Here is a 116,577-nt window from a genome sequence, read left to right as displayed (position 1 = left end):
ATGTACCAAATGTGACAGTTCTATTTGATATGAAAAACGATATATTATTATTCTTTTCGTACGTTTTTTTTTCATTTGTTTCGTCAAAATCCTAAAAGTGTTACTGTTCTAATTAAGCCACGTAATAATTGAGGGTGGTTAATACAGATTATCAATGTCAGTCAAGATGAAACTCATTTCAGATAACTGCAAATTACTTGTAATTTTTTAAGTTTATTTAATGTTACGATGTTTGACCACAATGATATTCAAACATTTTTGTGAAATTACTCCACTAGTTTGTAATAATTATTAATACAAAGATGGGACACTAAGAAAAAATCCCTTCGATCCGGCTGGATTCAAACCAACGTCTTCCAGCAAACCGTGGCAGACGCTCTGCCAACTAAGCGACGGAACGAACTAACGGACCTTACGAATTTTTCAATGTGCTTGTTGCAGCTCTTTGTTTCTTGTTTTGACCGACTTTTTTGCCGCAGCGCCATCTGTGAGAAATCTATGTCTTCAAATTAACTGGTTAACAACCAATGCTTGTTAGCAGGTCGCCGAGGATGCTCGGCCATTAAACTTCTGCTGACACGGAGTGAGGAGCCGAAGTCATGACAAAGAAGTTCGAGTTCAACTGGCAGATTTCCGTCCCAGAACCGCTGCTCAAGGTACGTCTGTTACTGGACACAGATTCTTATTAGGCCCAGTTTTCACGACACCTAAGACAAAGTAAATAGCTGGAACGTCGTGAATGGGCTTTTCAGAGCCCTATTGAGAGAGCTATATTGAGAGAGAGGTAGCTTCTCCATCGAAATAATAATAATAATTTGCCAGACAACTACACCAGTACTCCAGTTGCCAGGTCCCAAGGGGTTTTACTCTGGAGCACTATAGACCAGAACCAATTTTGCAAAGTTTTTTCCCAAGTTGTTCATACACGGGACCTCCGCATGCAGCGCCCACAGTGCAAACCAGGGTTGTTGCGAATATCAGCATCCACATCCGCGGATATTCAGCATACAATATTCGCATCCGCATTTATCGATGCTGATATTCTTTGCGGTTTGTTAATTTCAGTTAATTTTTGAAATGAAGCAACTACATGAAATTCTAAGCGTAAATTCCAGTGGAGGATATAAGCTTCTTGCTTGTAACGCAATGTTTGTGCGCATTTGAATCGAGTCACTTCACAATTAAATTCACAGCGCGTTTGTGGCGCGTAGTCACGCAGATGACGCGCGTCTTAAGCGCTCGTAGTTGAGCGCGTATAAAATACGCTGTGTGCATAGGCTCTTAGACCTCCTGAATATAAGCTACTGGCTTAATGAATCGATTCACTTCAGCGCATTTGCACATATTTACGGCGCATATAAAACAAGCCGTATGCAAAGGCTCTCAAAGACACGCTGGAATAATTTACAAACCTTCCAGAAACAGACTGTAAGCAAAAAAATCAGCTCAACTGTTTTTTTAAATATAACTTTGATAAAATACCAGAACGATTAAGCTAGGCTTATATTACAATACCAAAGAAAATAGAAAGCTTTCATGTAGACAGATTTAGTAAGGATGCACATTTTTCGCTGATGTGTAGAAAACCTGCATCAACAACAACCCAGACGCAAACTGTTAGAACGTTGCGTACTACGTCCGATTAATATCAGTTCCGAATACGAAAAATTGCGGTCCGAAATGTCACAGGGAGCATTTTATGTCTGGATGTACAAGCGATATTTGTATTTTCTCAAATTCAAATTGGAGTTAGTGCACAAGCGACATCCGAAGTGGATCAGAGTTTTCTAGATCTGTATAATCTCGGATTTGGAACAAATACGAATCGGATGTATTGCGCAAACGCACTTAGGTCACCGAGTCGTTATTTCGTAGACGGTTCGGTTTAGATTTCTAAGTTATGTTACATTTTTGAATGTTTTGATTAGTAATTACCTCTCGCTAAGAGTGAAGAAAAGCATCGTGATGAAACGACGTCCGTAGCCCCTCGTATTATGCCAGGGTAGCAGACTATGGCCTGAACCTTCGCATTATGGTAGACCCGCGATGTTCCAGATTCATAAATTTACCCGCAGCTAAATTCTTATGTATCTATAGTTATAAGTAGTGTTGCCAGGCGTCCGGATATAGCCGGATATTGTTAGGCTTCTGGATGCGTGTCGGACCAAATTAAGCGGGCCGACTTGTCCGACTTTTGTTAATAATAATAATAGTATCGTTTATTGCAAAACATATTGTTACATTTAGGTCTTATAGTAATTGGTAAAGTATCAAACCATGTACCATGTAAGGGCGCAGCAATGTCAATTTTTAACATATACATTATTAATCACAATATTATTACAATGAAAATAAATAAATCTAAGCAAATATATTCAGAAAGTCAAATGATTGTCAAATTTAAATTTAAAGTATTTTAAAAATAAATCAATTTATTTATTAATAATTAATCATTTAATAATAATTATTAGTTAAATTAGGCTTCTTATATTTAACCAAGTTTTGTTTAATTTTGTTTTCGATGGATAATCATTATATATATAGATTAGATAGGCAATAAATAATATTAATAATAAAGTGGACTCAATTCTGTTGTAGTATAAGTAGACTATATTTTATAGTATAATTGCGACATGTGATGCGTATTGCTTGGTTAGCGAGTGTTTATGTTTTAATTTAATTTATTTTCTCGATTATATTCTGGAAGCTGAACAATGAACATGTCTTTTGTGATTTTTTAGTGATAAATGATCAAAAAAATATGTAGTGTTGTTTAAAAAAAAAATTAATTAAAACTACGTCACAAAATCCTTAAAAACGTAGAGTGTCTGGCCTTTTTACCTAAATACCCGGCTAACCTGCTGGTCTGTCCGGTAAATCAGTTTTAAGACCTGGCATCCCTACTTATAAGTATATATTATGGTGTACCTAGAGGTATGTGATCGTTCCATTTTGTCCAGGGCGCGGTTTTCGACAGATGGACGGAAGAAAAGGACAACACCGAGCTGGAGCAGAACTGTCTGTTCAAGGTCGACGAATATGGCTTCTTTATCTACTGGAAAAGCGAAGGCAAGGTATGCATACGCACATAAATCTTGGAAACACTAAACTGTCAAGCTTTACGTCATCTTGACCTTGTATGATAGGTCTATTCTATTATATTAAGCAACATATTATTATATTAGACAAAAATCATAACTTTTAGTAACAGTAGATTGTCAAAGAATTCGTCCAGTGAAGTACAGCCACCTTACCTGTTTCTGCTGCCAAGCGGTAATGTATTACTGCGTTACGGTTTTGAAAGGTAAGGGTGCTAGTGAAATTATAGGCACATGGGACTTGTCAACTTATGCCTCAGGGTGATGGGCGCAATTGCAGTGGCTATCACATGTATGCGATTTAAAGCTCTGAGTGACACTACAACTGCTATGGATGCGCATGACTTGTTAGTGTCCCGTCACTCGGTATCATAAGAAAAGTCGTAGAGTGTTATTTATATCTAAAGTTTCAAGCTTGACGTGGTCTTGACCTCTGTACCCATTGACCCCTGTACCCCTGCCCCTTTGTAACTTACATTAATTTAATAATGATAACTTTTCATATATAAAAAAACCTTAAAAAGTTCGTGTAATTACATCTATTTCCAAGTTTTGTTGAAATCAGTTAAATGGGATCAATAATGAGGTACCCCCTTTCCAACAAAAAAAAAATCGTCAAAACTCGGTCGAAAATATTTTAAAAAATCAGTTTCGTCTTATTAGATGAATGTTCATATATTCAAATGGAGTCATTTTACGATTTTATACATATATTCAACTGATACTTAATACATAAGAATGCTCAGCACCCCAAAATAGACAAAAACCTAATTTCAAATTCAAAATGTTGATGAAGGCACCGACTGGAATTTAATTCTCATGCACACGTGTTCAGGTTCGAGTCGGGATAAACCGTGGTTTATTTCCCAAGAGGTGAGAGTTATACATGCATAACTATGTATATGTATACACCTATACATTACAGAGTGTATTTTTAAATGGGATAATATGGGGAAATCCGAAACCATAGAAGATACAAAGCAGCTGTTTTAGGAGTCTTTAACACTTTTTCATAGACAATTTTTTGGTCAAGCGTGAGTTGTCCATAAAAATGAATAAAACTGATCAAATTTTTTTCTTGTGCTGAACGTCTCAGTTTCATGAAGGGATTGTTTCATTGAATGGGACCAAAAATCAGGATAGCAGATGTTGGTCAAATTTCATAAAATAGTTTTTCGCACAAAATGAATAAAATCGATGAATTTTTTAATGCTAATAAACTCAGGTTCTTATAAAAATGACTGCATAATATTGGAAGAAAAAAATTGCGATGACAAAAATTCGTCAATATGAATGAAAACATACAAAATTAATAACATTTTATTAAATTTCACCAACTTCAGTTATCTCGATTCTTTTTTTCCCATACAATAAAATCATTCTTATAAGAAACGGAGTCTTCAGCATTAAAAAAAATGTTGATAAATTTTATTCATTTTTATGGACAACTCACGCTTGACCAAAAAATTGGCTACGCAAAAATTCTTTTCACAAAGAAATACTTAATGGTTCCTAAGACAGTTTCCTTGTATATTCTATGGTTTCGGATTTCCCCGTACTGGCTCATTTGAAAAAAAAAAACACTCTGTAGTGGTACACCCGAGTATATGCAAGATATGGAACTGTATCCTCGGTGTCATTGTCATGCGATGCTGACATTCAGGGTCGTTCTAAGTGCAATGAAAATACATTAATAAGTCCGTATTTTTATTACGCCGCCTCCTCCTAAAGACTCAATAATAGCAATTTTTTTTTCATGATACTAAGAGACGATACGAGCAAGTTGTGCGCCAGTGGTAAGTGACACGCCTGTTTGTAACAGTTGCAGCTGGCACATGGGGCACTACCACTGCGCCCGTCATCTTGAGACAGGTTGAGGTTGAAAAGTCCCATGTGCCTGTAATTTCCCTAGCACCCTTACCCTTTAAAATCGAAAAGCAATATTGCTCACACTACTTGGCGGTGGAAATAGGTAAGGCGGCAGTACTTCCCTGAAGTCATTCACAAGGAAGTCTGTTCCACGCGTACACACTAGTACCTCGTTACTGTATCTGCCACGTTACTGTTACAGCTTGCTAATGAATACTGTGGCCTTCACAACCGAAACGCATTTATGTTCACATTAATGATTGGCAGAAATAGGCAAGGTGGCTGTACTTCCCTGGACAAACTCACAAGGACCTCTACTGTTTCTAAGTAAATCCTATACAATTAGATAAACATTTATGAAGTAATATATTCAATAAACTTAAAAATTACAATGATTAAAGCGACATCTCTAGTCAGCAATGGTAGCTGTAAAGGTACCTCTCTGAGTCAAGAAATAAATTTCTCACAGATGGCGCTACGGCAAAAAGTTGTTAAAAACCAAAAACATAGATCTGCAAGAAGCACATTGAATGTAAGATCTGCTGATTCGTTCCATGGATTAATTAATAAAGAAGAAGACGTCGGTTTGAATCCGGCCGGATCGAAGGAATTTTTCCTAAGTGTTCGATCTTTTTGTATTAATAATTATAACAAACTAGTGGAGTCATTTCACAAAAAAATAATTGAATATCAATTCAATAAAAATTTAAATACAGTGAGTAGCGACATCTCTAGCCAGGGCTGGTAGTTGTAAAGGTATATCTAACTGAGTGACGAAATATTTTCATAGATTTCTCATAGATGGCGCTATGTCTCTTTGAAAAACCAAATACAAAGATACGACAACAAGCACAAAATTCGTGAGGTCCGCTGGTTCGTTCCGTGGCTTAGTTGGTATAGCGTCTGGCACGGATTGCCTGTGAGTGCTGGTTCGAATCCAGCCGGGTCGAATGAATTTTTTTTAATATTTCGATCTTTGTTATAATAATTATAACTAGTGAGTAATATCACAAAAAAATATTAACTATCATGGTAGTAAATTGACGTAAGATTCCACAAACTTTAAAAATTACATTATATCTACCTACTTGATACACAGTTGAAGTTTTCAAAAAGACACTGTAAACCGATGAAAAGCAACCAGATAATAAAAGCATGTGCTTTTTATAGGTATATACCTACATGAAAGGAGTGATGTCATGATACAAAGTATGGTACAGCATTGTGATTTCTGCGTTACCTATAATGTTATTATCGCTCTGTCCCCCTTCCAGTCCATCAAGCGTCCCATTCATGCAAACAATGTTCACTCCTCTTTGTATTGGACAATAGGAGAAATGAGTGGTGGAAATAGGTCATTATAAGGCGATTAGGGTCAACCGGAGAGTGTCAGCTTACCCTTTGATTTTCGGTCATTGAATCGCCAACGCGATAATGGTGTCAGACATTTTTTTTTAGATTGAAATTTTGTGGCTTAACATTTTCAATGCCATTTTACAAATGTCTGGTTTTTAGTAATTAGTAAATACATAGTAGTAGAAAAATTGTTCGTCCTTAAGGACAGGCTAAGGCGTCTAATTGGCCATACTGCCAAATCTTAGATCGTTATTTTCCTTCAATAGCTCTTTTAAAAGTTTTTCTAAATTTTTTCGCGGGTTATACGTTATTGCTTTAGGGTGGCCATATTTTTTCACCCATTTTTTTGGGTAGGCAAACCTTACAGCCTTTTCATATATTAGTATCTTTTCCTTGTTTTAAACGGAAACGGCAATAAACACATGTTCATAAAAAAATTATTTCATGTGATATCATGTGATGCATTAAGGGTTGATGCTGAATGGTATAGGACAAAGTAAGCGTCTATGTTTTTCAATAGGCATGTTTTGACAGCTAAGAGAGAGAATAGAATATGACTGTAGTCTCATAAACACTGGACTATTGCGTATTAGGAAAATACACATTTTATTAGCCCGTTATATAATAGGTACTACAGAATTTGAAAATACAATTTAGTTTTTTAATTACTATGTAACTTCTCAAAAACAGTTAGATCGGTGAATATCACCGACTCAATACGATACCACGTAATTTTTTTTTATATTAATGTAACAACGCAAAAGATCTCAATACCTAGAGCCGTAATGCCATATTCATTCCCTTTTGCTTTTTGGACATTTTGAGTTGTCTATACTAATTTCGACCTAACGACGCTCGGTCTAGGTACCGCGCAGTCTTTAGCCGTATTGGAAAATGACTTGATCACATAGACCTTAATACCTATAATTTTATTGTTCTATCTATAACGTAATACCGAAAAATATTTTAACCTGATCATCGCAAAAATTTCCAAAATTGATTTCTCGTGAGAATCGCGCAATCTGATTAACGATTTGTTTACTTCAAATTCCTAGTTACGTTGATGGCAGGTGTCAAAATGGGCCTATTCCATTGTTTAGTACAGTAAACGTTATTTACGTGCATATCTAATTGAAAAAATCCAAATAAATATTCAGTTTTCTGCTAATTTCTACCTGTGCCAATTAACTAAAAACGCAATGAACCACATTGTGCACCGTTAACGTGCTTTTGAAGCGTTTGTCGCTAAGATGAATTTCGTGAACTTCCAATCGGCGAAGTACTCGTAAAATATGTGAAATAAATTGGTTTGAAATGAAAATTGGGCAATTTTTATTTTATTCGCGTAATGGAATTTTTTACCGCGTTTGATTAAATCTGTATATATATTTTTAAACTTCCTTTTATTGTCCTTTGAATTTCCTTTTCCTTAATTTGGTTAACTTGTTTTCTTCGTTTCCACAGCCTTTATAAATTCAAATTTCTGTGAATCGGAAAATGTGACTGGAACGCACTGGAACATGAAATACAGTAATACGATAACCTGCTATAAAAGAGGTTGTTAGGTACTGCATATTTGCAGTATTCGCGTTCGACGTAAAGGCAAAAGCTTTGAGAGGCAGCTCGTTAAAACCAAGGTCGTGTCAAATGCTGCGACAATCATATTGGTTTTTCTAGGACATGCAGAAACTGGAGATAAGAACATTTCAACTGCGACATAATAGATACGATCTATGAAAGTAGATATACACTAATTGTCATTATCTTAGCAGTTATGTCATTATTCCGATTTAAGTAGCAGTAGAGCTCCTTGTGAAAGAGTTCGTCAGGGAAGTACTGCCACCGTACCTAATTGTGTCGCCAACGCCAGCAATCATGTCAGCATTACTGTGTTCCTGTTTAAAAGGGTAAGCGTGCTGTAGTAAAATTACAGGCACGTGGAACTTTTCAACTTACGTATGTCTCAGGGTGACGGGCGCAGTGGCAGTCACATCTTTGCGATTGGCATGGCAACTGCTATGGAGACACGTGTCGCTTATCATCAGGAGCACGACATGTTCGTCTCGTCGAAATCAAGTCCCGATCGAAAGAAAAATTCCTTTTATCAGACAGGCTCGAATTTGCGTGTGTATGCTAGGTCTACCATAATCCCTTTCATGGTTAATTTATATGGTATAAATAATAAACTTATAATAGCATAAACATACTTAATATAATAAACATATTGTAATGATATATATGCACCCACAGCAACATTAAGAGTCTTGATATTAGAGATTCTATTAGTTGACCTATTTCTCCTGGCCATCCTATCTTCTCCACGAGAATAAGGCAGGGCTGAAGTGCGGACGGTTAACTCAAAGTGGTGGCCAAGAGTAAACACTTCTGCTCTGAACAGTGAACGTAGTATCGTAGGCGGTATTGTTAGGCACCGACAGCACCCGACTCCACTAATTGGTGTCGTCTGCAAAGAGTTCTCGAAAACCCGAGGCGTCCTTAACAGACTTCTACGAAAAAGAACTTTTCAAGTTTTATTTGTAAACTACTGATTTGAAATCTGCCCAGAACAATGTTTCACCACTTTTTCTGTTACCAAATTTATATTTTGCCTAAAATCCATTGATATCTGAGCAATTTTCTATTTGCCAAATATATTTAAAAATAAAAGGAAAAACTTTGTTTCACATTTTTTAATCAAAAAGTTTATCTCATTTTGAGTCAAACAGATATCTTTTCTTTGTTTCTTACAATATTGTAACGATGGTTTTGTTCACATGTAGAGAGTAAAATTTTACGTCTAGAAATGGTATAAACTTGAATTTCACATATTTTGAGTTACAAAACTATTGTAATAGTAGTAGTAGTGCGATGTCCTTTTTTATGTATATTATAGGTTCCATCTTTGAAAGTAAACATAATTCAACAACTTACGTCTGAGGTATCCACATATACTTTCGTATAAGAACTCGATAAATCGACACCTCGAATGAACACTACGCCATCTTTATTTTTTGGTCGTCTTCTGTTATTTTGTAAACAGCCATATTTATTTGCCTTAGTAAATAAATATGGCGGTTTAATATAAATATAATCTTAGTTGTGCTCCCCGAATTCTGTGAAAAAAAAAACAAGAACAAAAAATCGAATTTTGTAAAAAAAAAAGAAACAAAAAACAAAATAAAAACAGAACAGGTCCAAAAATTAAGTTGGCTTAGTGTTCATTGGAGATATCGAAATATATGTTGGCTTAGCATTGACTTACAAATAAATTAGTTGTATTTTTCGTATTTTAATGTAAACTATTTGTGTTCCTACCTTTTCGCTGAGAAGTATTAAATAAGAAGAGTGTAAAAAGTTGTCAGATTTGTTTGCCGTACAAATTAAAGAAAATAATAAGAAAACTCAGTTTATTTATTGTCTACAATCCCACATATATATACATATAACTTTTTTGTTAAAAAAATCCACCTCAAAAGTTCGTGGAATCATATCTGTTTGCCAAGTTTTATTGAAATTCGTTACCGGAAAGTGCGCGACATCGGATACATACCCTAGTTTGCCATCTTTAGAGATGGAATACTTTCTTCAAATTTAAATGGGACCAATACTGAGGCACCCTATTTCCAACAAAAAAGAATCATCATCACATGCATAAAAAAATACGGTCGAATTTAGAACCTCCCTCTTTTTTTGAAGTCGGTTAAAAATGTTATAAATTAGTTCAAAAACGTTAAAGCTTTTTATTTAGTGTTTTAATAGTTACTAAACTAAGTTAATGAAGGTTCTTGTTTTAACAAGCTTAAAACTTTTTTGTAATCCTCCTTAGAAAACTGAAAGTTGTAGCCATTGACTTACAAATAAATGGACGACGGGTCTAATACAAAAACCACGAAAAAAATGTCCCAAGTCAACCTATTCGAAATTTAAATTGTTATGTCATCGCAGTATCGCGCTGTCCGTAGAACAAATGAAGACTAAAGCGGAGTGTCGCGCTCTGTATACGATTTTAGCGCCTTACAAGTGCGGACACTTTTTAGCGCGGACCCGACGTCCATATAATTGTAAGTCAATGGTTGTAGCCACAAAACAACTTTACACCGCGTCGTCTGTGGTAGGTATGTTAACATTAAAATTGGATTAATTGGATTAAAACTTGTGCAAAGTAAATACTTTGAACTAAATCGTTCAATGTTTGAGTTAATTTAAACTTTAATTCTAAAGCAAAAGACGCACACTTGTGCGATCCCATTTAGTTCATTCGCACAAATGAACTAATTCAATTTTTCAGTTCCTTTAGTTTTGTTAGTTGCTTAGTTCAATTGGATTTAGGAATTTGGAAGGAATAGGAACCGTTTCGGTCTTTAAAGTACACGGAATGTTAGGAACGATTTCTTGATTTAAATAGGAATGTTTTATTGTTTTCCCTCTTTGCAATACTTTTTGTGTTTTTTGAATAAACATTTTTCATATTTATAACTATTTATTGTCTTTGTAATTTTTTCCTCATAATTACATAAACTGTATTCGTGTTAGTTATTTTATATGTATATGTTTATTAATTAGTATATGTAGGTATAACTTACCTAAAATGGTGTGTAAATGTGTTAAATTGATAAAGAAAGCAAAAGTAGACTGAAACAATTTATTTAATACTTATAATTTATCTTAAACGAGCTGACAAGGTTCTCACCTGAAGTTTATATTGTATTTTGAGTCTTAAACGTGCTAGCAAGGTTCTCACTTTCACTCAAACTTGTATTAAGAGCAATGATAGTCCAGTATTTGTCTCGTTCGCACCGTCTCGCCTCGCGTCTGTGAACATCGTGCACAAGGAACTAATTCGTTTCGGTCAATGTCAGGAATTCTTTCTTAGCAATTCCTAGTTCATGAACTACTCAGTCCCAAAAAAGAAGTTATCTAAGATGATATTTATTTATATATTTTTTGTAAAAGTACACCACTAGTTTGTTGAAATTGATACAAAGATCGAAGAAACTCAACGGAAAATTCCTTCGATTCGGGTGAACTTGAACCAGCGACATTTGAGCGAGCTATGAAACGAAACAGCAGACCTTCCGAATTTCTCTAAGTGCTTGTTGCAGATCTTTGTACTTGGTTTTAATGGGTTTTTTGCCGTATCGCCACCCATGAGAAACCTGTGAAATATACAGGGTTATTTTTAAAATACATAGCGCACACTATAAGTTTCCGGAACTGGCCACTTACATAAACTATTTAAAAAGTAATTAGAACATTTGAAAATGGAACTCTTTGGCTTTAGAGTACAGTTTGTTTCATCTGACTGTCACTTGTTTTTACGTTGTGGCGTCATTTTAGAAATTGGTTGTCTACATCACAATGGATTTAACACGTGAAAATTTTCGTAGTATGATTTTCTACGACTTTAAGTGTAATTTAACAGCTCAGCGGAGCTTCGCTCGACTTCAAACTGTTTTTGGCGATGAAGCACCATGCATAGTGTAAAAGCAGTTTGACGACTATTTATAGCTGGTTTGCAGAATTCAAACGCGGTAAATCGAAAAGTGACGGATTTCGTGATGGTCGCCCGTCCACTTCTGTGAACAACAAAAACATCGATGATATGCGCCGTATGATCAAAACGGAGATTCGGGCATCTTTAGGCATAGGTACACGGTAAAAGCAGATTACTTACAAAAAGACAAAATTCTTTTTATGAAGACAATTATATTAAATCTAACAAAACGATCCTCTCCCTATAGACGCTAGAGAATAATTACTTGATAATAGTAAAAAAACGTTTCAAAAGTATATTTTATTTATAAAACCGAAATAGTTAATCCAAGAGCAAATTAATTTACTTAAGTCAAAAAGCTACTCTAGATTCAACAAAATATTTATTTTTAGTTATTAGAAATTTTTGATTTTGACGTGAAAAAAAAAAGTATTTTCTATATTTAAGTGTGTAGAGGTGGGCGATAAATAACGTCACGATGAATAAATCACGATGATCCGCCACCAAACAGTATCACCGTGACTCGTTCCGAAGAAAACGACGTTCCAAAGTCACATAGGTGTTTCTCCGTTCCAATAGCTATCCCCGTCACTCACATCACGACATACGTATTTGATACAATGCGCGATCTCCGTTCCGTGGTGAGTGAGCGCGCCACTCGTTGTAGTTCTCTTCAAATCGGGCCATTTCGGCGATGGGAGAGAATGAAATAGGATGACTTTCTTTGCTCACTCACAAGGGTCGTAGGTGCTTATTACTACTAGAAAAGGCGGATGAAAAAATCTGCAGCAGTTATTATAAACCTATTTATGAACAAAGTAAAATATTTTTGTATATTTGTTTTATTATAGGAAGAGTTGGTATTTTATATTTATGTATAATCTACTTTGTGCATTCTACTAGAAATATAATTACATTACACTTTATTGTTATTTTTAATAATCCAAAGATTCGCATTAAATAAGTAACAAACAAAATTACATTAAATACAATATCAACTTTTTGAATGGAATTGAAACTTATTACAAAGGGAGTAAAAACTTAAATCATTCTATAAAAAACAGCTATAAGTGTTAGAAAGAAGCCGCTGACTAAAACCATATATCGTAATGTAAGTTATAGGCGTGACAAGGTCACGGAAGTAACAGTCGTGACAAAATCACGATGATTTATTACTGTGATTTTTTTGGAACCGGAACGACAGTCACGGCGATAGAAATGTAACGCTATTTCCCATGTCTAGTGTGTAGCGCTGGTCAACGAAGGGGTTGCGTAATACGACGAATTGAAACGCAGACTTTAGTGTAGAAAGGCGTACATATTATCAAAAAGGGTAAATTTACAGGGTTATGGATCCAACAGTATGATCTCCACTAGCGTGAAAGCACACAATTCAGTACCAAACACGTAGCAGAATAGGACAGAATAGTCTTAAATCCTTGAGTGCCGTTCAGTGCCATATAACTCCTACAGCAGTAGAAAGCATTAACAATTCAAATCATATGAGATGACCTATACTATTGAAGTTAAGAAAACGATAGCCCGTTTCAGAGTACAACTAATGCCACCTAGCAGTGGCGCGATGGAACTAATTGCATGTTAAAGTTTGCTTGTTACACAACAAGTGTAGTTTGATATCATGCTGAAACTAAATTTCTTAAATTATGAGTACAAAGAACACACTAACAAATTACAAAGAGATACTACAAAAAAAAAAGAAAAATGACAAGTAAAAGTAATCGTTATCGCGTGCGCCTTCGGCGACATGTTGCTTTAAAAAATATACTCAAGAATTTAGAATATTAATCTGAATAGCAATAATACTTCTTTATTTGTCTAAGGGTCGTATCCCAGAACTCTACTCAATGCTCAAGTCAGGATGTGAGTATGATTTCAAGCAGTGGAAATACGACCGTAATGGCAGGGACTTGAGTATGATTTCGAGTGCTTCAAACCATACATAAATCCCGACTTGAGCATTGAGTAGAGTTTTAGAATACGACCCTAAGAATATATTTTCTTAAAATACACCCAAAAAATTTTAAATTCATTTAAGACTATTTGAATTCGATGTAAGAGGTAAAAATTTCTTGGTCTAAGTAATGTCCAACTAACTGATTAGGAATGAAATAAAATCTTGAAGTGAACGTATATGTCTAAAAGTTAGAATAAAGTTAGGAGTAAAATTGTATTAGAAAAAGATAAGCAGTATTTTTGTAATGACAATATTTTATTACTTTTAATAAATATTCTTTCAGAATTAGCAAATATTTTGAGAAATTGCTCTTTCTTATTAATAGAATTCCTTTTTTTCTGTGCATGAGTCAAATACAATCAATACTACACAAACATTTGGGTGTGAAAAAGCTGTGCTCTCAGTGGATCCCACACAATTTGACTGAGACTCAAAAAACGGATCGCCTCACTTGGTGCAATGCCATGCTTACCAGATTCAACGAAGGGGCGTCAAATTTGGTGTGGGACATAGTAACAGGTGACGAAACATGGATTTATAGTTACGATCCCAAAACAAAGCAGTAATCGAGATGAGCCGAAACCAACCAAAGCGGCACGCGTGCAATGTGCCTCTAAGCGATGATTGCTTCTTTTTTTAATAAAACTGGACACGTGGCTACTGCTGCTGCAAAATCGTTGTACCGTGAATAGTGATTGGTACACGACCATTTGTTAGGCCGGAAGTTATTGACAAACTCCGTAAAAATAACCATAAAAGCCGTATCATCTTGCACCACGATAATGCCAGTTCTCACACGGCCAGACAGACAAATGAATTTTTGAAGGTGAACAACGTTGACCTTATGAGCCATCCCGCGTACAGTCCCGACCTGGCACATTGTGACTTTTATTTATTTCTAAAAATTAAGAACCAGTTGCTCGGTCAAGGATTTTCATCACCTGAAGAGGCTGTCGAAGAGTATGAAAAATATGTTTCAGAGATTGTCACGGTGGAGTGGCGTAAATGTTTTCAAAATTGGTTCATTCGTATGAATAATTGTATTAACGCTAACGGAGAATATTTTGAGAAACAATAAATTCATTTCTGACCATTTATAATATTTTCTTCTTATTAATTCCGAAATAGTAAGCCTCACGTACCAACAACCTCGCAGGACTATATCACTGACATCATAAACAACAACTTTTGTCCCATTACTTTTAATAATTCCTCAAATTTTACTTGTGACGGAAAGAACGAGTCGTAGTTAAGCTACACGCCTGTCCATAACAGTTGCAGTGCCACTCAGAGCTTTATCACACAAAGATCTTAGGTTCACTGCCACTGCGCTCGCCACCCTGAAACATAAGTTGACAAGTCTCATGTGACTGTAATTTCATTAGCTCCCTTACCCTTCAAAACCGGAACGCAGTAATGCTGACACTGCTGCTTGGCGGCAGAAATAGGTAAGATGGCAGTTCTTCGCAGGACGAACTTTTTCACAAGGATCTCTACTGCAACTGAATAATAATAACGCACACACTCATAACCACGCACTAGGGAAACCCTGTGTCGCGGGTGCCATGGACACACACAAAGGTAGACAACCTCAAATTACACCCAACTCACGAGAGAAATAAATGTAGGCCCTTAGAATAATAACGCATAGAATGATAGTTTCATATCAAACGAACTGTCACAAGTGAGGCAAAAATCAAATTCATGTAGGCTAGTTTTAGTAGTAGGTTAATTTTCGGTTTTAGTGAATATTTATATAAAAATACAAGTTGAAACGCGTTACTTCCTTGTGGAATGTGATGTTAGTATCTATTTTATGTTTGTCTGACGTATTTTTACACTCACTTACCGCACATTTCGTCACTTTTAGCTAAAATTCTTGATCTGTTCGCGGTGCAAGTTGACCATGAGCTTGAAGGCCCGCCCGCTCGTATAGGCCCTTTTGGCGCGCTTCAATTTGTTTGACTAGGTTTCTATACGTTATTATTCTAAGTGTAGGCCATACGAATATTTCTCCCAGCCCGGGAATCGAAGCCGGGACCTCTGCGTGGCAGTCCAGCATGGTAACCGTTCGGCCACGGAGGCAGATAATATTCAAATAGACCGCTCTATACAGTGATAGATCTGTGTGGTAACAAAAAGAAGCCCCAGCGTAAATATTGGATTGAATTTACTACCTCATTACCAAATGCGGTTTTAATAAGTGTCGGGTAGTGCAACAAAAACTTAAAAGTTTATTTTTGGTGAATTTATCGAGTTTTGTAAAAAGTAGTGGAACAAAAATTGTTGTTTATGGTTTCAGGAATATATTCATGCGAGGTTGTTAGCATTTTTCAAATGAACTTGTGTAAAATGAGGTTAGCTTCCCTCCAAACATTTGAAAAATAAGGTCACCAGTATTGCAACATCTTCAACGGAAAACTGCATCTGACAGTTTCATCGTTAACAGGAAACTAATCTCCTTCGCTTTACAATAGGCTAGATTGTCTGCACTGAGTCTAGGTCATGGGAAGGGGAAGGATAATGTGCAATTGTATTCCTCATTGCAGAGATAAGAAACTTGCACAGGATAATAAGTAGAACTAAATTGTCTACGTTGTAATGTCGTTTTCATGGTCGCATCTTTCATTCTTATATAATCTAACCTCACTCCGTGCTGAGTTGTCATAATTGCTCTCAAATAGATTTGTAATAAATACAAATGGTCGGAATAGAGTGTTCCATACGAGTACTAAATGCATTGACTTACAATTATATGGACCTCGGGTCCGCGCTAAAAAGTGTCCGAACTTATAGGGCGTTAAAATCGTATACAGAGCGTCATTCACGCTATAGTCTTCGTTTGTTCGACTGACAGCGAAGCAAGCAAAATTAGACAGTACTGCGATGACATTACAATTTAAATTCAACGTTTTAGCTTTTTCATATTCCTTTACATGTCACTACGTTTAAATAGGTTGACTTGGGACATTTTTTTCGTGGTTTTTGTATTAGACCCGTCGTCCATTTATTTGTAAGTCAATGACTAAATGTCTAAATATGTCAAATATCTACAAGAAGTAGCAGTGGTTAAAACTACGAAATATTAATAAGTATTTTCGAATAGCATCATCAGTTTCTTTATTCCATGAATATAATATCTGTCTAGTATTTATATGGTCTGTGGTATCTACAATAATACACGTATTAATTAAAAGGTTAGGTTAGGTTATTTACTGCATTTTTTCATTTAGAAAATCCATATTTTGACCATTGCTATTAAGGTAATAGCAATAGATAGATATCTGTCTACAGTATGATTTTTTCAACTGGGACAGTATGTGGTTATCCGGGACCTTTGGATGTACAGGAAAACTGTCTTAGGACGCGTTCAAATTAGCCGCTGTTCAAAGCGCTACTGTGCACAAGTGCGACCACATTTTTAGTGATGTTTTTATCTTTCGACTCAGTTACGATGGATTCTGATGAAGAAACATTACTTTTACTTATTTTGTTAAAACTAAAGAAGAAAAAATTAAAAAGAATACCACAACGTATTAGAATCCGTTCGTTACCTTTATTTTGTTATAATAATGAAAATACTACAATACTACAAGGTTCGGCAATATAACGACAAAAAATTCTAAAATTACATTAGAATGAATAGAATCGTGTTTATGGAATTACTTCAACTCTTAAAAAGCCATATTGATGATAGACTGCAACCGAGCGTGACTGCAGCGCGATTGTCGCGCGGCCTTAGTAACCACGAGGTCTATTTATGTGAAAACAAATTTGATTTCGTTAATTTTTTGGTCTAGCGTGATATGCCCATTAAAATTATCCCATCGCCTCTCCTATGGTTTCGGATTCCCTCATACAGTCCCAGTTAAAAAAAACACACTGTATATTCCACGTTGAAACCAATACCGTACCTACTAAAGCGTGAGACACAGTCTTAAATCTTATTTTAAGAAACTTCAACGACCATCTCCTGTAGGTTGACTTTTTCGTTAAGTGACTTAACTGATTTCATCTTGCGATATTTTAATACATTCATGCATTGACTTACAATTATATGGACGTCGGGTCCGCGCTAAAAAGTGTCCGCACTTGTAAGGCGCTAAAATCGTATACAGAGCGCGACACTCCGCTTTAGTCTTCATTTGTTCGACTGACAGCGCGATACTGCGATGACATTACAATTTAAATTTCGAATAGGTTGACTTGGGACATTTTTTTCGTGGTTTTTGTATTAGACCCGTCGTCCATTTATTTGTAAGTCAATGCATTCATGGCAAACCGTTTTATTGTTTCAGGACGGCGATGTTATTGAATTATGCCAAGTCAGTGACGTCAGGTCGGGAGGTGTGCCCAAGGTAATAAATTACATTTTCATATTCCTTAACATTTTCAACGCTGTTAATGATTTAATATAAACCAGGGTTGTTGCGAATATCAGCATCCGCTGATAATCTGCATGAATTAAAATATCTGCGCCTGCATCCGCATTCATCGATGCTGATATTCAATGCCGATGTTCGAGTCGTGATGCGACCTTAGGCTCAACTCACACTGTCGCAGAATGGAAGCGTCGCTTATTTGCATAACAAAAATTTGTACCTTAATAATGAGAAAATAGAGACAAATATGCTATAGGCGAAAAACATGACGCGTTGCGACGCTTCGACTCTGTGCCAGTGTGAGTTGAGCCTCAAACACATGCTAGAATAATTTACAAATCTTCGAGATACAGACTGTTAGCCGAAAAAGCAGCGTGAGCTCACCTATTGTTTTTAGAATATAACTCCACAAGGATTAAGCCAGGCAGATTAATTGTTGTCATGCAGATTTATTATTTTGTTAGTAGTATATTTTAAATGTATATATATATTAGATTTAATGAGAATGTACATTTTTGGTTTTTTTTTAAATACATAAAATCAGCATCCGCTTATGTTAAGGTCAAGAAATCATTATCCGATGATGATGTGTAAAAACCCTTCATCAGCAACAACCCTGATATAAATACCTGAGCACTCTCGTTGCACAGTTGGAAGTTATCGTTAAATTAAGTGAGTTTGGAATAAATTACAAATTTAATCTTTAATATTTATGCTATACAGTTGTTTATTACATCACATTTTAATTATAACTTTATAACAAGGTTAAGAAATTTAAATAGATATAGCACGAATTACTTTAGACTTACTTTACCAGTATATCTTGTTTCATAGATCGAAGAAGTGTGTTTACCTAAACTTTAATTAATACACATAGAGTGAACAATACCTCCCTCTGAAATCCGGCAATATTAAAAAAAAAAACAAAAAATATAAACAAAATAATAATAATAACGCACACACTCAACATAACCCCGCACTAGGGAAAACCCTGTGTCGCGGGTGCCATGGACACACACATAGAAAACCATAAATTACACCCAAACTCACGAGAGAAATAAATGTAGGCCATACAAATATTTATCCCGAACCGGGAATCGAACCTGGGACCTCTGCGTGGCAGTCCGGCGTGGTAACCGTTCGGCCACGGAGACAGTTTAAAATGGCATATTATTACTTCTTTCATTCGTTCATTTCAGCCCCGTCTCTTACCCACTACAGGGTATAGGCCTCCTTTCGCTCCTGCCAAACTTACTAATTATTGTTACTTAGAATAGTACATAAATTCCGAAAAATTGTATACATATATTATTTCCTTGAAGTGTAGGATATTATCACGGAAGAAGTTTATATATAGACTGCCTATTATGATATCTGCTTATTACTGACTTGGTTCCAGTTTTCTACGATTAATAATAAAAATTCTAAATATAACTTGTGTATCAAATTTATTTTATATTAAGCAAGGGATGCTATCTCGTATATTTATAACGTCAAAGCAATTTATTTGAACGTATCACTGAAGCGTGCTCACTTATCACAGCTAATTATAACACCAATTAAGCTCGCATATTTAATTAGCAATTAATCTGTATCTGAAATTAAAAATCGAAGAAATATGTAGTATTTAATGTCTTTGTCTGTATGCATATATAATGGTAGCTTGTAAACGAATCTTTTTTTATTAAATATTTTATTCTTGTCCGTCCCGGCACTTAATATTATAATAATAAAATTGAAATTTGTGCTACACTTAAGTGACTTTATTTATGAATTAAAAGAAATGTTTAGGAATCTACACAACCTCAACTAGCTTTGGTTGTATCCGTATAATACTGGAAGTGTTGAATCATTAACTTTGGAACAAATATGTAGTAAAATCGAGGATATTTATACGGTATGAAAACACGACTCGTAAAAATTTTCACGGTAAAAAAAAACACAAACATACCTCGAAATTTTACAAGAAAACCACTGTATTCTAAATAACTGAACTAAATACACGAACACATATAGTATACTATATACATTTATTAAATGGCATTCATTTCGTTTGTAACAAAAATAAATTGTGAAATAAAGCCAGCGTCCCTGCCACACAGTAGAACCGATTTGGTACGGGAAATTTTTTAATTCGAGCGGAGGTAGTCTCGACTCTTAATTTCCATTGCCGCGGTGAATGGAAGCGAATTGTCGTAACCATAGCATAATGAACTTTATGTCTATTGGGTAAAGTACAAATCAGATACGAGCCAAATCACAGGTCCTTCGTCTTACGGAGCCATTCTCGCATCTCCGTATCGTCGTAGTAGAATAAGACCAATTATGGTATAGTTGGCGATTTATTATTTGCACCGATACGTCTTATCGCTTCATCTTTAGAATACACTAGGACACAAGAGTTAGCCGCCTCGGTAAGCCACGTGTCGTCCGTATAGTGTAAACAACTAGTTTAAACACTTTTACGTCTTGGCACTTAATTATAAACTTGATAATCTGTATGCGGAACTAACTTCGTTCAATTAGTAAGTAGAGAAGAAAAAGTAAAATAAGAACAGGCGGAGAAAATTGCGACTGACGCGGCAACCGGCAGCGCGGCGTGTCGTTAAACCGATGGACAATTTTCAAATTTCGAGTTAATTGTGAATTTAATAACTATAGGGCTTTAGTTGAAAAAATTTAGCAGGTTCTCTGTGGTACATAATGAGAAACATTTCCATATCAAAATTATTTGCAAAGTTAGATATTTTATTTTATTTTACTTTGGCCTGTTTTCAGGATTTTATATGATTGAGTAAAGTACATCGTATCGAGCAACAAATGAGCACGATCTTTAGAAAATATTCTTAAGTGTATCGTATATTTTTAGTAAGACCGTTATTTAATAGGAAATACCGAACATATTTGATGTAAGTAGTTTTTCCCGTTTCTCCTCCAATGACTCGCCTTAACAATATGGTTGATTCACCAACTCTGTTATCAAAGGTTAATTAAGCACGTTTACCAGCACACTCCCAATGATTTATCTTGTTCTAGGACACAAAGCTGTACACAAATCTACTAAACAAACATGGCGACGCGTTGGAGGACAAATCGTTGACGATCTGCAGCGGCACAGACTACATCAACATCAACTATCAACACGTCGTATGCCCCGATGCCGACACTGCTAAGGTCTTGTACTTTTACCTACTTCTATTTTAGTGCTTTAATTATTACCAACTTTTTTGAAATTCTGTGGTCTATGTTGTTTTCAATCTGTCGGAATATTGTTTCTTGTCGTTCTATTACTTAAAGGTTCACGGACTTATACTTATACTAGGGTGGTTTGATAAATGGGAAATTAGGTAAAGAAAACTAATGTGAAAATTACTCAAACATAGAATAAATTTAAAAAAAAATTTCCTAATTTTATTTCTTAATTTAGAACTCCTTACTAAGCAACTGACGTTACTTTTAAATTAGCGCAAAAATAGAAAAAAAAATAGAAATAAAAGGTGAGGTGAACATTTTTTGAAACAAAAAAAATTTTTTTTGATTGGTTCAATAAGTTGGGGTATTGGTGGTCAAGATGTATAGAGTTAAAAGGAGATTACGTCGAAAAAGAAAACATAATTTAAAAAATATCCTTCTTTTTCTTCTCAAAGTTGCCAAACCGGGCGGTCATTAATAGAACACGATAAGTATATTGAAAGCAGAAAAAGTAATGGCTTCGATGGTTTGGTCATACAGAAACGATATTAGGAGATTGACGACACTTTATAGAGCGAATGTGGATGGATATGTAGTAGACTTCGACGTACATACATCGATCTGATTGGAGACATATTAAAAGTACCAAGAATAAATAGCCACGTATGAAGACTGATACGAGTGGAGAACGCTAAATAGATTTGTCAGGAACGTGAGTGGCGGTGGTGAGTGGAGTTTCATTGTCTTTGCCTACCCCAGTGATATATTTGATCAATGGATGTATAAACTATGAATATTAAAAAAAAACTCAAGTCAGTTTGTGATCAAACGGCATACTTTTAAAAAAGTTTTCATTTCTACAATTACAGTTTTTACACGAATTAATTTTTAGTTTTAAGTATAATAATTCAAACAATACAACATAAGTTTCGATTAAAGAAAAAAAAAATGGCAGTACGGCTTATTAGATGCCTTAACCTTGGGCCAAACAAATTTTACTATTACTAGAACTACTTATTGTTAATAGCAAAAGCTATGTTATTTATTATGATAAATATCATGACAGTCAATGAAGTAAGGACAAGATCTTGAACTGTAATTCGACTTCTTAGTTGCGCAAAGTACCTATGGTAGCGTGCAAAACGCAACATTCATAACTAACGAGGTTTTAACTTGACATTATTGTCAAGGTAAGTGATGATCATCACATCTACGTAGCCTGTTTACAATTCACGTTCGAACACGTCAATGCATGTAGGTATATAAAGGTGTACATGGTATGGTAGGGTGATTGCCTAAATTTAAAAAAAATTCAAATTTCTGATCAAACAAAAAACTTGTTACGATGAAAAAACACTTTACGAAATACTTTTGAAACTGTGTCTTTGACAAATAAGTTTAAAGAAAGTAATATTCTTACATTAGCGTCACAGTCAGAGATGCTGCCCAAAATCGTAAGCAGAAGAGACAAATACGGAATTTAGTATAATTCCTTTCTTATTACAAATTTCGATGTAAAAAATCTTTCTCTACCTTGCAATCCTGTGGATTCTCACTACTAAGGATGCACATGCACGATTGGATATTTGTGAAGAACGATTCAAATGCATACGATCTAAGGTTTTTTTGTATCGATTTATGTCAATGCGATTTTCAAGCAAATCGATACAATAGAAAGGCAAGTCGAATCGTCTAGATCAGAAAGCAATTTATCGATTTATAAGAAATATTTAGTTGTAAATAGTTTTTGCCTTCGATTTTGGGCATTAACGGGTTTGAACCAGGTTTAATCCAGCGTTAACAAATCGCCGGGTTAATACCCGGTCGCTTGCCCATCTCTGGTCAAAGTACATTTTATGAAAATGTAGTTTATGATACGAGGAATAAAAACAAACTAGCTATTCTTAATAGCCATCTTCACAAGTCACAAATTCATTTAGAGAAGCAATGTATACGCTTCTACGAGTATAATAAGATTCTGATTGATATTCAAAATTTGCCAATCACTTGGTTTAAAACTATGGTGAAACAAAAACGTTATACTAAAGGTTTATTATATATACAGCTTCTGCGTATATAGATGACAAAAATCCGTAATAGTGACAAGAAATAGTTATTTGTTATGCAAGGCTGCAAAGTTGTTGTAAACAAACGAAGGAAGCTAAAATTGAAGATTGAAGCGAGTGGTTCAAATATCCTGAGCGTAGTAGGGGTTTCAAGGCACGAGACGCAAAACAACTTTGCTGCCAAGCGAAAATCACAACCTTTCACCTCACTATAGCCAGGGAAATGGTAGATGAAAGAACAGCAGTTGAACTATAAAACCTTTTTTAATGAAAAGAAAAAGTTCTGAATGTACACCTCATCAATTTTTATTCGTACTTGTAGTTTTATTTTATGTAATTATGTGATTATTCGAATTATTATACTTTGACGAATTAAAACAATTTAATAAACACAATTACTTATCGTTGTCAATTTAATGTCAACAATAATAAGAATAAAATATGCCAACGGGTTTATGTTACATAAATAAGTAATGTACGACAGATCGCTTGATTGAAAATGCCATTATCTTTTTTTTATCGAAAGAAAAAGTTAGGTGCACCACAGTCCATCGTCAAAAACGTTTTTGCGCGCAGATTTCTAATGACAAAGAAAGCCTTTTTTTTAATTAATTTATTAAGGCTTTGGCAAAGCCATCAGCCTAAACATGAAGTTTAATTATGTTTCTGTAAATATGGCCGCCACAAAGAGGATAGGCAATTTGAGGCGGCGTGCTTGGATTGACTCGGGATTCCTTAGAACGGGCCGATACGGGTATTTTAGTTCGAGATTCGTATAATTTCGCGTTATAATCTTCGATTAAGGCACAACAGCACTATCCTATTCCACTTTAAACTAGATTTCACAAATTAATTGAAAGTCAAAATTAAAACGACACATTTCCCTCCAAAAGGTCCAGAGCGAATCAGAAAGAAGGCCTTTCCGAGCTAGTGAGGTGAAAAAAATATTGTAAAGTATAAATGTGTACAATTGTATATTTACAAAGAGCAACCCCTAGACCTTATTGCTCATCATTCTTCTCAGGGGAATCTTAGGGTTGAACTGTACAGTTTAATCGATATAGCGATTTCAAGTGTAATTTGCAAACCTATGAAATGATAGTTCATTGTGTATTAAGGATGGTTAAATAGGAAATTACATTTGTATTAAATACAACGTTTATTTCTTGTATGAATAAATATGGTTCACAACACAACGCAAATAGCGAGTTTTTTGGTGTTTTGTTATCAACTCATGGCCAACAAGCTATTCTTCCATAGATAATACAACTCTGTAAAAAAAAATGCTAATTTTTTCTACACAAAATAATTAAAATCAATTATAACAAATTCTTAATAATAAGTATTCAAGAAGTATGGGACTGAATTGCAATTTAATTTCTGTTTAGATAAGATTTTAAGCGAAATGTTTTAATTTTGAACCTAAGCAACCTCCTTGCTTGAACTTGAACCTGAGCTATGTATCTCGTGCTACAAATAAAAAAAACCATGGCTGTAATGGAAAGGAAAAGGCCCGAAAGTTTAATTGCGGTATTATACTCAAGTTAGCCACCATGCAATCATAGTATTTACGAGCAAGTGTGATGAAAAGATTATTTGAGTATAAACATTTAGATATTTTACTCATAATTACACGCAGGCGTTTGTCACATAGGTCCGCTGTGCCGCAGCTGTTATTGTACGCAGACGCGGCGCCACACACCTCTTAAAATCCCTGAACTATCTGTTAAGGTTACAAATTGTATAAGTTCATAAGACATATACAGACGCCGTGTATGCTTAATTTATAACATTGGCAATGACTTTATAAAAACAGATAAAATGTGTGCAAGTGTATAATTATTCATTCATATGTCGTCGTATTATAATTATGACGTGAAACCACAAAGCCAGCTGACGATTACAAATAATAAGGCCAATTGGGCCAAGACCTACCATTATGCCTTTGTATTGGAGTCTGTATTTTGTTCGCGTTGCAGTAAAGAGTATTTATAATGTATTTTAAGGAAAAAGAAAACGTAACAATTTAGAGAAACAGGCAAAATATGTTTAAATTAAATGTACGGTAACAAATTACTCGTCGGGTGATGGTACCAATGATCGACATTTTAAAAGAAGTGTGTCTCTAAATTTGAAATAACTTTTTTTTTAATTTATGGCACTAGAATGCTTTGTACAATAACTTTTTGTTTACATAATAGCTAATAGTTTACTTGACATATACAGTGTTTTTTTTTCAATGGGACAGTATGGGGAAATACGAAACCATAGAAGATATTAGGAAAACGGTCTAAGAACCATTAAGTCTTTTTTGTGAAAACAATTTTGGCATAGTCAATTTTTTGATAATGCGTGAGTTGTCCATAAAAATGAATAAAATTAATGAAATTTTTTTTAGTGCTAATCGACTCAGTTTTATGTAAGGATCATTTCATTGTACGGGACAAAAAAAATTGGGACATCAGAAGTTGATAAAATTTCATAAAATGACTTTCATAGAAAATTAATAAAAGTTACAAATTTTTAAGCTGATATTCTCAGCTTCTTAGAATAATAACGCATAGAAACCTAGTCCGCACACGCTAAGTGAGGCAAATTGAAGCGCTCCTAATGGGCCTACATGAGCTTGCGGGCCTTCAGTGCTCAAGGTCAACTTGCACCGCGAACAGCTCAAGAATTATAGCTAAAAATGACGAAATGTGCGGTAAATGAGTGTAAAAATACGCCAGACAAACATAAAATAGATACTACTTATACTACACTTTTGAGGGAAATGTTATTCCATGGCATCATTATTTGTATATTTGTGTGCGTGCCGACGAGCGTAGATACAAGTTGCTTACGCCTACATGAATTTGATTTTTGCCTCACTTGTGACAGTTCGTTTGATATGAAACCATCATTCTATGCGTTACTATTCTAAGCTCAGCTTCTTAAAAGGATGATTTCATTGTATGGGACGAAAAAATCGGGACAGCAGAAGTTGGTCAAATTTAATAAAATGATTTTTCATACATCCTCAAGAAACATCATGGTGTAGTATGTTTCATAATAAAGCTGTTATAGTTATTACTACTAAAAAAACATAAATCATTTTAATTTCTTTAAATTTCCAGTAATGAACATCAAAAATCCACTAATGGTCACCAATTTGGGGAATTTATCCTTCCCCTTTATCGAATAATAAAACGGCCTCGTGAACTTCATGAATTATAATATTTCATATCATTTTACACAACAATTTAAACAATTTGAAATAGCTGAAATGTGACATAATTAAAAACACTCTCCTTGGCGACACTCGTCCAAAGAGACTGCCGATGAACCGGTGATAATAGGCTTCGTCTAAAGCCGCCACACCGCAATAGTCGACACTCACCAGTAAGAACACCGTAATTGACATTTATTAATAAGAAACGTGTTATTATGATAGAAAATGTTGTCCTAAATCTTATTAGAAATTAATTTAAGACTACCACCTTACTATGATGTTTGTTTCGTTATGAACTTTTCTGTGACTAATTATTATTCTTATTTTATTTATAATAAAAAAGTGCTCCCTCTTCGCCAAACGCCTAGTTTTAGCTTTAAAACTAGGCGTTTGGCCTAGACGACAGAGGACTGAAATGTAAACTCCATAATGCCTCAATTTTGAACTTCAGAAGTCAATGTTCAGAAAGAATACTTACTTTAGTACTTTTTTTTATAAATTTTCGCCCATTTATTTGGGTAGGCAAAGGTTCACCATACAGCCTCTTCATAAAAATTCTATCTTTCCTTGTATTAATGGAAAAGGCGGCAAGCGCCTGTTCTTTACGTACTTTATTTCTTTGAGTCTATTTCGTCATGAAGAAAGATGTTATGTAATTGTATAGGGCAGGGTAATCAAAAATAATAGAATTTGACACATCAAATCACCTCTATATGTATATAGCTGATAGCGTGCGCAATTGATAAGTCTTACAACATTAATAATTTGGTGGTAAATAAGTCCTTCTGGCAGTTTAATAAAAACAAATTTATGTCCAATAGGAATGGTTAAAAGGCCTCAGACAAATCACTCACAATGTGAAAGCCAACAACGTGTGTCCGATGACGTGTTTGACCAAGCAGTAAGTAGCCAAGCACTGGCTCATTTGCCAACGGCAAGTTATCGCATGGCACATTTCGAAGCATGGCTTTTGTATAAATAACAAGATTACTAGAAAATCTGCAATGAAGTGAGGATAAATAAGTAGTTTTAATATTGAAATTACTCCACTACTTTTTTTATAATTTATTAATCAACGTTGAAACACAAAGGAAAATTCGGTCTGACAAGAGTCGAATCTGTCTGTATGCCAACCTAGGGCAACCGTTTTTTAATCGTTAAGTTTTTCTTCACTCAAATTTACAGACTTACAGCTTTTTGAATAGTAAGTTGGGCTAAATTGGCATAAGGACACAGCAGCCAGGTTCTAGTCCTGTTAGATCGAAGGAATTCTTCTTTGTGTTTGATCTTTGTATAAATCAAAAAACGCTGTGTTGTTATTGGTAACAAAGTTATTTATAGACATTATCCGGTTTCACGCACTTTCCGGTAACCGATTAACTATTTAGTTTCAGTTTGAATGCATGTTTTTTTAATATAAATTACGTAGGTACGAGCTCTTCTTATTTTACATCACTGTATTTTAAAAGTGTAATAAGATGGACAGTTGTAGTTGAGGGATTAAAAATAAATTTGTGAAAAGTTTGAAAAGTGTAAAGCCGGACTTGGCGGGGGCACTACCGAGCCCACAAACTCCCGTCACTATATAGTACTTATCCTCACTCATCACGGGTTTTCTTTATTTAAAAATACCTTTTATTTTTTATTAACGTGTGGTGATTTTTCTGTTCACGTCTCAATTTGTTGAAAAATACTAACTTTATCTGAATTGTACTTGTTATTTTGCTGCATGTCTGCATGTCGCTTTGTTTAAAGGCGTGGAAGGAGAGCCTACGCGCGATCACCCACAACAACAAAATCAGCAACACCTGTCCAAGGACCAATTTGATGAAGCAGTACGTACAATGCATATTTGTTTAAAGTCCAAGTTCATCTAGTTTGAGACCAGGTAGTTGGTATGGATGTTAAAAAAAAAAACAAAAAATCTAAACAAACCATCATGTCGCCGTCGTATTAAAAACGAACCAACTTATAAATGGATAATTTTTAAGTTAGTTTTGTCTAATTTCGGTGGCAATTTTTGTTAGTTAAATATTCAATAAAATATTAAAATTCCAGAAAATAATGAAGTAAGTATTACTTAGTATTCGAGAATAGTGTCCTCAAATTTTATTTAGAAATATTTCAAAATAATAAAAATTGCCACTGAAATTAGGCAGAGAAATCTAACCTGAAAATAATACTCTTTCATTATTCAACAGAAATACTTCAGAATTGGAAAATTCTGTAAATTAATTGCCCAATGATAAATATCGACTGAACTGGCAACTTGTACTATCTCAATTTACACAAATTTGACAAGTTTTTTTATTTTTTATATTATTTTTACAAAACCGATACTGACGAAATCTTAAAAAAGCATCGCTTAGAAACAAAAAGAAGAAGAACAATAACACCTATTAGTGCCATTAAGTGAAAATAAATATTAGTGACATTAGCCCAAAAAAATGTTTTCTCCCCGAATATCTTTTGCATCTATACGTGGGGCACACTAAAAGTTTCCGGACTTAATAAGAATGATAAGATGAAAATCGTTGACCGCGTAACTGGTTCTTAATTTTTGGAAATAAATAAAAGCCACAAGGTGCCAGGTCGGGATTGTACGCGGGATTTCTCATAAGGTCAACGTTGTTCACTTTCAAAAATTCATTTGTCTGTCTGGCCGTGTGAGAACTGGCATTATCGTGATACGGCGTTTGCGGTTATTTTTACGGAGTTTGTCAATAATTTTCGGCAAACAAATGGTCCTGTACCAATCACTATTCACGGTACAAAAATTCTCCAAAGCAACAGTAGCCACGTGTCCAGTTCTATTAAAAAAAGAAGCAATCATCCGCTTAGAGGCACTTTGCACGCGCGCCACTTTAGTTGTTTTCGGCACATCTCGAAAGACCCTTACGCTCGATTGCTGCTTTGGTTTGGGTAACTATAAATTCATGTTTCCGTCACCTGTTACTATGTCCCACACCAAATTTGACGCCCCTTCGTTGAATCTGGTAAGCATGGCATTGCACCAAGTGAATCCGTTTTTTGAGCCTCAGTCAAATTTTGTGGGATCCACCGAGAGCACAGCTTTTTCACACCCAAATGTTTGTGAAGTATTGATTGTATTTGACTCATGCCTATGCCTAAAGATGCCCGAATCTCATGCCTCGTCACATGTCTGCCTGTTTTGATCATACGGCGCACCGCATCGACGTTTTTGTTGTTCACAGCAGTGGACGGGCGACCATCACGAAATTCGTCACTGAGATTCACATGACCGCGTTTAAATTCTGCAAACCAGCTATAAATAGTCGTGTTGCATGGTGCTTCATCGCCAAAAGCAGTTTGAAGCTCCGCTGATTACAATTAAAGTCGTGGAAAATCATACTACGAAAATGTTCACGAGTTAAATCCATGGTGATGTAGACAAGCAATTTCTAAAATGGCGCCACAATGTAAAAACAAGTGACAGTCAGATGAAACAAACTGTATTCTACAGCCAAAGAGTTCCATTTTCAAATGTTGTAATTACTTTTTAAATATTTTTTTTGTTAGTGACCAGCTCCGGAAACTTATAGTGCGCCCTATGTATTTAACTGTACTGTATACGCTCCACATGTTTTGTACGGAAGCGGTCAAAGTGTTAGATAATCAATATAAATATTATGAATTCCATTCATAAACACCAGACGTACGAGAACGAACGTACAGACAAGAAAATTTCATTTGTGTACGATATGTGGGCCATTCTCAAAAACGGACTTAAAATAATAAAAAAAAAACAATGTTTTGCTGATACGATTCAAAGTAGTCTGAAATGAAAGGTACCGTATCCTACAATATGTTTCACTTAAGAACCTGGCTATTATCACTGTAGTTTTCATGAAAAAAAGGAAAATAGAAAAAACGCCTCCACGGAGTGACACAAATTCATGAAAATTGTGTCACCTCTATGGCATTAGCAGGCTATTTTTTGAAAAATCGTACCTTTTATGTCAGTGCGCCAAAATTATTATCCCGGAATTGGCAAACGGTCAAAAACTTTCAAGATGGCATTGTGTTTGTTGTCTGTAATTGTTCAGACACTGTGTCGACTGATTGATAAATGAGGCTGCGTTCAATAAGTTTGCATGGAGGCGAGAATTTTTTCATGCACAAATGTTATGAAATATTTTGAATCCATTATTTTATTTATGTTGCAATTATTTAATATTTTTTAGAAAGTTTATTTATTACAGATAAATATATTTAATTTTAATTTGTATCATTGTAAATGGACTTTGCACACGACATGGAAGCGACATTTTCATCACTTTCTTAATGATGTTTTAGAGAAATATTTATATTGTGTAAATATGAATAAAAGTCATATTAATATAAACTACCTCGATTAATTTTAAACAGGAATTTACTAAGTAATACAAGTATATCGTTTTTTGATACATATGCACAAAAAAAAATTGCAGAAACGAGAATGGTCCATGTACGAGGCAAAATGTATTCTCGAACGTATTGTACGAGAATTCTATACATCCAATGTTTTATACCAATACTACTTCAGTATTATGCGAAATATTAAAGCAATGCTTTGAAAACAATCTAATCACAATTAGGAGTATATTAATATTGAAACTAATAATAATGGCCATGGCGGTAATGATAGTTATGGTTATGATGATGATGGTGGTGGTATAAATAAACATATCTTTATTTCTCACTAGCGAAATCAAAAAGTACATAAGTACTAATAAATAATAATATTTGCAAACTTAAATAAAATGAAATGAGGTTAAGTTGAAGTTTTGAAAAAAGAAAGAAACTATTACTTTAAAAAAAATCTGTAGTTCGCGAGCATGTTATGGATAAACCTACATTATTCAATTAAGTTCGATAAACGCCAGGTCCTTATAAAAGAAGTCCGTTTCTACTCTCTGTACTCAGGATGCTGCGAGAAGTCACTGATTAAAAAAAAACATACTACTTTCAACAGGAAAGATGGTTTTGCCTTACCACCAGTTTGGGATGCAGTATTTTCTCTGATGAAAAATCCCAAGCAGACTATAAGACTGCAGCACTAATTTAATCGTTTTAATTTATTTTAATTGCCATTATTAATCAATGTAATTCAATAAAAATTCATATTATTAAAATAAAATAATTTGTAAAATATACGTAGTGTAAATTGGAATGTTCTTTGAAAAATTAGATATATGGTACTTAATTAATAACTTTTGTAACTATATATAGCGAAAAGTAAGGTGGTAAAGGGCCTGTAACGTCGATTTGTTTGAAAAAAATAACAAATATACGCGAATTTAGATCCGAAAAACTAGTTTCATTTCCTATGTCTGATAATCGCGAAAATAGGAATATAAGAACCTGATAATTACTTTCTTCTTTAACTTGACAATTGAAGTACTTACCATTTTGTGTTTTTGTGCCATTGCACAAAATTACTTATTAAATTAATCACAAATTAAATTAATAAGTGGTATTTTTGTGCCAATTTTAATATACGACCGAATATTGGTAACATTCGTTGCAACATTACGACCACGTTACAATATACAGACAAATCTGCTTAGGCTTCCTAGCATGCTAAAAGTGTATTTGTAATAAAAAAAAACAAAAACAGACTTCACACTTTTTTCAAGCGATGTTAAATTTAATTTCGTGCAGGTTTCATCATGTTTTCCTTTGGCAACGAGAGGTATTGCTGCTAAATGTACATAGTAATTAACATTACATGCCGCTACAGGATCTCCTAAAACTGATCCCCTGGAATCTGTTTTATTTTCTATTTCCATCGGATCCTTAATGCAGGGGATCAAGAATAAATATTAATATTTTATGCCCACCTTATGCCCTGTACTTACAAGTTTCTTTTTAGTAGGTACTGTGGTACAGTCAACAATAAAATGTATTTGAGGGATGTACTGTATTTTATTACATTAGCTATACTTTAATGGTCAATGTCTTTAACACTTTGTTATTTACTTAAATAATACTTAAGACTGATTTTTGCTATTTGTGATTTACAATATGTCAATATCAATGACCTGACACAAATAAAAAAATATTGTGATAATTATAAACATTAAACTTAGATTTCAAATATTACTTAAGACTATTTTTTTGTTACTTGTTATTTGCAATATGTCAATATCAATGACCTGTCACAAAAATATTTGGCTGTCTGATGATTATCACAATTGCTGAATAAATGAATATTTGATTACAAACTTCTTTTTCTCTTGACCGTACTTACCTTACAAATGCAATGAGAGAATCCGTTGGGAGTTGCAAAAGAAAGAGGGGATCAGTTGGGAATTTAAAATTGGCGGTGAATCGGTATAAGGGATCAGATGGGAATAATCGGTAATTTGAACCGTCGTCGACGTCACAAATGAATTATCGTTCTTGTACCTGGTCACCACCACTCTATACTATATAATTATACTAAATTACTAATAAGCAGGCTTTTTGCTTATCTCCTGTTACGCCTAAATATTTCTGTAGGTGAGAGGTAAAGAACCTTAAGTGCTAAATAATAATTTTTACTACAAAACCTTTTAATGAGAATGAAGTTCATTAGGCATTTAAAATTTTAAGATCACATAAGGTAAATTAAATTAAAAAGAAAACAGACGATACGACTCGTCTTTTACCATTTATAGCATCTTAGAGCATTGTTTGTAAAACCATCAACATTCCAAAGTATGGACTAAAGTTCCTATACCTCTCACCTACAAAATTAAAAAGCACAGCTGCGAAATTTACAAGTATTACTTTCGGAAATCAACCCTCCTTGCATGTTCAAGCATCTCGCACGCTGGTTAATTTACAAATAACGTAATAAATATTTAAATATATTTGTTTACCGCTATACATACTAATAAACCATTTAATTACTGCACACGCCACACATGCGTCATTATTTTTATTTTACGTACGGTAAGCCACAGCTATGAGCAATACAACTAGATAAAACGGTTGTTAAAAAAGTGCCTTAGATAATTTACTTAGCTTTCAAACTTGCAGTTTCAATAGTGTTAGTATGAATATCTTAGTATGTGGCTAAATGAATGCACTTATACTTAGTGATAGCTGTTTTCACATACTATACATATATGTACTATAAAGTCGCACTTTTGGTGTAATAAAATCACATCTCGTCGGTGTTCTGTAGAGACGGCGCAAGTGGCACTAGGGAAGCCCTATATCGCGGGTGTCACACGTAGGTAGACAACCACCCAAATTCCTATTACACCAAAACTCACGAGAGAAGTAAATGTAGGACCCGGGACCGCTGCATGGCAGTCCAGTCACCACATAGGCAGTCGAGTTGATTTTGGTCTAAATTTCCTTTAAGTTTTAAAATTGAATTTAAAACAGGACGTAAATATTTTAAAACAATCCAAAATACCTAAAATATGTTCCCCAGAAAAAAAATTCAAAATGGCGCTTACGCCCGTTGTACAAAACACCGACGATCTGCAAAATTACGACTTTTCAGGAGATGTTAAAAATTCTACGAACTACATTATTCGATTATAGTTTTTTATGCTTAATATATGGGTCAAGGGCGCCCATACATTTTGGTCTATCGAGCCGGATCCATAAGCCGCTGGTTCAAATCTGGCTCGATCAATGATACATGTATGGAGCAAGGTGGCCCATACGAGGAGTTTCACATATACATCATTTGTTCCATGTGGCTCGTATTATTTTTATTTGACGTATGATCGCCCTTTATTATACCAAGGGTAAAAATTTATTCTTTATTCAAATTGTTTTCCAGTTGGATGCGCCTCTGCTTCCTGACGGATCCTCGTGGGAAGGTGCCAGTTAAAGTGGTGGCCCGTACATTCGCGTCGGGAAAAACTGAAAAGTTGGTCTACCAGTGCCTGGCCGATCTTGGCCTACCATCGGGGAAAAATGACGTTATGGAGAAAGAGGCATTTACATTTGACAAGTTCTACGCTCTCTATCACAAGATCTGTCCTAGGAACGACATTGAGGAGCTATTTAGATCCATGTGAGTATTGCTGATAACGTATATAGGAGATAACGAAAACGATAAAAAAAAATGGCGAGCTAAGCAAGTTTTTCGTATTTACAAACAAATTTTTTTTTATTTCAAAACTGGGACTTAATAATCGTATATAAAACCTATTTTAATTACCTCGATGTTTCGGACGTGTTACAACGTCCATTGTCTCGAAGGGACCATGGAAAGTAGGAGTCACTTCGAGACAATGGATGTTGCAACACGTCCAAAATCAAATAATGTGTGAAAATCGTGAAAGTTTCAATCAATGTAAAACACCGTATTTTCGTGCTTAAACTTCGCCTAAGTTTAAGCAAGAAAATACGGTGCAACTACGGGCACATGGGACTTGTCAACTAGGGTGACGGGCGCAGTGGCAGTGCCCCTCAGATCTTTGCGATTTAAAGCTCTGAGTGGCACTGGAACTGTTATGGACAGGCGTGCCGCTTACCATCCAGGTGTACGACTTGCTCGTCCTGTGACTTTGTATCAGAAAAATATTAAAGTTTGCGTTTACTCCCTTATCTTCTGCTGGAAGTTTGGTAAATACAAAAAATTTGCTTAGTTTAGCTGTCCATTTTTGCTTAGTCGATGTCAAAGTTGGTTTTACAAATCGACTCCTCCTACGTAATCTATCGTAAATCACAAATGTAGGTACATTTTATTATAAATCACTATTTTTTGTGTAGGCCTCTCAGATGTAAAATTTGTAAAGAGTGAAAAATAACGCGTATGTGCATTAACTTACAATTATATGGACGTCGGGTCCGCGCTAAAAAGTGTCCGAACTTATTATTCTTTATTGCACCAAACAAATAAACAGAAACAAAAAAAAAATAACATAAGGTGAGCAAAGGTGGACTTATCTCTAAAAGAGATCTCTTCCAGCCAACCCAAGGCAGTGAGAGCAAAGGTTTTAAGCGGGGAACGGCGTGCAAAAGAGATAACAAAAGATGATAATCTACATGTATAAAATATGCATATATAAAATTACCGTTAAATAATTAAAATAGTATATAAATAAATAGACTACATAACGTATAATACATTGTATCAATAAACTTACACATATACAAATATGATGATTATTAAGAGAGTTCAGCAAGAAAGTGCGCTGTCAACCTTTTCTTGAAGGAAGCAATTGACGGACTAGACTGAATATGGGAAGGGAGTCTGTTCCACAGCTGCGCTGCACGAGAGGAAAAGGAGTTGTAAAAGAAATTTGTTTTACAACTAGGACGAACGAGCATCTTAGTGATGCACGGACGCCTTAAGCGGCTAGGAGGGGGAAGCAGTTGGAACCGGGAACGTCGTAGGTAGGAAGGGGAATTTGGGTCATGAAGTATATTAAAAAGGGTGGACAGGATATGCACATCACGGCGAAGGCGGGCTTATAGGGCGTTAAAATCGTATACAAAGCGTCATTCACGCTTTAGTCTTCGTTTGTTCGACTGACAGCGAAGCAAGCAAAATTAGGCAGTACTGCGATGACATTACAATTTAAATTCAACGTTTTAGCTTTTTCATATTCCTTTACATGTCACTACGTTTAAATAGGTTGACTTAGGACATTTTTTTCGTGGTTTTTGTATTAGACCCGTCGTCCATTTATTTGTAAGTCAATGCGTATGTGTTAAATTCATTGCCATACCTTGTGAATTTCAGGTGTTTTGCTCGTTTTAGTTCTTTCAATTAATATTTTTTTTAAAGTTGTGTATTTGGGTTTACGATTCTAATACGTAAGAGGGATCGAAATCTCAGCCATAGTGTGCACTTTTTAGTGATGTAATATACAGGGTTTGTAACGAAATCGTGTATGTTTTACACTCTTAAATCTGAGTGAAGAAATAGATTTCTCACAGATAGTGCTGTGGCAAAAACGTTAAAAAACCAAAAAAAAGAAATAGTTGACATTTCTAGCACGGATTGCTAGAAGACGCTGGTTCGAATCCGGCAGGATCGAAGGATTTTTTTGTGATAGTTCAATCTTTGGATTAATAATTATGACAAACTAGTGGAATAATTTAACATCATGGTGGAAACAAGTTTTGCAAAAAGTAATTTATATTCGCAAAGGTATATTAAATTGAATCTAAAAATTTTATATCCACGAATTTTCTACTTTCTGTTCACTACAATCACGTCTTAATTAAAATATAAATTACGTAATACTTTCGTGTCTACAAAATACTTTCAAGAGGTATGTTGAGAATATAAAATACAAAATACGGGATTGTGATCTCATTTATTTCAAATTATAATTACATAATACATTTTTAGATAGTAATTTCAATGGTTTATTCCCAGTAATTCCATCTCGGTTCCACATGGAACAATTGAAATCCAAAGTTCCATGCATTGAACTAGTGGAAATAAATTCAATATTTCAATTACTAACTAAAAATTTAAGTACGTACTTGTATTTCAAATACACCTTTCAATTACTTAATTATGTTACTACAGGACTACCGAATTACGTCGTTTTGTGAGTTGTTAGTCGCGATTCTTCATTCTCGTAATTTACGCTCTATTGAAATTCAGGTGGGGCACCAGTTGAACGTATTTTATTCAGTTGCTTTTAACCGCTTGTACGGGGTTGTTTGTGGCATATACTGTAATGGTATGTTGTCGGCAATATATGTAATCCGGTATTCTATTTCACTCCGTTGCGTGGTGCGATGGTGGTGGCGATTATCACACTGCCCCCGTGTGATAATCGCCTTAGGGTGACGGGCGCAGTGGCAGTACCCCTAAGATCTTTGAAATTAAAAGCTCTGAGTGGCACTGTAACTGTTATGGACAGACGTGTCGCTTATCACCAGGCGCACGACTTGTTCGTCCCATCGCTTGGTATAAAAAAACGCCACTCACAGGAATCTGTAATAATGAACTAATGTTATTTACAGTACCCAAGGCAAATCTGACCGTATAACCTTGGAGCAGTTCGTGAACTTCCTTAATGAGAAGCAGCGAGACCCTCGACTGAACGAGATCCTGTACCCGCTGTATGATGATAAGAGGGCTGCAGAGATTATCACTGATTATGAACAAAATGAGGAAGCTAGAAATACCAGTAAGTATCCGGTACCGATGCAATAGAATCGATGTACTGAAAGCGATGAATAATAATTGAAGATTTTGTCAGTGGGCTGCGAAAGCATAGATACAATAATACAGTAGTGCAACTCCCGCCTATGAGTGCCTACACTTCGCAAGGAGCGTAGGGTTGTCACATCTTTATTTTCGTTGTACCTACAGGACAATCTTGCTTAATGCTACAGCATTTATGTATTTTGCGGTTAAAACCCGAGGTCTAGTGGCGTAGCGAGGGTGCAGAGAGGGCCAAGCGGCACAGTAATGGGGGCGGCGGTGAGTGCGGCCAAACCCTAACTAAAATTATTTTTGTATACTTAAAATTAGAAAATGAATTCCACTGTTTGAGAAGACTATTTAACGACACAAAGTTTGCGAAACGGAGGACGGGAGTAAACCTGTTGTAATGAATAGCGCATGCGTCGACTCGCGCTAGTCGCGCTAAGCAACGCGAGTGCACCGCGAGATGGTGCGAATGTATGCGTTCGTACACGGCGCGAGACAGGCGTGTACACATACCAATCGCGCTGCTGCCTTTATATAGAGTTACACTACTTGTAATTGTACTATATGCTATGCCCAACGTGTTTTATTTAACTCATTGTAGAGTGAATTGGTATGATCGACATACCAATTCCCAACATTAACATTAATACGAGGAATAAAAATAAACTAGCTGTTCTTTATAGTCGTTTTGACAAAGTCACAAATTTATTTAAGGGGCAATGTATACGCTTCTTGAATTTGACATTTTAAGGGAAGTGTGTCGTTAAATTTGATATAACTTTTTTGTTTTTAAAGATAATATATCACAGTGACTAGTTTACTTGACAAATATAATCCTCAAGAAAGATCATGCTGTAGTATGTTTCATGAAAAAGCTATTATAATTATTACTAAAAAAACATAAAGTAGAATTTTTCTAAGGCTACTAACACATTGACTGCGTGGTTGCAGTTGATGCGTGATGACGTTATCAATTTCATGCACCCGAGGCCTCGACTACATGCAGTTGATAACGACTTCACGCATTAACATGCAGTCAATCTGTTAGCATTGTAAATATCCAGTTATGAATATCAAAAATCCACCAATAGGCAACGTTTTACTACGATAGAAAATTTTGTCCTATATCTTACTAGAAATTAATTTAAAAGAAGATGTCGAATAGCGGTGCTTATCGGTCAATCCCTCTGTAATGTTCGGATTTTCGAATGCACCCGAGTACAGCCGGTGCCGTCATTTAAGTATCCACTATTTGTATGGCACTTAGTACAAATAGTGGATACATAAATGATGGTAAGAGTAATTGTTAGATTTTAATTCAGAATGATATGCTTTATTGTAGTTTTGATTTCCATGTGAAAAAGAAAATATAATAATTTTCAGAATGCCTCACAAAAGACGGTCTAATCCGATACCTAATGTCAGACGAGAACGCACCAGTATTCCTCGACCGCCTCGACAATTACATGGAAATGGATCAACCTTTGGCGCATTACTACATAAACTCGTCTCATAACACTTATTTATCGGGAAGACAGTTCGGAGGGAAAAGTTCTGTCGAGATGTATCGACAGGTCTTGCTAGCTGGATGCAGGTAACTAGTATAATATTAGTAATAATAGTATAATATGGTTTTTCTTCTGTACGTTACACTAACAGCCGTATTGTGCCTTTGGTGGAACGGTAGTTTGGTGGTAAGGAGTGATTTTTTTTGTGATATCAACTGACGGGACGAACAAGAGCGTTTGGTGGTAAGCGGCACGCCTATCCATAACAATTGCAGCGCCTACTTTAAATAACAAAGTTCCAAGAGGCACTACCGCTGCGCCCGTCACCCTGAGACATAAGTTGACAAGTCCCATGTCCATACTTTTTCACCAACACCCTTACCCTTCACGTTTGACTAGTGCGTCGTAGTTTAATCATGTTTTTTAAAACAATTTGGTCAGCTTCCCAAAAAATTAAATGCCACGGTTGGCTAACGGCGGCATTAGCATCACAACCTGTCTGGTGGCTGTACACAATTTCCATCAAGTAAAATATATTCTGTTGATTGTTAGTTTGTACACCATACAAATTACCTATAATTCCCAACAGATGCGTAGAACTCGACTGCTGGGACGGTAAAGGCGAGGATGAGGAACCAATCATCACTCACGGCATGGCAATGTGTACAGACATCCTCTTCAAAGACGTGATATACGCCTTAAGAGACACTGCCTTTGTCACATCGGATTACCCTGTCATTCTGTCGTTTGAAAACCACTGTTGCAAGGCCCAGCAATATAAGCTTGCGAAGTACTGTGATGAGATCTTGGGGGATTTGTTGCTGAAGGAACCGTTGCCAGAATACCCGGTAAGATATCACTTATATCATCATCAACCTATTTATCCGTCCCACTTCTGGGCACGGGTTTCCTCTCAGGCGAGGTTTTGGCGACTTCACATGTTTTGCAAGGGTTGTGAACCTTTAACGTGAAGGTTTCATCAAGATATTTGCCTTCACTGAAAAGCTCATGGTCAATTTTTAATTAAATTTCGCACATAAATTCCGAGAAAGTCAGAAGTGCGAGCCCGGATTCAAACCCACGACCTCTGCTTGAAAGGCGGGAAGTTAAACCGTTAGGCTACCACGGCTTTTTGCTTTGATTTAAACTTTCACGATTTTGACACATTATTTGATTTTTAATTCGGTACTTAATCATATATAAAACATATTTTAATTACCTCGACGCTTCTGATGTTGACGTTTATATTTGGGATCACAGTACGTCATGGGATCCAGTTATCAGCAAATGTAAACGACATAAGTATCGCCCGACAAGTCGCCGGATGTCGCGAGTTTTGTGTGTCGGTCTAGTGACAACCCTAGTGGACAAATATATAATGAAGATCAAGTGCGGGTGGTTAAAAAAACTCGCACGGCTAGAAGATGCTGACACCCGCTGAGACCATGGACGTTACAATACAGGCTTAAATTGAGCTGTCGTCAACTTACTAGGTCACTTACATTGACTTACAAATAAATGGACGACGGGTCTAATACAAAAACCACGAAAAAAATGTCCCAAGTCAACCTATTCGAAATTTAAATTGTAATGTCATCGCAGTATCGCGCTGTCAGTCGAACAAATGAAGAATAAATATATATAAATAAAGCGGAGTTTGGCGCTCTGTATACGATTTTAGCGCCTTACAAGTGCGGACACTTTTTAGCGCGGACCCGACGTCCATATAATTGTAAGTCAATGGTCACTTAGAACAGCACATTCTGGTTTACGACAGAATCGAATTAAGAAACGAACTTTTTAAATTGGTTGTTGTTCTGGGTATAGTCTTGTCTTTTTTTTTTGAAGATGGAGTAAAATGACATTTCATTGCGCGAAAGTGTTGTCCGCTCGCAACTGATTGCTATCGATAAATATTCTATCGACTGTCGACTAAATGTTGGTCACGCTTATGCAATAAATAGCCGAACTTATTTCATTTGAATCATCATCTTATTTTCCTATTATTCGTCCAACTGCTGGGCACAGATTCACTTGAATTGTCAATTTTTGTAAGTTCATACATAGGTACACCGCATTTAGTACTGTGTCTAAATGTATGTAAAAATGTCTATTAAAAATACAAATGGAAGATATATTTTAAAGTTTTATATTCGAATTCAGTATAAATAATCAAATTCGCCTGTTTTAATTAAAATGATATTTTAATAAAAAGTTATTTCCATAGTAGTAGGCTTACGGTCATTATAAAAATTAAGAAGGCAATATCGCAATTAGTAATCAAATAGTATGTTAGATTTAAATTGATACATAATAGCCCTGTCCTCGATACTATTATCCCGCATTCCATCTAAGGGAGAAGGGGGTGACTGAAAACCAGCGCTGCAACTGTCATCAACAGGCGCAGCATCAGCTGAGACATCTCCTTTTGCCTCCTGTTTATTACGTCATTTAATATAAGTTTATTTGTCATTTAAGTTTTATTTATTATCGTTTTTTTTTGTACAAGTTCTGTTTACATTGGAGACAATAAAGAGATTTTATTATTATTATTATTATTATAATCATTAGGCTTAATTTATGTTGCGGCGGAACGGAGTGGAAGCGAATTTTTGTCAGAATCCCGCGGAAGATTTCAGCTCGTATCTAATTTGTACGTTACAAATTTACCATAAAGTTCATTATGCTATGTTACAAAAATTCGCTTCCACTCCGATCTGCCGCAATATAAATTGAGCCTTAGAACGTCGTAACATTTACAATTCTGACATTTTTGGCAATATTTTACCCTTTTTCACAATCTATCGATAGAACTATCGATAACAACTATGTCAAATTTTATGAAAACTGAAATCAGATATTTGATATAATAATGTGCAACATTTGTTTTCCTAAACTGTCTCCAGTGCATCTTATGCCTCTTTTTTTCTTGTGACTCACAGCTAGAACCAGGCGTTCCCCTGCCCCCACCATCAGCCCTCAAACGCAAGATCCTCATAAAAAATAAGCGGCTAAAGCCTGAGGTTGAGAAGCAAGAACTGGAGCTGTTCAGGCAGGGTCAGTTCGTCATTGAAGACGAAGAAAAAGAAGACGCTTCTGCGGTTGCCATTCCTGATAAAAAGGTACAAGTAGTTAGAAACAAAACAGTTTGACACGCTTTCTTCAATTAAAAAACACACTCCTAAGTTTCGGAATTATGACAATTTGAACCGTCCCCCATCTCCGTTAAATATTTCGGCGTCTGCGAGTCAGATTTCACTGTACCGCACTTTCGTGTGGCACTTCGAGGCGACAATTATGTTTTTCTATTCTAGCCACATAGAACTTTGCTGGTAATTAGTAATCAGTACAGAGTACGACAAAAAGACTACCCTGTACAAGAAAAGTCATTCATCCCCTAGTTTGTCACCATTAGAGGTGGAATATTTTCTTCAAGTTTTAACGAAACCACTACTGACAAAAAAGAGTTTCCAACAAAAAAAAATTACCATCAAAATAGGTTTGCAAAATTTCCGGAAAAGTTCCGGAGTTATCGCGTAACATATATAAAAAACACGAATTGAGAACTTCCTCCTTTTTTAAGTCGTTTTAGAAGAAATATCAAAACAAAAAAATGCATTTTTTGATATTATTTCCAGCCCGAAGAGATAGTAGCAGAAGCCGCAGCAGCTAGTGATGACGCACCGCCTCCAGTGGCGTACACCGGCTCCACCACAAACGTGCACCCCTGGCTCTCTTCCATGGTGAACTACGCGCAACCTATCAAGTTCCAGAGCTTCGAGGAGGCCGATAGTGTGTTACTTCTTTGACCAAAACATCATTAGACTATAATTATTATTTATACAAAGATCGAACACATGGAAAAAACATTTTCGATCCGATGGGACTTGAACGCCCAACCATACTGCAGTAGTATACTGAGCTATAGGTCAAGTTATCGAGTTATCGAATTTCTCCTATGTGTTTTTGTTAAAGGTCTTTGTACTGACATTTAGTGAAAGATTTTAGAACCGTCTTCACCGCGGCCAGACTGCACCGTAATTCAGAGCTATTTCACAAACAATCTCAACGTCGTAACGCAATAGAGCTATTGCGTTACACTATACAAACATACCATTACAATACGCACACATTTGATTATTCTCTGTCGACTTAAGAGCCAATTGTCATTTGTTATAAGTACAGTCAGAGACCGCTAGATTGATTTAATGACGTAATGGCATTTTGCTTTGGAGTAATGCCGCCGGTATTAAAAGAATATTTGTTCTGCAGAAACGTGCGGTTACGTCAATTTACAATCTGGGCCCCAGAGTGTCTTTAAGAGATAAGTTTAAAGAGATTAACTTTCTTACTTTTTCTTTCTCACGTTACTAGCGTACAGTCATTTATGAAAATGTAATTTATGTTTTTTTATGAAAAATAGTGACAGACATGACATTGATACGAGAAATAAAAATAATTATAATAATAACGTACACACTCAACATAGCCCCGCACTAGGAAACCCTGTGTCGCGGGTGCCCTGGACAAACACATAGACAACGACAAATTGCACCCCAACTCACGAGAGAAAGAAATGTAGGCCATACAAATATTTCTCCCGGGAATCGAACCTGGGACCTTTGCGTGGCAGTCCGGTATGGAACCGTTCGGCCACGGAGGCAGTAAAATAAACTAGCTGTTGTTGACAGTCGCCTCGAACCCGGAAAACCCGATTTTTTAATATATAATAATAATAATAACAAGAACAAAATATTCCCAGGGCGTAACATCCACCACAATATGTCCTCGTTTGCTGAGACGACGGGCATGAGCTACCTCAAGTCGCAGGCCATTGACTTCGTCAACTACAATAAGCGGCAGATGTCGCGTATCTACCCTAAAGGGACTAGAGCTGACTCCTCTAATTATATGCCACAGGTAAATATGATATTCAAGCTATGGTGAAATAGACTAACTTAGCAGATAGCAGAGCTTAGCAAACTCAAAGTTTATTTCGTGTAATATAGGATTTTGCCTTGAACTCCTGATTTATAAAGATATTTTTTCTACTGTACTTTAATCTGTCAATTATAATTTCATTAACCTTATCACCAAGGCGCTGTTTTTAGATCTGTACCAAAATTCTGTTGTCTATGGTACTCGCCACTGAACTGAAAAAATTCAATAAAGTTTTTTTTCCTTATTTCTCTTGTCTTTTCGCGTTTTAGCCACTAAAATATAAAGTGTTTTGACTAACTTATTTTTAAAACGGTGAAGCTTTTACAATATGGAATGTAATTTCGAAAAGCGATTTGAGACTTGGAGAAAAAGTGAAAAACGTAAATAAACAAATAGTATAAATATAGAATAAATATTATATTATTATTACAGCAGTTAAATTTTTATATTACTTTCTTAAATAAATTTAGATAAATAAAAGAAAAAAATATAAAATAAAAGATGGATGGAAGTCGGAAAAGGCACATGGGATTGGATATGATTTTGGATAAGTGAAAAACGATAAAATTTTGGGCAATTCAAAAAAATGTGATTTAAATCGCCAACTTTACCGCACTGTACATAGAATTATAATGAATTCCAAACAAAGAACCTTGTATTTTTCCTAATTAAAAGAGTCTCCTTAAACGCGTCACTGTGTTCCTAAACAGAATAACGCCACTGCATTTGTGAAATTATTAAAATTAAAATTATTTTATTGAATAATATCTTAAAATCTTACATAACAGATACAAAGGCGGAACCATTTGCCAAAAAAAAAACTGTCTAAAAACAGTATAAAATATCAAATATGACGCTACTGTAGTACTGGCAGCTTAGGTTTTGTATTTAGAATTGTAAGAATAATAGAGCGTTGATGTCAAACAGACGTCTAGGAGTTCTGGACAAAGCTTTGAAATCGAATACAGGTATAAAATTATAATTATGATACAATCGTCGTTTATATTTATAAAGTACCTCTCGCTATACGTTGCCTATCATACTACTCAAACGCTCTACTGCCTTCTGATTGGTTAAAATGTAAGCAGTATTCGACCAATCACGGACACTTCTATTCTATCTCTTTGATTTTTCGTTTTTTAGCGTCTCTTTTGGCTTTCGTTGTGTTTGTTGTCGTAGATTGTTAACAAAATAATCTTTAAATATTGGTTGTGTTTAATTACTTTAATTTACTCGTAGAAAAAGTATTGTATAAAACGGTACTGTACTTAAAAGCCTCTTATGCAACGATTGCATATAATACTATTTTTAACAAAAATAATGGTAAGATAATTTAATAAATATTCACACGTTATTAGTATTTACAGTAATTAATTAAACTAAAACATCATGCAAGTAAAAAATAACGAATACACTCCAAAACAAACCTTTTCAGGTATTCTGGAACGCGGGCTGTCAAATGGTCTCGTTGAACTTCCAAACGTCAGACCTGCCGATGCAGCTGAATCAGGGCAAGTTTGAATATAACGGCAACTGCGGGTACTTGCTAAAACCAGACTTCATGCGGCGCGCTGACCGATCTTTCGACCCGTTTGCCGATGCTCCTGTGGATGGCGTGATTGCCGCTCAGTGTGCTGTGCAAGTAAGTAGCACCATCTGTTGGCACTGAACTGTTGTGAAATGGCGTCACGCGGTCGATGCAACTGGCGCCATCCATTAGTATAAAACTGTTAACTACTGCCGAGATTGGGTAAATTCGCCGATGCGTCAGTAAATGGCGTGACAGCCGTTCAGCGATCGATGCAAGTGGTGCCTTCTATTATTATCAGACCGTTAACACTACCGAGATTCGAAGAGGTTGCCGATCGATGCGTCAGTAAATGGCTTGATTATCACTCAGGGGTCGTTACAAGTGGCGCCACCTATCAGTATCAGACTGCTAATTACTACCGAGATTCAATGCATTCGCCGATAGCGTTAGATGGCATTTTGTAGTCATTGTATGTTTATAATTAGTATTCCTATTCCTATTAGTTCTCCTCTTTCTTCAGGTTATCGCAGGTCAGTTCTTGTCGGACAAGAAAATCGGGACGTACGTAGAAGTGGACATGTACGGATTGCCATCTGACACCATCCGGAAGGAGTTCAGGACTCGTATGGTGCCCTCCAATGGGCTCAATCCTGTTTACAATGAGGAGCCTTTCCTGTTCCGTAAAGTAAGTTTCTTGTTCTATTGTTTAAATGTAAAATTTATTTATATTTTTTGTTAATCTAACTTACCTTCTCATACAAATCGTATGGATCATCTGATCCAAGTTTTTAAGGAAAAAAGCAGTTACGCGAGCTGGTATGATAGAAACGCTTATTTGTTAAAAAGGCACGTTATCGTAGTTAAAATAATGTTTTTATTTTACTAATCCCGCCCCGTGACTTAGTATTATAAAAAAAAACATCATAAGTAATAAATAGATTACAATATGTTTATAAGTGGAAAAATTATCACTATAGTTATAGAAAAAACATCACTATAGTGCTACACGAAATTTCCTGTCCTTATTAATTAAGAGTTTTTGGACTACAATATTTAAAGGTACATTTAATGAAAATCAAAAACACGCTGCATAATATGTATAATTTTTCACCATATAAATGTTTTTGTATGACGAATGAACGGTATACGGAAAAATTCAGTTGAAGTTTATGTAGAGTGCCTTTAAAATATAATAATAAATAAAATAGTGGATTCATTATACGTCCTACTGCTGGGTACGGATTCCAAGTGCTGTGATGTCACACGTTTAAGACGTCCAAGAGATGTGAACCTTCATCGACATGCAGATTTGATCATAATGTCTAATAAATAAATTTTCCTTTTCCCTCAGCGAGAGGTATTGCAATTACGGCCGCCAAAAGGGATTCGAATGGTTCTCCCAACCAATTTCCATTTTATTAGGTCTTACCGTGTAAACCACTGTATTGTCCGCATAGGTGGTACTCCCGGACTTGGCGGTGCTCCGCTTTGGCGTGTACGACGAGAACGGCAAACTCCTCGGCCAGCGGATCTTGCCCCTGGACGGACTGCAGGCAGGCTACAGGCACATCTCACTCAGAACAGAGGCCAACTTCCCCATGTCCCTGCCTATGCTGTTCTGCAATATCGAACTGAAGATTTATGTCCCAGATGGCTTTGAAGGTCAGTGGTTCCCAATCGTTTTTGGATCATAAATCAGCTTTTCAAAACAGAAACCGTCTGAGCAAACACCGTACATCTTTAAAGATAACGGTCAAAGTTTGTGGAGGTTATATTTTATTACTAGCTATTGTACTCGATCTCCTTTCCGTCCACGGGACAGGACGTCAAGTTTGACTCTAAAGATATAAATTCAACGACGGTCCAAAGTCCAACGAATCAAGCATAATGGGTTTTCCACTGTACATCCAGCACATATTCATTATCTATCAACAGAATTTCATTCAATAAAAAGGTTTTATTAAAATTGAAATCAAATGGAGTGTTGTTTGAGTTAAGTTTTGTATGATATTGTCTCTCTAAAAGATAAGATTCAACATGAGGTTATCCGACAGAGAACCAAGGTAGAATATGCAAGCTGAAGTGGTAGGGGGCTGGCCATATCTGTCGATGAACCGATAACCGTGGTCTCGACTAACATAGTGTATAGTGTAAGACACCCTCTGGCCAGATGGAGTGACAATCTAATAATGGTATGACTGGGATCTACTAGGGCAGGTTAGTACCACTTATACCATTAATGGTATAAATCAATGATATAACTGGACCGAAGGCCTGCGAAAGGCTGCTGGCAGTAGATGGAAGCGACAAGCTGAGAACCGGGCAAAATAGCGCACAATGGAATAAGTCTATGTCTAGTAGCGAAATGTATAATAATAATCTTTATTTTCTCCCCAAAGATTTAACACTGTATACATTATTTTGACATAATTATTGTATAGGCAATCTTTGTTGAGACTGATGCGTGACCTAAATTCCTATCGGTTTCAGGTCGCTAGGTCAGTGCCTCTGTAAAAAAGTAATAAATAACACTAGATATTGCCAAAGTAACGGATGTCGTTCCGACAAAATTTAAGATAAATGCGACAGGCTAATGATCATGGTGATGATGAATATTTTAACTAACCGTATGCGCTTGCGCAGATTTTATGGCGGCGCTGTCGGACCCGCGCGCCTTCATGGGCGCGGCGAAGGAGCGAACTGACAATATGAAGCAACTAGGGATTGAAGAAAGCGGACCGGAGAAGAAGGTCACCATTGAAGAGAAGAAGGAAGGTCAGTATTATAATCAGTTTGTTTCTTTTTGAAGTGGTAGCTATTCGGGGAACCAAGATCGCTACTACTTCTAAGAATCCCAATAAAACATTGATAAGTGAAGGATATGGCTTGATTATACATAATAAAGAAATGAGCCTCCGCCACTAAATATGAGATTTGGTAGTGGATTTTAGATTCAACGACTTAGTGGTGGCAACCGTTAGTTGTGCAATGCACAACGGGAAGTGAGCGTGCCTACAGCTCCCGTACCTACCTTGAAAATAGGAATGGTACGGTACGTGCACCCGAGGCAGCTCACCCTAGGCACTAGCCTCTTGAGAATCGGATGATGGCAGTGACAAGGATCTGTGACCCTGTACACTGGCTGCTCCGGGGTCAGGACCTGAACTTATAAGGTTCCTGTGCGCGCACAGGTCATAGTACCCTTCCCGCATAACCAAGAGGTTGACAGGGTCACTATAATCAAAACACATGTCGAAGATACAGGACTGTCCCTGAATCTGTCCTCGTATAAGCACGGGTTTGTGGATGCATAGATTTGACTGTCAGTTAATAATTGAACAGGGCATGAAAAAAATGCTAAACATCCTTGAAAATAACTAATAATCTGAAGCCATTAATCATTAATCTACGTACGCACAACGGGACGCACAAGTCTTGCACCGGGTATTAAGCGACACGCCTATCCATGACAGTTGCAGTGACACTCAGAATAAAGTTCTCTCGCAAATCCTTTCACCAGATGGCAAGCATTATAGTGTATAACCATCGATATAATATTATTGCTCGGCGGCAGAAATAGATACCAGTACTTCCCTGAACAAACTCTTTCCTTGTTTGTATATTTTTGAAGTGTCCATTTTTGTCAAGAATAATTATAAACTTTTTAAAAGGACACGGCATGTTCACAATAGAAATTATAAGGTACCCAGAAAGATTAGTTAATCACAGTGGTACCAAATTAAGTTACTACCTGAGACAATCTGGGGCCATGTGTTTGAAAATATATAATACTTTACCCTCTAATATAAAAGATATAAATAATAATCATTTATTTAAACGTAAGCTGATGTCATGGCTGAGAGACAAAAATTTCTAAGCTTGTCAAATTTGACAATATAATTGATTTCACCTACAATGACATGACTTTGTTATATTTTTTTACTTCTACATGACATGACAATAACTTACTATTACTTATGTCATGTATAATTAATAACTCTAGTTACATTACTAGAATTACCTTTAGACCATTGTCAATGCTTCAGACTTATAAAATTTGTAATGTAATAAAATTTGCCTGCCAGTTTAGTAGAATATGAAAACTGTGACAATATTATTAGTTACAAAAAATATCAAATAGTATATTTCTAATTTCACAAGGAGCTACTATAGTCTGTATTTTTTTTAAAACGGAGTATAATGACATTTGTAGGGTTGCCAGTTTTTATAAAATTTATAGTGTCGTTGTTGTCGATAGTTTTATCGATAGATTGTGAAAAAAGATAATATTTTGCCAAAAATGACTGAGTGAAAGTTACGACGTTAGTCATTAGGATTACTAATTGCGATATTGCCTTCTTTATTCTTATTTTGACAGTTGGCCTACTAGTACCGAGGTAAATTTTTATTCATATACATTTTAATAAGAATAGCCGGACTTGATTATCTGCATTGAATTGATATGATAAATCTTTGAAATATGTCTCCTCTTTGTATTTTTCATAAACATAGTTCTAAATATAGTGTATTATGTATGAACTTACAAAAATTAAAATACTTACAATTAAAATAAATTTGTGATCAGTAATTCGACGAATAATGTGTTGAGGATGATTCAAATGAAAGAAGTTCGGCTATTTATTCCATAAGCGGGACCAATATTCATTTGATAGTCGATAGAATATTTATCGACTGCAATCACTAGCTGCTCGCAAACGGGCAACACTTTTGCGCTATGAACTGTCATTTTACTCCGTCTTCAAAAAAGGCAGACTATACTGCTACCTATTAAAATGTATATGAATAAAAATTTATTCAAAGCAATCCATTCAAAAGTATGAATTAAAATTCAGAAATTGCTTTGCGAATTGGACGCGTAATGTTTATCATACGGCTCTGAAATAGCCGTTGAATCACAACAGCGCGGCGGAAACATAAACCGAATCGAACCGACGCAAACGCCGAGTATTTTTAGAACTATCTTCTAATTGTATGGATCATGTTAGACACGAAGAGCGTTTACATTAATTCTTAATACTCTTTACTCTCCTTCTTATTTAAGTTTCATTAAAGTTTTCATTGTCATTTCAACTGCCTCCGTGGCCGAACGGTTACCATGCCGGACTGCCACGCAGAGGTCCCAGCTTCGATTCCCGGGTCGGGAGAAATGTTTGTATGGCCTACATTTATTTCTCTCGTGAGTTTGGGTGTAATTTGTGGTTGTCTATGTATGTGTCCATGGCACCCTCGACACAGGATTTCCCTAGTGCGGGGCTATGTTGAGTGTGTGCGTTATTATTATTATTATTATTATTATTATTAACTTTTACAACTTGTTAATAAGAGTTTCCCATATTTCATTCATTCATACATAGGGCGTTGTTTGGGCCTTATTTCTATTTTATTTCTTGTGTTTCTAGGATATCTAGTTTTGACTAAATTAAAGTTGCCTTTGTTAGGTTTTGTTTGACAAATACACCGGCAATGGCATTGATGGTAGGGATATTACTTTCAGTTTTTTAAAATAAGCTACGCAACTCTCGCGCTGATCCACAGCAAACATGGCCCTGACACATTTCTTAAATAGAGGCAAAATATGTGTAGCAGCAGCGTTTCCCCAGAGCAGTAGTCCATATCGCAAAACTAGAGGCTACATATGCGTGATAAGCACAAAGAGCAGTTTTTACGATGTGAGGACGGAGATTGTTGAAATGACGAAATTTTTTTCTATTTGGTTTTAATTTTCTTTTGTTTTTCTATTACTTTTGGTTTCAGAAAATAATACTTTTAAAGTTAAGCCTACTAAGCGGTAATTTAAAGTCGAATAAAAGTTATTATACCGCGGCAGTATTATACAAACAGACATATCTGTAGCTTTTGGGGGAGTTTACTTGCATACCACACGATGGCTTTGAATTTTTAACCTCCGGCGATTACGTTATGTAATATGTGAAAGACCTTAGGCTCTTGTAGTGGGTGGGATAACCACCAACGAACTTTGTTCAGCGCCATAGAGTTCCTGTTACGGGATGACATTTTTTTCTCTTATCGAATCTAAATAATTACGTCTCGGTTTTCCTCTGCCTCTCTTCCTTTCTATAATGCTTAAAGGACCGTCTACACGGGGCCAATCGACGAATCACTCCATTAAGCCAAGCCACTTACTGGCGTCGTATAAATGGAGACAATCAACTAAGGAGTGTTTCGAAACAAGTGATAAAGACAATCCACTAAATTTGTACCAATTCTTATTTTTCTGGCCAATACCTTCCCCCACCACACGTGCATTGAATTGGCTCATGTAATGGCCTTGTATGAAAGTGCTTTCTGAACCACTCCACTACTTTGCCTAGCCGTTTAGTAAAGAATCTTAATGAAACTTATTGTAACACTGGCTGTAGTGTGGCGTTGCGAATTTCGCCCTTTTCACTAGACTGGCCTGGCTTTGTGGAATGGTTCGTCAATTGGCCCCGTGTGAATGGGCCATAAAATACTAAGCAACATATAGTTGTAACCTAAAAGTGTCTGGAATTAGTTCGTCGACACCTGCAGAGCGGGTTTTTTTTATTTTGCTGTCATAATAAAGTAATGAAGCGGCTGCATTTGCGGGCCGATGTGACGCTAGGAGGGCTTTATTACGTAAGTCTCGTTTCTAGTGAAGAATTGAACGCCCTATTGTACATTGTGCACAGTAATAAGTAGTTATTATTATTACGGTAGGGTATGCCAGGTTTCCGAAGATATTCAGAGTTATTTAAATCTCAACCACGACACACAAGTTGCAAAGATTTTTCGGTTTAAAATCTTGTTACTTAGACCGCACAGAAAGAAATATTTCCATATAGCTTTATTAACGCCACAAGTTACGAGAAACAGTACCATTTATTCGTTTAGCACACAACCATGTTCAAGCGTCAACAATCACCTACAGGTACGATATAATTGTGACTAAATTACTTACAAAAACTAACTAGCTTATTCATGATTGACACATCCAGAGGTGATGTTCTGAGAACAACGTCTCCGAAAACAATGACGCAGCGACAGAACGTAGTATATTTTAGGTATATACGGGACCGTGTTCGCATACACGCACGCATACACGCGATAATAGAGTGAAAAAGACGTGGTGCGATTCGCGTTGGTCCGAGTGGAAGCGAAGCGCGCAACTTGTTTTTAGCTCTTATTGCATAGACATAACGCTTTTTCCGAGTGGCGCAAGAAACAAAAAACTCACAATTAAGAAAAAGAACTGAATTGTATAAACGGCTAATTATGAACATCAATACAGTGTAAATGAATATTGAGTACAAAGATTTTGCACGCTTATATTTTTAATCGAATGATTAACATCTTGTAAAACTTGCTTAGTAGCAGTAGAGCTCCTTGTGAAAGAGTTCGTCCAGGGAAGTACTGTCACCTTATCTATTTCTGCCGCCAAGCAGTAATGTGTGCATTACTACTGCGTTTTACTTTACATTACTGCGCACAGGCACAAGGGACTTGTCAACTTATGTCTTAGGATGACAGTCGCAGTGACAGTGCCCCTCAGATCATTGTGATTTAAAGCTCTGAGTGACACTGCAACTTCTAGGGACAGGCGTGTCACTTTGGTATCATAAAAAAACCTATTCAATGCAAATAAAGTTATTTAGTTTATCACTTTTAAAGTAAAAGGTAACAAGTTATTTAAAATCGCATAGCCATCCTAATATGGTTAAAGTTTACAATTAATAATTAACATTCCAGAACCTCTCGTCTTCGAACCTATCACCGTGGAGACTCTTCGTCAAGAGAAGGGTTTCGTGAAGACCGGTCGTAAGCACCAGAAGGACTTGGAGACTATGCGCAAGCGTCATTCGAAGGAGAAGATGGCGTTGCAAAAACAGCAGTGCTCTACGCTTGAGAAAATGATTAAGGGAAAGAAGTAAGTTTTGATTATGTTAATTTATAGAAGCACAGTATGTGAGTGGCGGTAACCCAGTGAGAGAATTCGTTGCATCTCAATGAAGAGATCAATGGGTCAAATGGTTCTTAGATTGTTCATAATTCATGAATGAATGAAAGATATCTTCTTCTTGAATCTCTTTGTTCTGCCAAACAATAGGCATACAAACATTAAAGATATACGTTTATTTTAATTAAATAAATTAGATGTAACTTGTTTTTTTTTATTAATAATATCATATGTGTGTGTATCTATAATGTATCATATGGGTAATATAACAAGTGGTTTTAATAAGGCAGTCAGTAATATTTATTTTTAATCGACTTCAAAAAAAAGGAGGCGGTTCTCAATTGCTAACAAAGCATGAGCATTTACATGCAACATTGCAAATGATAACTCTATTTGTGAACCGATTATCATGAGTCTTTTATACTGGAACTTAACCTTAATATCGGTTGCATTTAAATTTGAATAAAATGGTGGCAAACTGGGGTACCAATTCGGTTGCGCGTTCTTTATAAAAAGAGGACCTCAAAAGTTCGTGGTATTACATCTATTTGCCAAGTTTTATTGAAATCGGTTAACGGAAAGTGCGCGAAACCGGATCTATTCTCTAGTTTGCCACATTCAAAGGTGGAATATTTTTTCAAATTTAAATAGAACACACAAAAAAATACAGTCGAATCTAGAACCTCCTCCTTTTTTGAAGTTGGTTAATAAAATCACTTTTAATTTATTGTTACATGTGGCTATGTTATTATGTATTATGTGGCTATGGGTGCGATTTTTAATAACAAAATGGATTCTAGCTGGACATATAACTCATAGAATTGATGACCGTTGGGGCAGAAAGGTTCTCGAATGGTGGCCCCTTACTAGACGGACGGATGACCTGGTAAGGGCGGCGGGTAAACGATGAATGCACGCCGCGTCCGATCGACTAGTATGGAAATCTTTGAGGCCTATGTTCAGCAGTGGACGTCTTCTGGCTGATATAATAATAACAATTAAAATTTGTATTAAATTGATATCCAATTATTTTTATGTGAAATTACTCCACTAGTTTGTTATAATTATTAATACAAAGGTCGAACACGCAGAAAAAAATTCTTCGATCCGGCCGGATCGGAGCGGTCGCTATACCAACTAAGCCACGGAACGAACCAGCGGACCTCACGAATATTTATATTACTGTGTGCTTGCGTCGTATCTTTGTATTTGGTTGTTCAACGACTTTTTAGCTATAATAATAACGCACACACTCAATATAGCCGTATATAACCCCGTATCGCGGGTGCAATGGATACACATATCGACTGTGAACTGGCAACCTGTACTATCACAATTTTGACAAGAAAAAAATAACTTACATAGCGTCTGGTTTATTCAATAGAAATACGTACTGTACACAACTACGTATTTTTATTCAATTCCTTTCTTCAACCTGTTAAGTTGTCAAAATTGTAGTACCGGTTGCCAGTTCACAATCGACATGGACAACCACAAATTACGCCCGAACCCGCGAGAGACACAAATGTGCCCTCTGCGTCGGCCGCGGAGGCCGGTAATACGTGTGACGTCCCGCCGCAGCAAGGAGCAGCTGGGCGCCGACGCGGCCTTCCGCGCGCTGGTGGGCGAGCAGTCGGCGGCGTGGTCGGAGCTGGTGGCGCGCCACCGCGCCGAGGAGTGGGGCGGCGCACGCGCACGCCTCAACGAGCAGCGCGACCTGCTCAAGCGGCTCATGGAGCAGGCGCAGGCCGCGCAGCTCAAGCAGCTCGAGGGCAAGCACGAGCGGTACGGCTCGCGGCCGCTTCAGCAGCGGCGCAAGCGCCTTTCGCTCGAGTGTAGCGATGCGGCTTCGGCGGTCCGGATGACCTGGCCTACCGCAACCTCTTAAACCGTATTACTTCAACCTTGCATTGACTATTCGTACCATGACGATGTTTTATTGGCAGCCTTGTGACTATTCATTCACTCAGTTCGTACTACAACGCGACTGTAACATTAAAGTAATATTGCTCTTATGTCAAATTTAGTAATTTTATAATGGTTACACGGCTGCAGTGGAAACAATATTATTTTCAGTTTTATTGTCTTAATATTGGTTTGTAATGATTAAAAGTTAAGTTGAACTTATTTATTTACATATATCTCTTCTATATTTATTTATATTATATTTATTATTTCGTAAAATTATGACAACGCCATCTATATGCTCCTTGGCGAAACTAACAGTCGACACTAGACTATAGTTTCGAATTCACAACTTGACAACCAAGACTCAGCTTGTTTTATTTATTTTTCTTCATGAAAATGCGGAAAAATAATTGAAAACAACGTAATTTCAATAGATTTCATTATTACATACTTTTCTTTTTTTGGCAGTTAAAATTCTCTAAATGTAAATAATATTAAGTACTTTAACATTATACTACGATAGGACGATTAGGAACATCAACAAAGAAAGAGATGGCATTATGCAGTTCACATAGCGTTGTTTCTTTCCTATTTTTAGTCAAGAATAGACAATATTGGGAAATCATTCGTTCTTTCAGTCCCTTTAGCAATAATACATTACTTGGTTGACAGGTTTGTCATGGTACGAATATGAGTGATATTATATTAAGCTTATATTGAAATAACATTGTTTTTTGAAAGGTTATGGTAAGCCCCCAAAAACAATGCTTACTCGAATTTTCATAACTTCGAAAGTAATTTTGAGAGGAAAATGTTTTTTCTATTAAACTTTTTTTTTGAACGGGGCGACGTGATTAACGATCTACGGCCCCGGTTGCGGTTGTCCGGGACTGCGGACCCACCTCTGGGAGACTTTACCGTCCCCACTCCCTCGTTAGTGGAATACTTGGCACGCCAACCAACCCGTGAGCCCTTATCCAGTGCAAAGCCCCCGTTTTGCCATTCAGGGTTCACTGTCAGGGCGGCAGTTAGCGGGCATAGGCCAGCCGCCTGCGCCCTTAACGTTTGCGGGCGCATAGGATGAGAGGAAGGGTGTTCCTCTCGCTGTTTCCTCCTTCCGCGAAGTTTTTTAAACCTAACTTGACCGAACATAATCGTGTCTTTGCAATAAACAATCAACATATCCTGAAAGAACAACGGTTTCGTTATAATGCGGTTTTCGGAGTAATGAACATTCGAACAAACGTTATTTCGGAAAAACTAAATTCGAGTTTGTGATAGGTGACCATGCAGTCGCGTATGCATCGCGTTTGCATCACTGCTTAAAATCGCGCGCGTGTGTAAAAGTAGACGATTAACGACTGTGTCGCTACTGTATCGCGTTTGCATCGCTGCTATAAGTCACCGTGTAACCACTTTTTTTTTTACTTATTTAGTCATTGACTTACAAATAAATAGACGACGGGTCTAATACAAAAACCACGAAAAAAATGTTCCAAGTCAACCTATTTAAACGTAGTGACATGTAAAGGCATATAAAAAAGCTAAATCGTTGAATTTAAATTGTAATGTCATCGCAGTACTGTCTAATTTTTTCCTTCGCTGTCAGTCGAACAAACGAAGACTAAAGCGTGAATGACGCTCTGTATACGATTTTAACGCCCTATAAGTTCGGACACTTTTTAGCGCGGACCCGACGTCCATGTAATTGTAAGTTAATGTATTTAGGCATTTATTTCAGGCCATATCGACTGTGAACTGGCAACTTGTACTATGTCAATTTTGACAAGTTTACACGATGAAGAAAAAAATTGTTTGCGTCATTTATATAGCATCTGGTTTATTAAGAGGGAGCATGCCATAAAAGTTTTGACGTTGGCTCCGCCCAAATTTGTGAAACAAATATATGCCTGAAGTTCGCGTGACATGCGACAGGAGATGTTGAATTTTGCGCATTAAAACTACCAAATTCGATTTAGCGGAATAACTCTAAAACTAAAGGGATTATAAAAAAATCCGTAGTGCCAGTTCTCGATCATGCATAAATATAATTAATAATCTAATTTTTGTCCTAATAACCTGTAGCATTTCGAGGATGAATCGAAAAAATGTGAAAATTAGAGGTCATTTCGTCATTTTTATCTATCGAGGAAACTTTATTGTTTTATGTTTCTGATTAGTGTCTATGCTTGAATATATCGTGTAGTTACTCATACAATATTTTATTATTAACTTTAAAGTGAATATACCCCTCTAAAATCAAATCGATTATTAGGAATTTTTCCTCTGCTCCCTCTTAAATAAAAATACGTAGTGTCAAAAAATATTTAAAAACTACGTTAAATCAGATGCTATATAAATGACGTCAAAATTGAAATAGTACCGATTGCCAGTTCACAAATTGATATGACCCACATCGTCGGGAATACTGTAATTGCGCGTAACGAGCATTGGATTACGGGTTTCCATCACTTTTTAATGACAATAGAATGTTCTCTTGTCATTAAAAGGCATAAAGCACTTTTTTTCAGAAATATGCCATTTTAAAAGATACTTAACTTGTATAATTTATCCTTAAAGGGAATTGAAAGAAATGAACGCGCGCCAAGCCAAGATAAGCATGGAGACGAGCAAGGAAGTCGCTAACGACAAGACCTTGAAGACCAAGCAGGAGAAAGACCGGCGGCTTAGGGAGAAGAAGCAGAACAACACTAAAAAGTTCATGGACGAACGGAAGGTATGCATTGAGCAGAAAAGGGATTTGTCAGCAACGTATGCATTGTAAAAATTTTGCTGATTTGTCCTTTTACTATGCCTTACTAGAGGTTGGGGACAACTCTATTGTTTTCCAGGTTCTGGTGCTAATTAAAAATCTCACTTCCAATATCGTTTTGCATCGATTTGGTTCGGGGGCATCAGACGGCGCCTACCTAACTATATTTTCGAGATCGTACTCGCTACAGCCATTTAGTTATTCCACTTACTGAGCAGATTTATAATAGTTATTTGTTATGCAAGGCTGCAAAGTTGTTGTCAATACAAGCACTCGCGTCAAACTAAAATTGAAGATTGAAGCGAGTGGTTCAAATATCCTGAGCGTAGCGAGGAGTTCAAGCCACGAGACGCAAAACAACTTTGCTGCCGAGCGAAAAACACAACTTTTCACCTCATTATAGCGAAGAAAATGGTAGATGAAAGAAAAACACTATAAGATATCAGATTTAATAAACAAAATTAGTTAATTTAATATCAACAATAATGAGAATAAAATTTATCAACGGATTTATATTACATAAATAATGTACGACAAATCGCGTAGTTGAACGTGTCATTATGTTTTTTTTCATCGATAGAAAAAGTAGGTGCACCCACGGTTCATCGTCAAAAACCTTTTCCACGCTAGTGTGGAAAAATGAGAAAGAAAGCCTTTCCGAGCTAGTGAGGTGAAAATAAATATAACAATCGCGTTTTAAACGTTGTACATTTTGATGATGAACACGTCGCAAAATGTTGCTATTTTTCACTTTATAGACTCAAACCATCAAGCAGAACCGCGAGAAAGAAAAGTTGAAAGTAAGCCATGACAAGCAGATGGAAGAGCTTTCGAAGGACATTGACAATGTAAGAAATTCTACGATTACTTTCTTAACAAAAGAAAAATCTATTTATTTATTCAAATTGCTGCTCCATGTTTTCAAAGGATTGCGAACCTACCTCGACATCACGATGTTTTGCTTCGTTAACGTCATTGACAAAAATGTAATAGCTGCCATCTTTTGCCCTTTTCGAATATTGTTATAATCGCATCGGTTTACTTGGGTTGGTTTACCATCTATTGAAAAACAATAATCGGAGTTACGAGTGCCACATTTCTTTGTATGAGATTGAGTATCTATACTAGTATAGTATTATTTTATCTGTGCTCTAGCTATAAAATTTTGTGGCGTTTAGTGGAAAATGTCACTTATGTGGTTTACCTTTAAGCAGATGCTACGTGTTGTACTTATGCCTAATTTACGTGTGCCAACAGCTGATCGAGATGTACAAAATGGAGGAATCCGAGTACGAGATGGCGAGTAAGATGGAATTCTTTGCCTGAGAGTATCCGGACATCGCGCCGCTTATTCGTCAGCTGGCGCCGCAGCCGGACTCTTCGGCTGACTGATCTCATCACACGTAAATATAGATAACCAATCAGTGCAGCACTCATCATATTTGTGATTGGCCAGACTACTCGAACGCCCTGTGATTGGTCAGTGTTTCTTTGTCGTTTAAGCAAAGTGATTGGTGGTTTAAAAATTTCCTACTGCATTTTTAAAATGAATGGACTAAATGACATACCTTTTTATTTGGCAACGGGTAAGCTAATGCGAAGCACATAACCAGTTAAGTAGAAAGCTCTGCAGGATAACCAAGTTAGCCGAAAAACAGACCAATGTCATTAATATTCTGTCTACGCTCAGTGTTGACATTTAAACTATTTCTACCAATTGTCTGTCAAACTTTTGACAGTGTAGCCGTTTAAACCAGTTTTCTACTAAAGTAACAAATTTTTAAAAAGATTCTGTTTCTGGTTTGTCAGTATTGATTCCTGTGTAATGGAGCAGCAAGTACGTAGAAAATAATATCTATACCCCTGAAACTTTGTCATTTGTGGCTGTCACAGTGGTATTACATAGCTGCCTATTTAAATAGTTACATAGTGATATTTTCTTTGTCATCAAATTGGTGCAAATGCGATTAATTACAGTAGACTATAGATTTTAAATATTATGTTCCCTTTTTGTTTTTAAATAAAGGGAAACCCGAAAATTTGTACTTTTTCATGTTTTTATGTTAGAACCTATAAAAAAATTATATTGATAACCCATAAACGAAAATCATGTTACATGGTGTTATATCAAAGTTTACAGATTTACTAATTAGTAGAAATAGTGGTGTAATTAGCAACACTGAATTGGGCGAACAAAATAAATGCCACCCGTGTGTTTTTGCCTTACTCGGTTTACCTTACGGACTCAAGAATGGTTACACACGGCGGCGGCGATTAAACGCGCGTTCGTGAAATGCGTTATTGCATCGCTACATTCGCGCATTTGTATCGCTGCAGTCGCGCGTTTCCATCGCTGCTTGAAGACGCGCGTGTGTGTAAAGGTAGATGTTAGTTACTGCATCGCGTTTGCAACCGCTCTTAATTATTTGCCATCGAACTTGTTGGTCTTTAAATACCCGTTGCCGACAGTGCAGCAGTGTGTCAATTGATACAGTTGATTAATATGACACCTAAAAAATTGTCTATTAATCCATCAATCATTGCCACTAATTGATATAATAATGAAATGAAATACAACAGCTGATAGGTCTTTCAAAAAAGTGTTGTCTAGATTTTAATAATCGTATCAACGATCGCTGTTCTTGTCTCTTTCACACATTGTACGACGTGTTATGATCATATCGGAATAGGCAATGTAGAAATTTAATTTAATACACATGAATGATTAAAAATTAAAGGCAAAAAAAATCTAAACAAAATAGTTATATTTTTACTAACAATTACAATTTTTTCTTCTAAATACAAAACCGTGGATAATGTAGAAGAAAATATAATAATTTCGATAGTTTAGAGGAAGGTGATATCCACTCTACATTATATACTTTATCTATTTGATCTCTGGTGACGAGAGAAAGGAATAATGGTTGCTGGGCCAAGATGCCGAATGTACTTTAGCCCTTACGGGGTAAGGCTGTAGTTTTTTTAAAGTTAAGATGTATATTCGATCTAACTCTTAATCTAAATTGACAGTTTAAAAATTATCTCCACCTTTTCTACTCTCTATAACTAAGTATGAGGAACGGCACTGTAGGAAAAAATCTTACCTGTCAATTAGTTTAAACTATGAGAATTTACAACTGCTAAAACAACGCTACATCTATGAATTGACTGCACAGAGCTGCAGAGAGTTGACAATTCAACTTAAAACAATTGTTACGTTAAAAGGAAACCTCACGTAAGTATTCTAAATGTAGTTTTAAAAAACTTAGTTCAGTAATTATTTAACTGTAAGCAGAAAAATGGACAATTAATATTAATATGAAATATTACGAAATTGTGTTCCGGTTTTTGCACTAAAAATACAATCTATCGAATAAAAATGTTTATTCAAAGAATCGTCAACAAAGACGAAAGGTAAAAATATTAAAACCATGTTGCCAACTTAACAGAGACTGTTGTGATTTTTTATTATATTTGAATTTATATGCACCTTTTCTTGAAACACACTAAAGTTAATTCCAAAAAAACGAAAACGGCAATTCAAGATTGAAAAAAAATAAACGAAACTTTTTCTCGGCCTTTTGAAAAATAATATATTTAAAAATAGATAATAAATTTCTGAACTGTGCGTTGTAGTAATTATTACTTAATACAAAGATCGAATACGGGAAAATCCTTTCGACCAGACAGGTCTTGAACCTCCGACTACGCTGTATCGTAACATCGCTCTGCCACCTGAGCTACAGGTCGAGTCAGCCGTAGGGCGAGCACTACAAGCAATCAATCAAAGCAAGAATAGCAGCATCTCGCGCTTCATGTCGCTCTTGCGCAAGTCGTGCCCGTGCTAGTCCTACAGCTCGACGAAATTCTTCTACGTGTGTGTTATAGATTTTGTATTAGGTTTTTTCGACTTTCAACGCCGTGGGTTATAGTTTTAGAAATGCTGCGTAGAATAAAAATAATACTACAACACGTGTTTCTGACATTGGTTGGCATTCCAATGCAACTTCGTTGTTATAAATAAATTACTTAACTAAGCAACCAGTTCTCTTTACGGGTAAACAAGTAACTTGGGTAGTAAGTAAGTTAGCAAAACATTCTTCATAACAATAACTTGTGTATATCAGTGAGAATTTAAGTATAATATATTATATTAATTCTGGATTCTAAATAGAGTAAAATTTCGTCGTAAAATAAAAGTAAACAGAAATACCGCGAAATACGTTACGTTACAGTTTTTTTATTGTTATGATTCTTTGCGTATCGGAGATAGTCGCGTGTATCATAATCGCTAGTTTAGACGCAAAATCAGAACTTATTCAACTGTAATAAAAATTGTTTAAAGGCGGAAAAAGTGAGAATGTATAGTAGTAAACGTATAAATTTAAATTAGATATAGCAATTCTAGCCTAATTAACCTACCGCCTCTCAAGCGCAGGTTGTGGGTTCGAATCCGGGCCCGCACCTTAGAGTGTCTCGGAACTTATGTGCGAACTTTCAGTGCTGACTTTTGTTGAAATAAAATCTTTATTTGAAATGAAATAAAAATAAAATTTTATTAAAATATAAAAACTTTTTCCACTAATGTTTACAAAATTTACAAGAACAAAAACTTGCGTAAAACGGCCCATTCACTACCTGCATGGCAGTCCGCCGCGCTGGCAGGAGACTGCTCACACACTATCCTGCGTATGGCCCACGTATGGAGTCTCGCAGAACGCATTGCAGGACGGTTTCCACGCTGCGACTACATTCATAATCTTGTATTACCCTGCGGAGTGGCCCCCTTTTAGGTGGAAGTTACAACAAAATGAATGAGAAAAAAAATAATCCACTAAACTTTTTATTTCAAAATTAGACCTAAATCAAAAATAACCAGCCAGTCTTTTGAAAAAATAAAATACATGGTTATTTTCGGGTTTTTACAGGTGTCCTGCAAAATGTACCAGTGATTTTATTCTGTGTGATCATACCTTCCTGGCATCGCGTCTTAATTAGTGGTCGTGACACGCGTGTGCATGCGCCTAGGGTGTTAAAATGAGATCCTGCCTTTGAGCTGCAGCTATCTGCGATATTGATCAAAGGAAGCTACATATTATTATAAATTTCTTGAATTTTATCTCTTTATTTTCAAACACAATAGTATATAGAAATGTATCATATGAAAATGATTATTACGTTTTAATCAGTAGCTAGGATTTCAATTTCATACAAATTTTCATATCCTAGAAACTATGTAAAAAATAATTATTCATATTTAAAATAATGGTAAGGTTTTAATTGGCACCATATATTACGAAATAATAGTTAATAAAATATATAATAATTGTTGGTAAGGGAACAAAATATCAGAAATAATAGATTTAAATATTAGAATAAAATTAGAATTAACTTTTAATTTTTTTATTAGCTTCTAAATAACATAAGCAATTGACGTAAAATTAGTAAGTACTATAATTATACTTCCTATGTGTGATGTGCTAAAGGATTTAATTCTATGACATCTACTTTCATTCCATTCATTCAATTATTTTTCGTTCATTCCTTTTTTACTTCCATTTTAATATTTTCCTGATCAAACGCAAAATTCTACTTCTACTGTATATTCAATGGCTTAACATCAACTATTTAATGGTGAAAGACGCTATTTAATAGTTTCTGATATTCACATAAAAGTAACGGAAGTTTATTTCAAACCAAACCAGTTTGAGACGGTTCATAGTTATTCTTTCCTGTTTATAACATTTTAACAGCAAAGCCTGGGTAACTAACTACGCAATTTCGATGATTATTTAAGACAATGCGCGTTACGACAACGTATTTTGCTAATTTGATTTATTTCTTGTCTAGCGATATTTAAAAAAAAATTGTATAATATTGCTATGTAACTATAACAACAAGGCCGTATGTTGAACCAAGTTGTTACTGTCTTTGTATTTGTATTTGTTCCTGTGTGTAATAAGGAGTATTTGTATCTTATTTCCTTACGACAGAGAGGTGAATAATTTAGGTTCACATTGTTAACAATCTTAATATACTTTTGCAATGGCGATGGGCCGTTAAGAATGTTTCTAGTTCGTGAAAAATATAAAGCTAAATAAACATACGTTGGTAAAAAATACATTTGAAGCGTGCGACAATCATTATCAGCTTTGTCCGTAGTACCGGTTAAATATGTACATGAGTGTAGTATGATCATGTAGTGGTACATCTGCCTTTTCTATATAAAATCTTGGAATTGTAAAAAAATGTACATAAAAATTGGCTCTAACTTCCAAAGATTTTTACATTCATATATTACATATAATACCTATGAATACATAAATTACATCTGTTGTCTTGTATTTAAATTCAACTCTACAAATGTCTGAATAGACCATTACATGACTGCTATCTTTTAGCTTTTAATGTTAAAATTAAATACCTAATTAAAATCGTTAATCTTCATATTTGGAGAATTCCTCGACACACCCTAGAATCTACTTTGATACAATAATGTAATTTCAAAAAAGTTTTTTCTATACATTAAGTAGTTTTTAACTTATTATGAATAGTTTATATATTGTATAAGAACATTATGTACTTCTACATTCAATTCTAGTCAATTTTAACCATAGACTAATGAAAGAAAAAGTAGTTACGTTTCTTTGAAAGTTTAAAGGTACCTACCACTGTTACTTCTTTTTATAACTTAAAGGGTAAATGTAAAATACCCTACGGTATTATTTTTCAAAGAAACTCTGATAATTTTGCTTTAAATGTAGAGTAAGAATTTTGAAATTTGTTGTTAGTCAAATATTTATTATTAACTTACAGTTAATTTGTCTGATTAAATCAACCAAATTGTGTCTTTTATCTACTTATTTATAAGCATCTATTGTATATTTACGCGGCAATAACTAACATACGTGTAGACCATTTCTCTTCGGAATTAAAATTAAAAAAATTCTATAGTCTGTTATTATAAATTACTAAACGTAATTGTAATGGGACATATTCTAATTGAAAAATGTCATTTCATGGCTAGCTATTAGAGCTACACTATAGTGAGAGTAGAATTAAGAGTTCCCAATATTTTAAAGTGTTTTTATAACACATTAAAATTTCTTTGTTAACAAAAAAATACCTACTGAATGTTTTGGAATTGTGATATGTGAATAATGTTATAACGATTTGGCCTACAGTATCTATGTGTAAATAAAGCTCTTTGAAATTTTTATATAAATCATATGGATATGATTATAAATTATACAAATTTTCAAATTATTATAAAGGTAATGTGTGGTGATTACATTTGTTTGTTTTACTTTAGCACATAAACACGTTAATCTTAATACGGCACATGACGATATATTGGCACATTGCGTAGGTATTTTGAATTTTACAATGTATTTCAGTGTTATAACGGCAATATTTGCTAAAACTATGTTTTCACGTTCAAATATCCATATAATTTACAAAATGTGTAATGTAAAAGTATTTAACTTCTTTTATATTAAAGTAACTTTAAGAATATTTCTCGCAATTTATATTTTCTTTTTAACCAACTTCAAAAGGAGGAGGTTCTCAATTACTCCAACATTTGTGAACCGATATTGATGATTCTTTTTTGTTGGAAAGGGGGTACCTCAGTAGTGGTCCTATTCAAATTTAAAAAAAATATTCCATCTCTAAGGGTGGCAAATTAATGCATGAATCCAGTTTATTGTATTTCATCCACTTTCCATTTCAATAAATCTCGACGTAATTCCACAAACTTTGATGTTGGTTTTTTAAATCCATAAATTAATCAAATGATTATTGAAATCGGTTAATGGAAAGTGGGTGAAGTCCAATAGACCAGATTCATCTATTTATTTGCCACCCTTAGGGCGCGTTTATACGACATGAATTTCATCGCGCTCAGCGGAGTCTGCGGCGGCCGCCGCCCAGCGACCGCGTGTACGTGTTCAGAGACCATACTGTCATACCTTTTAGCTGGAAGGCACTAGCTTATCTTTTGTCTACGCGGTCGCCGAGCGGAGTCCGCTCTCCGACCGCGCGAAAACTTTCTCCTCGTGTGTTTGGGCGGTTAGAGATGGAATATTTTCTTATATTATTTGTAGGTTAATACACTAGCCCATTTTCTATTAATTTGTCAAATTTCTTTCATTCTCTTTGGACTTTCGAATATCACTTAGCAGCCTTTTTAATTCGACGGCAGACATAGTCACCCCTTATACCTCTTAGAAATATTCCTTATGTATGGTTATTTTATGTTAAATTAAGACAGTGAAACAAAAATATATTTAAAGATTCTTTATTGTTTAAAGTACAGTAACTACTATGTATTGTAACATTCGAATATTATTATTACTATTTACACTTAATAAAACGTTTTGGTGAATTTAATTTGATTTTATGCTCCTGATCTTTTTCCTCTCCCTGTATATGCTCTCCTTTTGTACTGTAAATTGAAAATGTTAAAGTTAATCCAAAAATGCAGACTATACATTTTTTTATCACGAAATCACGTCTGCTTCTGTCGGCCACATGAATAATTTTTTTATATGTGGATATTTTCCAAAGTGGTGGCCATGGCTAAACCCAAAGGTTAATAATTAATATACCTATGTATTTTATGTGTTATTGAGATTCTTTTTGTGTAATAACTCCACAAGTTTCGTTATGATTATTAGTACAAAGATCGAACACAGAAAAATTTCTTCTACCCTGTGGGACTTCTCACGACCACGCTGCAACATAGCATTATTCTTACCAGCTGAGCCACAACAAGCAAGCTGTCAAAATTCTCCTATGTGTTTTTGTCATAGATCTTTTTACTGGCTTTTGGCATTGCCGCTAGTGCCACTACATTGCACATTGAAATAAAAGTGTGGCCACCACTTTAATTTTTTTATAATATTAGCACAATACTGACAGGATTATACTACACTATAGTTTGATTTCCTTTTCATAAGTACAGAAATGCACTAAGTAATTTATGTGTACAGCTATTCAAAATAACGGTGATATTTACTAGAACATTTCCAAAAGATTTTCAATATTTTTTTTACAAATTATATATTATCAAGTTGCATTATAGTACTTGCTCTAAAATATTTTGCAGGCAATGTAAGAATCCTACAAAGTGTTAAAAGGTTTGCAATTTTCATTTGCAAAACTACTAAATATTGAAGAAATTCTTCTGTCTTGAAATTAGTTCATTTGCATACAGTGCCTATTACAAAGTTTACAGTACTAGTTGTAACTGTTCATTTATGATATTGTAATGAATTTCTCCATCAGTCTCTGAATCAACTGCAAAAATTTAAAAAAACGCCACAGAAATGGGCGGCGCGCCATAATGATTTCATGCGATCACTGTCAAGGCGGATATCCAGCAATAAAGATCATGAAAAGAAGAAAAAACTATAGTTCTTCGCTGTTTCAATAGAATGTAAATATATTTGTAGGTTAGGTGTGCAACTCACTATATGGATCAAATCGTATCAGCTCTAATTTATCAGCAAGACGCTCCCTGATCGTGTTGAATTTGTGTCCAGATACTGCACTCTCCATCAAGACCATTATCAATCTGAAACAATGGTATTATAGTAATGTATAGAAATAAAACATGACCGATATTTCAATTAAAAGCTGTACTTATAACTTACTTGCTTTTTGCCTTTTTCAATAAAACATTAGTCAGGAACATGTTTATTTTATCCAATCACAGGACGAATAAAATTTTGTGGAAAATACACAATAATTCCCAATTTCGCCTCAACAATCAAACCGAAAAATACTAAACAAGGATCTTGACATTGACATTTGCCAGCATTTTTCATTCATTCATTACCTGTGAATGAATGGTAATATTTTTTACCAATCGCCACACAATAAAAAAAATTAGCATTATTCCAATGAAACGCGCCCTGTCTGATCGTTTTTTTTAATTTCCATAGACATTTTTTTATCAAAAAATAAAATATGCCACGCGGGCGAACAAATGAAAGAAAATAATTAATTCATGGAAGTGAAGAATTAATTGAAATTTTTGAGAGAAATAACCAGTGAAACGCTGTTTGAAGGAGTTCAATACATAATTTTTACATAAAGTTGCTATTCTTGAAGAAGTAGTGCAAATCTGGTAACATTTCTCCAAAAACAACATGAACTTGTGAACCGGCGTTGCTGGCGTTTCGTGTGACTGGGACTTTTTGTGTTCATTCTTTGTTCATTTTCCATGTCGCAAATGAGATAATCAACGCAGAGTGTGAGTTTTATTAGTATTTTGTTTTCCGTAGTGTAGTTTTTTCAATAAGAGAACAATGATAAACGAAATGAAGGAGAATGGCGGCGGCGACGCCAATTCCAATGTGTCACCCACCAAACTCATGGTCAACTACATCCCCGAACTGATGACGCGCGATATGATGTACGCGCTGTTCTCCGCGATGGGCAAGATTGAGAGCTGTAAGCTGATTGCCAACAGAGGTTACGGCTTCGTTGAATATGAGAAGCACGAAGACGCGGAGAAGGCGCGAGCCGCATTCAACGGCCTGCTCATGCAGGGCAAGACGCTCAAAGTGTCGTTCGCGTTGCTTAACCCTGAGAACAAGGTCAGCCACAAACCCGACACAGAGTCCAACCTGTACATCAGCAACCTGCCGCCGGACATGACGCTCGAGAGACTCAATGTGCTGTTCGGCCAGTTTGGATCCATCACCAACAGTCGCGTGTCACAGGGAATCGGCTTTGTGTGCTTCGAGACGCGGCAGCAAGCCGAGGAGGCCATCAAACACATGAACGGTGCCTCGCCGATTACAGGTGCGGGCGCCATCGTCGTGAAATTCGCTAACAAGCCTAACTCGAACAAGATTCCGCCTCGACCAACGACCCGGGTTGGCGTAGCCGCTACTCCGCTGGCCGCGTACAACGGCGCTGCCGCCGCCGTTTTCAACGGCAATACGCCCACAGCTTTCAACGGCACCAACATCAGCGCGGCGTTCGGCGCGCGACCAGCTGCTTTCGCACCAGGATTTCCACAGGCTTCGCCACCGCCGTTACTGCCCTCGCCGGGTAAGGCGCTGCCCTTCATCAACAAGGGTACGCAGCGCTTCAATCCCATGGCAGCTACCAACCACACGCCGCTGCCGCTGCTGGGCGCGCCCGCCAGCCCATTGCCGCTGTTGGGCGCGCCATCCGCGCCCCACCAAACAACCGTGTATGTATACAACATCGGGGAGGACACTGAGGAGCTGGCACTGTGGCAACTCTTTGGTCCGTATGGTGCAATTGACTCCATTAAAGTGATTAAAGATCCTGAGACAAAGAAAAATAAAGGTTTTGCTTTTGTGAATATGCGTGATTATGATGAGGCTGCAATGGCCATTCAAGCGCTCAATGGGTACACGCTCAATGGACAGGTTCTATCGGTTAGTTTTAAGACTCAAAAGAGAAGCAATTAGTATGTTAACGGACGTTGTAGACGCCGTTTCATTGTGATTTCGGGCCGAAAGCTTAAAAAGAAAGATTTTCATTCCAATCTCAGAATATTTTTGTAGTCGAGACGCGAGATCCTCTATGTGCATTTCAGATTAGTCTTAAAGTATTTTTGTAAGATTTAACATAGTTTTATATCGGCGAGCGCGACATGACTTTCTGTGAGTTTAGTTGGCTTAACAGTATCGTATATGTGTACCAGTCTATCGTATTGTATGGTATTATATGGAGTATGTATGGCCTGTCGCACTATGTACCGCCCGCGGGCGCGGGGGCGCGGCCGCCTGCTTGTTGCGTGCCCCCGTGCTCGCCTTACCTACCCTCCAGGTATTTTATTTTGTGTAAAACAAACAATGTATGTTTTTTATCTTTAATAAATTTCATGTTTAAATAGAATTTATTGTATATTTTTCTATTTTTATTTCTATATACGATTAATCCCCGTTGTGTCCTTATTTAATTACATAATATACGTAATAATGCATAATATTATTTTGTGGCAGTAGTATAATTTGTACATATTATTTGTGTGTATTGTGTCGGCGACAGGTCGCTGTAAATGCTTCAGTATTGCATGTTGTGTACTCAGTCAGAAATAATTTTTTATTTGTTTATGTTACCTCAGGGTTTATGGCTCTCGTTATTGTTTCTTTTCGTCATTAGTTACTTATATTATTTTTGGCACATCACAGTCCGGTCGGCTAGCTGGCAATCTCACGTTACGAAAGCGTAAATTAGATTATTTTCGAAGTTAAGACCGACAATGTCGAGAGCGAGCTTTAATCTTTATCATAATAAGGCTTCAGTCCGTATAGTTGTAGGCGTAGTAATTTAGTATCGTAATAAAGGGGATTTATCTTAACGAGTGTCGTGAGGGACACAGGGTTGAAAAGCTTCTGCGATTTTGTGCGAAACCGCAATACCTAACATATAGCCATCACAATCACGAATGATCGTGAAGACTGCCACAAATTAGGGTAATAGGTGCTTCCCCCTTTGTCCCAGGGGCAATTATGTACTAAACAACGTTTTTAGCGGTGAAAGTAGAAAGTAAGTATGTTTTAAATAAACATGACACGGTGAGTAATATTTTTAATAAAAACAATAATGCGGCGTGCGCTTACGGTAATTCTAGTCCAGTATTATTTCCAGTAACGAAAAAAATTAATTTGTAAGGTTATTTAGCTGGGTAGTCCAGCGTCATAAACTAATTAAATTTCATGGTACTTGTTTGTAGTTGCGATAAGACTGCATACTTACATAACTACGTGAATTATACTATAGGTGTATAATTTAACAAATTGATCAATTTGTGCATTGCAGATGCAAATAAGGATATATTTTTTATCCCAATACTGAACTAAGAACAGTACTTAATTGTAATATTATGAATACGGCCATTAATTATATTGGACCCTATTAAAAACTAATTGTAAGTAATGTAGGTAAGAACAAAGGTAACATACTACACAATAGAGGAGTGGCGGTTGTATGTCTACGAATGAATTTGATTTTAGGTGTAAAAAGTTCGCGAAATTAAAATTAATCCCTATAATAAACTTGAATAAAATTCAATCTTGATTAAAAAACGTTGACTATTCCTTTTTAGAGAATTGTGATTAAAATAAATTCCTAAATATGTTTTAAACATTGAATTGAAAAACTGTGTGCCAGCGAAAGTCAATTCTATAAAATATTTGTTATCATGAGTTTGTAACAAATTATTAATACATGATTTGATAAACTTTATACTTCTATAGGTTCTGTCATTCTTTATTATGTTGATATTATTTCAGTTAGTTTTGTGAACCTTGTAACAAAAGCTTAAATTATAAATAAACAATATAACAAGTAACATGAAAGCCCCGCGATAACGCTAAAGAGCTATCGATAAAAATAATCAATACTTCTGTTACATACCGCCTTTAGTTTACCGTATAGATAGGTGATAAAAGGTATTAGTGTAAATGAATGTTTACGAGCAAAAACATAAGTGATGCCACGTAGATAATGTCTACGAAATCAAAGCCAAAACCAAGGACTTAGATTTAATCCTGTAGATAATAAAGCTCTGTGTTTTATATTAGGTATTGGAATAACTGATAAGGAAAAAAAGGTTGAGAATAATCTCAGTACAAAGTACTAAAACAACCAACCTCAAAAGGTTTATTGAAATCGGTTACCGAATTCATTCTCTATTTTGCAACCCTTAGAGGTGGATTTTCAAATTTAAATGGGACCACAAATAACTCTTTCCAACAAAAAATAATCATAATCGGTTCACAAATGAGCATTTGCGGCGTACCATACCATAACATACATACTATAATCCTCCTTTTGTGAAGTTGGTTAATAATGAAGAGACCAGCAGCTTGATTTTGATTGCCTCTCTCGATCGGAAACTGTGTCTCTTCCGAGTCGAGGCGCATAATTGCCATTCACAACTGGCCGATCGGAAACTTTTGACATTTCTAATCGGAACAGTAGTTGATTTAACTCACAAATTAGAAAGGTATTGTAGGATTCAGGTTTATCTTCACGCTTGGAAACCCTTCTGATTTCGAGACTTGAATTAAAATCAGCCTGCAGAGATCTTATAAATGCCATAATAGAAGTGTTTAAGGACAATTAATTCATAATCATGATAAGTATTCTTTATGCCACTGCATTGTCACTTTCTTAACATAATCCGAGAACTTATATTTTTGCGATTGTTACGCAGAGGAAATGAAAATATTTCTTCGAATCTAAATCGCGTATATATATTTTTTCAAAACAAATAGTACAAAGATATGTCAACTTCCCAGGTCCAAATCATTGCGTTCGTGAGGTGGACTATAGCATAACATAGAGGGTGGGGTGACTCGTATCAAAAGTGACGTATCACACAGTCACATTGTTTCTACGTTCAAGGTTATTTTTGTTAACCCCAAAACTTTAACGCGTCACTAAAACAAAATAACTTTTAACGATTATTATAATATTCCACATTTATTTCACTTATTATTCAAATCGATGAACAGCTGATGTTATTTATATCTTAGGAGTGAAAAATGTAGTTAAATTTTTCTAGAAAATAGAATATTTTTATTAAACAACAAATGACTTTTTTCATCTTGATAGCCTTTGTAAAAAGTTAAACGTTAAGATTGAATAGAAAATTCGAGAAAACGCCAGTGCATTAACCCCATATAGAGAGTTCATAAATAGGTGCTACCGCCGCCCTTTGTTCCTTTTAGTCTGCGGTCTGCAACTGTCTAGTCTAGCTCTTTAAGGTTAGAAATCAGAATTTGCTTCTTAAACTGAGTTGGCGGATTTAAAAAACAATAAATACGTTTTAAACTATTAAAAGTAAAGGCTGTTTTGTATCTGCTTGAACCAATACGAGTTAATGCTACTTCATTAAAGTATTGTAAGTTATGATATAATGTGAGAGTAAGACCAAATTTGGTATGAGTTTTCGTTACGGTACAAATGTGTTCATAAGACTTGTGTGCATACTAAGTGTCATATACTTTTATCCGGGAAGGCAACTACTGATCACTAGCCACATTGTACTAGCGGTATCATACGGCTGTAATCCCTTCCGTAGGTTTGTAATTAGCACACGTCCATTAATTTCAGGCAAAAGTCATTCTTATTTGTTAACGTCTTTGTTTGCCATCACTCCCTCACAACATTGAGCCATTGACCTTCCTCAATGATTACGTCTGACCATTGCGTGCGCGTCACTGGTGAGATATAGACCTTTTTCCAGTCTTGGCTACCACTCTGACTGCTTAGTTTTTTTCAACGGCAAGAGGTATAATGTTATTTAGGTTTCGCTTTGTAAATTGTTGTGTTCTTTGGTCATGGTCTTTGATTCTGGTTCAGCGACTCACGTTGTCATCATTCCTGTTTCACCGCTCTACCAAAGGTTATTTGGAATGAACATAATTTCAGTGCAGAGTGCTAAAAAAACCGACCTCAAAAGTAATTCGTCTCATAGTTTACCACCCTTAGAGGTGGAATGTTTTCTTCATATAAAAATGGAACCACTCTCCAACAAAAAAGAATCAACAAAATCAGTTCTGACATGTGAGTTATCGCGTAACATACATACAAAAAAAACATGCAGTCGAATTGAGAACCTCCTCCTTTTTTGAAGTCGGTTAAAATATTGGAACAAGCTCGTGAAAACCTGAGCTATTGAATCTCAGAACTCAATCGCTATTTAGGAACTTAAGCACCAACCTAATTCCATAAAATATCAACGGTCCAACGGTTTGCATTGCGGGCATTGGACGAGGAAGTCCCTGGTTCGATTCCCGGTTTGGAAAATTAGCTTTCTAATTTGGTTCTGGTTCCCGGAGTGAATTCTGTTGCTCTGGTAGGCACTCAAGGAATTCCTAATTAGAAATTTGATAGTGATAGATAAATAATTCATGAGATAGATAAAAATGATGGTTAAGTTTGCCATTATTATTTTCCTCACAATGTTCACGGTCACTCGAAGCAGTATAAAAGAAAAGTATGGCAGTGTTGCTGACCAGCGTCCTTCCTTTCCAAGGACATTATATATATGTATAAATATTGGGTTCGCTCGTCTGTAGTTTTACAAATTTATATTTGCTGTCGGCTACGGCGTTTTCGTCTTACGTTGCACACTTACACGTATTACAGCAAACAAATAGAAAATTATGCACTAAGATAATCTATATTGGATTATGTAGTAGGACCCTTTGTCTAGTAATCATAAGATTTCATCCCAGACCCAGTTCTGCTATTTAAAAAAATCCTAAACATTTCAAAAGATTGTGAAGTCGCAACTCCCATTGGACCAGTGACCAGTGAGCATAGTGGACAACCGTACTAAAACTCTACCTATGTCGGAAATTTAACCTACAGAGGCTGTAGTCTGAAATTTATAAGCATAAAATGTTAGTTCGTGGTTTTTCCAGCTACAGTTATTAATTTTGTAGTGCGTTTATTGTTCGTGCCCAGCGATGACCTTCAGACGGTTAAGCATACAAATAGTTCATTTAACGCAGAATCCTGCAGTGGATTTTTTGGGAAGGGTGTAAAACACACTTTAAATGTTTGAATGTAGAAACAGAGCAAAAAATAATTTTAGGAAATGAAACTATTTTTCTGGATTTAAATCGCATATATTTGTTTTTACAAACAAACCGACGTTTCGGGCCCTTTACGTTATATGTAACAATCGCGAAAAACAGTTTCAGTTATAGAAAAACAGTAGGTGCTCATTAGCAGCAAAAAGTACCTACATATTGTTATTGTAAAGTGGTCGAGAAAAATATTAAGGGTCGTATTCTAGAACTCTACTCAATGCTCAAGTCAAGATTGCACTGGAAACACAAGCACTGGAAATACGACCCTAATGGCAGGGACTTGAGTATGATTTCGAGTGCTTTGAATCATACTCAAGTCCTGACTTGAGTATAGAGTAGAGTTCTGGAATACGACCCTAAGACACTTCACTGCCACGCCAAAAATTGTACTGTCGTATAATTGTGACGCCCCCTTAGTTTAAAATAAAAATTTTGATACTACTAACCAAAAATATTGAGTTTATTACATGATTAAAATTAAGTATATAGTCATTCCATCGGCGACTTATTATAATAAATTCAAATTAGAACAAGTGTGACCGCTTCAATTAATGCTGTTTGACGGTTCGACTATAGATATATTCAAGGTTATTTCTACTTTGTAGTCGTTCTTGTATCAGAAGATATTTTCTTCCGTTAATTGAATATTGATGTTAAAGGCTGTTGCTATTGAGGATAAAGCGTCTTTGATCACTTGAGAACTCCCGGCTTATAAGTCATTATTCAGCAATCCGTAAGGTATTTCATCAAAGCTGGCAACCATCTCTTCAAGCTTGTTTACTGATTTGCCTGAAAATCGTAAATTTAAAATCGAATTGTTTACCTCATGCTTTGATTTTCAGTCCAGCTATTCCTATTTTACTTAACATGGCGTGTATTTTTTGACTACCATTAACCTAATTTTACAAAAAAATTAATAGTTAATAAAGATTGTCAAGGATGGCAAGACTTCTAAGATCTGCCGAATTTTTTTAATGATATAATGAACCTGTTACGAATTAATCGTGGTCCTGTTGGTAAGCGACTTGTCTATACATAGTATAATGTTCCTACTAGCTAAAAGAGTTCTAGAACGGTGTCCAAATAAAAGATCGATAAGTTCTTATATACCTATTTTAATAGTACAGTCAATGGCTTCTAACAATACCCTTTAGTTTACTTCATAATTGATTACTACACAGGAAAGTGTTAAAAACTTGGTCACAGCCAAACTCGCCAATGACGGTGATTTTCGCAATTATCTACGAGTCTGATAACGATATATGCTGAGTTTTTGACCTTGTCGCGATTGGCTAGCGTAATATATTTTTCAATATTAATATTTACATAGAACTAGAAGGTTTCGGATCAGTATTATTTTTGTGCCTGTTACAAAAATATCCTAATATTCTGAAACCTTACGTCTCGTTGCTTAAGTACCAGTCTCATAAGAAGAGGCTTTTTAGGCTATGCTCGTGACACGACATGAACTGTAAGAAATGAAGAATCACGCATCGACCCCTCTGTAACTACGATATAACCGAGGGGACATGTGGAACAGGGTGTGGCAATATACGTAACTAAGAACATGTTTAAAAAGAGAACGTTTGCTAGGGTTGATAAATTGCAAAAGGAAGAAATCTGATAAGCTCTTGTTTTCCTTTTCAAATATAAAAAAAAATGGAGATAAGAACATCTCTTAGCCGCTTCGAACATAGACACAAGACTGCCGATAAACTTAAATTTAAACTAAAAATTAAACTTAGTTTTGTATGGCCACTAATGGCGCCGTGTGTAAGCTTATACTGGACGTGTATAAACCAATGTTGCGCTTTGGTACGTAGTGAAGTAGTCCTTGAACATCGTAAGCGTTCCTGATTACGCGTTCCATGCAGAACGACCTATTTGCCCAGAATACTTATATCACCATATTATAAGTATTCTGATAAAAACAACGTAGCTTTGAAGTAAATGAATGTTATCAATGTTATTCCAGCTAGTTTTTTGATACGAAGCTTCGTATTATTTACTATAAGTATTTCTGTATTTATACTAGTTGTGTTTTCATTAATGTTACGTCTCTATACGAGTGGACAGTGAGATTGTTATCAATTTTTACATTATTCTTCGTAATAATTTGTACCATAAATTGTTGTCACAAACAAGTCGTAGTCTTTGTAATCCATCATTACACATAGTAGAAGAGAAAATTTATACAGAAGATCGTCCGGTTCCCCTCGTAAAAATTTTAAATTCAACGCTTCATAAAATATTAATTTTCCGTTCATTGGAGCCTTGATTTTAATGGTGTTTTCATTTTAATCTTTTCATTGAGAGGCTAAATAAAAATCAAAATGAAACTTAGTTCAAATGTTGAGTTTCTTGGATAATGTTTCAAATGTTATATTTGTTTATACCTTTCATTAGGTTGAACAATCGAATTTCTACATAATTCATGAATCATAATGAATTTTTCAATAGCCCCTATCTGATAATTGCGGAGCAACCAGCAACAGGAACATTTGAAATCTAATAAATATAAAAGTTCGTTAAATTATAAAAGAGCTTAAACACTGGTCATAAGAATGCTGTAGCGAGTCGCAGCAGCCGCTACAAATCTTTTTGTTCTTTATATTTATGATCTCAAGAACTTTTTTAATGTTTCTTTTTAATTGGAAAATCTAAATCGCGTATTTTTGTTTTTCTGACTTGACCGACCGGTCAGCCTCGTCTACTGGACTTGTAAAGGCCCTAAATATTGTTTTGGTGGTCCGAGATCCGTTTAAGTATGTATCGCGAAAAATTAAAAAGTCTATACTTTCTTTCGAATTCTAAATTTTCCTGTTCTCATTTTTGGCGCTCTTTTATGCAATTTTTGTTATTCTCTATAATAAAATTATTTATATAGGTACGTTTCATCTGATCTTGCTCACTCACATTGCCTGCATTTCTATAAGATAAAATACTTAACGTAACTTTGAAAGCATTAAAATCGTAAAACAATTAAGATTCATAGGCCGTTCAACGTTTTTCATCGAATGATATGGATATTGCGTATGATAATGGCATACTGACTCGTTCGCCTGACGCAGGGTTGTCTCACGTTGTTTTTTCTTGGATTTAACGGAATTGGGTATTCAACGGTCACCCGTCAAGTTGTTGATATAGATGTAACGTCTGTCCCGAATGTCATTTAGCTGTAATAGCATTACGAGGGTTAATCAACGTAACATATAAAGTTATACTTCGCAGGTAACATTAGAGAGACATGCTTTTGTAGATCCAAATTAATTTCGACTCAGTCAAAGTCTAGTCTAACTCTAACCAGTCTAAACTCAATTTTACAGCCAACCCTACGCATTTGGTGCCCATATACATACATGAATAACAAATGGGTCATTTTAAATAGTTTTTTGTTCCTACTGAAGATTGGCGAATATTGAACAAATAGCGGATAATACTTTACCTCACAATTGAATTACGATATAAAAGGAAGCGACTGGAATCCCTTAAAACGTGTCAAGAAAAAACAGGCATCCAGGCTTTCAGGTTAATCAATTGCACGATGCTTAGGTATCATATTAACTTATGTTTAGCTAGGCGGATCCTCACATGTCTCAATTTCGGGATCGAAGTGTGAACAAGTAAGAACTTATAACATATATATATATATGTAAACACATAGTGACCCCCAAAAGGTGTTAGATATTTTAAGGGGTAATTACCCACCAATATACAACTTTAAATCCCCACTGAAACCACGGTTAGATACCATGGTGGCATAGAATTCCCCTTTAAAATTTTCTCAAAATTGTATGTCTCATTACGGGTGTATATAGTTTACTCGACACTGCTATTCCGCTGGCCTCATTGAATAATGAAAAATTATCAAAGGACATTCCGTCATCATTAAAACTTATGCGGAAGTTAAATGCGGAGAGATGCAAAAAAATATAACGAATGACGTAATTTGGATTTGCTAAGCATAAGGTCGGTTACTAGTAAGTGGGCAGCTAAGCTACCACAACTGTGTCTTAAACAGATATGAATTAACAAAAAATGAGACTGCGTTGTCTATATACAAAACGCACTTGATGCTTACGATTTATTTCATAGTTTTTGTACTTGCATATTTAACAATACATCGTCCTTATCACCGCCCGTTCTCTCTTAAGGAGAGACGAGTATACGGCAGTGGGATGTACATGCATGGATACAGTACATTAACAACTTTAGTCTATGGTATTCTACATCTCAGGATACATTAAAACTAGCGCTGAAGCTCTAGGTGAAGCACATGATGATGTAGACCCTTTTCAACACCGTTCTACAGCATAAAACTCCCACCTCGCCGAAGGACAATTTTCAATTGGACATTCGAAGAGAGATAAAGATTACTCTATTGGGGATTTTTGCGGTGTACATTTTTCACTTTATTATAATTTGAATGAAGAGATGAACCAGATTACAAATTATCTTTTATGTAACATTTTAGTTACTTCGCGTGGTTTATTGTGTATCCCGTTTTTATTTCGCACTCTTGGTGTAATAAGGTCATGTCTGCAAAATAAAAATTTTTCAGGAGAGGTTTAAAGACTCTACGAAGGAAAATATTCGATTACTTTTTCATGCTTAAATAGCAGAGTTACAAAATTTCACATGTACGTAATTTGTTTCACGTAGTTCGTATTATTTTTATGACTTTCAAAGTTATAGAGCGAGTACTCACGGCGGCTGTTAGCGGCGATGCAAACTATTTTTGTCTACTTTTACACACACGCGCGATTTTAAGCAGCCATGCAAGCGCGCGACTGCATCGCTACACTTGGGATTTATAGGCGATTGCATCGATACAAACGCGCGATTGCATCGCTACACTTGGGATTTATAGGCGATTGCATCGATACAAACGCGCGATTGCATCGCGCTACACTTGGGATTTATAGGCGATTGCATCGATACAAAGGCGCGATTGCATCGCTACACTTGGGATTTATAGGCGCTTGCTTCGCTACACTTGGGATTTATAGGCGATTGCATCGATACAAAGGCGCGATTGCATCGCTACACTTGGGATTTATAGGCGATTGTATCGATACAAAGGCGCGATTGCATCGCTACACTTGGCATTTATAGACAATTGCATCGATACAAACGCGCGAGTATCGCTACACTTGGGATTTATAGGCAATTGCATCGATACAAACGCGCGATTGCGTCGCTACACTTGGTTTTTATAGGCGATTGCATCGATACAAACGCGCGATTGCGTCGCTACACTTGGGATTTATAGGCGATTGCATCGATACAAACGCGCGATTGCGTCGCTACACTTGGGATTTATAGGCGATTGCATAGATACAACGCGCGATTGCGTCGCTACACTTGGAATTTATAGGCGATTGCATCGATACAACGCGCGATTGCGTCGCTACACTTGGAATTTATAGGCGATTGCATCGGTACAAACGAGCGATTGCGTCGCTACATTTGGGATTTATAGGCGATTGCATCGATCGCAATCACATTTCACGAATGCGCGCTTGCATCGCTGCTAAAAGTCACCGTGTGTAAACTCTCATGAAAACACTTTTGACGTATAATCACATTCGTCTTATAATGCACTACAGTGCTATTAAAACATTACAATGCTTGCCATCGCGGTGAAAGGATTTGCTAATCGCGTAGGATACTCGCCGATTTTTGCCCAGGTTGCGCAGACGTACAAGAAAGGAATGGTATATGACGCGCGGGAGGCTTCTTTCGTGCACGCGCTTATTATGATTACATATCGACGCCTTACTTTCGCAAACGTATCTTACGAACAGTGATTATTCAGGAGACGGTAAAACTTTCTATCTCTTTTAAATTTCTTATGTTGGGTGTTAATTTGGATGCATTACTTTAAGAATAGGTAAAATCCAGTGTGTGAATATGAAGGAAAGTTTGTATATACAATCCATTTTTTACAATTCAGTAATTTTGTGCTTTAAGACTGAGAGAGTAAGGCAACGAGGTGGCTTTATTATACCAACGATTTGCCCCATCATTAGACCTGAGTAGCCACGTCTACAATTTAACAGAGCAATGAATTTAACACCGCAGCTATAATACATAATTTTATTACTAAATATGGTAAAAACACATTTTAATTGGGCACCATCACGCAAATGCTTTCAGTAACGTCGTTGCCTTGAACTTAACGTAACCTTTGTTCACTTTCGTAAATAAAATAACATCGTCTTGTAGTTACAAAGCTAACACGTTATTAGTAAAGGCGTTAGTAACAAGTGCAACATGTTATTACTTAGTAAAAAAAAAAGTTCGAACAGGTATGACGTTGGTGTAACTGTCTACTTAGTAAGATTTTTACTACACCAAGTGACGGGACGAAATGGTCGTGTGGCTGGTGTTAAGCGAGAAATGAGCGTGCCAACAGCTTCGTTACCTATCTGGAAAATAGGGAGGGCGCTGTACGTGCACCCGGGGCGGCTCACCCGAGGCACTAACTAGCCTCTCGAGAACCGGATGAAGTCTGCAAAACGGGCTTGCTTTTCATACAACTTCTTTTATTCTTGTCATTTCCGATTCCAGCCATTTGAGGACATCTATGATCTGGTCAATGTCCTTGTCAATTGCCAATGTCCTGGAGACGTCCTCTTAAACCCATTCCATTCACATTCGCATCATAAAGATTTATGATGAGAATGTTTTTTAATTCTTCTTACATACATCCGCTCTACATGCCCAAACCACCTCGACATTCCTTTCTCTATTCTAGTCAGCACATCCTCTTTCAAGTCCCATCTTTCACGTATTATTGTATTCTTCACTCTATCACTCCACAATTTTTTCTCAAAGGTCTCATCTCCACTGCGTTAATTCCATAGATACCTATAGATTAAGAACTACGTTACTATAGTGTAAGAACTACGTTGATCATATACATAAGTGTTTGTTCAGATGGCAATATTTTGTACATGTTTTGTTAATGACTTCACAAAAGACCCAATGTATTTCACTAGACATTCGAGTATTTCACGAATTGTGGGCTTGACGAATCACCGACGACAAAGTGACAATTGCTGCTGTGTTTATCTGCAAACACGCAAACACCAATATATTACAGAAATTAATAATAAAACGTGCTTGGAAAGTAAGGACAGAAAGCAAATTGAACTGTTTTTCTAATAATTATTAGTGTATGCACGGGTACTCTTTTCAGTCTTGCAATTATCAATTTTGTATTTTAAAGCGGTGTGAAGTAAAAAACACATCATCCAATTTGTTGGGAGATTTGTCAGTTCATCGTAGACTTATTTCTTGAAATTATCTACCTACAAAGTCTTGACAAGAAATTTCACAATCCAAAGCTCACACTCTTACAGAGAAATCCATATCCATCTGTAGATTGTCGGGAAACCAAACGTGTGTGGCAAAAGGGGAACTTTAAATTTAAATAAAGATGAACAACAACATGATTCCTTAGAGAAGAAAGGGCGTAAAGGGCAAACTACAAACTGTACAAAACGAGTATGTCTAAGACAATCATATATAATCGTTGCTATGCCTATCATCATGATCAAACCATTTATACGTCCTACTGCTGGGTACGGGTCTCCTCTCAGACGAGGGTTTAGGTCATCTCTCAGACGAGGGTTTAGGTCATAATCCGCCACGCTAGCCCAGTGCGGGTTTGGGACTACACGTTTTCCGAGGGTTGTGAACATTTCAACACGATGTTTTCCTGCACCGAAAAGCTCACAGTAAATTTCAAATTAAATTTCACACATATATTACGAAAAACTCACCTATTTACCTACTTCAGAGGCGGCTGATGGGGTAGAAAACAAAGGTGTAAAAATAGTTTAAAATTACATCTAAGTAATGAGAATAAATATGACATGTTAAGGTTACAATTGTTCCAAGTGGAAGCGGTGGCAACCGTTAGTTGCGTAGAGCGCGACGGGAAGTGAGCGTGCCTACAGCTCCGGTACCTATTTGGAAAATAGGGAGGGTGGTGTACGTGCCTTCTGAAAACCGGAAGGAGTCCGTGCAAACGGGCTGATCTGGGTTTAGGACCTGACTCAGGTGGTCCCTGTGCGGGCTTGCTCGCACAGGTTATAGTGCCCTTCCCGCTTCTCAAGAGAGACAAACAAAACTTATGTAAAAAAATATGGGACTGTTCCACGTGAACTGCGTTAGTACATGGAACTACTGGGAATAAACGGGTAGGTATTGACCTACCATTAGGCTGCCACGACCTACATACACGATTACCTAAAAAAAGCTGGTTTTAAAGTAGAAAGATCTATAAAGCGTGAAACTACATTGATAATAAATGATTTATTGTCGATATAATTGATTTTTACGCCATTGACATATCACACTCTTGATGTAATGAAGCCACGTCTGCAAAATGATAACGTTTACAGGTACTTGGATTTATTCCGTTCTCCGTCCGACACCTGTCCGAAATAATTACCGTCAAATAAGTAATATTTGAGTTTACTCCACAAAACTAAATGACGACGTCAAATATGAAGCTTCATTCGCATCATGCGCCTTTTCATTTGGTCAAGTATTACTTTAATTAATTAATTTTATAATTTAATTAAATAATTAAGGACGGAAAACGGGAGTAGACGCCCATTGTGGTTTAAAGATTCTACAAACCAAATTAGTCGATACATTTTTATGCTGAACCGAGTTATAACATTTTACATATAGGTAGGTACAGGGCAGAGGCGGCTCGTCCTAAGTCCCGTGCAGTGAACTCCCACTCTTATCCAACCCACCAAAATAAATTTATTAATTATGCTTTCATATTATATTAGTAGCCGCAGTATTTTTTTTATTAATGAACGACAAATACAATTAGATTTTTATCCTTCTCTTTAATATAATATAGCCATTGACTTACAAATAAATGGGCGACGGGTCTAACACAAAAACCACGAAAAAAATGTCCCAAGTCAACCTATTTAAACGTAGTGACATGTAAAAGAATATGAATAAGCTAAAACGTTGAATTTAAATTGTAATGTCATCGCAGTACTGTCTAATTTTGCTTGCTTCGCTGTCAGTCGAACAAACGAAGACTAAAGCGTGAATGACGCTCTGTATACGATTTTAACGCCCTATAAGTTCGGACACTTTTTAGCGCGGACCCGACGTCCATATAATTGTAAGTCAATTAGTATAGCATACTGACCCATGAGTGGAGCGCTTTGCGATGCGCTCCTATGAACCGACATTGTTTACAAGGTTCAGTACTGAATTGTATGAGTGCGAAAGAGAAAAATCTTAACGCCGCGTCACGTGAAACAAAAGATTAGCAATATTTGAGCGGTGCAGTGCACCGCGCAAATAAGCAAACCGTATTTTTTTCGCGCGCATTGTGTTGTGTTGTAAAAATTCTTATTATTCAATCGTTGTTAAGAAGCGTAGTGTTTAGTGGCACTGTTTAAAATGGAACACTATAATGTGAGTTTAATTTTTTTTTTTAAATATGTATACCTATACAGTTTAGTCAACTCCCACTGAAATCTCCCACGAGCCGCCTCTGGTACAGGGTCAAGAGCACGTGAAGCTTTACACTTAAGACTTAAGTCCAACTCTATGCCGCTTGCGATAAGAAATGTAGTGTCAAGTTTGAGGTGCTCTTGGCTGTGCATAATTTTTTCATGTACTTCGTATTATTTCTGTCTTTCACGTGTGGATTTATTGTACCAAGGATTCGATGTACAAATAATAAAATAAGTGTTGTCCTACCGTTCCATACAAAATTCACGCGGCAGTGTATCAAATGGGCATTCCTACATTTACGCGAAATCAGAGTGACAGATGGAAATATAATTCTATAGTGCGTTCGTACCAAAAAATAAACTAATTAACTACACAAGATTTAGTGAAACTTCACGGAGAATCAACATGGGAAAAGTCCCATAAGATTGCAAATTACATTTGGCTTTGTGCCATTTAGAATATTTTAGAATTTGCTGGGAAGAGAAAATAATAAATAATTTATTAGCTTGTTTTTATCTCTTCGTGGAAAGTCCTTGATGTGGTCTATACGCTATATTGCAGTAGACTAAGAAATAACCTTTGTCAAATGCATTATCACATATGGATATTTTTAAACCCGAATTTTATTTTATTCTCTTAAATATTTAGTATTACAAAACAACGAGCTTAATGCTATAGCAGTTATAGGTGAAGACAACATAATGAGATCGGTAACATTTACTATTACAATTTGAATCAATCAATCTTTAAATTTATAAGAATATAAATAGTACAAACAGAGCACGTCAAGCTTGACACTTTGGACCGTTCTTATCTTAAGCGACATAGAGTTGGATTTAAGTCTTAAGTGTCAAGCTTGACGTGCTCTTGACCCCGTATCTATTAATAAAGAAAATAAAAAAATAAAAATAATTGAATAGTAGTAAAGTGACTAAAGAATCGCGGGTTGGTATCTCGGTTATGTCAGTATGATAATGAAACAGAAATGAAATGCTTAAATTCTTCAAACAGTCATAAACACAGCAATAAACACGTCTACTATTTGATGTCATTTTTTAAACACCTAGCAATCGCTTTAATTCGTGGTACAGACGCTGCTATGTTTGTATGAAGTTACACTACTTCTTTGTTATAATTATTAATACAAAGATCGAACACTCAGAAAAAACACTCAGAAAAAATTCCTTCGATCCGGTCGGATTCGAACCGACGTCTTCTTGCATACCGTGCCAGACGCTATACCAACTAAGCCACGGAACGAACCAACGGACCTCACGAATTTTTCTATGTGCTTGCGTCGTGTCTTTGTACTTGGTCTTTCAACGACTTTTTAGTCGTAGCGCCATCTATGACAAATCTTTAACAGATTTATCACCCAGTTAGTACCTTTACAGCTACCAGTCCTGGCGAGAGATGTCGCTATTCACTGTATTAATTAAATTTTTTATTGAATTGATATTCTATTATTTTTTGTGAAATTACTCCACTAGTTTGTTATAATTATTAATACAAAGATCGAACACTCAGAAAAAACACTCAGAAAAAATTCTTTCGATCCGGGATCGAAAGTGGCTTAGTTGGTATAGCGTCTGGCACGGTATGCAAGAAGACGTCGGTTCGTATCCGACCGGATCGAAAGAATTTTTTCTGAGTGTTCGATTTTTGTATTAATAATTATAACAAACTAGTGGAGTAATTTCACAAAAAATAATTGAATATCAATTCAATAAAAAATTTAATTAATACACTACTTCTCTTATTATATACTAGGGTAAAACGTACGATCATACTCAGCTTTCAAAAGCGAACATTGTGCACTAATCATCGTATGTCTGGCCCATTCCAGTAGTCTCTACCCACTGTCCCCCCTGGTGGGGACAAATGGATTTTTTCCACCTTCCCTACCACACCATCACTGGTTGGGATAGGTGGAATGTCTGCCATTTGTAGATTTACGAATACAGTTCATTTAAATTGTCGACCTCGGTGGCCCAACGGTTTATACTGTGGCACTGAATATATAGCTCGGTGGTTCCGGGTTCGATTTCGGGTCCGAGTCGGTCTGGGTTTAGGTAGTACAGGGAATTGCATAGTACGAGATAGGTAATAGGTGTGGTTGTCTGGTATATAATTATTATAATTAATAGAAAGAAATTAACACGAGTTATAAGCTCAAAATGTGAAATGCTATACTGTAACTTAAGACAGTCACGAAAGCGACGATATTATATATCGTGAACCCTTTTCTTTTTTTAAATTACATTTGGAACAACGATCTTTTTAAATGTATATAATATGTTATGTGATTAAGAATATCAATTACTGATTAAGTAAACAATGTATTCTGAAGTAAGTAAGCTGTGAAATTACAAGCACCTTGAATTGGATAGATACCAATTTTGCGTACACCTATGTGAAGATAATCAATTCAGTGCTGAAATTATTAGAACATAGTTCTAGACTATTTTTAAGAGTGTATTTCTTTTTTACTGTATGTATTTTACATTAATATGGTCCCTGTATAAATACAGGAATAAAATATTTATTTTGTAAGGGAAGTTTTCGTGTGGTACCCACTGGTGGTGAAGGGACTACAAATGTTTCCCGATAGCACCCACTACATACTGTTTTTGTTTCTATTTTATTCTTGCTGTCAAGATCTTATGTAATAATATATATACATTTGGTCCAGCGTCCCGACATAGTTCCTCATAGAAATATCGTGGGACAGAATAATACATTTTTTTGTTATTCGCCATTTATAGATCTGTAAATAACGCAAAATGCACATTTATTATGTTTTACATTTTATACAGCACTGTTACACATATGTTATGCGATATGTACCAGTATTGAATAAATCGTTCTTTTTAAATTAAAATTTGTATCATTTGACCCCGAGTTTATTATAGATCGATGTGGTTCCATAAATTTTTATACCTTTTATTTATTATAATATTGATATAAACATGAATGTAGAGAAGCATAATTAATTATGCAATAGTAATGACTACAATATGCTAAAGGTAGACCCATAAGGGTTGAACCCCAACTGCCAGCGTCCGTTTTGAAGCGAGCTAATACTTGGGGTAATATCCCTAAAAGTTTGAAGACGTGATGTAAAAAAATAAAAATCCACATTTAAAAAGCTTAATCTATTATTTATTTGTCGATTTAACGTACAGACGTAAGGCATCCTGCATCTCATGACATTGGCACAAACCTCCATTCTGAGCGTCAAACAATATGGAATGTACAGTTACAAAACATGGAATGCCCAAAGCAACATGCGTCTCAATCGTTTAGCTCCATCCATATGAAAATAGCCTGGATACATTTTTCCTTGTAGTCCTACTATAGATAGGCACAAAGAGAACAATCCATTATTTAGAATATTGACACTGTTATTATTAGGAAATGAAACTATTTTTCCGGATTTAAATCGCGTATATTTGTTTTTTCAAACAAACCGACGTTTCGGGCCTTTTACAGGTCCCATGGTCACGGTTGACATTTATTTAAATCCGGAAAAATAGTTTCATTTCCTATGTGTAACAATCGCGAAAACCTAAGAACTCGACTGTTATTATTAGTCATTCTTTGCCGTTAATATTTTGTCATTACCAGGTTTTTCATATGAACAGAACTATATAGAGTACTAGTCAGATTAAAATTAATTTAAAAAAATTCAAGACTAGACTTTTTTAAGTAATCGCGCCGTGAATCTCTAATTACAGTGTACTTTATCTTACTAGATGATTTTAATTATTGCTCTGTAAGATCTTTTTTAAAAACCATTTAGCTGCCATTTTTATACCGAACACAGAAGATTATGTAACGTACTCGCAAAAGAAATATTTTGAATTTGTATCCAGTCGATTACACCTACAAAGAAATTCGACTCAGAAACAATCATCAGAAAGGCGATACTTCTCTGACCCTTTTCTAAAATTGACATCTTTTGTTGCTTTATTAATAATTAATAGTATCAAAAAACAAAATGTCTATAGAGCAATAATAAAAACCCAATTCTGACTGAACAAATTTGTGACTCGGAAACATTACAAAAAGATTCTTAACATAATTTGGTTAGGTTTTGGTTTGTACTAAAATAAGAACGAGAAAGGTAGATAAAAACACTGGACAGTAATTGGCACTGAAGACTTACTTACACAAATAAATTATACATAGACAAATATACAATATAAATACAAGAAACAATTATTCATAATATATTTCAATTAAATATTAAATAATTTCTCATGATTATGAAACCATTCTTTTTAATAAAAAAAAACATGTATCTCGAATACTGTATACAAAATACTGCTTATTTCACGATTTTCAATAAAAAAAATTAAAACATTTAAAAGAAAAAAATGGACGCAAATTAATTTCAATTATTGCACTTGAAGTAGAAAACAAAATATTATAGAACAAAAAACAATTTGCAACCATATTTACTGGCCGCATAAAGAAAATATTTTTTTCCAAGGCTTCAAATAAACTGAGAGATTGTCTCATTTCCTGTGACGTCATATTTTAAAATTTAAATTATACCTCTCTGCCATTTACTTACCAATACGAAAGGCAATCTACATCACCATACAGCCTTTAATTTTCTTTACGTAGCTACATACTAATAAGTTACACTTGTTTACAGGCGTAATGGTACGTATGCAAGTATGTTTGTTTGTCTGGATCGTAGCTAAGCAGTCTTTAATGAAATTAATTTAGAAAAAAGTGGAACACCCTCAAAACATTATTTTGATTGTACCGCTAGATGGGGCTGATCATTTTTGAACTGTTTCATGTTGCGGTGTATAAGTCACGATCTCTCATGTAAACGGGTTTTTGTAGTTACAGTTTTTACAGGAATTTTTAGTTTAAGCATATTGCGTTTTGAGTGTCATAACTATTTTGCTGAAGGCCTATCGACAGCCAATTCTCAATAAATAAATAAATAAACCTACTTATACGTAAGCCTGTTTTTGTAACGTCAGTTGTACTGTACTAATTTAAAATGGTGTAACAGTATAAAATGGTGTAACAGTAAATTAGGTATTTTAAATTAAATAGATTGTTCACAAGTTACAAAACATACTTAATTACCTATATACTCATTATAAGGCTTTAAGATATTCAGTAATGACGTCATAAGAGCATGAAGACACAATGAGACAACCTTCCCACTCAGTAACCATCGTTCCAATCCTATTAAAACAGTCCCACAAACATTAGGCACTGGGTAAGCTAATAATATCAAAGCTATTCGATATACACACCTTAGGTTAAATACACTAATTTTACTCCAATCAAACTAACTTAAATATGAACTCCAATAGACTATTATAGGCAAATTTAATTTTTACAACTGTAAAGTTAGCAACACCAGGAGGGCTTGTCATAACTAACGCATTTGCATTTAGGTAACTTTCGAGATATTAACCTACTGTTGGGTAATTTTCTGAAAAATTTCAAATACTCAGTGGAAATTTATCCGGAGAAATGGAAAAATTTAAAAAATATAATTCCTAAGGTTCATAATTATATTCTACGTTTAGAAATATCTTTTGAAGTTGTATTTAACGTGAATTATAAAACAAATTTGTATAGCTGAGAGCCACTTAATTGACAGGTGTCAACGTCGAAAGGAGAAATATTGGAAAAATATCCGGACAAATTTTAATTCTGCTGAAAAATATGATTTTTTTTAAATGGAAATTTTTCCGTGACCCAACACTATTAACACGTAAAGTTTTATTGTCACCTAAAATGTAAATTACGCTGATTTTGCTTCACAATAAAACTGAAACTAAATAAGATATTAAAAAACCGATTACAGGGGGTTGTAGATCTCTCTTCGGTGATTCCGACATGTTAATAACTCAATTTCGCTAAAATGTCGATTACATTAGTTTGATAAGGAGGACCGAAAACAAAACTTTCTTTCTCAGTTTGTGATTTTTTAAATTTTGTAGTAAATTAATTTCACACATTCGTCAATTTGATTGGAATGGTAAATCCGTCACGACAGGCATTTTCGAAATTTTGATAGGCCGATGACAAGTTTTAGGAACAAGGGACATTTTATAAATATTGTTTTAAGTAAACTGTGAGAATAATTTCGATTAGCGTTTGATCCCCTTGATATCCACATTCTTCATATAATTTAAATTACATTTATCCAAAGTGCAAATAAAAAAAAGTTTCTTCTTTCCGGTACTACTGATAGAGTTTTCTACATGTTTCTCGCATTCTTTTACTGAACAATTTGCTAAAGTATGTTGTCCCCAATCTGGGGTAGAAAGAGTTGCCATAATACTGCGACAAAAATAAACTTGGGTGGGATTTTTTCTTCTAATTATCCAGATAAAGCTAGCTGGAATGGGTCACAATGTCATGCAGATTATTTAATTATACCAATGTAAATTACCCTCACAGTTCAGAAATAACATGAGTATAGATTTCTCCAATGTTCAAGAGTAGGTTTGTTTACAATATCGTTACAATATCTTTGCGGGATGTGCAATCGCACAGTGCCGACTAGTTACGTAGTACATCTAATCAGGAGGCACATTCCATCCGATTGATCAACCATTTTTCCCATAAAATATAATTGGAGTAAAATAAGAACCGTATTAATAAATCAAGTACAGGATCGACATCTCAAACTTACCTAGGACAATTAACTTTATTAAGAAATATCATTAACAATTATTCATCATTTGAAAATTAAAATCCCCTTTATTAATAAACTTCACTCACTGTAGCTACTATGGCTCAAAATCATTATAAGTATTAATCAATTACGTTTATGGTTACTTGAAAAGATGCCTGCGAAAATGCGAAAAAATTTATTATAATGTCGTTCCTATAGAGGCCCGAAAAAATGGTCACACAGATATTGCAAGATAAAATATGTATTTTAAAAACACTATATTTAATTCTAGACATTGTAAATACAGACCCCGGCAAATTTAGTGGAACTCTAGTAAAACCACGAAAATAACGTTTTTTTCAAAGGTTTGATCATATACAAGCGACCAAATCAGATATATAAGTTGAAAATAAAAAATAGTTCACTATCATTTTTATTCACTCAATCGTTTTAATTTCCTACTAATACCGGTCTGTCGATGGTTCGAGGCTAATTAAATTGTAACTGGAAACTCAATTTCTCAGATGTCTTATATAGTAAATATATTATGTTAATTTGGACTTCAAGATAATGACGTTAATACTGATTTTCCTGCTTAATATTTGTTCCTAATAAATTTGTTCTTTTAAATTTTACAACTTGGTGACGATTGGATTTTACTCCGGAGAGTCGATGTAATACAGAGATAAAATGTGTAATTGTACTATAATGTATTTAAATAAGCAGATCTATATACTTTATAAGTAAATTGATGACCTCAAGTTTTCAAGGTGTCGCCATCTCTGAGGTCCCACGTTCGATCCCCGGCCGGGTCAATGTAGTAAACTAACTTTTCTTTATTGTCTCGAGACTGGATGTTGGTAGTAGCGTTGATGTTGCCGATTTTTCCATAACACAAGTGCTTTGGTTACTTACTTTGGGATCAGAGCAACGTATATGATGTTGTCTAATATTTATTTCATATATAAATATTATAACTTAATTTGGTATTAATAAACGGCACTCAGCCTTAAGACTCTATAAAACCTCAAATGGCTTTGGTTGATTCCGCATAACAGTGAAAGTGTTGTATCAATCGCTTTAGAAAAAATATAAAGTAAAATTGAGGATCACTTTGGAAAAAATATATAGTAAAACTGAGGATCACTTTGGAAAAAATATATAGTAAAACTGAGGATCACTTTGGAAAAAATACGTAGTAAAATTGAAGATATACACTGATTAGTATACAGCGTGAAAACACGATTACTAAAATTTTTCACGATAGAAAAATACACAAAATTCCCTTGAAATTTTGCAAGAAAACCGGTGTATTCAATAGATACTTTACATATAATAATATATTTTTTAATATCAACTGAACTCAACAGAACGCGTATAGTATACGATGTTCATGTTTGAAAAGGCTTTAATTACGTTTTAAAAAAAATAAAATTCTGAAATAAATCCAGTGTCCGCCCCAAGCAAAATGAACCGTGTTTTGGAACGGGAAAAAATTGAATTCGAGCTGAGGTAGTATAAACTCTTAAGCCACAACTCAAGATCGTTTCTTCTTATCGCATCGATGGCATATACAATACTAGCAACTGTCATTAAACCCATTAGCGAACAGGTGTCAGGGCACGCAAGGCATGATGGGAAATGGGTCTTCGTTTGTGTCGCACCGCATGAACAATCCAGCCCTATTCTCGAAGCTCAAAATCCGTACCCGTTTTTCCACTATGCATGACCTAAAGATGTGAGTTTCGATTGGCGCTAAAACTAATGTATGACAACGCGATTTGACAGTTTCGACCGGGCCAGTCTTTTCGTTGACAGACGTCGAAAGTAAGTCAACCATAGTGGGAAAATGGAGATTTCGTGCTTCGAGAGTAGTTAGAACCAACCGCAAAACCTAACCTGAACAAATTATCCTTACTCCGACCAACTTGAGTCCGAATAGAATACGTTTATTTGCCAGAATACAGTCATAAGTCAAATTAGGTTCGTTGTACTCAACCTTCAAGCAGATGTGCAAATATTAATAGGATTTAATGTTTAGCCTCTACAGTTTCAAATTAATGTAACGCATTTGTAATTTATTACTATAGAAGCAATGTGTCAAAAGCATTGTTGTCAATTGTAATTTAAAAGTATGTCCTTGTAACAATTTAATTTTATTTGGTAATTTAACTAGTTTGCCTTAAATGATTTCACCGCGTTTTAAAATATTGAGGATGTGAGTTGCCGAAGACTATTTTAAGACTTTCAGATCCGCCACAGCAACTCGTGTCCAGGAAGAAGACTCTCAGAAGGATGTTCCTTGCATGAACCGGCTCAATGCTTAGATCGTTATTACACCGAATCAATGTTGTGCAGGGCCTTGGTCACTTGAGATGGTATCATCCAAGACAATTAAGTTTATTAATAGAGGAGAACTTTAGTTTTGATTTACGTCTCAGCCGATACGCACTTAATAAATAAATAAATAAGGCACACTCACAGTCCCGCACTAGAGAAACATATAGACAACAACAAATTAGCCTAAACTCACGAGAGAAATAAATGTAGGCGATACAAATACTTTTCCCGGCCCGGGAATCGAACCTGGGACATCTGCGTGGCAGTCCAGTGTGGTAACCGTTCAGCCACGAAGGCAGTTATTTCATATTTAGAATATATTTTGACACGTCTAAAAAATTACGTTATATTATTTCATTTTCTGGGTATGATTGATCAATTCAGATTGAATGAGCCATAATTATATCTATCTAATGTACACTCCGGTTGATATAAAAGCTGCACTTACTACACTATGATATTCAGTAAAAATATCTAACATTTTGATCTGTTTGTACAATATGCATACATCTTACTTGATAATACATAAACAAATGATTTTTTTTCGTTTTAAAATGATTATAAGATATTTGTTGTTGAAAAACGAAATTGGCCACAACAATGTTTCATAAGACATCCTTTCACGTAGCAATGTTATTTTAGGCAACAGTACAATTCTATATAAATTAACATTGTAGCTAGAACTAAAAATAACTTGTGTTATCGATGAGCCAAATTAAATGTATGTATTCATTGTCGTGTATAAGTACTCATTGTATTGCCTTGCTGCGAAGCCAGGTTTCATTTAATTATGTTTAATTACGTAGTTCATGATACAAAAGTACATACTTATTTTTTATATTTATATTTGGATACTATTTTCATGCATAAAAAAAATTATATACGGAAATATCATCCAAGCACTTTTGTATTATTTAAAGTAATGTTGTAGAAAAAGCATCAAATATGGGTGAAACCACTTTTGCGTTGATAGCCTCATTTTAGATTTACAATTGTTTTTTAATTGTCATTTTTGCTCAGATGTGTGCGTGGTTGTAAACTAACAATATGACGGGCTATGGCAGAATATCAGAGATGTATGCCACAGTCCTCTGCAATGGAGCAACTTTCTGAGCCCTTTTACGTAATTGTTTTGTTCTTTTTGCATTGTCTGTTTTTCTTAGCTGTTGCATGGCAAATTTTTATTCTATCTAATAGTCATTTTAAAACGTAAAATTGATAGTAATATTTATTTATTTAATATTATGTCACAGAAATGTGATTTTTGAAAAAATCCACCTAAAGTTACCTAAATTCTTATTTATACATTTGTACTATTTATATACATGGTGTCATAAAGAGGTATAATGAATCTTTAATCGCGTCAATTGGTACGTATATTACTTGTCACGGAGAGCTTTAACATTTGGTTTATTATACGTATTATTGAGTATATATAATCTATATTATATATACTAAGTTAATTGGTCTAACCATACTATTATGGTTAGACCAATTAAAATTAAGACCCAAAAATAAGCTGTTGATATTTCTCTTGCGGTTAAATGTTTACTGCAAAGTTTTACATATACGTATCGCGAGTAACGGGTTATCGTAGCCGAGGTCATCAGTGTAATAAGTAATTATTTTATTATCTTTAAGCATTTGAATGGATTAAAGATAAGCAAAAAAATAATGTTAAACCATACTTTTTCATAACACCCTGTATAAGAAACAAATCGTGGGCAACGTAATAAATGCCTTAGCTATTACAATGCAGGTTTTATTTACATTTGTACAATTTTTGTGCCTCGCAACACCGTGTAACGTGAATGTGAGCTATATCCGCCAGAATAAAGGCGTAAGTAAAAATAAGTTGTGGACCCTGATATATAAATTTCAGGAGAGTAGTTAATAACTTTTTCTTATTGAACACCCATAACATCATAAGCATTGTATTAATTAAAAAATAAAAATGACATATTCTATTTTTTAATCAATAAAATACATACATACGATGCTATGACCGTTCAAAATAAGAAAAAGTTATTAACTGCGCGCCTGAAATTTTAGTTTTTGTCAGTTAGTGACTTCTGAAGCCAATGATTTGAGTTGTCAATAAAAGATACGTACTTGAAGGCTCAATTTTCATTGCAGCCAACTAAATGGAAGAGAGTTTTGTAGCCATAGCATAATGATCTTTCCGTCAATAGTGTTAACGTACAAAGTAGATACATATATGAGTCAAAAAACAGTCGCCCGTCTGGAGAATTCTCGCGTCTTCTCGGTAATTCCTGCAGCTGTGTGTTATATCTAGTTTGTACCTTACACAATTGTCACAAAGTTGATGTACAATTTCATTAAATTAGCCTTCTTTTCGTTATTGACATGACAATGTTCACCATAGGCGGGTTCTCTGGACTATTGCAACAAGCAAGCAGATTTGAACTCTATATATATGAACGTTTAGAGCTGTAATTTGCGATGGAGCTATTTTGACGGGAATTATGTGATTGTAGCAAAATTTGAACAGCTGCACTTGTAGTACAGTCAATGCCCAAAGATACCTGAGCTATATACATATATGAATGACCATATTATAAAGTGTACAGGAATTCCAGGTTTTTGGTTGAAATTTGTATTTATGTAATGTAATTAAAGATCAAATTGAGTTCAAGGTTAAGTTTGTTTACCACGTTTCTTCACACTGGCCTATCTGCTCAGAACTAAATAGATAGTTAGGGGGTCAGGTAACAGGGCATTGAACTGTACATTCTTATACAAAGTTTCAAATCATGCACATGTGGTGGGTAGTAACTTTTTTTGTTAAATTGTATAATTTAATTTATCTTTCAAAAGACTCGGAGTGCGATTTTCGATTTTCTTATTATACAGATATTATTCCACAAGGTACAAATATCCATCGAGAACACGTAAAAAATACTCGATGGTCATATGTGTAAGATAGAAATGATACCTTACAATCAGGGCACTAGAGTTGCGAAAAAACCTAAAAAAAATTACAGAAGTTCACAATATGTACTGACGTTTCAAAGTTATTATAGTGTTTTGCGTTACGACTAATCTATAACAAAATTAGTACAATACTACAATGTATCATACACAATGTACAACATTATATAATGAACACAATTTGCGAATACACACAGCTTATTGCTATTACAATTTTAGTTATGGATATATATTTTACTTGAGCCGACTGTCCTTGTTTGGAAATATTAAAATTGTCTTCTGCTGTCAATTTTAATGGCAACACTTTTTGTTACTTTTGTCCGTTTTGAAAATCGAATGGCGCTGTCGCCACTCCATGTTTACTTTAACGGAACTTTTGTCCTATTTAAAAATCGATTGGGGTTGTACCGCTACGCCTCGTTTACTTAATTAATCTCGTCTATAAGGCTCAAATTCTATCACCCGTATGTGTCTGGTTTAAGGGTGCCTTCAAATTAGCCGTTTGTAGAGTAGTAGCACTTTGGTAATTTTTAGTTCACTAATTGTGACTGGGAAACACGTGTCACGACAGTGGCGCTGCAACTGTGCTCCTAATCGTTGTGTGAAAATTAATAGTGGCTGCAGCGCCACAGTGGTGCTACTGAGGTGCTTCTACAAGTTTTTTTTATACATAACAGGCAGACGACTCCATTTCACCTGATGTAAAATGGAATCCAAACATGAAGGAATAATACAGTGTTGTACCTAATGCAGTGTTGATACAATCCCTGCCCTAGCCACCTCCACTCTGCATGCTTCTTCACACCTTGACGGAAGGGTTACGTGCCCTGAAAGGAAGTGTCTCTGGAAGTGCGTTAAATTTGAAGACAGTTACACATAAAAATCCACCAACATAGAAGACTAGAGTGCAGATATATAGATCGGGCACCTCGTTTCGGCGGTAATTATGGCACATTATTTACCGGAGCGGACGTAACCAATAATATACCATTATTTTGACATCACGATGCTTAATCGAAAAGAAACACCATTAGTTATTGTAACAGTCTTTCTCCGCTCCGCTTTGATAGATAATGGGCTTAGATTACGGAGTGATTAATATCAATTACGTGGCTAAAACATTCTGAGTTCATAAGGTTAATGGTTCGCTGGAGCAGGAATTCATGCTATGTAAAATAAATATCCAAAACTCAAAATTAGCCTTGAAAAGAAGGCAATTTCCACATATACAGCTTATTGTGAATATAGTGTACTAATTACTTACTTATCACTGAAAATGTCCTTTTCATACTGCACATTTAACTTGGAATGTAAAATTAACACGTGGTTTTAAACTGCCGTGTTACAAGCTTCACTTTGACCGAAGGAGCGAACTTAACATATTGTTATAATTATTAGCATATTTAACAAACTAGTGGAGTAATTTCACATAAAAATTTAACACATTGTATGAGGAATTTATGATTTTTTTTTTTATAACAGCAAGTGACGGGGCGAACTAGTCGTGCGCGTGATGGTAACTACACGCCTGTCCATGACAGTTACAGAGCTTTAAATTGCAAAGATCTAACGAGCACTACTACTGCGCCCGTCACCCTGAGACATAAGTTGACAAGTCCCATGTGCCTGTAATTTCACCAGCACCCTTTACCCTTCAAAACAGGAACACAGTAATGCTGACATCACTGTACTGTCAAATAAGTAATATTCGGCCGAAAAGACGCATGATGCGAATGAACCTTTTAGAGAGCGGCAGTGACTGTGACACAAATTTTATTATATTGATACAAAGGTCGAATAGAACACACAGAAAAATTCCAGCGACTTCACTACACAGGGTGCTACCGCTCTCCCAGCCGAGCTACGGTATATATCATGGTAGTAAGAACAAGAGATTCGATAACATGAACTTCGATTGACGTGTCATTTGACGTTCTTCGTCCAAGCTGGTGCAGCTAGAATTCGCATTGTCTAATTTGAAAGTCAGCCTGGTGTTCAGCGTGAAATGTCAAATGAAGAGAGCAGGAAAAGAATGATCAAAGTCACTTATAACACGTTTTGAGTTAATACCGCCATCTAGTTCGGTAAACGCTGAGCGTATTTTGCCTAAATCAAAAAAAGACTAATAAATCTATAATAGATTTCTCATAGATGGCGTTACGACTAAAAAGTCGTTGAAAGACCAAGCACAAAGACACGACGCAAGCACATAGACAAATTCGTGAGGTCCGTTGGTTCGTTCCGTGGCTTAGTTGGTATAGCGTCTGGCACGGTATGCAAGAAGACGTCGGTTCGAATCCGACCGGATCGAAGGAATTTTTTCTGAGTGTTTTTTCCTGATCTTTGTATTAATAATTATAACAAACTAGTCATTCCACAAAAAATCATTGAATATCAATTCAATAAAAATTTAATTAAGACTAATAAAGTTGAATGTCGTGAAAAATTAGCTTTTACGTTTAGTCATAAAAATGTTTGCGAATAAATGGTAGAAAAGTTAAGTGATTTATAAATATTTGTTAGTTAAAATGCATTACACAGCATTACATACATTTATGTCACTTTTGACTTTATTTCAGGTAGTATTTGTGCGTGTCTTTTTCACCAATATTTAAAAGTTCTCCAAAATTAAGAATTCATTTTTATTTAAACTCTCGTCAAGTGACTTTGATCATTCTTTCCTTGGACTCTTCTTATGACATTATTAATATAATACTCCACAAAGTACCAGGGCCCCAATTCTGCTATTTTTTCTTGAAAGCACTGGTCATTGTAAGTTCATAGACTCCACTAAGTGTAATTGCAATTATGACAATATTTGTTATTCTGATAAAGTCTAGTTACTGTGGCAGTTGAGTAGAACAGAGTGTCAGTGGAATGAAATTCATTCATTAATTCAATCACTAATTATCGATGTTGCCTTACTAAACCTACCATGGTGATTACTATGCAAATTACTATTATTATTTAGAAGCAGTAGAGCTTCTATACCTAAACTGCCATCTTACCTATTCCGGTTTTGAAAGGTGAGGGTGCTGGTGAAATTATAGGCACATGGGACTTGTCAACTTATGTCTCAGGGTGACTTGGTGGGATCAGAAATTTGGTTTTCAAATAACATGTATTTTTATATGGTTATGAATAGAAAGGTCGAACACACAGAAAAATTTTCGTCGACCCGGTGGGACATTTTCCCGGGACCATGCTGCACCGTAGAATTGCTTTAACCGTCTGAGCCACGGGTACCGAATCGGCAAAATTCTACTGTGTTTTTATTTATTTATTTGCACATAACAACTTGACTAACGTTACAGGCAAAACCTAATTCGTTAGAGCAGGCACATAAATACAATAATTTAAGAACCATAACATATTATATGTAAGGCAACCTTTTTGAATTCACTCAAGGTGCAATTAAATAAATCAATTGTATCAGCTACTAGATAGAGAGAAGCGAGGGCACGCGTGAATGGCGTCCGTGACCGCGCGCGCGGTACCGCTAGCAGTGGCATCGGCCGCCTCCGCCCCGTGTACTTGTCAGTTATAGATCTTTGTTCGGAATTAGTCGCCGTTAAAACGAAACGAAATTTTTTGTCCGTGTTCTCGATCTTAGTATTCATAACCTTACTGCACACTACTACTAACAAAACTAGTGGAGTGATTTCCCAAAAAAAAAAATCAATAAATGTCTTTTTATGTCAAATAATTAGCAGGTCATCGACCTGCCATTGATCAGTATACCAAAAAATTGCAATGGCAAATGAACTTTTAGCAGAATACCAAACGTACAAAACCCTGCCATTGACTCTATCGACTCACAACCGGCAGAATTAGGGCCCTGGTCTTAAACTTAATATTTTACTATTTAACTTAGTATTTTAAAAAGTTCGGTACCCAAATTGGTCTCACCAAGAATAGAGCCCTCCGCATCGCTAAGCGCTGGATCAACGAGATCAAGTCGTGATTGAAACATAAATATACGAGTGTATTCGACATTTTACTTAAGAGTCGAAACTACCTCAGCTTGAATTCAAATTTTATCCTACAAGAATACGGTTGTAACATGAATTAGGTCGAGCGACAGGGACACTGGCTTCACTTCAGAATTAATTTTATTACAAATGTAATTAAATCCATTTGAAAAATGCATATCGTGTAGTATACGTGTTATAGTTCAGTTGATATAAAAAAAAAATCATTGGTACCTGTTAAAGTACCTATTGAATACAGCGGTTTTCTTGTAAAATTTATGTAAGCAGGTTTGTGATTTTTTTTATATCGTGAAAACTTTTACGAATCGTGTTTTCACACTGTATGGTAATCAGTGTATATCAATTTTACTATTTTTTTTTTCCCAAAGCGATTGATTCAACAGTTTCACTGTTGTGCGGAATCAACCAAAGCCATTTGAGGTTGTATACACTCTTAGACTCAATTTATATTAGCGGAACGACACGGAAGCGAATATTTGTAACGATATTGTACATAGCATAATGAACATTAACGGTCAATTGTGTGTACGTGCAAACTAGATACGGTCCAAAAATCACGTTCCGCGACTTCAGCGGAATTCTCGCGCATTCGCAAGAATTCCGCAGCTGTCATCGGCGGCGCCGGAAGCAGCGGGAAGTGGTGCGACGGCAGGCGCAGGTGACGTCAAACGTCGACGAAAACGAAATACTACCGCCTGAAGACGCGGTCGCTGGAATACTATCGCATTCGCGGGAAATCTCGAGCATTCCAGTGACGCTACCATTTCATTCCGTTCCGCCGCAATGTAAATTGAGCCTTGAGAGCAAGCTAACACTAAGTAAAATTATATCAGATATTACTTCAGGTCCGTTACCCAAGTTCGTCCTAGATAACCAGCCAGTTAAGTGAAGCTTGTAATGTCTACACGTGATTGAAACACTAGGTGCGTAATATCAGCGGTCGGATGCAACCGTAAAACAAAGCGTTCCACGCCTACCTTGCAAGCGTATATACATTGCGCTAGCAGATAACAGATACGGCTCCAGGGTCTTAAGAGGTGGGTCCACTGACAAGGGCAACAATCGTCAATTTGAAGACAACTGATATTAACACGTAATGAATATTGTCTAACTCATATTATATTCTTTAACTTGATAATAACTGCAATAGTTAAGTTTTAAAAGTTATTCTAAAGAATTATAACTAATAAATTCGTCTATGGAATAACTCGTCATTACGATTACCATAAAATTGATTAATCAGTTCTGCTCCTAATTGATGCTTGTACCTCTAAAATGACACCCTCTAAGCCCTTATTATAATTTTATATAGTTGCCGCAACTGTCACACGAGGTAGTCGTCGAACTTCTTTAGCCTTCGCTACGAGTGTCGCGACGGTCGCCTTTCTTGCGTGCCTTCCATTGTTTCGGGACTAAACCGGACCCTGGATTGCGACCCACTGGATGCGTCTCTGGCCGAAACATACGAACTGTCCGTTTCACTGGTTAAACTATCTGGAGGTGTAGGATTTGTCGGAGTACCGCCCCCAGAACTACCGCCAGATGCGCTAGATTTTTTATTGTATTTTTTAAGACTTGATCTTAGTTTGGTCGGTGCTAGTTCCAAGCCTAAATTCCCTGGTCTTTCGACTTCTTGGGGTTCTCTATAGTAATCTCTAGGTAAGGAGTAGTCATTTTTCCTAGGGAACTCTCCTTTTGGTCTATAATCTTCTCTACGGTCTTTATATTTCTCAGATCGATACTGTCTTGAAGGAGAGAATTCTTCCGCGTGGGAATTCGACGCTGATGAATTCGAAGGTGTTCTTCTGTGCGCTAAAAATGTCGGCCTGTAATCTGGCGTAGGTTCTCGATATTCGAAAGAACATTCGTCATATCCACAGTAAGGATGTTTAACAACATAATCGGCAGTTCTGTCGTAAGTATAAGGTTCGGTGCGGTAGTAATAATCTCTATCTTGTGAAGGCGAAGGTTGGAAGTTTTCTCTGTAGTTATGATATAGGTCATGTAGTTGAGGAGATGCGAGGTGATCGGAGGTAGAAGAGGACGTACGTCTAGGAGAGGGAGTAGGGGGCTGTGTTGACGTGTAGTTGGTGCCTAAACCGGAGGTCCCGGACAGAGGTTGTGCTGAGTGACCATACCCTGAAGACGACGAGGGATGTGCGTAGTGAGTTGGGGAGTCTGTGAATCTGATTGGCTTTTGTTCTATTGCTTGTAGGCTCGAAATCTGTAAATTTAAAAACAAATTATTTTTACGTGACTCTTGTATCAGACAGAGAAAGCAAATTTTAGGAGCTGTTGTAATGTGGTTGAGTTAATTACGGGTGATCCAGTGATGGCGTTGAGAGGCGCGCGCAGGTGCCTCGTAGCCCCGTGATATGTGTTGTGCGCGTAGCCGTAGCCTTCGTACAGCGTAGGGCCCATGGGCTCCTGTTCGACCTCCGATCTGGAAATATGAATATTCTATTTTAAGTAAACTCTTTGTTTGATTTTTTCTACTTTATTAATCTCAACAAGTGGTGATGAGACCTACGATGGTATGTATTTGCCTAAAAAAATGCCTATTCATCTAGCTCTTACACTAAGTTGTGGCAAAAATACATAAGTATTGAGTACTAAAATTAAATATGATATTTGTTAATAGATAAAATACCTCGGTCATTCTCAGATTGCTGTTTCCGTGGCAAGTTTTATTATTTTATTGTGAAATATTATTTAAAAATTATACTATAATATATATATACTTGAATGTTTTGAATAATTGAACTTGAGATTAGATAGTGAACACTAATCCGAGAATTCCCGATCTATTATTAGGAATAGCATATTAATATTTATTGTATCTGTGAATATTCACAACACTGACGAAATACTTTCTTAGATTTGCTACACACTATCTGTATTAGTTGATGTAGCGTGAGAAGAAGTTGCTATAAACGCATATTATGTGAACATATACCCGTTACTAATGTATGGTATTATTTTCTGGGGAAACTCAATCGATGCTGTTAAAACATTCACAATACAAAAACGGTGTTTGCGTATAACCTATAGTAAACCTAGTGATTATTCCCTCAAAACTCTGTACAAAGAAAAGGGTTTTCTGACGTTAGCAGGAATATACATTTTAGAAGTATGCCTCTTTGTACGTAATCACAGTAATTTTTTTTAACTAAAATATCCACTGTGCACTCCGTTAACGTAATGAACAAGGACCGTCTTGCACTCCCTGTAATAAAAAGCACGATCTTTGACCACAGCACTTATGTAACGGCAATCAGATTTTATAACAGAATCCCGATTGACATTATATATATAATACTTAAATGGTAATCAATTCAAGGCTCATTCAAAGAAATGGCTAATTGATAATGTTTTCTATAATCTAAGTGAGTTTTATAGTATATCTTAATTGAATTTCAATGACTGTAATTTTAAGACATTGTACGCCCGACTTGGTTAAGAACTGCGAAACAAATGTATGCATACATAACTCTTAATCTACCAGTTCATACAATAAATGTTTCCGATTTTTGATTTCTCATAAACGGCGCTAAGGCTAAAAAGTAGTTAAAAACCAGATAGCAGGATCCGACAACAAGCACATGGAAAAATACGTGAGATCCGCTGGTTCGTTCTGTGGCTTAGATGGCATTAGTCTGACACGGTTTGCCTAGAAGACGTCGGTTCGAATCCGGCCGGATCGAAGGAATTTTTTCTGAGTGTTCGATCTTTGTATTAATAATTATAACAAACTAGTGGAGTAATTTAACAAAAAAAAAATGGAATAGCATGCTGGTAAAACATCCTGACATTCAATAAAACATTTAATTCACAACACTACTAAACATTAACAAATTGTACGCAACTTTAAGAAATTAATGTCATAGTTATATGCCACCACAGGGATTCGAAGGTAAGATCAATTGAGCAGCAACCCTTCCCCCCCCACCCCAACCCCATGAAATTGTAGCAGATGCTTAGAAGGTTGTTAATTGGAGAAGTGAAATATGCTCGGTGTCTAGTTTACAACTGACATTTATTCAAAATCACCCCCACCCTTAATACAAAATTTGGACAAATGCATAGTACATCCTAAACATTATTAAGTTCAGAGACAGAGCGGACCTATGTCTGTGCCTCTCGCTGTCTCACGTAAAACGGCGCCGAGCGCACGTGTTGGATGAGTGCAATAAAATAATTACCTATGCGGCTGTAGTGTGGGATGCAAGGGGCTGACGTTTGAGACGCGTACGTCGTATCCGGCTGCCACACCACCAAGCAAAGCCGCCATGTTGTACAACACAAGCTCGATTATACCGGGCTTTTTATACTTGTAACCTGCAAACATTTATGCGTTTATAATAAAGAACCTTATGAAATATCAATTACCTAGGAGCATCAAGCTGTGGAATGACCTGCCTGAGTCGATCAGACGAGCAAAGACTATTGAGTCATTTAAAATCCTAGTTAAGGCTCATTACCTTAAATTATAAATTCTACTCTGCTGTCTTATTTATTGGTTTTTTTTTCTTTTTTTTTTCCCCCTCTTCTGTGGTGATAATATATTTATTTGTATGTATTATATTAGTATTTAAGTATTTATGTAATTTATATGTTAGTAGATATTTATTATTTATTTCATTCATATATTATGATGTTTAATAATAATATCATATTTATTGCGCCCTCTATTATTATTACTACTTTTAGTTTATCCTATCACCCCAAGGTTGCCTGGCAGAGATTGCTATTTAGCAATAAGGCCGCCTGTTGTACACTGTATTTTTGATTGTTTTGTATTTTTGCTTGTTTATTGTGCAATAAAGAATATTGAATTGAATTGAAGCGCTTTCTGCCTGCGCAAGAATAGGATAGTTTCTTTCGACGACTACGACTATAGTATTAACGGTATTTAAATTTCCAGTAAAACAAAAACCGGTTGCCGTTATAATAATAATTATGTCAAGGTAAATTATTTACCACCTATTTTTTTAGATTAACTATGATGCTCCAGTATCAAGTTCCAAGTATTTATTTACCACCAGTAGAAAATATGATATTCCCTTTTTCTAAAAAAGTTAGCTATGGAAATCTACGACCCCATTTTACCTACCAGAGAACCACTATTTGCAGTTGTTTAAGAGTTAAATGTAGAATCCTATAAAATGAACCTTCAGAGCCCTTCTTACGAGCGGTTTTGTAAAAAATAATTATTTTGAATATTGTCATGCAAAATGATTTAGTAATGAAAATAAAGAAGGTTCTTATTTTCTCTCACTAGAGGTCACTAGTGGCGATGAATATCGAAAAATCCAGTACAAAGATCTATAATTAAAACGTAGGAGAATTTCGACAACTAGGTAACTTGACCTGTAGCTCAGTTGGTTAGAGCAGCGCTACGGTACAGCATGGTCATCGGTTCAAGTCCCATCGAGTCGAAGAAATTTTTCTGTATTCGATCTTCGTATTAACAATCATATCAAAAACTAGGAGTTATTTCACAAAAAACATCTCAATAATAAAATTAAAAATTTACCATCAACACTATAGAGTGTGGGCATAGGTATTGTGTATCTGTTGGCGCTGGTGAGCGGGAACTCGGGCCCCCAGTCATCCGGGCTGAAGTCTGTGTAAGGAAAACAACCTATGTCAATGAAACATAGGCGTTAGTGCGATTTTGGCGACAGGTACTTGTGTGAAATGCACTTTTGTTCTTAATATATTTTGAATTAAATATTTCGCTCATACAGACAATTATCGTTCAGTATTTTTTCAAATTGGAGCCAATGTACCACAAAATATTATGGTATAGATCATAAGCCTCCTAAAAAGATTGCCACATCTTCTGGGAAGGCCGTCAGTGGACTTCGGCTTAGGTTCTTTGTGTAATATTGGCAACTAGTCCCTCTACTCACTGTCGATTTTACTCAGCGTTCAAAAACAAACATTCTCTATTGATCGTCGCATGTATACCTTCCTTATACAGGGTGGAAATTTATAGATGGGTCACAGCAAGCGCAGCTACCTTAACCGTCATTGCTACAGGAAAACGGTCTAAGAAGACTGGCCATGAATTTTGAAGATATTTCGATGAGCGTTCTTTTTTTTTTTTAAAGCAGCAAGATAAAATACATTTTTTAATAGCTGGACAATGGACAGTCTGTCCATGTCCTTTTTCTGTAGCTAGATGGTGAAGGTAGCTGCGTTTGCAGTGACCCATCTCAAATTTCCACCCTGCATAAAGAAGGTAGGCATATATCAATGGAGAACGTTTGCTGCCCTTGTAGACTCGGCATTGCACATCTGCACACTGTATATGAATATTGGAATATATGTATATGAAAACCGATAGAACTATTTTAACACGACGTACAATCGGATAGTACAGCAAGCCACACATTGACGGATCTTGTTCCGTACTGGAGGCTATATACGAACAAAAGTATAAAGCTCTATGTATTATCGACTGTGCAACTCAAAATTCACAGAGCAACGAAAGTGAGGAGAAAGACGATCTGTGAGATATGAACGATAAAAGTACCAGAGAATGAGGCCTAAGTACAGTTTGTGTATCTTTTTTTTGACAAAAGTGAACTTCAACAGAACAAACAGCAACCGAATAAAAATAGTTAAACGTAAAAAAAAAACAATGACATGAAATATTAGAGGTACATTTCATGGATATACACAAGAACTTGGTGGACTATAGATATGGACATGCTAAAAAGAATGTGCATAAAAAAGTGTAAAGAATATACCATAAACAAATTCAGAAGATATGTGAAATTTCAAAAATACTTATCCATGCTTTTTCGTTCTAATCATTTAAAAAATCTTCTGAATTAGTTTACGAAAAATACATGCATTATTTATAACAAAATAAATTCAATACTTGATAAGTCAATGTAGAACATTTTGGTGTGTTCACAATGTTTTTTTTTATAAAAGTGCTGGTACACTGACAAAATTGATATATTTTTATATCTATAGTGAGTTTTATAGGTGATAAATATATGAAAGTCAGTATGTATACATACCACCTTTACAATACCAAAATCTTCTACGCTACAAATAAACTATACATGCCAAACAGTTCATTCATTGTAGAAAACAAAAAAGCAAACAAAATATAACCAGATTCTATATACTTACATGTGCTTTGACTTCAAAACAAACACTTGAAACTTTCGCAACTACGTCAAAGATTTTTAATTAAAAAATAATAAATAAAAACCTTTTGCCCGATTAGATGTAGTTGTAGTGAATAAAGCGGAAGCGAATTTTAATTCTTTTTTTTTTAAACCGTCACCCATTTTTTGTCTACGGTTTTTTCAACGCTCTGACTTCTTGTTTAATTAATGGGGTATAGTTAGTGTCTATTGATTAGTAAATCCCATGTTAAAAAAATACACCAATGTCGATTTTATGGAAAAGGTTTATTTAATATATAAAAAGTCGAGTTATATAAGAGAACCAGATCACCGAAGAATTTTTTCAGTTGGTTTTTTTACAATTGCAGAGTTTTGGGTATGTTGCTCTGCGCAGAGCCTCTGTCCACCACCACGGTATGTTACTGCGTTACAGCGATTTTTTGTACTATCATAAAATTGTTATATACTAGGTTTTGGAAGTCTATGTGATGCAAGCTGGGTGTTTTTTTTTCTAAGAATTGGAATAAGCATTTCCTCGATTGCTGTTGCGTACATTTTGACACTCGTCAAAAGTCGAAAATTGTCACTAACTGATCGTACGATTAAAAGAAAAAAGTATTATTTCTGAACCGGAATCAAAATTATAATCTAATATTTTTTAAATAATAAATATTCGACAACATACGTTGTTCTGATTCCAAAGTAAACTAAAGTACTCGTGTTTTGAAAATCAGAAACGACGACGGAACCACAAACACCCCCGAGACAATCAGAAAAGTTAGTTTTTCTACATGGATCCGGTCGGAAATTGAACTCGAGACCTCAGAGACGGCGACATCATGCAAACCGGTGTGCTGGCCAATCAATTGTCTTCAATGTTAAGATTCGCGAATTAGCGTTGAGTTAGATTTTTTTACGACTCATCGCCCCGGGGCATATCCTCCAAGTTTCTGACTTTCTCTAATCGTGAATATACGTTGATATTTATCTATAAAAAATGACAATAGCAATCGCATTCAGTTGTCAATGTCATACCATTGTAAAGTGTCAAAGTAAATGATTACGATAGTCATATACGGAGTAGAGTAATTGGTTATCAAATAGACTTCCAAAAGCACACGTTTTAAACATTAGAAGAACGCCATTGTAAACATTTGAAAGCGTGCCGGATACGTGGTGAAAATAAGCGATATTCTAACCAAAAGTAAGTACAACAAATACATATATTTACTTATAACGTACGTAATATAGCATATACTATGAACTGCTAAGCATGCATAGCTTTAAAACTAAACAAATCTGGCTGGAAGCAAACAAATGCTTACAATTTACAAAATAAAAAGTGTCAAAATGTCAAACGGATACAAAATAGTACATCAAAATATAGTGTTTCAAAAATGCTACTAGTACATTTCGAAAGAATTTTCCTTAAGCTTTAAATATCAGGTCGAAGGACTGGCTGAAGCGAGAATTTAATGTGACGTAAGAGGCAACAATCATGTCTCCTCTACATTCCCTATGTATACGATTATTTTTTAAATTCTAACAACCTCTCAGGTCATTATTTCTAATATAGCTTTTGTTCCACGACTTTTTACAAAATATAACAAATTTACGAAAAATAAACTTTCAAGTTTTTGTTGTACAATGTGACATTTTTAGATCCATATCTGGTAGCAAGGTAGTAAGTTCAAACGTGCAAGCGTCCTAAACGAACGTCACACGCGTTACTGAGTTTTGAATTATCACCGTTCAGAACGATTTTAAATATTTTTATTTTTGTATGAAAGTAAAAGGTGACAAATTATTAAGTCACAAACAATACTTGTTGTCAAATGTCACAAATCACCCTTTAGTCTATGTTTTTGAATAAAGACGGTATAATTGTATTTATTGTGCTTGGAAATTTCTATCGAAACGTACTTCATACACTAAAAATATCTACTTTAACACACACGACATTTGCTTGAGTAGTAAGTATCACACAACTTAAAAATAAACAAATAAAACGTACATTTTTTACAATCAAATCCAAAGTGACACAACAACTTAAAATGTACCCCTTTAACGAAAAAAATTGTGACATGGTCAATACACAGAGCATTTAGAGAAATTGGCATTCAATTTTGTATTTTTATCCGTTTTTTTTATTATTTATTAATCGAATACCACTTTCCCTAAATGGCTGAGTGTAATTATAAATGCTGGTTAGAACACGATTTTATTGTCATTATTAATTCTCAATTTTAAAACTCGAATTGGCATGTTTTACTCGAGGAACCTTAGGTCCGTATTAATAAATCTTACTAAAGTCAACCTTTATTAATTAAAAACACTTAAGAGCACGTCGACGTTTACTTATTGAGTCTAAGCGTCATTTGGGAGATCAGAATTTCAGCATATTAATCATAGATCAAGACATTAGGTCCTAATTAGTGTTGCAACGAATACCATATTCGGCCTAATTAATGCGGGTACGAAAATAAGCAAACCACTTATTAACTAAAGTTATAATTAATTATAATATAATTATAATATAATTATAATCATTTATAACAGTTAAGATTTTATGGACATTTTGTTATGGATTTGATTTAATTTGACTTAAATTAATTTATTTTAAAATTTTGACATGTATTATTTATTATTTTTGTTATGCTGAGCTATCTGTGACTAAAGTTGTACCTTAGTTTCTTAATAGATGATAATAAGTAGTACCAAGTCAGTAGTAGAATATAAGTACTAACATAGTTTTAAGTCTGTACTAACATTTTATGGATCATTGTTGTTCCAAATAAAGAACTATTATTATAATTATTATTATTATAATAATAAATAATTCTGTGCAATGAAACTAAAAAGGCTATTCAATGTTTATGTTTTATATTTTAATTGTTTATTTCACAAGTTTCATAACTTAAAAAAAATAATTTTAATTTGATACTTAGCAGATTTTGTTACGAGTTTATTTAGTCATGACTAAACTACTTTATTGGGTAGTTTTAATTTGACCCTTTTTCAATTTCGTAGAAAAATAACTAAGTTATGTTACATTTCCTTTGGGCGAAAATTTGTGCTTTGTCGAACTTACAATGTATGTTCAACATTATGATAATTTACTATATTTTTAACAGACTTCAAAAAAAGGAGGAGGTTCTCAATTCCGACTGCTTTTTTTTCTATTTATGTTACGCGATACCATTTGTTAACCGATCTTGATGATTCTTTTTTGTGTGGCTCCATTTAAGTTTGAAGAAAATATTCCAGCTCTGAGGATGGCAAACTAGGGAATGAATGGCTTTTGAGGTCGGTTGTATAGTACTCCGTACTGATTTCTTACCCTGGTTTAGGTATTCGGCCGAATAGCAAAAAAAAAACAGGCCAAATAAGCCGAATAGTTACCGAATATTCGTTGCAACTCTAGTACTAATCAATCAAGTGCAGCGTCTTGGTTACTTGAAATGGTATTATCCAAGACGGCGATGATTATACTTAGTGTATGTACATATGAATACAGGAGAACTTGAGGTGCGTTGCGAGATCTGAGTACACACGCTGATACGCAATAATGAACTCAAAAGCTGTTTATTAATACGGGCCTTTAGAACAAAATCAAATAGAGCGCAATTGTGCTAAGCAACTGATGCAAAATAGAGACAGCGCAGGTCTTTATCGACCATAAATTTCTTAAAATATTCACTTATTTATAAGATACTTAATGTAAAAATATTTACAAATGCGTCGGTACTTTGTTTAAAAAAACCGCGATATGCAATAAGTAGCATCACGTAATCACAGTTGTTTTAAAAGCCTCCATTAGTCATGTAAATTATATCAAAATAGATAAATAAGGCAACAGGATTTCAAGTTATACCAATTGACAGTGGTTCAAATTTCTGACAGTCTGTGGGATTTATCATGCAAGAAAATCTCACAATGCATCAGTTGACAGCTATGAAGGAACGAGGATTTGAACATTGTTGAAATGCATTGTTTGTATTACACGCATTACTTTAATTTAAAAAAAGAAAGCATTGAAATTGCAAGCATTATAATAATAATGATGTACTTGACAATCAAATCAATTATTATTAGGCTTTAACGGTGGCATTGATTGTTTCCGATTAAGTGTTGTTGTGTAATTTATTACAGTATATGACAGGAATAAAATTTTTGACAAACAGTAGGAACATTTATCAAGCAGTTAGCGGGCTTGAAAATGAAATTAACTCAAGAGCATCCAGAACGGAACCAATTAAGAAAAGCATTACTTGTCAAAAATTATGAAAACATTAAAAAAATACATGTAATTTTTCATTTGCGTTTTTTGTATGGTTTTTCAATGTCCAAATCATCATTCTTTAATATAATAAATACTAAATTATACTTACAAGGGTAAAGCAGATTGTCCTGAGAGGTTCCTTTAGCGGCATCAACAATGAAAAAAATATTTATCAATTCCTTTATTTCAAACTCAATTATCGTTTTTGGAGATTACAATGAATTTAGGTTTTCATAAATATTCGAAAGAAAAAGGAAAAGCGATCTCTGTTAACTATTTTATACAGTTTATTCTACGGTGAATGGTAGATTTGGTTTCACATTCGGCCTAGTAGTAGAGATTACAATTTTAGTTAAAATTCACGAGTTTTTAAACTTACATTTACTTCATTGTAATCTCACAAAAATCTGGCAAGATCCTATATGTCAGTCAATAACTGAATCAAAAGTCATTCTCTAAAATCAATTTTTCTAAAAGTTACATCTAGAAAAAATATTAAATTACAAGCTAATTTAAACTAAGACTTGATTTACTGAGATAAATGCATGTTAAAAATAACTAACGAACCGAAATCTCATGAAGAAATATTTTAGACTCTAAAATGTCCATTGTCATCAGTACCTACCTCTACCACGAGTGGCAGTTGTCGCTAACGACCGCGAAAATTACTTCGCAATTTTGTATGGCAAATTATGTAGCGCCCCAAGCGGTCACAAGAAGAAACAACATTTTGTGTACAAATATTTTACGCGATCTCTAGCGATAACTGTCACTGTAGTCTTATGGTAGAGGCAATGATTTTTTTGTAAGGGCGCCTTCAAATCAGGCGACTGTAAAAGCGCCGCAGTGAATTAAGACTGTATTTTTTTTATTATGTATGTTACATGATAACTCCGGCTGATCTGTGAACCGATTTTGATAATTCTTTTTTTGTCGGAAAGAGGGTAGGTACCTCAACAGTGGTCCCCATTCAAATTTGAAGAAAATATTTCACCTCTAAGGGTGGCAAAGTAGCGGATGAATCCGGTTTCGTGCATTTTCTGGTAACCGATTTCAACAAAATTTGGTAAATAGATGTCATGATGATTCCACGAGCTTTTGAGGTTGGTTTTTAGTACTTTGTACTGAGATTATTAGTTCACGGTCCGAAATGTCAGAGGGATCATTTTATATCTAGGTGCACAAGCGACATCCGCAGTGGGTCAGCGTTTTCTAGATCTATATAGTCTCGGATTCGGAACGTATACTAATCTGACTGCGACTGCCAAAGGGGAGTGCGCATGTCACGACAGCAGCGTTACAACTAAATATTGTATGAAAATTAGAATTGGTGCAGTTTCACAGCGTCACAGTGGCGCCTGAATCTAATTTGAAAGCGCCCTATAATTCCGTGTATCAAGCATTGATGCATTGTAGTTTTTTCTCCACGAGATTCGGGTTGAAAATTGTCGTTTATATGAAAAACTGAAAACCGATATGTAACTTTATGTAAAATAAAATTGATTAATAAATATTTAGCAATCCGTCAGACTTGGAATCGTCATAATGCTGCGACAATCTACTATCTACTATATGCTATAGTTACATAAGTATCCGTTCTTTGCCAAACATTTAACGCGAGAAATATAGACAAAGAATCAGTCGTTTTCGATTCGATTATCGAGCATATCGCATGTTACTCGATTTAAATTAAATAACAATCGACATTTCGTTTTAATTCATATTCATTCGATTTCCCTCCCATTATGACGATTCCAAAAAAAAAAAAAATTTAGCACCATTTTGTAAAACAAAAAGTAATAAACACTGGACTGTGAATTAACAGTACGTCTACCTAAACCTAAAAATAAGTCTTTTTTATTTTTTTCATTTAACTTATTGACTAAAGCTTAGCTAGAAAATCCTCCGTACTTCGTGTAAGTAGTATATTTACAGGAGTAGAAGAGGAGTCAGACGTTGCTCCAGGTTTCAAAAGGCCAATTCATTTCTCTGTACAAACACCTAAGGCTCAATTTACATTGCCGCAGAACGTAATGGAAGCGATTTTTTGGAACTATAGTAGCATAACGTAAAAATAGATATGAGCCAAAAAACTGGTCGCCCATCTTTGGGAGAATAGTCGCGTAGTCTCGGCATTTTGGATTAATTCATTCATTTCCAATTACAAGAATGCATGTAGTTTCATAGTTTACCATGCAGTGGATCATGTTAAAGCCCTTGTAGACTGAGCAGCAAATTAGAGATGTGTAACTTTGATGTGTCTAGCCAAATTCGATGTAGAATAAATGTCAACAAACAAAAATATACGATTTTTAGGGTTTTCACCTCAAAACAGTTTCAGTTACCATGTTTGAATGTTCTTCCACGAAATTCGATAACACTAATCTTGAAATCATGTCTTGTGATTGTTTTTAACCGACTTCAAAATAGGAGGAGGTTCTCTATTCGACTGTATTTTTTTGTGTATGTTACGCGATTACTGACGCATTTGTGAATAGATTTTGACGATTCTTTCTTTGTTGGAAAGAGGGTACTTCAGTATTGGTCCCAGTTAAGTTTGAATAGAATATTCCACTTCTAAGGGTCGCAAACTATGGTATGAATCCGGTTTCGTACACTTTTCGGAAACAGATTTGAATAAAACTTGGCAAATAGATGTAATTCCACGAACTTTTGAGGTCGGTTTTTTTTATAAAAAAGTCATTTTAGTAACATTTTCAAATCACCTAAAAATAACAAAAATCACCAGTAATTAATTTTATAAATTGTGTCATCCCTAATGTTTTTTTTAATTGAAGGGAGAGATTGCAAACATTTGAGTTCGAGAAGTAATTCAAATGCAGAATCGGAAACAGAAGCTGGTGCAATATGTGGTAAATTAATATATTTTTCATCTATCATTACCTACTATCTAGCAGTACATATTGATAGATACAAAAATTTAATTACGTTGTTCATAGCTCATACGTACCAATAGGTACTTTGCATTCTTTATAATAATTGGCTAGGTAAGTATTACTTCTACATAATGCCCTACTTATCTATTTAAATTCCAATTAGGCGAGCAGACAGTGGGCAGTAAGTCTTAAATAATGAGCATTGAGAAAAAAATCTTATCTCAAATGTTTGCATTACTTTCAAAAAACGAACACGGAAAGTTTGTCTTATAAGGACCGTGCGACTTCTTTCCGGCCAAGGCCTGCAAATACGCAAAAGAAAAACTCATACAGACAACTGCTCAGTATTCGTAATTGCGAGAATTGAAAATGCCTACCTGCACCGCTTTCTTTATTAAAAAAAATAAAAAAGCGGTAAAATAACTAAAGTGATTTGGTATTCTTTTCATTTTTTCTTTTTTATGCTTTTGTCGCGAAAATGAGTTCTAATCGTAGCGAGGAATAACGAAAATACAATAATAGATACACATACAACCACATTATCAGAAGTTCAGCAGACTACTATTTAATATTTTTTCACTTCTTCTATTAGAGATATATCTTCTTTTCTTTAGTCTTTTATTATTTTCTCACATTGCTTGAGAAAAGCACTGTACATGCCTCGGCGGGAACGGGGATTGCTTGACTCGTATTAATACAACGCCTCGTTAGCGCTCGTCCTTGCAACTCATATTGATCCAGCAATCACACTCTGCAATAATGTACTATTTTCTATGTTTGTCGTTGGCTGCCTAGTAACGTTTCGTTGTTACACATTCTACATCGAAATTAGCTATATCATGGATCCAACCGAGGCGTCCGGATGTGTCATAGGACACGTCCGACTGTAAGCCGCGACATAATCAAGCAGGGCACTTTGGGTTTATCGTACAAAACGCGTCCACAGACTTTTGTAAGCATAAGAAATGTCTAATTTAACAGCGGTGCTTATTAAAACCTGGAGCATTTCGGTGGCCACGGAGTTGTTTAAACGTTTAGGGTAAATTGCAATCGAAATGCGCAATTAGGAATGTGTTAGTAATTTAAAATGATATGTCTCAATATGGCAACGTCTTTGTACAATTTGTTTTTCTTGATAGTTTTCACAGGGTTCTTTTTTGCGGTCCGATTTTGGCAACATCAGCGGTAAATGCAATACGTCATTTTGTTTATCGAGTGCAAATAAACATGGTATTTGCTGGTTGACAATTTGTCGTAGCAGTCAAGTCGGTTTATATAGAGATCGACATTTATGCATTATTCTTTTGAATAACGTAAGTCGGTCTATCCGTAGCTGTCATAAATGAAAACTGTACATTTGCCACGTACTATATAATATAATTGACAGTATAATATCGGAACCGCCGTTTTGTTTCTCAAAGTGATACGTTTAAAAGTACAAGTCGGAATAAAAACGTAAAGAACTAATCATCACTAACACGACTAACTTAACTAAACGGCCGACGGAAGGCCGGTCGAATCGCTAGTCGTCGCCGAGCAACTCCGTGGTCTCCGAGCTGAAATGGCCGGCGACGGCCAGGAGGCCGAAGCTGTTGGAGCGCAGCGTCTTGAGGAAGTTCCGCTTGAGCTCGTGGCTGCCCTTCCGCTTGGCCTTGTCGGGCGCGCCGGGCAGATCGAAGACCGTGTCGTAGTGGTGCAGGTCGTCGGTCGAGGCGAAGGGGCACAGCAGGAACCGGTTGCGGCGCGGCTCGGTCTCGTCGAGCAGGTCGTCGTGGCTGCCGCTGCGCTTCTTGGCCAGGTCG

The 116,577-nt window shown here is 35.6% G+C and overlaps 4 protein-coding genes across 5 annotated transcripts in view; 2 read left to right on the top strand and 2 right to left on the bottom strand.

The window, feature by feature from the left end:
* The first annotated feature begins 534 nt into the window (after positions 1–534).
* Positions 535–61,112, top strand: LOC113238118 (1-phosphatidylinositol 4,5-bisphosphate phosphodiesterase). 2 transcript variants are annotated; one of them, XM_026474845.1, is made up of 21 exons: positions 535–656; positions 2,961–3,074; positions 18,091–18,150; positions 21,211–21,348; positions 28,399–28,478; positions 34,430–34,666; positions 37,585–37,751; positions 39,161–39,371; positions 39,875–40,133; positions 42,228–42,407; positions 42,924–43,077; positions 44,048–44,205; positions 45,662–45,868; positions 46,278–46,442; positions 47,215–47,419; positions 48,401–48,532; positions 53,507–53,684; positions 55,296–55,499; positions 58,203–58,359; positions 59,154–59,243; positions 59,653–61,112. In XM_026474845.1, exons 1-21 carry the CDS (start codon positions 600–602, stop codon positions 59,719–59,721), a joined length of 3,222 nt encoding a protein of 1,073 aa, XP_026330630.1. In that variant the 5' UTR covers positions 535–599; the 3' UTR covers positions 59,722–61,112. The 2 variants fall into 2 exon arrangements, with proteins under 2 accessions (XP_026330630.1, XP_026330629.1); XM_026474844.1 differs by lacking the exon at positions 28,399–28,478 and adding an exon at positions 27,465–27,544.
* A 5,662-nt stretch (positions 61,113–66,774) lies between these two features.
* Positions 66,775–68,193, bottom strand: LOC113238265 (39S ribosomal protein L33, mitochondrial). The gene is made up of 3 exons (XM_026475077.1): positions 68,052–68,193; positions 67,869–67,972; positions 66,775–66,841 (listed from the first exon to the last, which is right to left on the bottom strand). Exons 1-3 carry the CDS (start codon positions 68,090–68,092, stop codon positions 66,783–66,785), a joined length of 204 nt encoding a protein of 67 aa, XP_026330862.1. The 5' UTR covers positions 68,093–68,193; the 3' UTR covers positions 66,775–66,782.
* A 179-nt stretch (positions 68,194–68,372) lies between these two features.
* Positions 68,373–70,489, top strand: LOC113238150 (ELAV-like protein 2). The gene has a single exon (XM_026474896.1). The coding sequence runs from the start codon at positions 68,709–68,711 to the stop codon at positions 69,846–69,848; it is 1,140 nt and encodes a 379-aa protein (XP_026330681.1). The 5' UTR covers positions 68,373–68,708; the 3' UTR covers positions 69,849–70,489.
* Positions 70,490–100,863: 30,374 nt separating this feature from the next.
* The window catches only part of LOC113238350 (mitogen-activated protein kinase kinase kinase 10), a 75,281-nt gene continuing 59,567 nt past the window's right edge, over positions 100,864–116,577 (bottom strand). The window contains exons 9-13 of the mRNA XM_026475191.1: positions 116,309–116,564; positions 105,982–106,071; positions 104,648–104,783; positions 102,765–102,888; positions 100,864–102,669 (exon numbers count right to left, since the gene is read on the bottom strand). Of these exons, the coding sequence (XP_026330976.1) occupies positions 101,806–102,669; positions 102,765–102,888; positions 104,648–104,783; positions 105,982–106,071; positions 116,309–116,564 (1,470 nt within the window). The 3' untranslated portion in view covers positions 100,864–101,805. The remainder of the gene's footprint in view (positions 102,670–102,764; positions 102,889–104,647; positions 104,784–105,981; positions 106,072–116,308; positions 116,565–116,577) is intronic.

The sequence above is a fragment of the Hyposmocoma kahamanoa genome, unplaced genomic scaffold, assembly GCF_003589595.1.
Source record: "Hyposmocoma kahamanoa isolate Upper Pololo Valley unplaced genomic scaffold, ASM358959v1 95, whole genome shotgun sequence".
Lineage (NCBI taxonomy): Eukaryota > Metazoa > Arthropoda > Insecta > Lepidoptera > Cosmopterigidae > Hyposmocoma > Hyposmocoma kahamanoa.
Note: the sequence above shows the minus strand (reverse complement) of the source record. Positions and strands in the feature narration are given on the sequence as shown.

Bases quoted from the DNA above. Each gene is read 5' to 3' on its own strand.
- LOC113238118 (XM_026474845.1), top strand. From the start codon at position 600: ATGACAAAGAAGTTCGAGTTCAACTGGCAGATTTCCGTCCCAGAACCG. The intron at 40,134-42,227 runs GTAAGATATCAC...TGTGACTCACAG, and splicing joins AACCGTTGCCAGAATACCCG to CTAGAACCAGGCGTTCCCCT. The intron at 58,360-59,153 runs GTATGCATTGAG...TTCACTTTATAG, and splicing joins AGTTCATGGACGAACGGAAG to ACTCAAACCATCAAGCAGAA.
- LOC113238265 (XM_026475077.1), bottom strand. From the start codon at position 68,092: ATGTTCCTGACTAATGTTTTATTGAAAAAGGCAAAAAGCAA. The intron at 67,973-68,051 runs GTAAGTTATAAG...CCATTGTTTCAG, and splicing joins TTGAAAAAGGCAAAAAGCAA to ATTGATAATGGTCTTGATGG. The intron at 66,842-67,868 runs GTGAGTTGCACA...TTCAATTTACAG, and splicing joins GATACGATTTGATCCATATA to TACAAAAGGAGAGCATATAC.
- LOC113238150 (XM_026474896.1), top strand. From the start codon at position 68,709: ATGATAAACGAAATGAAGGAGAATGGCGGCGGCGACGCCAATTCCAAT.